At 31.6% G+C, this 144,179-nt stretch overlaps 15 protein-coding genes, 2 long non-coding RNA genes and 1 pseudogene across 34 annotated transcripts; 7 read left to right on the top strand and 11 right to left on the bottom strand.

The window, feature by feature from the left end:
• Positions 1-16,169: 16,169 nt before the first annotated feature.
• Positions 16,170-21,813, top strand: LOC126852942 (lipase 3-like; the record flags this gene model as incomplete). Its single annotated transcript, XM_050598240.1, is given in 7 exon segments — positions 16,170-16,185; positions 16,188-16,355; positions 17,496-17,610; positions 19,350-19,596; positions 20,914-21,072; positions 21,212-21,439; positions 21,570-21,813. Coding segments are annotated over 7 exon segments (1,122 nt in total), but the record flags the coding sequence as incomplete, so codon positions are not given.
• Positions 21,814-24,200: 2,387 nt separating this feature from the next.
• On the bottom strand, positions 24,201-31,054 carry LOC126852854 (lipase 3-like). Its single transcript, XM_050598099.1, has 7 exons — positions 30,850-31,054; positions 28,365-28,545; positions 26,340-26,454; positions 25,734-25,977; positions 25,000-25,158; positions 24,657-24,884; positions 24,201-24,493 (listed from the first exon to the last, which is right to left on the bottom strand). The coding sequence occupies exons 1-7, from the start codon at positions 31,003-31,005 to the stop codon at positions 24,317-24,319; spliced, it is 1,260 nt and encodes a 419-aa protein (XP_050454056.1). The 5' UTR covers positions 31,006-31,054; the 3' UTR covers positions 24,201-24,316.
• A 2,228-nt stretch (positions 31,055-33,282) lies between these two features.
• LOC126852851 (gem-associated protein 5) lies at positions 33,283-39,782 on the top strand. Of its 2 annotated transcripts, none has more exons than XM_050598094.1 (16): positions 33,283-33,447; positions 33,806-34,140; positions 34,235-34,584; positions 34,749-35,063; positions 35,142-35,406; positions 35,502-35,730; positions 35,791-35,872; positions 35,949-36,327; positions 36,576-36,873; positions 36,950-37,159; positions 37,247-37,385; positions 37,465-37,722; positions 37,951-38,161; positions 38,361-38,573; positions 38,722-39,151; positions 39,285-39,782. In XM_050598094.1, exons 2-16 carry the CDS (start codon positions 33,829-33,831, stop codon positions 39,644-39,646), a joined length of 4,053 nt encoding a protein of 1,350 aa, XP_050454051.1. In that variant the 5' UTR covers positions 33,283-33,447; positions 33,806-33,828; the 3' UTR covers positions 39,647-39,782. The 2 variants fall into 2 exon arrangements, with proteins under 2 accessions (XP_050454051.1, XP_050454050.1); XM_050598093.1 differs by lacking the exon at positions 33,283-33,447 and adding an exon at positions 33,699-33,716.
• LOC126852855 (nucleoporin Nup37) lies at positions 39,772-42,181 on the bottom strand. The gene is made up of 4 exons (XM_050598100.1): positions 41,776-42,181; positions 41,376-41,573; positions 40,937-41,304; positions 39,772-40,254 (listed from the first exon to the last, which is right to left on the bottom strand). Exons 1-4 carry the CDS (start codon positions 41,923-41,925, stop codon positions 40,002-40,004), a joined length of 969 nt encoding a protein of 322 aa, XP_050454057.1. The 5' UTR covers positions 41,926-42,181; the 3' UTR covers positions 39,772-40,001.
• Positions 42,182-42,553: 372 nt separating this feature from the next.
• LOC126853037 (uncharacterized) lies at positions 42,554-43,651 on the top strand. Its single transcript, XR_007687901.1, has 2 exons — positions 42,554-42,719; positions 43,129-43,651. It is a non-coding gene; the product is annotated as an uncharacterized LOC126853037 (long non-coding RNA).
• A 1,094-nt stretch (positions 43,652-44,745) lies between these two features.
• LOC126852880 (uncharacterized) lies at positions 44,746-68,536 on the top strand. Of its 5 annotated transcripts, XM_050598154.1 has the most exons (3): positions 44,746-45,043; positions 63,833-63,937; positions 66,357-68,536. In XM_050598154.1, the coding sequence occupies exon 3, from the start codon at positions 66,362-66,364 to the stop codon at positions 68,435-68,437; it is 2,076 nt and encodes a 691-aa protein (XP_050454111.1). In that variant the 5' UTR covers positions 44,746-45,043; positions 63,833-63,937; positions 66,357-66,361; the 3' UTR covers positions 68,438-68,536. The 5 variants fall into 5 exon arrangements, with proteins under 5 accessions (XP_050454111.1, XP_050454113.1, XP_050454115.1 ...); XM_050598156.1 differs by lacking the exon at positions 63,833-63,937; XM_050598158.1 differs by lacking the exons at positions 44,746-45,043; positions 63,833-63,937 and adding an exon at positions 65,015-65,591.
• On the bottom strand, positions 68,500-72,519 carry LOC126852884 (uncharacterized). The gene is made up of 2 exons (XM_050598165.1): positions 71,804-72,519; positions 68,500-69,496 (listed from the first exon to the last, which is right to left on the bottom strand). Exons 1-2 carry the CDS (start codon positions 72,279-72,281, stop codon positions 68,751-68,753), a joined length of 1,224 nt encoding a protein of 407 aa, XP_050454122.1. The 5' UTR covers positions 72,282-72,519; the 3' UTR covers positions 68,500-68,750.
• A 3,732-nt stretch (positions 72,520-76,251) lies between these two features.
• On the bottom strand, positions 76,252-79,294 carry LOC126852885 (glucosamine-6-phosphate isomerase). Of its 2 annotated transcripts, XM_050598167.1 has the most exons (6): positions 79,044-79,288; positions 77,835-77,994; positions 77,465-77,749; positions 76,990-77,348; positions 76,786-76,867; positions 76,252-76,581 (listed from the first exon to the last, which is right to left on the bottom strand). In XM_050598167.1, exons 2-5 carry the CDS (start codon positions 77,956-77,958, stop codon positions 76,790-76,792), a joined length of 846 nt encoding a protein of 281 aa, XP_050454124.1. In that variant the 5' UTR covers positions 77,959-77,994; positions 79,044-79,288; the 3' UTR covers positions 76,252-76,581; positions 76,786-76,789. The 2 variants fall into 2 exon arrangements, with proteins under 2 accessions (XP_050454124.1, XP_050454125.1); XM_050598168.1 differs by lacking the exon at positions 76,786-76,867 and having other exon boundaries at positions 79,044-79,294.
• Positions 79,295-79,533: 239 nt separating this feature from the next.
• Positions 79,534-87,763, top strand: LOC126852879 (regulator of telomere elongation helicase 1 homolog). Of its 2 annotated transcripts, none has more exons than XM_050598153.1 (12): positions 79,534-79,757; positions 80,063-80,486; positions 80,576-80,831; positions 80,909-81,166; positions 81,316-81,626; positions 81,712-81,918; positions 81,981-82,143; positions 82,218-82,475; positions 82,561-82,800; positions 82,885-83,343; positions 83,425-83,569; positions 87,638-87,763. In XM_050598153.1, exons 1-12 carry the CDS (start codon positions 79,625-79,627, stop codon positions 87,667-87,669), a joined length of 2,886 nt encoding a protein of 961 aa, XP_050454110.1. In that variant the 5' UTR covers positions 79,534-79,624; the 3' UTR covers positions 87,670-87,763. The 2 variants fall into 2 exon arrangements, with proteins under 2 accessions (XP_050454110.1, XP_050454109.1); XM_050598152.1 differs by lacking the exon at positions 87,638-87,763 and adding an exon at positions 83,700-84,031.
• On the bottom strand, positions 84,167-88,539 carry LOC126852882 (T-complex protein 11-like protein 1). Of its 2 annotated transcripts, XM_050598163.1 has the most exons (8): positions 88,025-88,539; positions 87,657-87,776; positions 87,273-87,395; positions 86,781-87,075; positions 86,173-86,694; positions 85,408-85,592; positions 85,108-85,274; positions 84,167-85,042 (listed from the first exon to the last, which is right to left on the bottom strand). In XM_050598163.1, exons 1-8 carry the CDS (start codon positions 88,033-88,035, stop codon positions 84,795-84,797), a joined length of 1,671 nt encoding a protein of 556 aa, XP_050454120.1. In that variant the 5' UTR covers positions 88,036-88,539; the 3' UTR covers positions 84,167-84,794. The 2 variants fall into 2 exon arrangements, with proteins under 2 accessions (XP_050454120.1, XP_050454121.1); XM_050598164.1 differs by lacking the exon at positions 87,657-87,776 and having other exon boundaries at positions 88,025-88,534.
• A 667-nt stretch (positions 88,540-89,206) lies between these two features.
• On the bottom strand, positions 89,207-99,415 carry LOC126852881 (catalase). Of its 3 annotated transcripts, none has more exons than XM_050598160.1 (8): positions 99,071-99,415; positions 93,021-93,195; positions 92,620-92,761; positions 91,663-91,813; positions 91,339-91,518; positions 91,055-91,246; positions 90,739-90,975; positions 89,207-90,204 (listed from the first exon to the last, which is right to left on the bottom strand). In XM_050598160.1, exons 1-8 carry the CDS (start codon positions 99,398-99,400, stop codon positions 89,803-89,805), a joined length of 1,809 nt encoding a protein of 602 aa, XP_050454117.1. In that variant the 5' UTR covers positions 99,401-99,415; the 3' UTR covers positions 89,207-89,802. The 3 variants fall into 3 exon arrangements, with proteins under 3 accessions (XP_050454117.1, XP_050454119.1, XP_050454118.1); XM_050598162.1 differs by lacking the exon at positions 99,071-99,415 and adding an exon at positions 94,825-94,845; XM_050598161.1 differs by lacking the exon at positions 99,071-99,415 and adding an exon at positions 93,682-93,796.
• Positions 99,416-103,603: 4,188 nt separating this feature from the next.
• LOC126852886 (uncharacterized) lies at positions 103,604-105,299 on the bottom strand. The gene has a single exon (XM_050598169.1). It carries the CDS (start codon positions 105,290-105,292, stop codon positions 104,501-104,503), a length of 792 nt encoding a protein of 263 aa, XP_050454126.1. The 5' UTR covers positions 105,293-105,299; the 3' UTR covers positions 103,604-104,500.
• Positions 105,300-105,502: 203 nt separating this feature from the next.
• Positions 105,503-106,882, bottom strand: LOC126852883 (nucleolar GTP-binding protein 2-like; annotated as a pseudogene).
• Positions 106,883-108,537: 1,655 nt separating this feature from the next.
• On the bottom strand, positions 108,538-120,061 carry LOC126852666 (JNK-interacting protein 3). 7 transcript variants are annotated; one of them, XM_050597687.1, is made up of 19 exons: positions 119,288-120,061; positions 118,089-118,417; positions 117,818-117,992; positions 116,973-117,389; positions 116,688-116,888; positions 116,560-116,595; positions 116,364-116,381; positions 116,009-116,066; positions 115,870-115,926; positions 115,448-115,786; positions 115,177-115,356; positions 113,445-113,649; positions 112,201-113,126; positions 111,803-112,022; positions 111,422-111,707; positions 111,149-111,346; positions 110,966-111,055; positions 110,729-110,789; positions 110,033-110,178 (listed from the first exon to the last, which is right to left on the bottom strand). In XM_050597687.1, the coding sequence occupies exons 2-19, from the start codon at positions 118,380-118,382 to the stop codon at positions 110,175-110,177; spliced, it is 3,765 nt and encodes a 1,254-aa protein (XP_050453644.1). In that variant the 5' UTR covers positions 118,383-118,417; positions 119,288-120,061; the 3' UTR covers positions 110,033-110,174. The 7 variants fall into 7 exon arrangements, with proteins under 7 accessions (XP_050453638.1, XP_050453639.1, XP_050453641.1 ...); XM_050597681.1 differs by lacking the exon at positions 110,729-110,789 and having other exon boundaries at positions 108,538-110,178; positions 119,288-120,060; XM_050597682.1 differs by lacking the exon at positions 110,729-110,789 and having other exon boundaries at positions 108,538-110,178; positions 116,982-117,389; positions 119,288-120,059.
• On the top strand, positions 113,656-115,014 carry LOC126852692 (uncharacterized). The gene is made up of 2 exons (XR_007687865.1): positions 113,656-113,904; positions 113,958-115,014. It is a non-coding gene; the product is annotated as an uncharacterized LOC126852692 (long non-coding RNA).
• Positions 120,062-120,392: 331 nt separating the features above from the next.
• Positions 120,393-127,655, bottom strand: LOC126852667 (dosage compensation regulator). Of its 2 annotated transcripts, none has more exons than XM_050597688.1 (9): positions 127,386-127,655; positions 126,067-126,568; positions 125,238-125,284; positions 124,934-125,169; positions 123,136-124,780; positions 122,688-123,055; positions 122,336-122,605; positions 122,004-122,249; positions 120,393-121,781 (listed from the first exon to the last, which is right to left on the bottom strand). In XM_050597688.1, exons 1-9 carry the CDS (start codon positions 127,462-127,464, stop codon positions 121,413-121,415), a joined length of 3,762 nt encoding a protein of 1,253 aa, XP_050453645.1. In that variant the 5' UTR covers positions 127,465-127,655; the 3' UTR covers positions 120,393-121,412. The 2 variants fall into 2 exon arrangements, with proteins under 2 accessions (XP_050453645.1, XP_050453646.1); XM_050597689.1 differs by lacking the exon at positions 127,386-127,655 and adding an exon at positions 125,716-125,833 and having other exon boundaries at positions 126,067-126,194.
• A 679-nt stretch (positions 127,656-128,334) lies between these two features.
• On the bottom strand, positions 128,335-131,060 carry LOC126852669 (protein regulator of cytokinesis 1-like). Its single transcript, XM_050597692.1, has 2 exons — positions 130,907-131,060; positions 128,335-130,839 (listed from the first exon to the last, which is right to left on the bottom strand). Exon 2 carries the CDS (start codon positions 130,813-130,815, stop codon positions 128,878-128,880), a length of 1,938 nt encoding a protein of 645 aa, XP_050453649.1. The 5' UTR covers positions 130,816-130,839; positions 130,907-131,060; the 3' UTR covers positions 128,335-128,877.
• Positions 131,061-135,126: 4,066 nt separating this feature from the next.
• Positions 135,127-143,179, top strand: LOC126852941 (cytochrome P450 4C1-like). The gene is made up of 4 exons (XM_050598239.1): positions 135,127-135,196; positions 141,212-141,277; positions 142,483-142,662; positions 142,729-143,179. The coding sequence occupies exons 1-4, from the start codon at positions 135,127-135,129 to the stop codon at positions 142,893-142,895; spliced, it is 483 nt and encodes a 160-aa protein (XP_050454196.1). The 3' UTR covers positions 142,896-143,179.
• The last annotated feature ends 1,000 nt before the right edge of the window (positions 143,180-144,179 follow it).

The following is a 144,179-nucleotide window of genomic DNA, read 5'->3' as shown; positions in this document are numbered from 1 at the left end:
TATTATATCTATAAACATGCAACAATATTATTTTTAAATGATAGACTTTTAAATGAATATTATATTTAAACCGTGAAATAAAAGATTTCAATAATTTTCAAATTAAAAGCGATTGAAACTTTGAGTAGAGAAATAGATAATACAAAATTACATTTTTTAATTTATTCTAAATGAAATATTATTTTAATAGAATTTTGTTAAAAAATTGTTATAAAAAATGCACAAACAGTATATTTTATATATCCAAAATTAGAAAAATAATTTTATAAAAGTTACACACTGTTACTCATTGCTAGAAAATAATAAGCTTTTACAGTTTCAATCACTTTTTTTATTAACACTATTATAAAACCAAATAATATATAAAACAGACACAAATAAAACTTTTACTTTTTTATACACATTTTTAACATTTGTCAATATTAATATATAACAAAACGTTATAATTTTGATATTGATATTGACATAAAACGTATAATAATTTTAATAATTTCGAATTTTAATATCTACTTTAAAAATAAAAAAACATTTCAAAAAATGTTTTTTTTTAAATTCTGTAAGTGACTTTAAATAAAATTTTAGTCTTTTCTTTTTATAGATGTGTAAATGACCCAAATCACCTTACTTTTTATCGTTAACTTGAAGCAATTCTGTCACTAATTCATAAGTCAAATTTGTTTTTAATATGCAATAATTTATAAAAATTAAAAGACCTAAATTTAAAGTAGAATTAAATTTTATTGAAATTATTTTTATTATCCAAAAGATGCGACGATTATAAATAACGAAATTATTTTCCAACTTTGATTTTTTTTATACTTTATGAATCTCTCATGACAAAATTCAAAAAGATTTATCTTTTATAAATAAAATATTGTATAATTGTCATAGAGTATTTTCTCTTAGCTCTTTTTAAAACTTTCGAAAAAGATGATTTTGGAAAACTAATAGTTTTTGCTTCAATTCATCTTATTCGATTCTGCCATATATTATTTAATCTTCCATTTGACGAGATCTTCTTCAACGAGTTAAAATTAAGTTCAAAGCAACTCTCAAAACCTCTTTAAATTATCTTAATCAATTAATAAATTGCTTTTAAAAATTTATTTATTCTCAAACATTAAAACTTGTATAGGAAAAAATTACAAGTAAATTACATTTCAAATAAGAAAATTTTCTTTACAGATGATCATGCAACTTTTCTCCTACAACGAGCTCCTTCCGCAGAATAATCTTTTGAGATTTCTTTCAAAATACGCTTGCAATCAGAATCTCACCCAGCAGAAATTCTGCACTCGCTTGATATTTCTGATCTGCGGTGACGATCCCGAGCAGTTTGATTACGTGAGTACTGACTTATGATCGAAATACAATCCATAACTCCAATCAACATTTCCATCATCATATTTTGTCGTTTGTAGATCGTGCGATCATGCTAAATTGAATTTTGAGTTATATTGGATTTTTCTCTGTTCCTATTTAGTCTCTGCTACCTGTCATCTTGAATCACGATCCAGCTGGCTGTTCGACTAAGACGATTATACACTATTTTCAAGCATTCCAGACGAACACATTTCGCCAATTCGATTATGGTCGCAAGAGAAATCTATTGATGTATAACTCGGCAGAACCTCCGGACTACGATCTGACGAATATTACAGTACCTATCGCATTGTTCTATGGTGCTAACGACTGGCTAGTTAAAGACTCGGTAAGGAACGCATGTTCTGATAAAATTTCGTAGCATGAATTTATTAAATTTTATATAAGTTAAGCTTTGTACATAGAATTGAGAAGGTGAAGAAATTGCGCACGATAATTCATGAAAACTTTTCTTGAAGGAGGTGGAGAAACTTTCTCGTCTATTGCCGAATGTAGTGGATATGTACAAAGTGCCGTGGCCCAAATTTAACCATGTAGACTTTGTATGGGCTAAGGATGCGCCCATACTTGTGTATAAAAGATTATTCGAGCTTATGAAAAGAAAAGATTCAAATAGTGTCATCGATAATATTATTGATGTACGATAAATGCATTGTTGTAATGTTAAATTAGCAATCAAAATAAATGATGAATATTACTAAATGGTGACTATTTGAATTATTCTTCTGTTGCTCATATGATGTGTTGTAGCGTCGGATATACACATTTAAACATACACATTTTTGTAATGTGCCTGTTTTTCTGCCAATATTTTAAAATGCCGACTATTCTTTTCAAATTGCTTTTTTAATGATCATTGTGCGAGAATTTTTTCAATTTTTAATTATAAACGCGCAAAATCAATTGATTTTACGTTAATAGTGAATATCTCAGCAAGAAAAGATCATAGAATATTAATTAAAAAAGCAAATTAAAGATAAAACTTTACTTTTTTTATAGAAGAAAAAAAATGGCTTTTTAATTTTTTTACATAGTATTATATATACTATATACTATATGTATACAGTGTCCTAGATCACCCGTACACCCCTTTTCTTTCAAAAACTAAGCATTTTAGAGGAAAAGTTTTTAACGAAAGTTTTGAACAAAAATTGTATGGTATTTTGAGGGGAACATGAGATGGTGTCATTGGTTTTTGACTTTGGATGGCATTGTTAAGGTCAAGTCAAGGACACCTAATTTCTTAAATAGAATCTTCTATTTTTTATTGCATATTCTTATAGTTTATGTCAAGAGCTTTCCAAAATACTATAATAAAATGTTTTTTCATTAAGAATTTTTTGAATTATTTTGTATCTCAATCTGACATATTTTAGTATAAAATATCTCGAAAAGTATTTAGTCTTCAATAATTGTATGATAATATTTTTATGTACATAATAATAAGATGAATCAAATGGTGTAAAAAAAAATAAATAATTGTTATAGAAAAATATATTGCAAATAATTGCATACTTTTTTTAAAAAACAATTATTTTTTGTACACTATTTGATTCATCTTATTATTCTGTACATAAAAGTATTACGATACAATTATCGAAAACTAAATAATTTTTGAAATATTTTATATTTTATATTAAAACATATCAGAATAAAGTATAAAATAACTCAAATAATTCTTAATGAAAAAAATACTTTATTATAGTGTTTTGAAAAGTTCTCAAGATAAGCTACAAGAATATGCAATAAAAAGTGAGGGTTTCTGTTTAAAAAACGGAAGTTGACCTTGAAAATGACTTAATGTCAAATTCAAGGTCACTATTAGATATCCCCCTTTGTTCTCTACAGCTTTTAACCATTTTCCTTTAAACGTTGATCCTGAAATGTTATGAGAATGGAACTTTTAAAATGGGACACATGCATAAATATATACATATATATATATATATGTATATATTTATGCATGTGTCCCATTAAAAGTTATATATATATATATATATATATATATATATATATATAGATAGATAGATAGATAGATAGATAGATAGATAGATAGATAGATAGATAGATAATTTATTGAATCCCCTTGAGGTTACAAACTTTTACATAATACTTACAGCTATCTTAACACTAGCTTACAACTAACTTCACTTCCTAACTCTACTATCTGCTTACCATTCCTCTTCACACATCTCCATCATTCTCTCTCACACATCTCATCTCTCTCTCTCACATCTCTCTCTCTCTCTCTCTCTCTCTCTCTCTCTCTCTCTCTCTCTCTCTCTCTCTCTCTCTCTCTGTCTTCTCCTGTCTATCTCTCTTCTTCTAAACTCTTATCTTCTATCTAATTCTCAATTCGATTATTTTTCCTCATCATTCCCTCCCTCACCTCTTAATCTTTCTAATTCAACCACCCCTCTCCTTCATCTTTCCTCCTTCCTTCCATCATCTCCTTCATTCCCTTCTTCCATCTCCAGTTCCATTTCTTTCCTTCCATGCTCCCATTCCTTCCATTCCTTCCATCTCTTCCATTCCTATTCCACTTCCATCTCCATTCCTTCCTCCATTCCTCTTCCACCACCTTCCACCTCCATTCCATCTTCCATTCCTCCTTCCTTTCTAACCTTATCTTTCCCCTCCTTTTATCCAGACTGAATGATGACCATGATTGAAATCCATCCTATCCATCATCCATCCCATCTTCATTCCTCCATCCATTCCATTCCACTTCCCCATGTCCATTCCCCCATCTCCTTCATTCCATTCCATTGTCCACCACTTTTCTATCCATTCCTTTCCTCCTTATTCTTTGTCCTTCGACCTTCTTCCCACTCCCTCCTCCTCTTCATGCCCTTTTCTTATTCCTCCCCCCTCCTCACCTGTTCTTGTTAAAGTCCCCTCCAATCAATATGCTACTGTTTTCTTCCTTTCTTTCCATCCATTGATTCAATTCTTCCAGCTTCTTCTCCAAATCCCCTCTAACATACACTCCTATCACGCTCCATTTTCTGCCCTCCACTTTTAACGCTACTTCCATTAATCCATCTCTCTTTTTTGCCTTCACTTTCTCTACCTTCAATTCCTTTCTTATTCCTACCAACATCCCTCCCATTGCCCTCCCCTTCTTATTCTTCCTCTCCGCTAATTGCACTTCCCATCTAAATCCTTTCGGCAAGTATCCTCTCGAGCTATCCCATTCTTTTCTGTCCAACCAAGTTTCGCTCATCACCATCACATCCCACAACGATTGTGCACATCGTTGTTACGCTGTTTACCGATGTTAATTCAGTGGTCCGTTTTTAATCAAAGAATTTAATCTCTATTACTCGGGATGGGACCAAGTACGATCTTTAATCGGGAACGAGAGAGGCGTCAAGAAATATTTAGTTAGACAAAAATATACATTTATTCATTAAATAAATAGGAAAGTTGATACATGGTTTTTATGATTTAACATTAATAATAAAAAGAAAATAATCCTTGAGTATATGAGTGTATGTGTGAGTGTATATGTATGTGTTCATCTATTCGCGGGTGTTACATTTATGCCGAAGACGAAGTGTCTGTCTGAGTGAGTGAGGGATAGATTCTATCGTTAATATTTAATTCTGACCAGTTATTATATAATAATTTTGTTAATAAGTAAATAAAATTAAATAAACATGTGTGTGTGTGTGTAGAATGGTCGCAAATATAAAATTGGTCGCTCGCATATGAGTTAAATTAGGTTTTTAAAATTTTCTAAAGTTTATTACAGCTATTACGGAACGAGTTGATGAGAGAATGATTTAAAAGATTAAAACATCTTACGGAATTGTTTTGATTTAAATAAGACATAAGACAAAAGAAGAAAAGAGAAGAATTATTTAATTAGACTTATTTTTTAAGAATAGCAATTTGGAGTCGGAGGGATGGCGAATTAGTACGGTGTTTCGCTCTGTGTCTCAGGTCGATAGCTCGATGCTTGATTCATGGTTGCAAATGGGTTCATCTGAAGATGATCCCAAATGAGGATACTGGTTGCACAAGTAACTAATTCTAATAACTCACTATGCACAAGCACGAAATAAGACTACAGTAATAATAACTGGTAAGTGAATAAAGTCTGAAGTCTTGATTTTTGTGTGCACTATTATTGTGTGTCTCGAGTCTCCTTTTTATAGTTCTTTTCCGAAGGTGTGTTCTAATTTTTAGAAGTAGGGATCCTCCAAAAATTTAACGAATTAGAAATTATCCCAGTGTCCAACGAGGACACGGGGAGTGTTTCTCCTACATTTCGTTTTTTTTCTCGCGGTGATCGTCGATTGGTGAGTCTGATATCAGTTCAAAGTTTCTTGATTATTGCCTTTCCTAGCGGATTCTCGCGCAAGTGATTTGATTAGAAACAGTCTTATTTCTTCATGATTAGGAAAGAATTTATTTTCTTATGATTATTTTTCATCAAATAGTACGGCTCTATTTGTTAAGTATTTTGTTAGAAAAATTTATTATTTTTTAGGTACTGTTTATTCTTCCGCCGGAAAATTCTACTGCAAGGAGTATTTATCAATTTTTATTTATTCGAGAGAATCGACGTGGTTTCATCACCGATCTTCTCGCGTCTTTCTCACTGTTACTCATAGATATACAGTTATTGACAAGTGACTAAGAGTTTACGAAACACGTAGAGTATGCGATGCTTTATTTATTAAATGATTTATTTTTATCGCCATTAGATTGCAGTCCTGGCGACTCTTTCGCAATTTCGCGGAAGGAAGGAATTATGGAGTCGTCAAGACGTAACAATATAATTATCGTAATTAAAGCGTGACACAAACAACTCGTAAAAATAGCATATGCACGTTTCGATAGATTGATAGTACTTTTAATCGTTATATTAAATTTGTATCTACTCTTCTACAAACGTGCTGCTAATTCTTTATAACGTGCAATAAACAAGCACCGATCTCTGTTTCTTTCATCATTATAGGTTTTCTTTTCCGGTTTATCGCAATTTCCGAACACTTTGAAAAAATCTGACAATGAGTAATTTAATATCGAGATCATATACACCAATATATTTGTAATAAACTTTACTTTGATTCCTATTCCATTCTAAGAAATCTTGCATAAACTACAATATCTTTTTTGTTAATCAATTGAAATATATTCATCATCTTGAATAGCTGAACAAATAATGAGTGGAGGAAAACTGGGTATGGCGATCAAACCAGTTTTCCTCTATTTATTATTTGTTTAGTTATTCAAGATGATGAATGCTACCTCTGCTTCTTCATGATAAGTGCTATTATCTTTGGCCAATTCGTGTTATTAATAGTAGTTTGACATCATCATTCTTTTGAGATAAATCGTATTCACGTATTTCTTTCTTGAAAGACGTCCAAAGTTTTTGGGACCAAAAAAGATCGATATTGAAATGTACAATTGTCGTGTTTGTTATTTGCCTTGTGTTACGCTGCATACCTCATATAATGAAAAGAGAAAAAACTATCATCCTGACTTTCTCTCTCTACAAAAAACAGTTAGTAATGGAGACTGCCACTCAGAAAAAATCTTGAGTACTCTAAAGTTAAAAAATTAAATAAGTCGTGTAGTGATGTAAAGTAAGAGGATGTCTTTATTTATGATTTTTGTTTATAGAATGCATTTTTATATTCTATTTTGATTAAAATAAATCAAAATTTCAAAATTGCATGTTTTTACATGCTTTCAAATGGGTATCCAATTTTTTGGTGGGACAAAAACTGATATTTTAATTTCTTCAAAACATCTTATTATCCTTAGTGGCCAAAATCTTTTTTTTTTTCAGCAACTAGTCTTATTTTCTCACTTTTAGATCCACTAAAAACTATTAACTGTCAATAGAATTTTTTGTGTCCTCTAATTTTTTGTAGAAAAACAAATCCGAAAAAGTACCCGATTTTACCCTAGTTTTCTCTATATTATCTTTTAATTGTTACAGTTTTGAGGGAGGGAGGAAAAAGTATTTGATTTTGTTAACAGAATTTTGCATTTTTCAATAAATTAAATATAAAAATCTTATTTTTTCGCTCTATGAAAATTGAAAAATATATATTTATATTATTTATTAGAGAAAAGAAATGAAATATATTTATAGTATTATATAAAACTATAAATTGACAAATAGGATTTATTGATAAGTAATGTTATAATTGAAATCAAATATGTTATAGTAGATTATATTTTTTATATTGTCATCAAGTAATTTTTTAATTGATTATATTGATTATATTTTCCTTCATAGAAATCGCCGAAAAATTAATATTTTAACATCTTGCACTATATCATATATATTTTTTTATCATTGAGTCCTTATAATATTATAATTCTGTAATATTCATATAATTCTGTAATCCGTAAAACCGTTATCACACTACACATCCGGATTTCGGATTGCGAATTATCTACTACTCAATTAGAACAAAATACCCAAGTAGCTACTTTGCTCTGATTGGATGATCGACAATTCGCAGTATATAATATACTGCGAACTTATCAATTTTAAAGATATATCTGTCGATGCATATTTGAAGCACATTTCGTCCTCAGACAAGCGATTCTCTTATTGACATATTACACAACTATTGAATTTAATTCCATACCTCTGGTATATAATTTAAAAATTTTTTGTTCTATTTGATGTGAAAGAAAAAATATAAGAGCAGCGATTAATATTAAAAAACAACATGCCATTTGTCCAGAGAATAATTTTGCATTATCATTCCGCAAAATTGTATTCATTAATATTATGTAAATATTTAATATGTTGTTCGACACTCGCTTCCACGGAGATGACCTTGAAATAGTTGATTGATTTTCATGTGTCTCTCGCATGTGATACAACCGCAATCGTCGTTTTCTTTTTGTCGCATATTATCACTGATTCTTATCTTCTAATGAAAATATCGTACATGACGCAGAATTTTTTTACCACTTGTTACGAGTACAATATTACATAAATCATGATACAATCTAAGATTTATGTAATATTACATTTACATATTCCTATTAATTTGAATATATCCTATTAACCACTTGTTACGAGTACAATATTACATAAATCATGATACAATCTAAGATTTATGTAATATTACATTTATATATTCCTATTAATTTGAATAAATCATGATACAATCTAAGATTTATGTAATATTACATTTACATATTCCTATTAATTTGAATATCTCTTTTAAATGTATTAATATAATTACAAACACGTAACACTAAATAATAAATTTACATATGTCTCAAGCAAGGTACAAAAATAACACAATGTATTTTCTATTGAGAAATGCAAATCGATAAAACGTTTATTAATTATCTATTAGACGTCCATATAATAAAAACATAATAGATGATTTTTCGATCTGTATTTCTCATTGTTTATTACTACAAATTATAATTAATTATTACTGCAAATTATAATGTTTACACAAGAATAATTTTTAAGAATTGTTTTAACTTTTTAGTTCCTTTCTTAAATATTTCTTATCTTATACATCTTATTTCAATAAAACTAATGTAATATTTCTATAAATCAATTATTTTAAATTTAAGATGAAAAATAATTTAATTTTTATCATAAACATAGAAAGTCCTACGTCATGACATTCATCAATATGTGTGTATATATATATATATATATATATATATATATATATATATATGTATGTGTGTGTATGTGTATATAAAATCTGTCCTCTATATTTAGAAACGGTTCATAATTATAAAAAGCTGCGAAACATATTCAATCATTACGAGGAGCTCTTTTAAAGCGATTGGGAGAGTTGTCTCTTGAAGGGGGATTAGTCAAATATATGCAAAGAATCAGATCACGGAATACTTAGTATGACACTGATCACTGAATAATCACACAAGATACATAGTTTATTAAAAGAGAGCAATACAAAAAGTGATTTGCGTTCGTTTAGTGGACTACTTATTACAACAAATATCTTCATTGTTGATATATGTAAGTAAACGTAAAAAATTATATATATAATATATAAATCATAAGATCGATACATAGTTTTTTAATGAAAAAGTCCTTTTTTAATCAGCTGTAATTGTAGAAGATAAAAAAACAAATGAAATCTATAACACCTTCATCGTGGAATGATTCTGAACTGATCTTAAAAAATTTTGAATGATCTTCAAAATTTTTTGACACCTAGTAACTTATCATATATACGTATGCGGAATATTAAATTATACTGAGTATTTTATAAATTATAGATCAACTAATTATATTATATTTATAAATTATAGATCAACTATTATCAAATTTTGACGTGATTGGTGTATCGGAACTTATCGTTATATATTCATCATCAAATCTGCGATTCGATTATTTCACTACGCTTTCTCAATTCGAATCATATTTAGATCATCGAAAAGTCAAATAATAAAATATCAGTTAAATGAAAAACAACGTTCCTTTGATCCTTGAATTTCCTTCCCATCACTTCTCCTTCCAACTCCTTCGTCCTTCTTCTCTCCTCTTCTTCCGCCTCTTTTAATTCCCATATCTCTCTCTCTGCTTTCTCTTCACCCTCTTCCTCTCCTGTTCACGCTTCTCCTTTGCTCTCCTCCTTCGATATCATAGGCCTTCTTCTTGATTCTCCACTCACCTCTTCTCGATCATCCCCATTCTTCTTTCTTTTCTCCTCTAAACCATTATCATATTCTCCCTCTCTCGCATGTCTCTGATTACCCCTTCTTCCTTTTGTTCTTGGTTCCCTTGCTCGCTCTTATTCCTTTTTTCTCTCACTGCCCTCCTTTTATCATCTCTCCTCCATCTTTTCATCTCCTTTTTCAGTCCTCTCAATTCTTTTCTTATACCCATCAGCTCCTCCACCAGATCCTACGTCCACTTTCTCCTCTCCATCTTCTTCTATCCGTCTCTGACCATCTCCTAACTTTCCCCTGCCTCTTCCCTTTTCCCGTTCTGCTCCTCTTCTTACTAAAGAGTGCTAGATTTTGATTATTTTGTGAAAAGAGACATAGAGATGGATAAAAAAGAAAGATGGGAAAGGATAGAAGGGTCAAGATACATTAGGTGCTACGGAGAAATCAAAGGGAGTGGGATCCCAGAGTACCAGAAGAGTGACTGGGGGGAAAGTAGATGGCAAAGGATGGTAAGGTACAGGTTGGGAAACGGAATAGGGGGAATTGGTACTGGAAGGATGAAGAGAAAAAAAGCTGTAGATTATGTGGAAGGGAGGAGGAAACATGGGAGTATGTTTGAGAAAGATGTATGAATTGGAGGGTAGAGAAAGGCTGGCAGGAGATGTTGGGGATCAGATGCGGGATAAGGAGTGAGAGAGACGATGCGTTGGAATCAGGAATTGAAGAGTAAAGATGGAATGATGCAGAGCAAAGAGATCGGATCGAGAATTAGAGAGCAGGGCAAGTAGCAGTGTGTGTGTGTGTGTGTTTGTAGGCAGGATAGAAATAGGTAAAAGTTAAAATAAGATAAGTTAGAATTAAGATTATAAGCTAGAGTTAAGGTGGATGTAAGTAATTTGTAAGAGATTGTAACCCCAAGGGGAATCAATAAATCGTATATCTAATCTATATATATATATATATATATATATATATATATATATATATATATATATATATATATGTATATAGATAAGCTAGAGTTAAGGTGGATGTAAGTAATTTGTAAGAGATTGTAACCTCAAGAGGAATCAATAAATTGTATATCTAATCTATATATATATATATATATATATATATATATATATATATATATATATATGTACGTATGTATATATGTATGTATATATATATATATGTATATATATATGTATATATATATATATGTATATATATATATATATAATATACAGGGTGTCCCAGAATAATGAGGCGTAATATAAAAAATAATAAAGGACTTTTTGATTCAATTTGAGTCAGCTCTATCTGCACATGAGTTTTGTTCTTATTATTCTGGGACACCCTGTATATATAATATATATAATTATTAATTAATTATATATATTTTTATACAGTTGTTATAAACTATTTTCTTTTTGGCCTATTATGATGAATATGCTTCTTAGATTAATTTTTTGATGACTTTTAACCAACTGCGAAAACGTTGTTATCTTCCTCTTTATTCCTCATTTGCTTTTAACATTTTTTTCAATTAAAATAATTAAATCTATTTTTTGCTATCTGTCAGACAGAAGTTCCGCGTTAATAAAAGCTTCTTGGTCGCGAAGAATGATCCCCTTCTCAATTTTGGTCGCATATCGAAAGCGTTGTCTCCCTTCAAGCCATGCTGCTGATCTTTCAAAATAGATGATAATTTAAAGGCGTAACATCTAGTGAGTAGACAGAGTAGGGAGAACTTTCTAATTCAAATTTATCAAGATATTCACAGTAATACTCGCCCAATGTTTGTAAACAAGTTATGCAAAGAGATTTGCAAAATAGACCTATGACCTTTAAGTTGTTTTGCGAATTTATGTGTTGAATGTGCTGGATCCTCTTTCAATAAAACACTTCCAAATTTTTTGTTTCCATTTCTACTAGCTACCCTAAAAAGCATTTTCTTTCCGAGATCAAAATTTCCATTTCTAGAGACACACTCTAGAAGTCTAAACTGCTCAAAAAATCCCTCATAAAAATCAATCGTTCAGTTCATTCGGCTTTATCAGTGTTTATTTATTTTTAGATTGAAAGATATAAGCAGTTAAATGTTAAACACGAAAGTTATTTCATAAGTAATGCACAATGTGATAACATCGCGGACTGAAAAGTGTAATCCCAATGAAATTTTTGAACAGTTGTAGTGGAGGACTCGAGGCAGCGATACATGGCTTACAAAACTTTCTTAGTACGTGTCATTATGAAATAACGAATGCTAGAAACAATTTCTTCAGATATCTCAGATACTTATGATCAGATATGATTAGGTATGATTAGGTATGACCCTTGAAGATTAACGATCAAGATTGGAACTTTATGTGGCCAAAAATGCAACAGACATTTACAATGCTTTATGTAAGTTAAAAGTAAAGTTAAAAGTAAGTATAAAGCAAAGTTGTAGCAATCAAGCAGTTTGAGATGACCTATCAAGCCAAATATTTTCTTTTCCAAATTGCTTGTAAAAATATGGTAAATATGTAAAAATATTCTCTGACCTCCACAAATTCACGCATTCACGCACTGTGAATGTCTGTTGGATTTTTGGCAACGTAAAATTTCAATCTTGATGTACGATCTTCACGTATCGAAGTGGTATATTTGAGGCCATTTCTAATACTTAATTTACTACGACATGCATTATAAAGTTTTTTAAGCCACGTATCTCTTCCTCAAGTTCTTCACTACAACTGTCCAAACATTTCGTTGAGATTGCACCATCCAATCCGCGCGATTATCATATTGTCGATTATAAAATGACCTTTGCACTTTATTTAGCAGCTTGTCAAATCAAAATAAACATATATATATGACATTAAAATTACTATCAGACAAGAAAGCTTGTAAGAAAAGCAATTAAAAAAAAAAGTTGTTATTAGATATTAGAATACTCTTAATCGTTATCCAACTGTGATATCAGTCTCCTTTCTCTCCAAACCTGATATGTTCATTTACATAGAACATTTTCTCTTTTCCTTCTCCTTGTTAATTATATAAGTTTACTACTTATTAAAATAAGCGATATAAGCACTTTCGTTTCCTGAAATATACGAAGTCTACGCAATATGAAAAGTATATATAGTCTCAACAACAATTTTACATATACCAGTATAAAGATTGTAAAGGATATGAATGTGAAATTAGAGGTACGTGTATTCCCGAAAAGCACTATTTTTTTTTATCACAAAATGTATTTATATTGACGGAACAAAAGGTCTCTTTTTTTCAAAGATATCAAAATTAAAGAACCACGTGCATGAGACAAAACAGCAAAAAATTCAAAATACTTAAAACACGTAGGATCTTTAATTATCGCGATATTGAGTAAAATTTTCATGAAAAAAATTTTTATTTATATATTTATATTTATACTAAAGATAGATCAAAAAACGATTTAGATCAAAACAAATAAGTTTAATACACATTTGTTAATAAAATTTAACAATAATAAGCTCGCGCACTAATATCTGTGTCTTGATTCTTATTTGCCACTTAATTATTAATATTCTGAGCCTCTTGTTGTTATTATTGGATATATCCAAATGCTGAGAGTAGTATTTTTTCGCATTTCCGGTTTTTTATTTAGAACTCTGAGTAGCACTCTATCAGAGATATAAAAAACATTCTTAACAATCTTATACATTCAAACAAATATTGCAAGCAACATCGCGATTTTTCGTATATTTTGCGAAAATATGACACTATATCTATCACCGAGCAATCATATGAAGATTAATTATTGTAAATAATGTGAAAATTTGTGAATCAATTAATGTTGTTAATGATTAAAACTTCTCCGATTTCAAAAAAACATGATTAAAATTATAGAAAAGTTCTAGATAACAATAAAAAATTATAAATTTATTTAATTAGTTTCATTAAATTAACGTCTCCATCTGCTATTAATCGTATCCATGTTTAAAAGTTTAACATGTAATATTTATTTTGTTTCCTCATAAAGTTTTGTTGTCATAAAAATTTTTTTTTTCAAATTTTGATGCCAATGTATTCAGAATGTTTTAAAACTTTGAAAAATCATATTTTTACAAAATGTCCGTATGTGTATATGTGCACAAAAAGGACATGGTTGCTCTAACTTCCGCAAATTTTGAGATATTTAGTTAAATTTTTTTATTTTGATAGAGTATTATTAAAGATTGGTTGGTATTGAATTTGGCTACAGGATCGGTGAAGAGATTTATTGTTTATAAAATTTTAAATTTTTCAAAAAAAGAGTGTTGCTCTAATTGCCGCAAATTTTGAGATATTGAAAATATTTTTGCATGAATAAAATATCATTAAAGAACGGTTGGCATTGAATTTGATACGAATTGGTGAAACAGTTCATTTTTTATGAAATTTTGAATTTTTCTTAAAAAAGATGTGATTGCTCTAACTTTCGAAAATTTTGAAATATCTGGCTAAATATTTTTACACGAGACATTTTTATTGATATTATAAAGGGAAAGAAATAAAATTATGAGAAAGCAATGTGCAAGCTTCTGACTTGCACAATTTCTTACTTGTTTACTTTACAAGCGAATCTTTTCAGCTTTTTAAATCGATCGACACGATAAGATCGATCGCGGTCATATGTCTACTGTCATTGTATAGTTTCTCTGGCATAGAGTCAGCGAATGTGACATTTCAGCCAAGCGTATTTGCGAATACCATATCCAACTTGAATCTCGATGTCGTTCTCAATACGGTAAGCGTAAACATTTTTAATATTTTATACAACGAAAAAAATTATTTTCCCGAAATGTATACTTTATATGTTCTATTAATAGATATTCATTATTTTATTAAAAAATTTGAAGGATGTATGTCAAAACATTGATAAAAACATATGAAAATTTTGTAGACTTCTATTATTTCTTCTGAATATCTATGCAAAATCCGAGCACAATACTCTTGATGGTTTGAAAATTATTTAAATTTAAAGTTAGTATTAATTTTTAGGGAAAATCGCACATTGTAGCACTTATTGACAAATTTGACATGCGAAAAGCATTACCAATAGAATAAAAATTTCATTTTATATTAAGAAAAAATAAATATTTGTGCAAAACTTGATCTACATTGCTCGTTTAAAAGTTATTTACTATAATTGTAGAAAAATGTTATCCGTCTCTCTCTTTCTCTCTTCTAGGTCTCTGTCTCTCTCTGGTATTGACGATCAAAAGTTTTTGTCACAAATTAAAAAAAATATCAATTACAATTATTTTTTTTACAAAAATGTTAAAAACTATATTATTTTGTGATACTTTAATTCTTTTTAAAATCCGGATTTATTAACTTAATTTTTCAAACAGTATAAACGTAAAAAATATATTTTTTTTTTTTTTAATTTTGACAGTTTTTTGGTACTATAGTACAGCCTCAAATTCCTTAAGTTTATTAAAAGACTTCACATTTTATTTAAATTCTTTTCCACAGGGCAAACAAGAGTCGCTTTAATTGCGAGAACCAAGAATATTTAAGCCATAAATTCTATACCAATATTTTATACAGCGTTTTCATCCATCAAAACAATGATTAAAAATCTCCATTATTTCAATTAGCTCAATTTTCAGAACAATATTATCAGAAAATTTTCCAAAATGATATTATTTTGCATTTGAATTTTTCTTTACAATTGAAATATGAATTCCAATTATAAAATTATATATTTCCTTTAATTACCTCTACAACACTATTAACTTCTATCCTGAAATTAATTTAAAAATATATTCAATTTTTAATTTTTAATTTTTATGTTTGATTGCCATTAAGTTTACTTTTTTTATTTCAAAATATACGATAAATATAAAATATCGTCGACATCTCTATTCTAGTCTGCGTGTGTTTCAAATAAAAAATAAATATGTATTATATATATAATCAAGATAGTCATTAAAATCATTTTAATTGATTTAAGAGATAAAAAATAGAGAAGCTTATTTCCCTGCATGTTACTCTTTATTGCGCCTGCGCAATGCATTCTGCATTATTTATTGCGCAGGAGCTTTATTATTCAGAAAATAAATACCGTACGCATTTTATCGCTTAAATTTATTTTAATTGTAGATCAATTTTGAAAGTTTCTTCTTTTTATTGATTCTTTTAAGCCGGAAATGATAAAAGGGCGGGTTATCCCGTGGAAGCTCATGTTGTAACAACAGAGGATGGTTATCTCTTGACATTACATCGTATTCCAGGTAGCAAAGGCTCTGCACCGGTATTATTACAGCATGCTTTATTATGCACCTCCGCCGACTGGATCATGCTTGGCAAAGGCAAAGCACTCGGTATATTCTTTAATTAATTCTTTAATTAATTTCTAAGAAATGTCTAGAGATTTATGCTTTATTGCTGATTCTTCTTTTATTAGAAAGACATTTAAGAGAAACTCTCGAATTTAAACAGCAAACATGTCTAAAAACTTTCTAACAAACTTTTAATATATTTTATAATGTATATTATTTATTAAAGAAATATTTTTTTATAAAATTATGACATTTATACACATATTTTATGTACATCATAATTACATAAATTTATAATTTATAATAAATATAAATATAAATATAATTATAAATATAATATAAATATAAATATAAATATAAACATAATATAATATAACATAATATAATATAATATAATATAATTATAAATATAATTATAAATATAAATATAAATATAAATATAATTTATAATTTATAATTATTTATAATTACATATAATTACATGATACCTAAATATACAAAATATCTCATAATGACTGTTATCATCTCTAAGTTAAAACAGGTGAAACCGAAGAGAAAATCTCTTCACCATTTTGCGATTGTCGTTATAATTATTGAGAAATTAATTTAAAAAGATTGACCAATTCGCGCGAGTATATGTGTGTAACGAGATTAGACAATTTAAAAGTTTATAGTTGCCAAACGTGTAAAGTTTTGGATTGTCTCTTCTCGCTACTCGAGAAACAAAGTTTTGGGAGAAACGTTCTACAAACATAGATATATAATATACATATGTATATCCATGGCCGTCTTTTCTCGCCGCGCGCTAATATCAGCTCGAATTGGCCAATCTATTTTAATTAATTTCTCAATAATTATTACAAAATTACAAAATGGTAAAGGACTTTTCTCTCAGTTTTATCTATTTTATCTGCACATGATGATGCGATTGATTTCGGGTCTACTAACTTGTATATTTTAAATTTAAAATTGTTTATTTAATTTATTAAATAATAACGTAAACGCATTATAAATTAATTTGCTGTCTTAATATAAATGATTAAAATATATTAAAATATATGAAAAAATATTGATAGAAAGAAAATTGTATATTAGGATATTATGGGACAAGTTACTAATTATGTAATTATAGACACAAATATGTAATAAGTATTGCAAATCATGTTTCTTTTTGCATTCTAGCTTATTTATTAGCGGATCAGGGATACGATGTTTGGTTGGGCAATTTTCGTGGTAATACTTACTCAAGAGCCCATATTTCTTTATCGCCATCGGAATCAAAATTTTGGGATTTCAGGTATTTGCAAATAAAATAAAAATGATGATACTTTGAAAATAATAGAATTATAATGTCGGAATTAACTTAGTATCAAACATAAGTAAATAAATTTTTACGTATATACTTATTTATATATTTATACATATACATATAGAGGAAAGTAGAGTAAAACTGGGTAGGTGGATCAAACTGGGTACCTCAGTTTCTTCATGATAAATGCTATTATCTTTGGCCAATTTGTGTGTTATTAGATTGACATTATTATTTTGAAATGAATTGTGCTTATGTGCACACGATATTTCTTTTTGACAAAAGTCCAAAGTTTCTCAGGCTAAAAAGATCGATATTGATGCAACAATTGAGTCGTTGTTGTCTTTTTCTACACAGAGCACTTGTTTCAGTAAAGGCAGCATTGCATTCTGTACTCAAACTCTATATTCAAAAAGTATATCGCACTAATTTTTATCGTCAAATCGTACATCAATTTGTACGCTGAAATGTACATCCACCGTGTTTGTCATTTTCCTTTTCGTGATGGGGCAAAACCGTATAATAGTAGACGTGTAATACATTAATATAATAATAGATTACATCTCATTCTCTTAGTCAAAACGTATACAAAAGAAAGTAGAAAGAAGTAGCTGCTATACTCTATCAAAGCATGCTATCTGTATCTAATATTTTACAATCTCTATTCCTCGGTCTAGAACATATATGTAATAAATCTTACTATATATATGATAACTTATTAAATATAACCTGAGCAAAACCGAGTACCTACACATTTCATATAATGAAAAGAGAAAAATCTCTCATCCTGATTTTCTCTCCTACAAAAAGCAGTTGAAAATAAAAACTGCCACTCAGAAAAAAAACCCATTAAAAGAAAAGTTTTTGAGGTTTCTAAAGTTAAAAGATTAAATAAGAAAATCCTGCAGCCAATGTAGAGGAAAAGAATGTGTTTGTTTAGGATTTTTGTTGATAGAATACATTTTTGTATTTTGATCAAATAAATTAAGATTTGAAAATTGCTACGTTACATGCTTTTGAATTGGTATTTCATTCATTTTCCTATCGTTGGAGTAAAATTAAGTATATTGACTTCTTCAAAAATCTTGTTATTTTTGGTAAACTTCAAAATTTTTTCAGCAAATAGCCTTGTTTTCTCATAATTTGAAGTCTACTTAAAATTATCAGTACAATTTTTGTACTGATTTGATTTTTGTAAAAAGACAAATCCAGAAAAGTACCAGGTTTTACCTTATTTATCTATATATGTATATATATTTTTATTTTCTTTTTTTAATTTGTAAAATAACTACTGTAATATACAACAATCATTTTAAACGGCACCTATCTAGAGACTCTATATAGTCTAATTATATAAAATATCCCTCTCCCTTCTATTAGTAGAATGCAGATTGAGGCAATCATTCTCTTCTCAAAAACAAGCATTTTTTCCCCGTTTAGCTTATAATTGTTTTTAAGATGTCTCATTTTTAATACGTCAAAATTATTAAAATTTTTACAGAAAGAATCAAGAAATAACAAATACACTGTATATTGTCAACAATAATATTTTTCGAAAATAATGTATTTTCAGAAATTTTAACAAAAGAAAAGTATTTATTTTATAACAACAGATGTATTTTATTATTTCTGATGTTATATATACTTATTATATCTTGTGACGATATTATATATATATATATATATATATATATATATATATATATATCAATTGAATTTTTCACCAGCTATAACAAAATCGGCATCTACGATTTACCCGCGATGATTACATTTATTACTAATATAACATCGCAACCGTTGCATACATACATTGGTCATTCGATGGGCACAACATCTTTTTATATAATGGCATCAAAGCGACCGGAAATCACTAAAATGGTGAAAATGATGATCAGCCTCGCGCCAACAGTCTTTATTAAAAGCAATATAAGAAATCCAATCACTTACATTACCCCTTTCTGGAGAGAGATCAAGGTTTGATAAAAGATATTATACATCAACATTGTAAGAAAATAATTTATTATCGCGAGATACAATAATTTGTTTAAAACAATATTCTTTTGTTAAAGCAAAAAAAGAAATATTTTATATCTCGTTACTTTCTATTATATCTATAAACATGCAACAATATTATTTTTAAATGATAGACTTTTAAATGAATATTATATTTAAACCGTGAAATAAAAAGATTTCAATAATTTTCAAATTAAAAGCGATTGAAACTTTGAGTAGAGAAATAGATAATACAAAATTACATTTTTTAATTTATTCTAAATGAAATATTATTTTAATAGAATTTTGTTAAAAAATTGTTATAAAAAATGCACAAACAGTATATTTTATATATCCAAAATTAGAAAAATAATTTTATAAAAGTTACACACTGTTACTCATTGCTAGAAAATAATAAGCTTTTACAGTTTCAATCACTTTTTTTATTAACACTATTATAAAACCAAATAATATATAAAACAGACACAAATAAAACTTTTACTTTTTTTATACACATTTTTAACATTTGTCAATATTAATATATAACAAAAACGTTATAATTTTGATATTGATATTGACATAAAACGTATAATAATTTTAATAATTTCGAATTTTAATATCTACTTTAAAAATAAAAAAACATTTCAAAAAATGTTTTTTTTTAAATTCTGTAAGTGACTTTAAATAAAATTTTAGTCTTTTCTTTTTATAGATGTGTAAATGACCCAAATCACCTTACTTTTATCGTTAACTTGAAGCAATTCTGTCACTAATTCATAAGTCAAATTTGTTTTTAATATGCAATAATTTATAAAAATTAAAAGACCTAAATTTAAAGTAGAATTAAATTTTATTGAAATTATTTTTATTATCCAAAAGATGCGACGATTATAAATAACGAAATTATTTTCCAACTTTGATTTTTTTTATACTTTATGAATCTCTCATGACAAAATTCAAAAAGATTTATCTTTTATAAATAAAATATTGTATAATTGTCATAGAGTATTTTCTCTTAGCTCTTTTTAAAACTTTCGAAAAAGATGATTTTGGAAAACTAATAGTTTTTGCTTCAATTCATCTTATTCGATTCTGCCATATATTATTTAATCTTCCATTTGACGAGATCTTCTTCAACGAGTTAAAATTAAGTTCAAAGCAACTCTCAAAACCTCTTTAAATTATCTTAATCAATTAATAAATTGCTTTTAAAAATTTATTTATTCTCAAACATTAAAACTTGTATAGGAAAAAAATTACAAGTAAATTACATTTCAAATAAGAAAATTTTCTTTACAGATGATCATGCAACTTTTCTCCTACAACGAGCTCCTTCCGCAGAATAATCTTTTGAGATTTCTTTCAAAATACGCTTGCAATCAGAATCTCACCCAGCAGAAATTCTGCACTCGCTTGATATTTCTGATCTGCGGTGACGATCCCGAGCAGTTTGATTACGTGAGTACTGACTTATGATCGAAATACAATCCATAACTCCAATCAACATTTCCATCATCATATTTTGTCGTTTGTAGATCGTGCGATCATGCTAAATTGAATTTTGAGTTATATTGGATTTTTCTCTGTTCCTATTTAGTCTCTGCTACCTGTCATCTTGAATCACGATCCAGCTGGCTGTTCGACTAAGACGATTATACACTATTTTCAAGCATTCCAGACGAACACATTTCGCCAATTCGATTATGGTCGCAAGAGAAATCTATTGATGTATAACTCGGCAGAACCTCCGGACTACGATCTGACGAATATTACAGTACCTATCGCATTGTTCTATGGTGCTAACGACTGGCTAGTTAAAGACTCGGTAAGGAACGCATGTTCTGATAAAATTTCGTAGCATGAATTTATTAAATTTTATATAAGTTAAGCTTTGTACATAGAATTGAGAAGGTGAAGAAATTGCGCACGATAATTCATGAAAACTTTTCTTGAAGGAGGTGGAGAAACTTTCTCGTCTATTGCCGAATGTAGTGGATATGTACAAAGTGCCGTGGCCCAAATTTAACCATGTAGACTTTGTATGGGCTAAGGATGCGCCCATACTTGTGTATAAAAGATTATTCGAGCTTATGAAAAGAAAAGATTCAAATAGTGTCATCGATAATATTATTGATGTACGATAAATGCATTGTTGTAATGTTAAATTAGCAATCAAAATAAATGATGAATATTACTAAATGGTGACTATTTGAATTATTCTTCTGTTGCTCATATGATGTGTTGTAGCGTCGGATGTACATACACATTTTGTAATGTGCCTGTTTTTCTGTCAATATTTTAAAATGCCGACTTTTCTTTTAAAATTGCTTTTTTAATGATCATTGTGCGAGAATTTTTTCAATTTTTAATTATAAACGCGCAAAATCAATTGATTTTACGTTAATAGTGAATATCTCAGCAAGAAAAGATCATAGAATATTAATTAAAAAAGCAAATTAAAGATAAAACTTTACTTTTTTATAGAAGAAAAAAGTGTCCTTTTAATTTTTTACATAGTATATTATATACTATATACTATATACTATATATATATATATATATATATACAGTGTCCTAGACCATTCGTACACCCTTTTTCTTTCAAAAACTAAGCATTTTAGAGAAAAGTTTTGAACAAAAGTTTTTAACGAAAGTTTTGAACAAAAATTGTATGGTATTTTGAGGGGAACATGAGATGGTGTCATTGGTTTTTGACTTTGGATGGCATTGTTAAGGTCAAGTTAAGGACACCTTTAATTTCTTAAATGGAATCCCCTATTTTTTATTGCATATTCTTATAGTTTATGTCAGGAGCTTTCCAAAATACTATAATAAAATGTTTTTTCATTAAGAATTTTTTGAATTATTCTGTATCTTAATCTGACATATTTTAGTATAAAATATAAAATATCTCGAAAATTATTTATATAGCCTTCGATAATTATATCGTAATACTTTTATGTACATAATAATAAGATGAGTCAAATGGTGTAAAGAAAAAATAAATAATTGTTATAGAAAAATATATTGCAAATAATTGCATACTTTTTTTAAAAAACAATTATTTTCTGTACACCATTTGATTCATCTTATTATTCTATAAATAAAACACCCTGTATATGTACACACACACACACATCTATATATATATATATATATATATATATATATATATATATATATATATATATATTATACAGAGTAATTCAAAATAACCTGATGTCCTTAAATAAATATATTCTCAAGCGAATTCTAAAACAATTTTTCAAAATTTTACAAAATTATGTTCGAAGCTTAGTTCTTTATAATTGAAAATAGTTAGCTACTCATGAGTTCGGGCAGAGACGGCGCAACACGTCACGAGACTCACTTCACAATAAATTTTATTGGGAACATTATTTTACTGCAATACTTCATTATCACTCGTAAATATCAATTTCATACAAATTAAGACATACAATTTCATAAATGATACTTTTAGCTGTGTCGCAAGCTCACGTGTTGAAAAAAATTTTCTTTCAACAAAACACTTCCAAATCTCCTATTTCCATCACCTCTGACAACCCAAAGCGCGATTTGTCTTTGGTGTCAAAATTTCCACTTCTGAAGCATCTATATCACCTCTCAAATGCCTCACAAATCACTCGTTCGGTTTCAACAGCATGTTTTTTTCAAATTGAAAAACATAAACAAGTGTCGAATATATGTACTTTATTTGGAATCTTGTTGAATCAAAATAAAAACATACATTTATGATAAATAAGAAAACTTATCTGGTAATAATTTTATAGTAAGACAGGCGACTTCAAAAAAACAAAACAAAAGTTAATTAGAGTATGTTGGTCATTCAACCGTGACTCCAATTACTTTCTCCTCAATCTTGACTTTACAAATAGGACAACATTTTCTTGTCTCCATCTTGTCTCCGTCTACCACCTCTCAAATGCCTCACAAATCAATCGTTCGATTTTAACAGCGTGTTCTTTTTTCAAATTGAAAAACATAAACAAATAGTTGCGAATATATGCTTTATCTAGAGTCTTGTCGAATCAAAAATAAATATATATTAATAAATATATTAGTGACAGACAAGAAGAGGCTTGTCTGGCAGTAATTTTGATTAGGACAGGCAGCTTCAATGAAAACAAAACAAAAGCTGCCTAACCTAATCTAACCTAACAAAAATTAATTAGAATATGCTTAATTATCATCCAATCATGACTCCGATTACTTTCTCTCCAATCTTGATTTACAAATAGGACAACATTTTTTTCTCCTTTTCCTTGTCAATTATATAATCAGAAACGGCAAGTGATATACACATTTTCTTGTCTTCAATAAAAATGCAAGATCTATATAATAAATATACATATGTCTCAATAGTTTTACGTATGTATGTATATAAAATTACAATATACTATTTGCATTTTTGTAATTTTATATTTGTCATATTACAGATATCTTTACAATCCATTAGGATGATCATTAGCTGAAACAAAAAGATTATTTAAAAACGCATATATTATTCTAGTTCGCTTTTGCAGTGATCATAGATAAGAATATTATAAAAGAACATTACAAGAATATTCAAGAATATTATAAAAGTTTACGTTTTATTAAATTTGAAGTTACAACTGCTATTAATCGTATCTATTACTAAAAATTTTATATGTAATATTTATCCTCATTTTAATTATCAATATTAATTCATCGATGTAATATTATTTGGATTCCTCTTCTTCATGAGCTTGAGTGTTCTCTTGTACACGAGTTTGAGCGCATCTTTGGCCCATATAAAATCCGAATGACTAAATTTTGGCCACGGCACTTCGTACAAATCCACTACTTTAGGCAATAGGCTGTAAAGCTTCTTCACATCCTTGAAAAAATGTTTTCGTGAATTATCGCACGCAATTTCATTAAAAAAAAAAAAAAAAATATCTTTTCAATTCTAATCGAAGCTTGACATATGCATGATCAGCGCGAATCAATGTCTACAATACGTATTTCCTTTATCTGAATCGCATTCTTTCGTTACTTACGGCGATGTTAACCAGCCAGTCACCAGGACCGTAGAACAATGCGATCGGGACCGTGATATTTGCTAAATCGTAATCCGGAGGTTCCGGCGAGTTGTATATTAATAGATTTTCCTCGCGACCGTAATCGTATTGGCGAAACTTGCCCGACTGGTATTCTTGGATGTAATGCAGAATCGTCTTAGCCGAGGCGCCGGCTGGATCGTGATTCAGGATAACAGGCAGTAGATTCTAAATAGAAAACAAAAACGTATACTCAACGTCCAATATGAGGCGTGATAGCACAATCTTCTCAAATGGCGGAACATGTTTCGATCAGAGTTTCCGATCGCGAATCATTACTCACGTAATCAAACTGCTCGGGATCGTAACCGCAGATCGCGAATATCAATAAGGCGCAAATCTCCTTCTCGATGAAATTCTGATCGCAACCGTATTTCGAGAGAAATCTCAAAAAATTGCCTTGCGGCAGGAATTCGTCGTGGAAGAAATCTCGCATGAATATCTGCAATGAAAATTTTTTTATTCGTAACGTAATAATTGTTTATAATTTCTTAACAAAGTATATACGAGTTTAAGAAAATTCCTGAGGATATCCAAAGAGCATTCAGTGAATATCCAGATGATATCCAGAGAACAGTGGCTATCCATAGAACAGCCAGAGGATTTATATATTCTCTAGATATCCTCTATCTTTTAGACATGTTAGGATTTCTTCTGTTCTTTCTTTCAAGTTCCAGCAATATTTTTGAGAATAAACAAATAAATTTTTGAGCAATTTTAACGAATTAGAATAACTTGAAGAAGTTTTAAGAGTTGCTCCGATCTTAATTTTAATTCATCAAAGAGCATCTCGTTAAAAATAAAATTAAAGGTTTAATATGTACGTCATAAACTAACAAATCTCGTAAAGCAGAAGAAGTAACAGTAAAGAGAAATTAATATTTTAATTTTCAAAATCAATTTATTCGGAAATCTTGAAAAGAATTTAAAAAGAAAACTTCAAAATATAATCAAAGATTAATCATATATGCCAAAAGTATACATTACTTTATATATTTTCCTGATATACCTGATTACCTGATATATTTTCCAGAAAGGATAGATGTATTTAAATGGACTTTTCATATGGCTTATAAAGACCGCTGGCGCGAAGCTGATCATCATTTCTACCATTCGTGCGATTTCCGGACGTTCCGATGCCATTATGTAAAAAGTTGTTGTACCCATCGAATGACCGATATACGTATGCAACGGTTGCGATCTCATATTTGTGATAAATGTAATCATTGCAGGTAGATCATACATGCCTATTTCGTGGAAGCTATAGTGGAAAATCGATATACCGTTACAAAATGTATATATATATATATATATATATATATATATATATATATATACGACATAAACTAACAAATCTCGTAAAGCAGAAGTAGCAGTAAAGAAAAATTAATATTTTAATTTCCAAAATCAATTTATTCGGAAATCTTGAAAAGAATTTAAAAAGAAAACTTCAATATATAATCAAATATATATATATATATACATAAGTATATAACAAAGTAAAAAGAATATACAATATATGTTTATAAGTCTATCTTTTTACTTGCTTTTGCCACCAAAATTAAATTCAAAATTCTACGTCATTTCCAAAGCACTATTTTTTTTTATTTGATTTGTGAATACCTAAAATTCCAAAATTTCAAATCCGATGGTGATAGGGAAATATGCGCCCTCGAGTAAGTATTACCACGAAAATTGCCCAACCAAACATCGTATCCCTGATCTGCCAATAAATAAGCTAAAATGCAAAAAAAAAACATCTGCATGTATTTATTACATAATTTGGATCTTCCTATATAATATCCTCATATATTTCACAAGATTTTCATTTACTATTTTTTAATAATAAAATAGATTTAAATTGTGAATGATTTATAATTTAATATAAGAAATTAATTATATCGTAATTTACATTATTTGATAAAAATAAACAATTTATATATATATATATATATATATATATATATATACATACATATATATACAGGGTGTCCCAAAAATTTTGACACACTCGAAGTGTGAAGGTAGATTGGGCCAAACTGAGTCGAAAAGTCCTGTACCATTTTCCTTTATAATGCTTCTGAAAGAAGTTATTATTGAGTAAAGTCTGGCCAATCAGCGCCGATCTTTAGCCGGATACACATTAGGGAGCCGCGCGCCTGGTAGTGGTGCGCCGCTGTAACAGCTGAACGTTCACGCACACTATCAGGCGCGTGGCTCATCAACATGCGCTTGATTAAAGATCGGCGATGATTGGCCAGATTTTACTCAATAATAACTTCTTTCTAAAGCGTTATAGAGGAAAATGGTACAGGGTTTTTCGACTCAGTTTGGTCCAATCTACCTTCACATTTCGGATGTGTCAAAATTTTGGGACATCCTATATATATATATATATATATATATATATATATATATATATATATATATATATGTAGGGATGTCCCTGAACTGACGATATAAATATTTTAATTACAAATTTTTTAGACATTTTTAATCAAAACATTTTAATTCTAACACGGAAATGTTGAGGCTACAATAGTTTTTAAATGGGAAAAGTTTAAAGATCACGAATGGCAGGACTAGAATTTCACGCATTCAGGAATGGCAAAATGACAAAGTGTTTCCGAATGCCTTTGACAATAGCAAAATTATTGTAAAAATATTCAAGATTTTCATTAAGAATTTATTTCTGTTTATCTGTAATGAATCATAAGAACAGTTTAAAATGTTTTTATTCAATAAGTTTAACATACATATTGATATATGTCAAATGTCATATTTAACTGTCTCGACTTCATCGTGGAGACAGTTAAATATGACAGTTGTCACATATCAATATCGGTATATTGAATTGAAACTATTGAATAAAAATATTTGAAATTGTTCTTATAATTCATTATTCATAGATAAACAGAAATGAATTCCTAATGAAAATATTGAATATTTTTACAATAATTTTACTATTGTCAAAGACATTTGACAATCAAAGATTCATGAAAGCACCTTATCATTTTGTTATCCCTGAGCCCAAAATTCTAGCCCCGTCATTCATGATGTTTAAACTTTTCCATTTAAAAACTAATGTAGCCTCGACATTTTTGTATTAGAATTTTTGTCTTAAAATGTTACAAAGAATTTGTGATTAAAATATTTATCACGGGGAGGCTTCGTTTGCCTACATTCCCGATTGCCTACAGAGCGATTGCCTACAAGCATTATTGTACACATATAAAAATTAAAAATACGAACGTACGATTTATTATATTTATATATATATATATATATATATATATATATATATATATATAGTTATATATATATAGTTATTATTATATATTACACATATACGTACGCATGCACGCACGCACGCACGCACGCACGCACGCACACACACATACACATATATATATATATATATATATATATATATATATATATATATATATGTATAAAATAAATTTTACAACAATATTCAAAAAAAATAAGACGCATTAAAAATTGCAATAAAAAAAAAGTTGAGTTACAAAGTTTTTTCGCCATGTTTGCTATTTATAAATTCGAGAGGTTCTCTCAAGCATTTTTCTGATAAGACATCAAGACTGATTGATTTCAGGAAATATCTTTGAAGGATTTAAAAGGTTGTACCGAGTGCTTTGCCTTTGCCAAGAATGACCCAATCGGTGGAGGTGCATAACAGACCGTGTTGTAGCAGCACAGGTAAAGAGCCGTTGCCACCTGGGATACGATGTAACGTCAATATATAACCGTCCTCCGTCGTTATAACATGAGCCTCTGCCGGATAACCTGCTTTCCTTATCATTTGCAGCTGGAAAAAGAAATAGAAAATAAAAGCACTCAGTATAAATAAAAGCACTCTCAAAAATTGATTTAAAGTTGAAATAAATTTATGAATAATTGTTACAAGAAATTGGAATGAAATAAAAAAAAGGGTAAAACTTTACAAAATGTAAACCCATGTGCAACCTTTTTTCTTAAAAAGTGTATGCATAGAACAGTGGATTCCGCTCTCCTCTCCTACAGGGAGGCTCCACTTCCGGAAAATATAACTAACCAAAACTAAATTTTAATTTTAAATCAGATATAGGTTTGGATTAGGTTATATATATTCCACTAGGAAGTGAAGTCTCCTCGTAGTAGGAGGGAGGAGGGTGGAACCCACTGTGTCTACGCATACACTTTCCTATTCACTGAACAATTGTGGGATGGACCTCGCTTTGCTTTAAGTAAAGTATATGCGTAGACATAGGGATTTGCCCCTCCCCTCCCCACCCCACGGGATCGCCACTTCCGGAAAATATAATTTAACTCAATCCTTTCAGTTTTCAAAATAAAGTTGTTTTTCATTGTCAGATTACATACGAACCTTGATTTTTAAAAATCTTTGTTGATAACTTTTTAATAAACAACGAGCGACGGCTAAAACCTCTTGGATGTAACTCAGGAGAGTGACATGTGTCAAGGTCAAGGTCATTGGGTCCCCTTTTGTAAAATTTTACCAAAAAAGTATTAATTATCTAATTAAATGCTGAATAATTTCTAGATAACACAAAAGACAAAAGGTACTTTCGCATGATAAAGCTCAACAAAAATTATTTCGGAATTAATTTTGAGGATTTAAACTTTTCTTCGTGTTTATCTCTTGAGCTAATTGAAATCATTTTAATGCATAACTATGTCACGATTATAATTCATATAAACACATATTTTGCTAAATTACTTTTTTTTTTTTTGAACATTGATATCAAGATGACTTGCGCTTGTAATGTGCGGCAATATTTCACATATATCAAATATATATTTTAAGAAAAGAGATGATTTAGGGACAATTAAAAACGATATTAACAATTGAATATTAATTCGAAATATTAAATAAAAAAATAAAAAGAATATTATTATAAACATAATTAAATAAAGAAAATATGGAATTTTGCGAAATTTAAATTTCTATTTTGAACAAAAATGCGGCAATCGTTTTCGATCATTCTTTTGGGTTACGTATTAAAATTTACTCCTAAACTTTTTTTTTCAATTTTGATTGATCGATCAATCGCTACTCTACTCTAAAGAAGCGAATTTTAGAACGCAATCCTGACAGAATTGGGAAACTAATTAAAATAAAGAAGATTTTTTTAATTCTCCTTTCTTGAGTGAGAATATAAATACAGAGTGTCCGGTGTCAATCGCATCACCCGTCGTGTGTAGGTAGAGCAGGCAAAACTGAGAAGAAAAGTCCTGTATTTTTTTCGATAACGCTTAATAAAAGAGTTATTGAGTGAAGTCTGGCAATTCAGCGGCGACTTTAGCTGGACGCACGTCAATGAGCCGCGCGCCTAGCATGTGCGCACGTTTACAACGTCTCACTGACGTGCGACTGGCTGAAGATCAGCGATGATTGGCCAAACTTTACTCAATAATAACTCTCTTATTAAGCGTTATAAAAAATTATACAGGACTTTTCTATATATATATATATATATATATATATATATATATATATATATATATATAGAGAGAGAGAGAGAGATCTATATATATATATATATATATATATGTCTGGCGTCAATCGCATCATCCATCGTATAAAGCAGATAAAGCAGATAAAACTGAGGAGAAAAGTCCTGTATCATTTATATATATATACATGATGTGTGTATGTGTATATGTGTGTGTGTGTGTATGCATATGTGTGTGTGTGTGTGTGTGTGTGTGTGTGTGTGTGTGTGTGTGTGCGTGCGTGCGTGTGCGTGTGCGTGTGCGTGTGCGTGTGCGTGTGCGTGTGCGTGCGTGCGTGCGTGCGTGCGTGCGTGCGTGCGTGCGTGCGTGCGTGCGTGCGTGCGTGCGTGCGTGCGTGCGTGCGTGCGTGCGTGCGTGCGTGCGATGCGATGCGTGCGATGCGATGCGTGCGATGCGTGCGTGCGTGCGTGCGTGCGATGCGATGCGTGCGTGCGTGCGTGCGTGCGTGCGTGCGTGCGTGCGTGCGTGCGTGCGTGCGTGCGATGCGTGCGTGCGTGCGTGCGTGCGTGCGTGCGTGCGTGCGTGCGTGCGTGCGTGCGTGCGTGTGTGTATGTGTGTGTGTGTGTATGTGTGTGGTGTGTGTATGTATGCTTACCGTATCGAGGATGACATCGGAATTGTTTTTCATCTGTTTCCAGCTGGTCCACGATATTTCTTTCACGCTCGACTCATTGACAGCTGTCATGCTTGCCGGCACCGCATAAGAGAGACCATAGAACGTCACCAGATACATGACCGCGGTCGATCTCATCTCGTGGACGAGCGAATTAATAAACAATGGAAAACCAACACCAGGAATTCTCCGAAGTGGGTATATATATATATATATATATATATATATATATATATAATAAAAAAAAAGACTAAAAAATGAGATAAGTATACGTCTGCTCTCTGTATGTGCACGTCACTTCTATTGTATTAAAATGAATCGTCGTTTCATTTACGATTACTTTTTATCATTCGGGGAAATAGAAGAAAAGAGACAGCAAAAGAGAGACAGAGATAAAACGGGAGCAGAGTGCACTATCGCGTGTTATTTAGTCATACAAAAAAATGTATGCAATCATGCAAAACATGTAAATAAAATACATAGATTTGCCGGTACCGCAGCGTGAAACAAAAAAGGCGCGTAAATTTCAAATATATATACTATTTTAAATGCCGCAGAGAAATATCTTGGAAAATATGGAAGATACAGAGAAATGTTTTAGACAAAACTTGCATAGTTTAAAGGGGACTACATGATGAAAATATAGACTTGATCTTGAGTGGCTCTTTCAAGGCTACATCAATGTAATCGTTGTTTTTTTAAATGGAACCCTTCCCCTTATTTTTATTGCATATTCTTGTAGCTTACTTGGAGATCTTTTCAAAACATTATAATAAAGTCTTTTTTATTAAGTATTTTTCGAGTTATTTTATATCTTAAAATGACATATTTTGATATATACAATGTAAAATATCTCATAAAATAGTCAGTTTTTGATAATCTATTATATTATAATACTTTTATGTACAGAATAATAGGATGAATTAATTAGTATGAAGAAAATAATTATGTAAAAAAATATAATTATTTACAATGTATTTTTTTATAACAATTATTTGTTTTTTTCACCAATTGATTCATCTCATTAAAAAATATGATAAAATTATCAAAACCTAAATATTTTACGAGATATTTTATATTTTATATCAAAATATGTCAGATTAAGATATAAATAAATACATTCGAAAAATACTTAATCAAAAAATATTTTATTATAGTGTTTTGAAAAGCTCTTCAGGTAAGTTACAAGAATATACAATAAAAAATAATGGGGGATTCCATTTAAGAAAACATCGACCATATTTACCTAACCTTGAAAATGTCATTCAAGGTCAAGTCCATATTTTTCATCATATAGCCCTCTTCAAACTATGGAACTTTTGTCTGAAACATTTTTTTGTATCTTACATATTTTTCGAGATATTTGCCTGTGGCATTTAAAATGGGACACCTTGTATATGTAAGCTGCAATAGTGTTTTTAATTAGATGAATTAATTTATCGGGAATCCACTTTATCACGCGCTAAGATAAACGCGATTCTCTGCGCTTTCTATCACTTTTCATATCAATTTTCGAAAATTTCTGCAAAAATTAAAATACAAATAATTGAAAATTGAAAAAGCTCGCTTTATTTAAACAAATCAAATTTTTTTTTTTTAAATAAAAACATCTTTTGGAATAAAATTCTCTCTTTTATTATAAGAAAATTTATAAATCTCGTTGAAAATTTTTTATATGATCTTTTATCAATGTCTTTTATTAAATTGTAAAGAAAAATTAAGATCAATTTTATTTATGTTTTCTTAGGAACAATTAATAGAAAATAACCTTTTTTCTATGCAATCCTTTTATATATTCTGCATTTAATTTTGAAAGATTATCTCTTCAATTTAAAATTTGAATGTTATATATATTATATTAATTTAACATTAAAAACAACTGTCAGAAAAAATAGCGACTAATTAATTAAATGTGTTGGAAAATAAATATTTAAAAAATATTATAATGTTTATTAAATTAATTAATTTTGTTTACTTTTATTAATTAATTATATTAATATTATATTATATAATATTTTATATAACATTATTATATATTATATTAATAATAATATATTAATGTAATTAATGGAAAAATACACTTATAAAAATAAATAATAAATTTGACATCTATCGTCGATATTTATAAAAATAAAAATTAAAGATTTGACGTTTCTCGTGTATATTTTTGTTCGAAGCGCTTTGAATTTTTTACGGTTTTATGTAAAAGAATCGCTCAAACTTTATTTACATTCGATACAAATCTATATAAAATCGATATAAACACGTATAAAAAGAAATATAGGATCTTTTTCATGCAAGGACATTAAAATATATTTAGCCCCTTTAAAGAGCCGTTACAAACACACACACACACACACACACACACACACACACACACACACACACACACACACCACCACACACCACCATACACACACACACACCACCGCGCGCGCACACACACACACACACGCACGCACGCACGCACGCACGCGCACGCGCGTGTATTTCCTCGTGATTCTCGCACGTGTATATTAACGATTGATCGACACCGATACAATTAGTGAACAGAGTCGTTGTAATATAACGTTTAACAAGGTAATTTTTAGAAATCACGTTACTATATCCGTCTTCTCCGTCGTCGTCCTGATAACAGACTGACGCAGTTATAAATTTCTTACGAGATTGAAGTTATATATCGGCGACACCGGTTAACCTTCAATCAATAATAAGACCGGTTGTATATATGTATATATATATATATATATATATATATAAAAACATTGTGAGAATATTTAAAAAAATAACATCACGCAATTTTGTGATATTGTTTTATTTTATCTTATATATTTTTCCCGATATAGCACGTAATTCTTGCGTCATGATTTTTTTTCCTAGAATTATTCCCTCCACAAAATTTTATTGTAATATTATTTTGTCTCTTTCTCGTCCACAGGATATTATATAAAATACAGCAGGATGAACGAGATAGTGTTACCACCCTCGCCAAGCTGGTATCTGAGCAACATTCTTGCTTGCTCAAAACGTGGAACCCTGGCATTCGGTGCCAAGAATTATATCATTATTGCAAGGCAAAAAGAGGATTATCCAGGTCTACAGTATTCGATAATTAAGGATTTTGTTAAGGATAAGATAACAGCAGTGGCATTCTGTCCTAAACTCGACAGTCCGGATAGTCCGGAGTTACTGATTTCTGGTAGTGATGAGGATAAGATCAAAATTTGGAATGTGGATACATTAGAATTGGTCGTGGAATTTTCTTTCAAGGATGTAAGCGACAAAGTATTGCTCTTATATATTAGAAACAATGATTTATCTCAATTTATTAATGCGACTGTAATTCTTGTATTTTTTCTTCATTCAGGGCAAATCAATTGTAGGAGTTGACTGGTCAGCCAAAGATAACAATCTTGCCTATGCGGTAAATTCAGAAGGCTTTCTAATGTATTGTTATATATCATTTGAGACGTGCAAGATTATACCTCTAGGCAAGCTGACCGCTACATGTTTGGCTTGCTGTCCCCATGACTCGAATCTTGTAGCGATAGGTACCAAAAGTGGATTAATTTATATTGTTCAAAAAGAAACGATATTATATAAACTTAGAGGACACGATGAGGAAATAGTCAGTTTATCATGGTGTCCTTCGGATGTAAACGTCTTGAGTGGAAATGATAAGAGGGACCTACTTTTAGCTTCCGGTGCAAAAGACAAGTAAGACAAAATTTTTCTAATATTTTCATGTCTCTACAGCTTATTGAATTAATTACATATATGAAATATATGCAAGTATTATATATAAAAATAATCAGATAGTCTCTAAAGCAAAATACTATTGTTATATTATTTTCTTTTTGCTCTTTTCTTCTTCTGTATAGATCGGTGTTTATCTGGAAAGCTGGTGGAGATGGTAGATACGAGACTGTGATAAATATGCCGCATGCGCCATTCCCTAGTTTTTCTCACAAAAGCAAACTCGGCACGACTGGAACTTATATTGCTGTGTGTTGGGTGGAGCCCAGAGTGCTTTTAACTTCTTCTCTTTGGGGTGAACTTCTCTGTTGGTATCTTTCTACAAATAAAAGCAAGCCTACGTGTAAATTATTCCATGCACACCACAGCAGAGGATTGTTTTGCATAGCCGCTGTACTCAAAAACAATTCAATATCTGACAATTGGAGGACGGAATCTGAGTGAGTGAACTTTATGAGTGAGCTTTATGAGTTGCGATGAGATGTGAAATATTCAAACTTATCTGTGTAACATTTTAGACTCACGGTTTGGACTTTGGCACAAGATCGCTGGATTATATGTTGTAAGCGAAACAGCGATCCTACTGAATCGGCGATCCTAGAGTATAAGATTCCTACGCAAGGAGGATTCATCTATTGCATGGGAGCTTGTTCTATCGATACTACGCGTATTGCATTTGGCGTTGGAGACGCGATGTTGCGTCTGTGGAACTTGTCTGAACCTCACGCCAAAACTTTCGATATTGTTCTGCATTGGCAGAAGATAAAAGGGAAGATAAGAGCGGTAAAAAGTTCTTTCTCTCCAGGAGTTTTTTTTTATTTTAAACTTAATTTTCTTATGCGAGAAATAATAAATAATATTGTGTGCAAATGTATCAGGTGTCATGGTTCCCTGATGATGAAAACATAATAGCCTTTGGTACTGGAGAAGGTCGCGTTGGTGTATTCGACGCAATTGGAACTTCTAATAAGCCACCTATATTGTACAGGCAGTATCATAGAAATACTATTTACAAGCTCGAATGGGCTATGCTTGGACCGGATTACTTTTTATTCTCCTGTGCAGAAGGAGAATTAGTAGCATACAAGAAATCCGCGCCTAATGATGGTAGGATTTTGACGCTCCCAGTTTTATCACATTGTTTCCTTATCGCAATTTATGTTTCAGAACCCAAGTCCATAATCAAGGAAGGATGCACGGAATTTTCTTGGAAATCCAACTTTTGCTTAGCGATCGCATTAGAAAATGGGTATAAGTCATACATTTCGCCTAAAACATACATTTTAAACTGATTGCATCAAATACACGAATGTTTGTTCTTTCAGATCAATTAACTTCTATGATCAGAATCTGAAGAAACACAAAAATACGATACACTATTTTAGATCTATGGTGAATTGCTTGGTGTGGCATCCCGAAAGTACAACGACAGATGAATGGACATCGTCAGCTGCCAATTATTTGGCAGTTGCCTCCGATTGCAATATAGTAATTTTTGATATGTCAGAGCTGATAAAGGAAATGCAGATATCGAATATCGAGCATTGTATTGAGAAAGAAGACAGTAATGAAGAACGCAAGCTACACGCAAGTTACAAGATTGTAGCAACGTTAAATGGACACATCGATAAAGTGGTGTGCCTAGCTTGGAGTCCGCACTGCAGCGGGCACTTGGTGTCCGGTAGTTACGACAATGTCGCACAGGTATTTGATTTGAAAATATACGTACATATTATATAGCAATTTATACAGTCAGATTAATTTGCCTCATTGTGTGTAATTTATTAAATTGAAATTTATTGAAATTTATTAAAATTGATATATTAAATGACTATATTATTGCAAATAACAGATATTCTATCTAAGAATCATTTCTAATGATAGAAAAAGAAATGAAAATACAAGGATATTATATATAATTATAAAAATATTTTTCAAATATTATTTTCTAGGTTTGGAACGTTAAAAAGCAGGAGCTGATGGGCACATACATGGGTCACGATGGACCCATTCTATGTTGTATGTGGAGTCCTCTCAAACCACAATTGATAATGACCGGCTCGTCGGACTTTATGTTACGCATGTGGGATTATACTTCGCCAGCGCAATCGCCGAAGCAAATGTCTGACATTAAAACGAAGAAGAAGCAAAAACAGCAGAAGCCACAAAAGAAATTGCCACAAAGTAAAACGAATGAGGCGGAAAACAATACGACTATATCAAATGATCAACCTATCGTACATAAAACAAGTAATTATAATTTCACAGTATAATTTCTTAGATACAATTGACGTATACAAAATGACATCGAAATTTTTGATTGCAGAGTCTGAAGTAGTGGTACCAAAGAAAAAAGAGAAAAATTTATATTTTAATGAATACAGCAAAGTAATAAATGACAAATCCAAAGTTTTAAATTTTATTACAAATGATATAAGAAAGAATCAAGAGCAATCCGAAAAAAATAGCAAATCTATCGCAAACCTATCGCTATTCTCTGAAAAAGAGCATCTTTTAGAACTCATTAATCACGAGAGTAAGCTAAATTATATTTATTATGCATATTACTGAATTTGATGAATTATTAAAAATTTGATGATTATGATGAATTATTTGTTTGCAGAATTAACACAAGATAGTTCAAACGCCGCTACTGAGATGAATATGTGGTGCGACAATCTACGAAACAATCTACTGTGCGCGGCTAAGGATCAACAATTAAATGACTTTCTAATATCGCTCGCGCCTAGCGTTTCTATGAAGTGCGTGCAAATACTTCTTCTGCAAACATTTAAGAAAATATTTGAAAAAATTATAAATATTACTTATACAATTTTACAGAATGTGGAAGGAGATGTGCGAAGCGTACGCGCATCAATTAATAAGGCAGTGCAATGTGGAGAAAGCAGTGTCATATTTACTTTGTATACACAAAATTTATGAAGCTATAGAAGCATTTTTAGATGCTAATATGTTTAAAGAGGCTTATGTGCTTGCGAGATGCAAATTGGACTCCGATGATCCGTTTTTGAAAAAGATATTAGAATTATGGTCGGAATGGGGTGTTTTCAATGGTCTTCTGGAGCAAGCAGCTTATTGGTAAAATAATTAATTTTATAACTTTTTTTTATATAAATTTTATATATTGGTAATTATTGTAAGATTTTATATATATAGTATATGTAAATGTATATTTTATAATTGAAAATTATCTGTGAAATTTGCAAATCACATGACATTGTTTTGCATAACGTAAGTAATTAATTACATTAGATAATTGATGTTTTAAATTAATATGTGATTAATATTTGATGTTGCGTACATCAGTCGCGTAGAATTAAAGCAGTTTGATAAGGCGGCAAAAATTCTTGCTCGTCGGAAAGATGTACATTGCTTGGAGGTAGCGTCCGAATTAGCGTTTCTAAGCGGTGACGAAGGATATGGTATATCCTTAATTATGGATGCGATGACACGTGCTCTTATCAAATCAGATTGGTCGAAAGCACGTTCTCTTATCGCGGGTATCCGACAGATTCAGGTAAATTATATATATAAATAATTAAAAATTATTTGCAGAAAACGAATATTATATACACACATATATATATATATATATATATATATATATATATATATATATATGTATATAAAATATCAATATTAATATATATAAATTATAAATTTATAAAACACTAAAAATTTTTTTGTATATTTGTAGTATATTTGTATATTTGCAGTATTTAAACGTGCATATAGATGCTCACGAGGCGATTATGAGCACATATGGAAAACAAACTGAGCTTGATTCAATGCGAAGGTGGTTGGGAAAAACGGAAAGCCATGGAGTATTACAAACTCTTGAAATGAAATATGATGCTTCTTACTTTGACGCCTTATGCAAGAATGAAAGTATCAATGCTGTTCTGAAAAGTGAATCAAAAGATACAATGGTGAGAGACAAACAGAAACAAGTAAAAAAAAAACATAGATATCCTTTCTCATAAAAAACATTTTCAATATCATAACAATATTTTCGATATAAAATTTTTAAATGTAACAATGGTACACTTATATAATTAATTAAAATAACATTTTCAGATGCAAATGAAAGCTACCTATCGAATAGCTATAGCGGCTACATGTGACGCAAAAGAGACTCGATTGAAACATTTAGCAACAGTATTAGGTGACGTGTACGAGTGCGAGGAGATAGCAGTCGAGCATGGAACGGCGACAAGTGAAAAATTCTTCATTCAAATTCTCGCGAAAATAGATATTAGAAAACCAACGGACGAAGGTAGCATCTACGCGAAAAGCGATTATCCCGTGTCGCAGAATATACGCGCTTACTTATGTATTGGTCTTCTAAATTGGTTGTTAAATTATGAGGATCAGTTGTTAGTCGAGGAAGAAACACAATTTACGCAATTGATATTGGATTTGCTGGACGATGCCATAAATGAAACAACCTTATCTTATCAAAATAAAATTTGTAAACTTGGTCAACTGGAAGATCAACTTTCGCTCTGTTAGTTTTTCCTTTTTTAATTTATGACACTTGTTATAGATTCAACTAATATACAATTACATATAGTCTTAAGATTCGTCAGTTTAATAATATTTTTTAATCTTTTACATGTATTTTATTTTAAATATTGCAGTGACATTGGATGATGATGTCGAAAATGATGACGCTTGTAAGAGAATTAAAGAGGAGATCGAGAAGCTGAAGCTTGATGAGAACAAGTTTAGGGAAGAACGAGTTTGCATGCCGAATCCCAAAATCGTTTTCAATAAAGCTTGTTTACTTGCCAACAAATTAAGTGATGATATTAATCGATTTCTACTTTTACATTCTTTAGATAAGTTAGTTAAAATAAAAGAAATTAAACTAGAATTAGAGCCTGAACTAGAAGAAAGTCCGGCAAAAAAGCTTGAAAATATAGCTCAAAAAATAGACGAAAGTACATTGAAACAATACAAAATAGAAATAAATAGTTCTATTAGTTCACATGAGTCATAAAGGAAGAATATATTAATAGTTTTATACGATTATAAATAATATCAGGTGCATTACAAATTACTTTTATACATTCTCTGTATGTAAATTTGATTATTATACAGTACATTTTATAAAAATACATTTCTTTTCTATTAAATGTGAAATTTTATCTCGGAAAGTGTTAACCCTATTACAGATGCATCATAACAATAACGATTTTTTCAGAATGATTAGTTTAGAGAAATATTAAAGTATAATAAAAGAAATATATAATTGATATCTCTTCTATAAATTATATATGTAACATCATCTCTTAAATACTTTTTATAGAGTTCAAAGATTTCTCTTTTTACGTATAAAATCGATTTAATGTGTCTTAATTTACATTCACTCTCCAGAAACATAGTTCTCTATCACTTCCGGCACAGACATAAGGCAATTTATAGTGCCAAGTCATACCACCAACCAACTTCACTTTCCCACATAATATCACTTGTTTGGATTTAAAATTGAAAACTTTCAACAAGTTATCTGGCCAACCAATGCTCGCGACCAGATTTTCGTTCGTGTGTGAGAATTTCACTGCTAAACCACCTTCTAGATGAAGTGTTCGCTCATCAAGGGGACGGCTAAAATTGAAAATAAGAATAAAATAACTTTAACGAAAAAAAAATTCGCATGTGCATACTTATAGAAAATCCAATATGCCTACTTCCTAGAAAAACATGGAAAATCTGGAATTCTCAGGAAATTTTTTTATACCTGAAAAAATCGGGGAATTCTCATGGAATTTTGTTAAGACTCAGGAAATTTAAAAAAAAAACTTTGAATTTTGCTTTTATATTGTAAGTAATGGATGTCAATAAGCCATGTTGTGAATTACATGTTTAAAATATATTATAAATATATATCTATCTCATTCAGTTTGCATATTCAATGTCTTAACAAAATATTAAATATGCAATATAAATATTCTTTATTTTAATTTTTAATGAGAAAAAATAAAAATGTTATGTAAATTAAAAAATTTTTTTTTAACGAAAGCTATTCAGTTTTATTTTCAATACATTTGTAAATCTAGCACTTGAAACTTTAATGCCTTTGTGGTTTTCCTTCGTATGAATGAAAAGTATTAGAAACACGTATAATAAAAAAACTTTTAGGAAATGTTGCATCAAAAAATGTTTAAAATATTTTCTTTACCTGAAATTTTGTACAAAAATACTTGGAAGATCAGGGAATTTTCAGAGAAATATTTTACAGGATTTTAGTAGACAGCCTGGAAAGTTTTAAAATCAAATTTCTTTTTACCTTGGTCTAGATACATCCCAGAGTAATAATTCTCCGGCAGCCATCGATACAACTTTTAAAGGATTTGGCGCCCAGTCTGCCGCAATCAAGGGAACAGCCCCACAATCAAGAGACATGATCGCTTGTTGACTTCTGACATTGTACATACGTATTAAGCCGTTCTTTTCCGCTACTAAAAGCTTGCCGGATTCTTCATTGTGCCAACATACGCTCGTACCAGGCGATGTCAAGAAAAATGTGGACACACATTTCTGATCCTCTTTAATTGCCCACAATTTACACGTATGATCATCGGAAACCGATGCTAACAATTCACCCTCTGGTTCATAAGAAATTGCATTCGTATAATCTTTGTGCCCTTCTAAAATCTTCAAAATATTCATTGTCGCATTCAATTTCGCAAAACTGTAAATCCATATAATTCTGTAAGCATCCTTACCTCGTACACATTGATGTTATTTAAATTGCTATTGTACAATCTAATCTTAAAGTCCGCACCAGCGACACAAAATGTAAGAATTTTGGGAACAACATTCAAGGAGGTTTCTGGACTCCACGCGATTGCGTGAGGTCTTGTATCATGATGAAATGTTTTGATAGGATTGTACGCCATGTCTTCCACAGCGTCATCTTCATCCTGTTATTTAAAATGTACGTATTAAAAACTCTTTGTATAAAATTATACAAAAATATAATATTGCAATTATATATAACATTTCCTTTTTACAACATGAAAATATTCTCGTTGACATACATTGCACTCTGGTCGACAATTTCCTGCCAGAACCATAAAACAATAATCAAATCGCACAGTAAAAATCGCCAGTCTTTGCACGAACCTGAAATCTAACACTAGCAACGACAATTTCCTTGGCGAGGGCGATGCAGATCAAATGTTGCGACCATTCGTACGGCGACAATTCCACGCAGTAAATTCGCTCGACGAAATTCCGTTTAAATGTAGGCGGTGTAGTGAGTGCCTCGTCCATTCTCTCTTTCTGTCAGTATGTTATGCACGCGTGAAAACTCAACCGGCATAACCTCACATAACCTTTTACAAGCCGTACCGCGTGACAGATGGTAATTACGTTTTATAATCGATCAATCGTTAGCGGGAATTCTCAATCATATAAATATTTCGAAAAAATGATTTGAGCTAAATTTAAAAAAATCAAACACATGCAATTCGTTCTATTCTCTTTCTAGGATCGCGAACGGAATTTAAAATGCCGACCGGTATCGAGATCGATTGGAAAATTCTCGCGCATGCGCAGTGAGATATATCCTAGCAGACGCTGATTTCAAAAATGTGTTATATATCTTTTTTTATATATTTAATATAAAATATATAAAATATATATATTATATATAATATATAATAATATATTATAATGTATATTTTTATATGTAGAATGTGACATTTATTTATTTTTTATTTATGTATTTCGTACAGCAGCACCTCTACGTCCATTTACAGCCGCTTGGAACACATGGCCACGTCCATTTTTGATGACATGATAAAACAGCCGATTGGTTGGTTCATTTCCGTGCTACGTCGATTTTTAAGCGGGAGGGCGCACGTGCACGTGGTATAAATTTAACCCTAACTGTCTCTAACCTGACTCGTATACATGGTGCACCTTATAATTGGAATTCTGTCTTAGAAGATATTATTTATATGTATATGTATATTTTTGTCAAAATATTGAAAAATATTTTTGTCGAATATAAAATTAATTTTTACGAAGGTTAAAGATTTGATATTTAAAATTCTTTAAACTGGGTGTGTGTATAAGGACATCACAATCTTGATAGAAATGAGTTTGAAAAAGATGTTACCGATATATCTTTCACTTTATATATTTAATATATAACATATACACACTAATATATATATATATATATATATATATATATATATATAATAAAATATGTTATAAAATATATAATAATATTATATAATAATGTATAATATATGTATATTATATGGACTGCAGGAAGCATACTTATGCACTAAAAGTATCGTTCTATCTTTGTTATTTAATATAATTATATTTAAAATTGAACTAGGACAGAGTTCATTGCACTAAAAACGTGCTTCGAAACGCACTCATCATAATTTATATTTTTATATATAGAGCTTGACATTTATTACTATATTTTATATATTGAATAATATTTGTTTTATACAGGCACAATGGCTAATCACATGGCACTACTAAAGCTCTGCGAAAGCAGGGCTTTAATCGTTTGGGGCATAGCATGAATCCTGAATGTCTCATGAAAGGATTGAAAGGAGTTGCTAAAGTACGAACAAAAGTGACTATTAAAAGATTATAGATGTATCGTAATCAGAAACCAAAACGCAATCGTTCTGGAAAGATTATTAGCCCTGTGCCTTTTCAAGGCTGGAACACTTCTGGAACTATGTCACACATGGAACCATCTTGGGGATGGTTTGGTAATTCGAGAGTTATCTCGCAGAGAATGCTCTACAAAAATTCCAAAATGAATTGGGTACTGCTATAGAATCCCTAATGTTGTAACGTTGTCAAGTTGGGCAATTTTACCATGTGTTCGAAATTTAACGGCAACTGCTCTCTGATGCATCATCATTCTGTATTAAAACAAACAGTATAGAGCTATAGGCATTATGATATAATAATTTACGACATAAGTTAAGCGACACACCGATTATTATACAATAGATCTTGTTATTCCTTGTAAAAAGTACTGAATTTTATTAGCATTAACTCACAATAAGCGAATTAAGAATTTATTCGGTTTTATTATATCTTAGCCCCATGCTACCAGCTCCCATATTTTTATAAACAAATTATGTCTTTTAAACAGATGTAATAAAATAAAAATAATCTAACATCCATATAATATGGCTGCCTCTTTTTTCTGTATTTTATACCCCTATGTTTTCACAAATTATATGTACAAGTATAATATTCGTATATACGTGTCGCATATCAAAATAATTTATATAGTCAATATCATTTTTAATAATTATTGATATATAGAGTAGATAATAGAATAGTATTATATTACAATTTTATATCATCGACAATTTACAATTCCGAAAAAAAAAAAAATTATTTTAGTTTATATATATATATATATATATTACTATATATACTAAAATTTCATATTTTTATTTTGTTAATTTAGAAAAGCTGATTAACCATTATTAAAAATAACAAAAAATATAATAGTATAAAAATTGTATCTTCGATATAAAATTTTTTTTTTTTCAGAAAAAAATTATTTTATTTTATACATAAATATATCTATAATTTACTATATATAATAAAATTAATAATTAATTAAAGATATTAATAATATTTAATAATACTTATTGATAATATTCAAGAATATAATTATTAATTGAACATATTTATTACTTAATATTATATTCCATCTTCTTTTTCATTTCTCTCTCTCTCTCTATCTCTCTCTCTCTTTCTTTCCCTCTCTTTCTTTTTGGAGAGCTTTACTTAGCTCAGTTTTATAATAATTATTGAACTAAATCTTACATGAAAAATATAAAAAATATGTTTATAATATGTATATACAATACATATATATTTTATAATTTTTCTTGTCTTTATTTGAAATAGAATTCTTTTAATTTTGTTTTTGTAATAGAAATATATTTAAATTATAAATTTGCTGGGCTGTAAACGGGCTTCTCAGGTATTATCGACGTTACTGAGTTGAAAGCTTCTAGAAGCTTCGAAATTCGCGCAAACAATTTTTTGCGCGATACCTTATTCATTATTAGGATATTCAATATTAGGATATCAGAGGTCCCCCCCACGGGAGGCACACGAGAAATTCCTTCGCGCGGCCTGCGACGAGTCGAGTCTCATCGATCGTAGGGAGAAGAAATCGCTTCGAATTCAGTACACGATTAGAAAGTGATTCGAGAACGCGCTAATCTCAGAAGTGCATTCGCGGGATTCCTCGATGATCAAGCCTCACGAAGTATCCATCTTCTCGGAGCCTCCACCAGACTTTTATTTCGTGATCGAGGCGAGAACATTTTTAGTCCTTCGAGCTGTGAGGATCTCCTGTGAGACTTGGACATTGGAGTGAGACGTAAGTAACAATCAATTATTTTTTCATGAAGACACAAGTGAGTGCAATCTTGCGCATGGTCACCCTTGCAAGGTGATGCATGGTGATCCACGCATCTAAGGCTCTGGATTGTTTAAACCACTTTTGCGCCGTTCCGCGCGCGTCTTGTCTATCGATTTTAGCTCTGTTCTATATAAATAACAATTTATGATAACATTTAAATTATTATAAATATATGAATGAAATATATAATAAAATTTATAATACAGATTATTATAAGTATACGAAGAAAATATGTATATAATAAAATTTATAATACAAATTATTATAAGTATATGAATAAAATATATAATAAGATTTATAATATATTTATTTTAAACGAGACGAAGAAATCGAGATTCGCAAATGTTGATTTGAAGATTTATTGATTTCACACTTTTGAAATCTGATGTTGATATTTTTTGTGTATTTTCGACTTTTAATGCTTGTGTACTTGAATATCTCTGTTATTATTTCTGCGATGTTATTTCTAAGCGTGCACAATTATTATAATTTAACTTGGTACTAAATATTATTATAAATATTATTATTATTAAATTATTTATTTAAATTTCCTTTGTTTATTTAACTCTCTGTATTATTGATACGTCTCTCTGAACAATTTTTCTTTTTAATATTAAATGCTAAATTAATAGAGTGATATTGATTTATTGTAATAATTATTAAACTTTGGCCGATTAAATAATTTATTTACTTGTTCTTTTAATTATTGAAAATTCTCTATAATAATAATAATTATTAATTCTTTTTCAATCTTATGAAATTATTAAAAATATTATCGAATGCTTTTCTTACGTGCCGCTTACTGAATTTTTTTTTTTTTTTTGTTATATTGTGTGTGCTAATCTTTTTCTTACAGGATCTTATTAAGTATTATATTTCAAATAAAATCAAAATGTTTAATGAAGAACTCTCTTGAAGAACAATGACGAAACATTGTTTAAGAGAATCCGAACAAAATGTTTTACTTTTTTATTGCTGGTCTATACATTTTTCTGATTTCTCTTTTCATTTAAATTATTTTGAAAAAAGTAGATTAGCATTGCAATTTAAAAAAAATAATCTGTTCTTATAACACATTTTTTACGATAACGACTTTAAAATAAATCAAACTTGTAAACTAATCATATATCGTGATCATAATGGAAATAATATATTAATGTTCTAGCATATTTCCGTAGAATAATTTGTAGCAATAGAATTTATATATCCTTGATTTTTTTTTCCATTTCAAATTGTTTAATAGAATTTTTTTTGTTATGTTTATTTATATAGCAATTTTTCGTATCGATATCAAGACATTTGTTTGTTTCTCCGCAACTGATCTCTTACTTTTGTACTATAAGTTTTTAATATACTCGCAATCATATAATCCGCTTTCAATAATGATTAATATTCTAATAGCTATTAATTTTTATCTTTGAACTTTTTTTTTATTGCTAGAAGAACAATACAGGCCAGCGCTATGCGCGCGTTTTTTATTATGGAAAATAATTTAATAATTATAAAATCTAAATATAATCTAAATATGATCATCATCATCAACTATTTATTAATTTATTAATTATATTATAATTTTTATTAATTATTAACTAATTAAATATAAATACAATTATTCATTTTTTAATAAGTTACATAATAAATTACACAACAATTATAAATTAATTAATAATATAATATATTATAATAATAATATAATTAATAACATAATATAATATATTAAACAAAATATTATTATTTAATATTATATATTCTCTTTTTTCTATAAAAATAACATTTCTAAAAAAAATTAAATAACATTAAAAATATTAATAATATTTAATAATACTCATTGATAATATTTAACAATATAATTGTTATTTGAATTCTTCTCACTGATAGTGATCCGTGGCCGAATAAATTTTAAAATATAAAGTTAGTATAAAAATTGTAATAAATAGTAATATAATATAATAGTATAGTTATTGCCAAAATCTGAATTTATTTTGTTTAAAATTATGGAGCTTTCAAAATTGAAATTTTTCCAAAAAATATGTGTTTGATATACAATACACATCTATTAAGTCTATATCTACTGAGATATCCTTTTTTGTTTTTAATACACTTAATGTCGACCGACTTTATCATCTTCATCTTGAAAAAATTCTTCTACCGTATTTGAATAAATTTTAAAATACAATGTCTGTTTGATAATTCAAATTCAATACCTGAATTTTATCGGAAAGCTCTCGAATCAACACTCCAGAGAAAGCAACTGTCCACAAATATATTTTAATTAAATCGAAAATTATAAAAATATGATTTTCTTTTGTATTGTCAAAATCCAAAATTTATGTTTTGTTTAAAATTATGGAGCCTTTAAAATTGAAGGCTCTTCCAAAAAATATGTTGTTATATACACATTTATGTGTATATCTATTGAGATCCTATATCATTCCCTGTTTTTAATACTTACTATTTTAATTACGAGAAAAGTGTAAGAGCAAATTCATTTAGTGGGAATATAAATCTTTAAATCTATTTATCTAAATTTGACTGTTTAACTTCTATTATGTTGTCAATTTTTATTGATCGGTTGATTGTAATGCTTTGTTTATCTTTGAATAGAATTTCTAATTCTGTTTCACTGAAATTTTTAGTCTAGGTCGCCAACTCTGGGTTATGTGGGATTTTTACCCACTAAAATCTTATGGCAGTCATCATCTTCGTAGAATGGATATAAAAATTTTTTACAAATTACTATTATATTGAGCTTAAAAAAATTTGTTACTTTGTTCGAATAAATTTTAAAATATAAAGTTAATGTAATAATCTTATTTTCTTTGTTATTGCCAAAATCTGAATTTATATTTTGTTATAAATTATGGAGCCTTCAAAATTGAAGGTCTTCCAAAAATATATGCTTTATATACACATCTATTATGTATATATATCTGAGATATTCTTCTTTGTTTTTAATACACTTAATGTCGATCGACTTTATCATCTTTATCTTGAAAAAATTCTTCTATCTTGTCTGAATAAATTTTAAAACAATATCTGTTTGATAATTCAAATTCAACAACTGAGTTTACCTTATCGGAAAGCTCTCGAATCAACGCTCCAGGAAAAGGCACTGTTCACAGATATATTTTAATTAAGTCAAAAATTGCAAAAATATAAATTTTCTTTCTTACTGCCATACTTATTGCCGCACTTTTCGAGTTTTTCTTCGTGCTCATATCTCTTCATTCAAAGTCGAAATAGCGTAGTTTCGATATTATTAGGTGTTGTGATTAATTTTGTTGCATACGTCTCGATTGTCCTGGTCTTAGTCCTAAAAAATATATCTTTAGATCTTGAAAAAATCTAGAAAATTAAAACTTTTTAGAGTATAAAATAATTAAATAAACATATAAATCATATAAAACAATATACAGTAGCTTGTCTTATAAATACTTATAATCACTTACCGTTACATTTAAGATATTTCTACCGTCAGTTCCACCAACTTTCTTTGACTTTCAGATTAATACTGAATACATATAATGGATAACAAAAGGTCAAATTGCTGCCTCTGTTTACTATTTATATTTCTAGTAAACTTCTTCGATAGCGAAGAGTTAAAATGCCTTTAAATGGCAGCATCAAGCATTTGTGCAGAATATTGTTGTCTAGAATTCTTTATTTAATTTATTTTATTATATAATCTAATGCTTGATCGATTGCAAGGTTTAAATCAGAGTAATAAAGAGCAAGGTTCTATTTTTAATGTTTAGTTTTCGACTGGTTAGAATGTAAAATGTTCAATTGAAAAATAATACAAATCAAACATGTGAATGATAGTGTGGAAAAGTTTAGCATCTTATGGCCTGATGATGGATTTTTTAAATTGTGGTATCAGTCTTGGTAGGAAGAGAGATCTTTGAGATCCGAAAGCTCATCACAGAACTCCTGGATTGCCTTCTCAAAGTCATTTGACTCTAAGGACTGAGAAATAAGTACGGAAGAATAGAAGAGGGAGAGATTTATAAGAAGCTGACTTGCAGTTGAATTTTTTGAGTGACGGACTTGATATGATGTGACCGGTTGTAAGTTATAAAGTTTTCTCGATCTAGTTTTCCTTACAACTAGTGGTAATATTATAATAGTAGCGGTTATTTAATAGGTATATTAGAAGCGGTTACGCGTAAAGAATTGGTTGGTTGTTGACTTTTTAAGAGGTTTTCTATCTAGTAAAGTCCTTTCTAACTACACTTGAGAACAATCTTCCGTTTTTATCTAAAAAGAAGAAAGCAAATTCTAAAAATCCTAAAAATTTAAAACACATTCCAATTTATTACAATTTATTTGGATTTTATCTACTCCTAAATTAATATAATATAAATTATCGATTAGCTTTCAAAAGATGGAAGAAAGAATCAAGATTGTATAATGTGACTTTTACTTTTATTTATCTTGTTATTTTCTTTTTTTTCATAGCCATTTCCTGGAAGATTTATCATCTTGAATGCCTAAATATACATTCGTTTTATCTCGAATCATAGAAAGTCTAAGAGAGCGCAGCTAGGAGGAGCAAATAGATCTAAGATCAGTTCTTTGCGTTACAGTTTAAGAAAAATGCAGTCGATTTGCCGCGCATAAAGTTTCAAAAAAGTTAAAAAAACCGATTGTTTTCCTTTCATCGGGTCTTCTCTTATTACTTACACTCTTCTAAAAATGAACTCGCGCTCGGGAGACAGAAAGAAGAAAGGCCAAGTGGTGTTGTAGTGAATATAATAAGAGCAGACCCGGAAATGTTCTCTCAACTTATAATTAGAAATATAATATATCTTTCGCGAAAGCGTGTTCAAGTACTTCTTCATTATAAATAAGTGTGTTATCTTCGCGTTTATCTTATCATTTATATCTTTGTATATAGCAAAACCTACGACAATGTGGTGCGAAAAAGCGAATAAAGCTTTTCCCTTGTAAAGCGTAGCTTTATGTACACATCGCGAAAGATGAATTAACTAGTTCCGATAATGATACTCGTCCTACGATATCGCTGATCTTAACGAAACAATCTTATCAAAGATTCTTTTATTGAAGAAAATAATCATATAAAAACTATTCTTAATTATTTTTTACCGTTTAAAATATTAATACCTCTATTTCTTTTTGTCTTTCAATTTCCTTTCTTGACTTCTCAGATATTTGCATTTGTGTTCAGACATTTTTAGCAATGTTTCCTTAAAATAATTATAAAGTAATTGGAGAAGAAAGTAAAATATGAAATCAACTTTTTCAATGCAATGGCCTCGATTAAATAGTAGGATTTAGATTGCGCGTCAGAAAAGCGAACAATAAAGCTTCAGATAAAAAATATATATTATAAACAACATATACGATAAATTAATAAAGGTCGTTTAGTCGTTCTCAGTATTCCAAACATAGTTGACACATGGTTGACACAATGTCAGTTTGACATTTCGATTTTTGTCTTTCTATTTTTTAACTGTAACGTAGGTACATAATTCCATTTATTTCATTTGTAACGTGACTATCATTATTTATAATATTTTAATTCACTTAATAAGGACCAAAACCATATGGTCGAAACGTTGTGATAGAACAATTAATCAATAAATTGCCAGTTTAGTATAAACACTTGTCTATTAATTTATCTACTGGTGACATTTAAAAATTAAACATAAGACTATATTATAAATATGTATGAAACTTTAAGTATTTTTAAAGACATAATTATTGCTTATAGAAAGAGAGAGGGGGAGGGGAGAAGAGAGAGATTGCAATAAAACAATAATTTATAATTTTGACTTTTGTTACTACAATTCTTGATTAAATGTATACATTCTTTAAATTCAAAATATTTGATCCTTGAAACAATCACTATCTGTTTTTAATTAGGTAATTGATGCGATTATTGTTTATCAAGAATTATTTTGGGTATCGCTCTCGCTGCAAGAAAATTATGTAGAAGCATCTGATCAATCGACCAAATGTACAATCAATTATATTTCCTCGATCAATATTTCAATCGTGATCTTTGCCTCTTATAATTTTGATTTTTGTTACTACTTCTTGATTAAATGTATATACATCATGCGATTTACGTACTTTAAGATCTATCATCGCCGTATAATTACAGTATTATTTAAGATATATTTCACCGTTCTAAAAAGAGTAAAATCTGAATCTACATAAGTAAAACATATAAAATAGATAAGTGGAAAGATCACATTTATTTAAAAAATTGGTTTATTGATGCGGTAAACTTTTAAAGAAAAGAGAAAGGGGAACAACCATCGTCGCCGGTGCTAAATGATTGGCAACGCAATAAATTGTCATTTTATATTCCGCTAATAGCTTTTGAAGAACCATTATTGGAACCACTATTGGAACATGCGAAATATTTGACAAAAATTTTTTTTATCGGCCATGCGAATTGATATACTTGACAAAAATTTTTTTTATCGGCCATGCGAATTGATATACTTGATAAAAATTTATTTTTGTCGGCTTAATTATATTAAATTATTTCCCGATACACTTGTCGCAATCGCGTTTAGAAAAGGAAATTGACGGAGTATCTCGCACTATTACGTTACTGTAGTTTCATCGTGTGAGTAATAACAAGACCGTAATATGTAAACAATAGAGCGCAATATATCACCAAAGATAAATACTATGTTATAGATAATTTATTGCCCCGTATTATATATTTTACGTATTATATCATATACGTACGTGAAATATTAACATAATAAAAATAACTTTAAATTGTAAATTAATTATTTATTAAATTGATTGATGTATCATGAAACGCTTCGTAATGCTAATTACTTGAGCCTGCGATTTGATTGTTTAATTTTTTATGCGTTTTCAATCCAAATAATATTTAATAATCGAAATGTCGTAGAGATAGAGCGTAGGAAAAATATCTTTACTCTAACAAAATATCTTACTCTAACAATAAGTATTGGCAGAAAAATAGTTATTGTTTGTAAGGATCGCAATAAAACGATAATTTACAATTTAGATAAGTAGATAATATATAATAGATAAATTTAAGGCTTTTTTCCGTCAGTTTATTAATCCTAAATTTACATTCACCACTGAACTATATACATATTGGACTGCGCTTTTTCATATAAGCCTCTTTTCTTCTTAGACTTTTGTACTGATGTACGTATATATAATTGACATAACTACCACCATAGATTTTTGACGGTGATTCTATTAACATAGAAGGCCTATAACAGAAAGAGAAAAATCATGCAATTTGTCGTTCCGCCTCTTGAATAGCACGGCTTTCCATATGTATAAAGTTCAATGACAGTCACTGACATCGATTTGTATCGAATTAAATTATGAATGTAGGAATAATTATCTATAAATTAGACCTAATAAATCACATGTAAAGCTCGTATTCTGAATAGTTGTGGCCAGATAGGTTGTCCTTTTTCTTGATGAGTTTATTAATTCAGCAGTCATGTCCAACAAGAGAATTCTTACGAAAAAAGATGTGGATAACCTATCTGATTAGAACTATTTAGAATAATACATACATCTAATTTAATATTATGATTCTTGTAAATGTCGGTTTGCTAGATGTGGATAGTTATTTGGGGGCCTCTTTCTCGTTGGAGATCTGATGCTTAAACATTGTAAGCTTTTATATAAATCCTGTTCTCCGAATGGATGCGTATTGGGAAGAGCTCATTTCCTGGTACAACAAAAGGAGAGTTTTGCTAGCTACGCACATGGATGCTACTATCAAGTCCCTCAGTTGAAGTTCTTCGCTACTTAAATTAATTATCTGATCAGCATCAATTAGGAAATGCGTTTGTTCAGTTGGGTTGCTTGGTGACACATTATTACAACTGGTTTGTGCATATTCTAATGAAGAAACTGGATTCATCAACTGGTTGCTGTGGGAATCTTCGCAACAATCAAGCCAAGAATTTCCAATGTTCGATGAGCTCAAGGACATCCTCTTTAGATATGCCTGCGCATTAGACGCTGCGAGCTCTTCCTTGCCGGCTTCTCACTCGACCGAATCAAAGCAGAGTGAGAACAAGAGTGGGATCTTCTCCCTTGAAACATCGGCAGAAGCAGACAAGAAGGAAATCCAGTGCCCGCTATGTAAGAAGCGACACCACATGTGCGTGTATTCAAGGTTTGAAACTTCAGCGGAGCAACGTAGCGATCAACTTTGGAAGAAAAGCCTGTGTCAATTGTCTGGATCAAAGTCACATAGTTGTAGCCTGTTCTTCGACGAATCAGTCGTCATTGTCAAGAGAAGCATCACTCGCTCTTATATGTGGTAAAACTTAAAACTTCATTGACATCGCTGACAATTCGGGCATTCATGGAATGCTGCTTGAAGGCGTCAGGCATGGACAGTCCGATGAACCAATCGCTCATTCAATTGTCTTTGAGTAGGTAGCATTCGCTGAAACTCCTCCATCTACCAATGTTGTCGTCTATCACTATCTGTAACGATGCAGCGCGATCTTCAACAGCGGTTTTGGACTCTGGAGGAATTGTCTGACGAGGGGATACTCACCCCAAAAGAGCTGCAAATAATTGTTTGCGGAGGAGTGTTACCTTTCTCGGAAGGAGAACCCACCGGCGGTCTCAAAACCCGCCACGAAAGGTGCATTGCAGATGATTCTGAGCACGGACCTCGGTTGCCTTGAATAAGAGTCGTTGCTCAAGCAAAACTATGCAAATATCTAAGTTATATAGAGCCAGTGCCCTATTAGAAGAAGGCAACCGAGAAGACTTATTATGGTACACTATGCCATGAAAATGTTTCGCAAGATCCATCCAGATGACACACATCTTTAGAAGATAGCGGGCGAATCCTGATTTGGAAGTACAGAATTTTCGATTTACCATCGTCACCTACGTTACGGCATCGACGCCGTGTCTTGATTGTGATTCGCACTTAGCAGCAATAACAACAGAACACATCAGGAAGATTGCACGTCAGTAGTAATCAGCAGATTTCAAAATCCGGGAAGGGCCTGGCAAGAAAGTATTTTGTCGGCCTTTCTGAAGGAAGTTTATCAACAAGATGGTACGCCACATGTCAAATGTAGGCATTCAGGTTCATGAAGCCGCCGCCGTGATCAATCCATCATCAGCGCGGCGACGATATTGAGTCGAGCGCGCGTGATATTAGGATGCCGGATATCATAGGCCTACATAATCACGGCAATACGTGCCTTATGAACACGTTGTTTGAAGTGCTTCTTGCCGAGTATTTTTCGATTAATACAAGATCGATCTGTTACAACATCACAAATTCAATTCAATTTGAAGAAGTACGGCACCAGGAGCGAAATCACAGCTGATCCTACTGCTCAAGCCCATCTGTCAATCTAAAGATACCCATTCAAAAGTGTCGTCGACAAGTATCGTCGACAGTATCACAGTAACTTGCAGCACGAAGCCTAAGAGTTTCTCCTCTAACTTCTCGACAAGGTGCACGAGATCTTCAGTCAAACGATCAAGAAGAAATACAAGATCATAAAAAATTCATTTGGTAGACTCAATGTCGCCATCAAAACATTAGCGAATTACGTACAACTAGTTTGTGCATGCCTTTTCAAGCAGTATTGGTCCAGGTTGATCGCTCGAGATATCATCTTCGATTCTTTTTTGCGTATCAATACCGATGCCGCAGAATCATAGTCAGATAAATCGTCTTCTACATCAGCCGTGGTAAATCAAGATCGGCTTAAGCGTAAATCAAACTGCCAATTGAGAAGAATTGAGGGAAATCCTTGCTAGCGATATAGGTTATACAGCGGCATAGATTATCTATATGAATCTCGGTTACCTTGTATTTATTTCTAATTTACGTTATAAGTACATTGGTCTTGTTCATTTATAAATTTGTAAGTATCTAATTCATCTTGTATATGTGTCAGTTTTATCTATACTTAGTTTTTAGTTTAAGTACGCTAGCTGTTTCAGCATGTTATAAAGCTTTGATCTGCCTCCATTATTACCTTACGATGGTCGGTATTCCGCTACAATATTTTTAAGTCGGTATTCATAATCCGTTCTTATATTTAAAATTATCTCAAGTAAGATGCTATGCGGCCATTTCGTTGATTGAATAAAATTTTAAAAAAATTCAAAAGCACACTTAATACGATCTTAAATATAAGAACGGACTATGAATATTAATTTTATCGCTTAGACGAAGCGGACGGAATGTTGGGCTGGAAAAGGATATCTCTAATGTTATCGATGTTACAGAGTTGGAAGTATCCTTATACAGCACAGAACATTTTAATTACATTTCGGTAATATTACAATCTTGCAAATTACAACGCAATATTATATAAAAATATTATATAAGACAATATTGGGTTGTCAAGGATCCTCCCATGCGAGGCACTCAAAATTTCTACATGCGATCTGCGAAATGAATCGAGTCTCGATTGAAGAGAAAGTAAACCAATACGAATTTAATGAGCGATTAGAAAGTGATATTCAAGAGCGTGTTAGATTAATCTTAGAAGTACATTCGCTGGCACGATAGTTGATCCCCACAAAGTATCTATTCTTCAAGAGCCTCCACTCGACACGTTTGAGAAGCGATAATAGACTTATTGCAAATTGTGTATTCAAAAGTAATGAAGTTTTTTCTTAACTTTTGATTTGATTTGATTGATTTTTTTCTTTTTTTTTATACAAAGAATTAAAAAAAAATAGTTTCAGATTTTAAGGGCAAATAGTCACGAAATAAAGGGAAACAAGTTAATTTTTTAGCCACTAACTTTAAACTTAACTTAGTTAAAAAAAAATTAACTTACCCAACTCTGAGTATTCATTTCAAATTCCTTATCCTCCAGCGAATCAGCGGATTCACGTTATATGTCGCTTCTCACTCATCTTTGAGCGTTCACATCTAAAAGATTCGGGCGATCGCGTCGCGGTCGATTCTCGAACAGTTTTAAAAAAGCATTTTGCATTTTACAGTACATACAGTAAAATGTGTTATCAAATATTTTTATTAAACTTGAAAAAGTTTTGCATAAAAATAATACATTTTCATCTAATTCCATACTGTACGTGCGCAAAATATAAATAATGTATTAATGCACTTTAAATAATAACACGAATATATATGCATTTTATATATAATATATATATATATATATATATATATATATATATATATATAAGCCGGTTTAAAACGTTTTCTGACGTTGTTCGACGCTTAATTTTCATCTTGTTTGGCCCTCCAATCTCTAGCAGTTAGTTTTCCTCTTACTCATAGCTTGCTCATAAGCGGTCTGCTACCATTCTATTATGAATCTTTTTTTGTTTTTCTCCCGATTGCCATTGTAATACTTTTTTTGGCAATCTCGAATGTGGCATCTGTTGTAATTTTGTTTGGTTATACATCTCTAAATTTTCAAATTTTTATAATAAGTATAATAATATATAAATAATAAATAAATAAATATATATTACTTGCATTGTTTACATTATGTCTCAATTATTCTTTTATTTAAAAAATTAAGACTATTTTCATTAACTTCTAAGGTGAATTGTAGTTTAGATTGAAAAAAATTAAATATGTTTATACTATTTTTTTTTTAATTTTTCCATATAAATCTGGATACTCTGTATATTGACATATATATTCATATGTATTCATTCGTATTCATATATATATATATATATATATATATATATATATATATATATATATATAACATTTAAATAATAAAAGATGAAATTGTAAGAAAATAAAATATATATATAAAACTATTTTTATATAAAATTCTAAGTTCCATAACTTTTACAGTACTCTTACAATTTTAATTTTTTACGAATAATTTACATAAAAAATATATAAACGTTGTTAATATTTATAAATGACTTAAACATTATATAAATATATCAATATATTTATAAAATTTATTTATATTTATATAAAAATTCTAATACATTTTTTATAATTTTACGAAAATTATATTTTATATTTTTATAGTTATTAAAGTTTGAGAAATATGCAGTATGCTCACTTATTATGACACAATGCATACTCTCTATATGCACAGGTTATGAAAATTTACTTGATCTTATATATCAAGTGTAAATTAATCTCAAATCTCTTTCGAGATTTATAATAATCTCTTTTTATTCGCTTAGAGAGACAAAGGCGCTAAAAATATCAAAGGGCAAAATCGCTGAATCAGAAATCGAATTCAAATCTTTCGTTTCTCAGCCGACTGCTCTTATTACTGAGACTATTATTCAGAATCCATCACATATTTTTTTATTCGCCTTATATATAAATATTACTAATAACGCCAAATATATTTCTCTTTGCGGATTATAAGATTATAACTTCTGGAAAAGTCTCCAGTGTGAAGACTATATGGATCAGTGTCTTTGATGAGTGCGGACCAATTTTCTCGAACGCTCCATGACTCTTCTGAGCTGATAAGTGGAAAATAAAAATCATAAATGAAGTTCATTATCAACACAAAAGTAATTTTTTTTAATTTACAATATTACTGTATGCGGATTATGATTATCTTGTCTTTGTTGTTTTAGGTTTCTCGAAGAGAATACATAGTTGTATAGTCCTTAGTTGTATCATAAATTCTAGCACACTCTGTATTAATAACTATTCTGATGGAAAAACTAACGCGATGCTAACATATTTTATTGTAATTTACACAAAATTCTTGTGTTACTTATTAAACATTTCCTTTTAACCTCATAAGTGACATATTGTTCGTTTTAGAGCAATTTTATTTTTATATTTAATTTTGATTATTAAATAATTTAATATTGAATATTAAATATTTTTTTAAATATTGATTATTAAAAAATTTAAATAATTATATTAATTATTGATTATTAAATAATTATATAATCTATAATAGCTTACTTTAACATTACAAAAAAAAACATAAAAAAATAACAAATCGTTCTTTCTAAGTAACGGTAACGCGTTATTTTTTAAAATCAGTAACGAATAACGATAACGAGTTACTTTTTACAAAAAATAACAGTGACAGTAATGCATTATTTTTATAGAGTAATGTTCCCAACCCTGTTATTATTTAATAATATTACTTACTTTTTTATATTATTATATAATAATATTATATATTATATAATAATACTATTTATATATATTATTTTCGATAACTTAAAGAAACTTACATTTATTGTTTTGCAATACATTCAATCTCCTTTTTAGTGATAATATGTTATCATTAATTTATTGTTTTATTTTAACGTTGCCATTAACACGCGCATATATAAATGTTGGCAATCATATCATTAAATAAATAATTAAAATGTATGCGGCTTATTGTTGTTTTTATCACTTAAATAAAATAAAAACTCTTCACCTGAATCTCAAATTCTATTTTATGATTAAAGAGAGAAAATAAAATTTTGTATTATATACGAAAAATCAAATAACTAAGAATATTTACGGATATAAGCATTTCATTTATAATTAGACATTTAAGTCTGTATAGAAAAAATATATTATAATCTATTAAAACATGATTCCAATAAAATAAAAAAACGCAATATAACAGCACATCGACAGTTCTTTCTGTAGAGCAAAAGGGATGTAAGAATAATTTATCTGATAATTTATTTGGATAATTTGGTGGATATTTTGTCTTCTACCGTAATATGATGATTATGAATAAAAGAATCAAAATCACTGCGGTTAACATTATTAGCATTGTGCTTAGTTAAGACTGAGAATTGTTTAAGTAGATCGTCTTGCTTACGAAATCGTGTTACTCAGAAAAAATTATTTTTATTTGGTCCGACTTTAGGTCACAACTCAATATATAGATCTGACATTATTTAAGAGCGCCCGAATAATCTACTTGTTTAGATCAATTGAGTAAACTGTCGGATTACAGCGAAATATATTTGATGGTTAATAATGGTTTTCACCAGGAATTCTCTTTAACGAGAGCAAAATGTAGTTCATTTAGGAGTTTATTTAATTCATTTAGAAGTTCATTTAGTTCATTCATCGTCTGTTATTTATTTAAAAATATAAATTTCCAGCGCCAACTTATTTCCGATGTGATCTTTTGGTCTTATTAATTTTTTTTTTCCGGCTATTTTAATTTGCCCCATTTTATAGTATTAGTCTAAAGTTGTCTTCTATTTAAATGTTTCTGTTTAAATTTTCTTTAAACGTTTAAGGAACTTTTAAGGAATTTCTTCGATCTAATCTAAGGTGGAAGCAATCCAGAACATTAATTCATTATAACGTTGCCATTAACACGCGCATATATAAATGTTGGCAATCATATCATTAAATAAATAATTAAAATGTATGCGGCTTATTGTTATCTTTATCACTTAAATAAGATAAAAACTCTTCATCTGAATCTCAAATTCTATTTTATGATTAAAGAGAGAAAATAAAATTTTGTATTATATACGAAAAATCAAATAACTAAGAATATTTACGGATATAAGCATTTCATTTATAATTAGACATTTAAGTCTGTATAGAAAAAATATATTATAATCTATTAAAACATGATTCCAATAAAATAAAAAAACGCAATATAACAGCACATCGACAGTGCTTTCTGTAGAGCAAAAGGGATGTAAGAATAATTTATCTGATAATTTATTTGGATAATTTGGTGGATATTTTGTCTTCTACCGTAATATGATGATTATGAATAAAAGAATCAAAATCACTGCGGTTAACATTATTAGCATTGTGCTTAGAGTTAAGACTGAGAATTGTTTAAGTAGATCGTCTTGCTTACGAAATCGTGTTACTTAGAAAAAATTATTTTCATTTGGTCCGACTTTAGGTCACAACTCAATATATAGATCTGACATTATTTAAGAGCGCCCGAATAATCTACTTGTTTAGATCAATTAACTAAACTGTCAGATTACAGCGAAATATATTTGATGGTTAATAATGGTTCTCACCAGGAATTCTCTTTAACGAGAGCAAAATGTAGTTCATTTAGGAGTTTATTTAATTTATTTAAAAGTTCATTTAGTTCATTCATCGTCTGTTATTTATTAAAAAATATAAACTTTCAGCGCCAACTTATTTCCGGTGTGATCTGTTGGTCTTATTAATTTTCTCATAAACATATTTTTTATAGAGTAACATTTTTACCTTAAGGAAAATATTGAAATTATAGGAAATACGTATTAATTATTTTTATCATTTTATAAAATACAATATACATGCATGAAGAAGGAATAATAAAATAAATCAAAGGGGATGTCTTTTTCTATCATTACGAAGTCCTCACTTGATATGAAACAGAAACCAGCAATTTCTGAATTCAACTATAAATTAATAAAGAAAAACACACTCAAAAATAGACATATTATTATCAAAATAAAGAAATTATTCCTAGAGATCCCATGGCTCCTCCACCTCCACAATTTCGTAAGGCTCCATGCCGAACAATTTTGTTAGGTCAAAGACGTCGAAGTCTACGCCGTTACACTCCTCCACCTCCCTCGCTTCTTTTGTATCGCGCCAAAGATCCTCCAAATTTTCGCGCCTCGTGACGCACCGCCCTCACCCATTAGCGGTTCTCTATATTGATAAATCCCTTTATTTCTACATTACTGAAGAACTGGAAAATGTAAAATTATATATATAATAAATATACGTATAATAAATTGAGGACGTATGTACATGTAAATTGACACTCATATATACGCACACACATACATGCAGATATATTATATACACTATATGTATACATATTACCTCAAATTATTACTTACTTCTGTAGGACACATTACACGAACCATTCTGTCCAATATAACAACGAGAAAGCCTTCCATTTTTTCTATAGTCCTAATAAGCAGATGCGTTGATGTCGTGCTATGTCCGCTGACGTACTGACGAAAATTTCTTAGCGGCGTTCCGCCGTTCCACTGATCGTACCCAATAGATATCCCATGTCTGGCCACTTGAAATAGTAAACAAGAATACGATACACTAAGAATGACTAGAATAACTAACTGCTAACAATTTTTTCGCCTTCTATGATGATACAGTTAAATACATATAACTCGGTAATACCATATAGGAATCACATACGAAAAAAAAAAATATATAAAAGGGGTCTATACAATATATTCCTATATATTATGTACATATATTTTGTATTATCAATATTATATTAATTTTAAATTTTATAGAAAGATACATTATCTTATAAAAAAAATTCTATTATAATAATACTGCTTTAAGATTCTAAGACATTTATATATACTTTTCCTTTCAATTAACGCATCGATAATATAATTATTAATATAATTACTTGTAACACATATATGTATATATTAAAATGTACTCTTATATATCCTAACTCTCAAGAAATGCATTATGTAGCTATTTACGAGTAATGACAAAAAAAAAGAAAAAAAAAAAGAAATTTAATATAGACATATAGACATTAAGTAAGTAAAATAGGAAGTCATATATATATACATATATATATATATATATATATATATATATATATATATATATATTGTTATATGTATATATATTGTTATATATATATATATATATATATATATATATATATATATGTATATTTGTATAATTGCAGAAATGTTAAGACACTTCGCAATATTCATTTTTATAAGCCCACTCTGCGCACTTATCGGGTTTGATTGCGGCGGCCAACACCTTAACATTACTTCGGTATCGCTGCTCGATGTTGGTGAATGCAACCTAAATTATCGAAAACCCAATACCAGCGAAACATACGTCCAACTTTTACAACTTTCCGATTACAACCATGCAGAGGTTATCCAATGCAAGGTTAAAATCTCAAGGACAATCTACCACTGCGGAATGCATTCGCACGTCTCGGCAATCCACAATGGAAGAGCGGACTATATCCACGAGACTGGATACTCCTTATGTCGAAGAATGTTTCAAGATGGAACCTTCTCATTAGGAGTCGGAGCAAAAATGCTGGAGTCAACATCGAATCAGCAACCATTGCGATAGATGATTCTGAAAATCATGCTTATAAAAATCTAAAAGATCGATTGAAGGATCTCGAACAAATCACTACAAAAACATCGTAATTTGTTCTTAAATAAGGGGGGAGATGTAACGTCCTGCCAATTTTAAAAACTATATTTTAGTTAGTAATTAGGTACCGCTTTTATCCCTGCAAAATACCTATGGAATAATTATGTAATCCATTTGCTTTTATTTTAATTGTTAACTAATTTCATTAATCGCTTATCATTCTAGTTCCATATGGTTATTTAGCCTATAACCCGAATATATTTTAATCCTTTTAATAATAATAATCGATGGCGCAAGGAATTGAGAATTCCTTAGATCGACGAATCAGAAAGCATTATTTAGAGCTAGCTGTACAGCAGTGACTTTCTAGAACTAATCTGCTGATTTAAGATTTAAGAACGGACTTGCGAGCGAATTTCACACTCGATAATATCAATACTAATACTTAGCTTTTAAGATTTTAATATTTAATCACACAGACAAATATATATAAAAATAACTCACTCTTAAATTGAGGAGTAAATACGCCGTACTTTATGGAATCATAAAACGTATATAATAATAATTTGTTGAAAATATTTATAATTATTTTATCCAAAACATCACATACAAAACTTTCAATACTATATTTAATACAATTTAACTTTATAAATAATTAAAATTATATTAATTAAAACAGGTTATTATATAATGTGCGAATGCTTCCATAAAGAAATGATCTTAATAAAATTAATATGCTTTATTGTAGTATCGATCAAGCGACTATAAATATAAATTTAAGAGGCTTATATTGTATGGAATCATAAATTATATACATTACATATAATACATATAAGTTATCTAAAATATCTATTTTCTAAACTATAGAATGCCATAACTTTATATAAATTGCCAACTTATTATCAGAACTGAAATAAATAGAACAAATGATTAATAAGCATAAATTAATAAGCATAAATATTAACCATATTATTAAGAATTTTATATTATAAAATATTAATTAAGCTGAAAAGAATGAGCATAAGAGGCCTCATATCAGTGAAACCTGATTGCGAGCGATAAGTCGAACGGACTCGCGACGGCTACGACCACGAGCGCCGAAACTTAATAGGCAGATAAACATATCGATCGACAATTCTCAGAAGAATTGTTGTTAAAAATCTTTCTTCTCGGAAGTCCTCCACTGAATCATCCTAAGAACATTCCAGAACGCAACGCGTGATATGCACACGGCCCGAAAACCCTTTGTTTCGACAGTACATAAGCCGGCGATTTCGAACCTCAGGGCATTCAATTAAAAGGTCTTCAAGCATTCAAATCATTCATTCTTACATTCAAGCATTCGGAGCATTCAATTAAAAGGTCTTCAAGCATTTGAGTCATTCAATTCTTACATTCAAGCATTCGAGTCATTCAATTGAAAAGTCTTCAAGCATTCATTCTTAGTCAACATTATTCATTACTATTTCATTACTATTTCGTACAAGTATTCGCTCCGTATTATTCGTTCATTCATTCATTCACGAACTCATTTTCGAATCATTCATCCGCTCTGCACCTGGTCATTGTTCGCGTACTATTCGCTATACAATTTCGATTAACATATTAATTGTTATTATTGTCGATTCAGTGTTAAGTTGTGTAAAACTAAGGAAATAATAAAAAACTTTGTACATACGTCTGTGTACTTTTATCAGGCCTACCTCATCTACGACCGAGGTCTTAAAGGACGAGAGAAGAGCTTAACAGAGTACGACCAGAACTTGAGCAGAAGGAAGGATTTTCCTGCCACATCACGATAAGTACTTACAATTACTATAAACCCCCGTCTTTCCATAAATATTAGAAACTTTATTTGAATTGACTGACAACCTCTAATATCATTCAATTACCTTTTCATCCTCTAAATAATAAGAAATCCCCTGTCAAGCATTAGCAAGTGGCTGACAGTTTCCAGTCAACTTTAATCTATTATCCTACTATTATTTAAAACACCCCCATAATATCAATACTAAGTAAGATTTATAAATTCCATGCAAAATATACACTACTGTTATCATTTAAACCTGACTTAATCTTGCAACATTTTGCTCTTTTTCCCGAAAATCCATCATTGCCGGGCGCTTATGGTGCCTCTGGCGATTCTCTCCTTTCTTCTTAAATTTTGAATATAATCCTTAAACCTCGTTGCCGAGCGCTTATGGTGCCCTGGCAACCTTCTCCTTTCTTTTTCAATTCTTGATATAACCCTTAAACCTAGTTGCCGAGCGCTGATCAAGGTGCCCTGGCGGCGTTTCCTATCGATTTAGAAACCTCCCACAAGAAATGACAACAGGAGATTAAATTGGAATCAAATTTATTATCTAATTTCCTGAACACAACCCAATCTTTGAACCTAGTTGCCGAGCGCTGATTACGGTGCCCTGGCGACATTACCTATTCTCCCTAAGATTCCATCGTTGCCGAGCGCTTATTACGGTGCCCCTAGCGACATTCGACACTTTTCTAAACCTTCTCTTTCTATCAGAAATTTAGAGTCATAATATAATCAAGTATTGATATTAAATAAAAAACTTTATTTTTTAGACAATTCTCATAATAAATTAATTCGCTCTAACTAACTCTCTATTATTTAGTGTCCACAATTTATTAATTACTCTTAATTTCTATTATAATATTCCTTTCCGAATCTTAATTCCCTAACTCTTGTACTGTTTCTAATTAATATATATATATATATATATATATATATATATATATATATATATATATATCAGTTTAAACATTCTACTAATAAATCAAAACCTCGTATAATACCTTGTAAAAGAGTTTTTTTCATTCTAGCCCTTACAAATCGCTTGAAATTCTCTCATAGATTTCATAAAGACATTCAAAAACATTCACGAATAAAACTTCGTAATAAAATCGACTTAACTAATAACGGTCTCTATCTAATAAGTGACCCTACTGGCCTGTTTACGTATACGCCAGAATTTATATTACTAAACCAATTATATCAAAATATAACACATGTTAAGGAAAGTTATCAACATAATTTAACAATTCCTTCTCGTGATCTAAGCTCCCAATTAAAATATCAATTAACTGAAAATCATTTGAACATAGATGAATATATTAGATATTTAGATACATAATCGATATATTTCTTTTATTATAATATTAAAATTCTATTCTTTAAACCTGATTAACCTTCGAATTACATATACCTAGTTGCGTCCATATCCCTAAAATACCTAGTGAAACTTACCTAGTAACCAACTAGTCCGTGCCTACATCATTCCCCTAGATCCACTTAGTCCTAGCTCTCGGCGTCCCTGGGGTACAGCCGGTGAAAGCAGGTTGCCCTATAAAAGTAGAGAGCAATCTTTTTCTCACTAACTGAGGTATAGAGAGAGAAAGAGCGTCGCTGAGACGTAACAGTTCTATATTCCATAGGTATTTTGCAGGGATAAAAGCGGTACTTAATTACTAGTTAAAATATAGTTTTTAAAATTGGCAGGACTTTACATAAGCGAGAAGGTGCACGTGCACATCGCGTAAATCTAACCCTAACTGTCTCTAACCTGAGTCGTATGTACGTTGCATTTTATAATTGAAATTCTATCTTAAAAGGTATTATTTATGTATACTTGCCAAAATATTAAAAAATATTTTTGTCAAACATAACATTAATTTTTACAAAAGTTCAAAATTTGATATTTAAAATTAAATCCTTTAAACTGTGTGTGTGTATATAAAAGATTTTACAGTTTTGAAAGAAATGAGTGAAAAAAATTTTACCATTATATCTTCTGTTTTATATATTTAACATTAATATATACACTAATATGTATAATATATATATATATATATATATATATATATATATATATATAAATATATATATATATGTATGTATGTATGTATATATACATATATATATATATATATATACACATATATTGATTACGTTCGAGAAGCACGATTACGCGCTAAAAATATCGTTCTATCTTTGTTATTTACTTAAAGTTGAATTAGAACAGAGCATGTTCATAGCTCTAAAAGCATGCTCCTTGAACGCACTCATTGGCTGGGTTCGGGGAACACGCTTTTAGCGCTATGAGCGTGCTCCCCGAACCTAGTCATTAATGTATATTTTTATATATAGAGTTTGACATTATTGCTATATTTTATATATTGAATAATATTTGTTTTATACAGGTACAATGGCTAAATCCCATGGCACTACTAAAGCCCCGCGTAAGCAGGGCTTTAATCGTTCGGGGCATAGCATGAATCCTGAACGTCCAACGGAAGGATTGAAAGGAGTTGCTAAAGTACGAACAAAAGCGACTATTAAAAGATTACAGATGTATCGTAATCAGAAACCAAAACGCAATCGTTCTGGAAAGATCATTAGCCCTGCGCCCTTTCAAGGCTGGAACACTTCTGGAACTATGTCACGCGTGGAACCATCTCGGGGATGGTTCGGTAATTCAAGAGTTATCTCGCAAAATGCTCTACAAAAATTCCAAAATGAATTGGGAACTGCTATAAAGGATCCCTATAAGGTCGTCTTGAAACCGACTCAATTGCCTATAACTTTACTTCAGCAAAAAGCAGCAAATGCAAGAGTACACTTGTTAGATACGGAAAGTTTTGAAAGTGTTTTTGGTCCAAAAAAGGTAAGAAAGAGACCCAATTTAATGATAACATCTTATGATGAATTGAAAAAATCGGTCGAAGAAAAAGAAGATACTTACAACAAGGAGAAGGATACCAAAGATTATGATCTAATTCGCGAGGATACTGGTGTAAAAGATGCGCAGAGAGAATGGATCATGGGAGCAGGACAAAGTAAGAGGATATGGAATGAGTTGTACAAAGTCATTGATTCCTCGGATGTTATTCTGCAAGTATTGGACGCGAGGGATCCGATGGGTACCAGGTCTCCTCCTGTGGAGAAATTTTTAAAGACCGAGAAACCTTACAAACATCTGATATTTATATTAAATAAAGTAGATCTAGTACCAACGTGGGTTACGCAAAGATGGGTAGCAATTCTGAGCAAGGAATATCCAACGGTTGCCTTTCATGCTTCCTTGACACATCCCTTTGGCAAAGGCTCTCTGATAAATCTGTTGAGGCAGTTTTCAAAATTGCATGTTGATAAAAAGCAGATCAGCGTGGGTTTCATAGGATATCCTAATACAGGAAAGAGTTCTATTATAAATACTTTGCGTTCCAAGAAGGTCTGCAAAGTAGCACCTATAGCCGGTGAGACAAAGGTATGGCAGTATATAACTCTTATGCGTCGTATCTATCTGATAGATTGTCCTGGCGTCGTCTATCCGTCGACGGAAACCGATACAGAGAAGGTGTTGAAAGGCGTCGTGAGAGTGGAACTTGTTCAGAACCCAGAAGATTACATCGCCTCCGTTCTAGAACGAGTGAAACCTGAATACATACGTAAAACGTATAAAATAGATAAGTGGGAAGATCATGTCGATTTTTTGGAAAAATTAGCTCATCGAAGTGGCAAGCTTTTGAAGAAGGGAGAACCCGACATAGCCATCGTCGCCCGTATGGTATTAAATGATTGGCAACGCGGTAAACTGCCATTTTATATTCCTCCAATAGGTTTTGAAGAACCATTGGAACATACGACTAATACAAAAACAATTGTCGCGCGAGATAGTGCGCCAAATGTCATCGATGAAACGGCACAAAAGAGTGATAGCTTATCTTCGGAAGCAATGAATACACAGAATGAATTGACAGTCACGCAAGATTTTAAAAAAATACGTGTTGCGTTACATTATTCGGGCGATGACATCAGAAAGGATTTGGAGCCCGATACTTTAGATGAAAATATTGAAGAAGATGATAGTAATGTAGAAAGCGAGCCGGAATCGGAAAATTCAGAAATGAAAGATACAGCTAATTTACTATTTAATAACGATCAGGAAAGTTTTTTGAACGTTGATAACATTCTCGAAGATAATGATGAGGATGCGATCGAAGAAGAGGATAATCTGAAACAGAACGCGTTGGACTTTATAGACAATGAATATAATTCCAGCGATAGTGAAACTACTTCCAAGGTTCATTCAAGCAGCGGCGCATTCACTATCTCGTCAGTGTCCTTCGCGAAAAAAGCGATGGACAAATTAACAAGTAAACAGCAAAGGGCTATAGAACGCGCGAGTAAGAGGAAGAAGATAGGAAGCAATTTCTACGAAGTGACAAATGTGAAAAACAGAAATAGAAACAGGAAAATTCCCAAAACAAAGAGAAGGTGATAAATCGATCCTAGAATAAGTTAGATTAATTTTATTCAAGTATTTATAAAAAATGCGAGCAAGAGTTTTTATATAAAAATATATTTTATATATCTCAAACTTGTTACATCATATATCTCTATTTCTCTGTAAAATTTATGTCATCTCCTTATCACTATCATAATACATAGAAAGAGTCAAAGAACATGTATGATAACGTAATCAATCGCATTACGTTACCGTGCGTGATAAATAATTATGTGTATATAATATATAATTATGTGTATATAATAATATATATGTATATAATTTAACATTTAGGGAGCCAATTGTATTAAATCCAATCGCGCTGAACAAAATACGATATAATTTTGCGCTGCCGTTGGACGAATGCTTCGTTGCCTTGATAGGTCCTCATAAAATTCCTCATATCCTTTGTGCTGAACTCATCCTCTTGCACATTCAACGTGAGTATCTTGAGCATGAAGATCAAATGCATAAACTCGAACTTGGCGTCGCTCGCTAGCTTGGCGTCAAACTTCTCTCTCGTGAACGACTCGGTGTCGCAACCCATTTGGGTCAGGACGGCCACGAATGTCTCGTGATAGAGATCCATCAGCTGCTCGATGCGATCGTCGCTCACATTCGTGCTGGAGAACAGGTAGAAGACCATCTCGCGCAGCGGATTGAAAAACAAATAATTCTGAAAGTCAACGAACTTGACGTTGTCCACTCGGCCGTTCTCGTCACGATGGAACATGATGTTGTTCACCCAGAAGTCCGAGTGGATGATGGTGGACCAGGGCTCGTCGGGCAGGGCGTCCCACAAACCGTATTTAAACGAGTTGGTCATCGCCGCGTTGCATCGATCGACGTGAACGGCTATCTCCGGATCCTCCGCTATCCTCTTCAGTATGTCACTTTGCATGTGTGCGAAATCCTCGGTTTCCAATTTTATGCACTTGCTATGTTCCTTCAGCACCTCAAAGTACTCCGGTTGCTTGTACTTGACGGCCATTCCTAGAGCGTGAAATCTTGCCATCGCCCGTATAGCGATTCTCGCGTGCTCGAAGTCACATCCTGGGTTGCGAAAACAAAAGGCAAATGAATGTCATTAAATGATTAAGCATATTTTCAGCTTTTGATCATCTCAAGTATAACAAATATAATTTTAAATAAACGATGACAATCATATAGTTGATATGTTATCTTAGTAATCAGATATAATAATCTAATCTTAAATTAACAATGACAATTATAAATGACATAATGTTAGTAATCTTATATGAAACACTTTCACGGCTGACTTTATAAGAAGGTAATTAATAACGCTTTATTCCCCGTGAATTACGCCAAGAGAAATAAGCGTAAAAACACGAAGAAAAATAGAGTCAAGGATTAAATCGCGTTTTTATTATAAGATCATAAATCATGCTTATAACAAAAAATATAGATATTGTACTGTGCATAGAATGATATAAACTCTATTACGTGTTTTATCACAAATATCTCTAAATAATCAAATATAATATTAAGTACACACACATATTATTTAAGATTAACAGAAAAGAGTTACAAATCATTCGATAAAATTAATAAAAATCATAACATGATTAAAATATTATATTATAATTGAATATTAATTAAATATATTGCAATTGCTATGATTAACGAATGATAGGATAATTAAAAATTTACATTAACGAAGTGTTAAGTCAAATGCGATTTAGAAAAAACTCGTAAATAATTTATGCTATATTTTTATAATTGCATTGTGTAAAACTTGTAATTTGTCTGCGCAATTTTTTTTTTAATTTTAATGATCAAAGCATTCTCGATTAGAAATATAATATTTTCCGTGATAATATGACAATAATCAAAATCTTGCACAACTTACAAGGCAATCTTGCAAACTCGAAAATTCTGATTTTGATGAAACTTTACACATATATGGAGGGAGAGGAGAGGGGAGTAAATAGATGAATTTAGAAATTTTCAATCACTGTCCGAAAATTTCCGAACAATTTTCATCCATCATAGAGCGACTTTCTTGATATATCTCTAAAAATTATTTTAGATATCAAAAAATGTTTTATACAAAAGTGCCATGGTAAGAGCACCTCCATTTAACCATATTAATAAAATTTTTTAAGAATAATTTTTTTCAAAGATTTTTTAAAATTTTTTTCCAAAAATAATTTTTTCAAAATTCTATTAATATGGTTAAATAGAGATGTTTTTACCATGAAACTTTTACATAAAACATTTTTTGATATCTCGAATAATTCTCAAGATATATGAAGAAAAGTAAAAAGTCGCTCTACATATGAGCGCCATCGTTATTATTATAGGCAGTATTACATAATGGACACTCCAGCATAGGGCGCAAAATTTTAATAGACGCTAATAATTTTTAAAGTGTCCAGACATGTAAAAATTGACTCTTATCCAGCTCAATGCCAATCGTTTAATCAGATATAGGATTTAGCAATTCTATTAAAATCAAGAAAGGAGTAGCCAACAATTATCGATTACAAGGATATTATAAAAATCTTTGCAAAGACTATATTTTTTTACAAAATATATTATTAAGAAAAAAAATATAAAATATATTAATTCTCAACAATATTAAAACAAATATAAAAATAAAAAGTATGTGTACAAAAATTTAAAAATATAAAAAATATAAACGAAAAGAAAATTGAACCATTATCTACGTCCCTGTCTAGAGATGCCTAATTATAAGATAATCGTAATTTCACTACATATGAGAGGTGTTTTCACCTCTTAGAATCTTTTTTGGGCCGCAATCGAAAATTTCTGAATTTATCTAACCCCACCCCCTCCCCTGTGTGTGAAGTTTTATCAAAATCAAAATTTAGTTGTTCTATACGCGGATCTATAAAAAGTATAGTAAATCTTAAGCCGTAAGAAATTACTAATAACTGATATATTGATTACACAGCTCGATAAAAAAATGTTTCAAATAACTGTAATCAGAGTAGGCAGTGTTTCTTATAGATTTTCGACTACAAAAAACAATGCCGCAAATCAAATTGTTCCATCACATCAGGTTTTAAAGTTATTTTGAATTTAAAAATGGAAAATCGCTGATTTCTCTCAGTCAAAATCATCACCCAAAATAATTTTAAAACCTGACGTGATAGAGCAATTTAGACAGCGGCATTGTTTTTTGTGACCGAAAATCTATAAGCGAAACACTACTTACTCTGATTAAAATTATTTGTCAAAAATATTTTTACAAAAGGTTTTAAAGTTCTTTTGAATTTTAAGATGAGAAATCTGAAAAATGATTTTTTATTTAAAAATTCAAAACATCTGGCTCTGGGCTTATGTGTCTCGAATATAAAAGAGATTTAACATTACCTTTAGTTCTATCGCAGATGTAATAGCCGCGTTTTTTCAAATTCTCCATTAGAATAACGGCATTATCGTCGAAGTCGACGTTCGGATCCAGCGACAATCGGGATTGATAGTATTTAGGCAGTATGTTGAATAGTTCGTCCTCCTTCAAACCGGAGTCACGCTCCAACTTATTGTAATGGGGCAGGATGACTTCGTACATGAAGATCTCCTTTCTGAACGAATACGGACTGTCAAAGATCTTTCGTTGAAATTGCGTCGGCGGCGGCATCTTCGCCACCAAGTAAAGATCCTCCTCCTCCGCTTCGTCATTACGCTTAATGACAGCGTGAACGTCGAATATGGTACTCCCGTAATTCTCGCCTGGCTGCAACAGGTTCTTGGTGGTATAACGGACCACGATCAGCTGATCGCCGAACGTGCGGCTAAGTATCGGCTGCAGCTCGCGCAACTCGATCGTCTTCAACTCTTCGTTATTCATGATATCTCGTCGCGAAAAAAAAAGGAAGAAAACACTTACACTGATCTATCTATCTGCGTTAACTAGCTATCGCTTCTCGTATCGGACCGAGACTGATGACAGGCCCGAGATACGGGAGCGTAAAATAAACGCGCGCGCGCGCGCGCGTTTATTCAACACCAGCGAACTGTCATTCCAATTTGCGATAATCACCGCCGTATGATTCGCCTCTTCTCCTTTCTAGTACATGCGACGTACTGTACATGCAGTATAAATTTTCGGAGGCACATCCTCTGCATATGTTGTTTGAAACTCAGAAAAGTTGGATGTTCGTTAGAGTGGGGATCCTCTCCTTTTATCGGTCTCTTACATTCATATATCTATCTCATATCTCAGCGTATTAATATCATTTACATTTAATACTGTGCATAAACAAACGATGAATCCTCCGAGATTTTCTTCAAATGCTTTTATATAACTTGGATTTTTTTCAACCAATCATCTCTCTGATGAAGGTCATGTGCGCTCATCAACTGACAATGCATTCTTAGAAAAGCTCTTCAAAACTTATGTTATATAGAGATTGGAGATTAATATAAATAGATTAAAGTATATGCGAAAACTGACAGTCATCATTAGATATACATTCTCGCTAGAATTAATCTTCCTTTTTTCTTAGGAAGTAAATAATTATGCAGGACTGTATAATTTTGCGAAAAAAAACCAATAATTTCCTATAGCTTTTTGTGCGCTGAATCCAAATCCGTAAGGCAAAATGGGCTATCACGTCAAATTTTTAAGAAAAATGAAATTGAAGCACCTTAAAACGCATTTTTTGCCATTTTTGAAAATTTGTAGCAAACGAACCCGATGTGCAAGAGACTTCAAACGTTTTTAATGCGATTAAGCACTTTTACTATCGTGTATTAAATCTATGATTAAAATTTTTATGGCAATTGTTTTACTGTTTGAAGTCTATAATCAGCCATATAGAAGAAAAAGAAGAAGGAAGAAAAAAAGAAGATGATGATGATGATGATGATGATCAACGATGATGATTGTCTTATCAACATTTTTTTAGTAAAAGCCTAAAACAACTGTAACGTAAGACAATTGGTAAAGCTTTTGATTAGTAAGTTTGTAAAGTTTTGTACCGAACAATGATGTCAAAACAATAATTACATCCGATTTTCTTAGAAATATTAAAAAATACGAGAAAGAACTGTAGAGAGTGATTTTATATCAGATACAAAAGACAGAACTTTCTAGATAAAATGCTAGCAAAACATGCAAGTAAATTCACATATGATTTTGCAGCAGATTTTTGTGTGCTGTGTCTTTATTAAATTCTGCTTGATGGAAGAAAAGCAGTAACAGTTATCAAGTATGATTTGACGTTATCATGACGTGACAGTAATAAAATCGCAACAAAAATATGTATATACAACATACACAGTCCATGCAACACAAACGATTGATCTAATTAAATGAATAATAAAATAATTAAATTTAAATAATTAATATATTAATAATTCACAAAATTCACAAACTTTTATTTATGAGAATTAAACTCATATTTTACAAAAATAAGTATAAAAGTAAAAGTCTATATTAAAGTAAGAGTTTATATTAAGAATACAAAAAGATTGTTAAAAAAAATTCAAATTTTTTTTTTAAGCGTAAAATAGATATATATAATATTTTGTTAAATTATCTTTAATAATAGATATAAATGGTGAAACACTTTACATACTTGGTATCTCCCTAATACAGAAATTAATATATAGATTAAATATATATCTACTGAATGTTCGCAATGTGCATTAGGGATATCCATGAATATGTAGAAACAGCTATTAGATATACTTTAAATATTCAAATGATTGCAATACGAGATCTCATAAATATAGAATAAATACAAGACATGTAGACTGTCTACTGACTAGACTCCATTGGTCATCTATATCAGTATTCAGTATTTTTAAAATTGCATATCTTTGAAATATTTGCCTGCTAAGATTAAAAAGACTCACCCTGTACATCATATAAAATACATGTTAAAACGCATTTATAGAAGTAAGTGACTGCTATGGATAAGAAAGAAGAAAACAAGGTTTTTTTTTTTAACGCAAAAATTCGATCAATGTTACATAATTATGGTCTAGGCTCTTGTGACCTTGCTAATTTTTCGTATGTCCATTATTTATTGTTAGATCCGTTTTAACATGTAACTTGTACGATACAGTTTCTTTTTTTTTCGTTTTTTACGTCTATTATATATATATATATATATATATATATATATATATATATATATATATATATATATATATACACATATATATTTGCATGAAGAGACACAAAAGGAAGTGTCGAAATAATCCACTTTCATTTATGCCTATTAAAGATACTTCGACAATGATATCTTAAAAAATTTTTTTTTATTTATTAACAGCTTTTTCATGCTTTTATTAGTCTATTATTTTGTAATTATTTTTTTAATGTAACAAGCTTTTCTATTTAAATTTATTCTTATTTTACTTGTAGAAGTATCACTATTCGATTTTTTTTTTTTTTACTAATCTATACAGGGTGTCCTAAAAATTTTGACACACCCGAAGTGTGAAGGTAGATTGGGCCAAACTGAGAAAAGTCTTATATTTTGCAAAATTCGCAATAGTTTTTGCGTAATTAATTAAAATATGTGTATCAGCAGGCATGTACGACGGATTACTTGTGTACGTTTCTTAGCAACGAAGGTATCATCTAAGCAAGAGGTGTCAGCGTGACTCCACCTCTCGCTTAGATGATGCTTTTACTAAGAGACGTATTTTAATTAATAACGCAAAAACTATTGCGAATTTTGCAAAATCGTATAGGACTTTTCGACTCAGTTTGGTCCAATCTACCTTCATACTTCGGGTGTGTCAAAATTTTTAAGACACCCTGTATATTAACGAATACAAGTAATCGCATTCAAAAAAATTTATTTATTTAATTATTTCGATGTATTTCGCAAAAAATATAATTTCTGACAACATTTTTCAATATGATAAGAATAATAAGAAGCTTTAAGCTGACAAAATATTAAAGTTTGTTAAAGAAAATAGAGAGAGAAAAGATTAATATAGAAGAAAGCTTTTATTATATATTAATTTTGACGGATTTATTTGAGTTTGCTTCTAATTTCCGGCAAATGAAAGAGAATTTTTCATTGGACGGATCACAGATTAATATGGCTAATCGTTGTTGATGATAGTTTCCTATTTGCTTGCAAAAGAATCCATGAGAATATGGTCATCTTTCCTTGAAAAAAGCATTTAATCAATATTTCAATATTTATTAGAAATTAATAATATTAAACATAAGAATAACAAAGAAAAGACAAAAAAAATTCTGTCTCGAGAAATGAATTAAATTATGGCGACATAACATTTCGTTTAACGGATAAAAAATAATAAAATAGAGAGAATTTTTATATCACTTAATATGACAATTCGAGTCACGATTGGCACCACGTGATGCTTGTATACACATATATATATATATATATATATATATATATATATATATATATATATATATATACGTATACATATATGTGCCGGATGAGATTAATCTTTGCATGCAGAGACGCGTGTAGTCAATTCGCATGCGGCTATAATAATCCTCCCAGCTATCGTCTCGCTTCAACTTTTCTCTTTCTCTCTCAATACCCGATCAGTTTGTCCTCGTTTCATTATGAGGAATCTGTGATGATCCCGTGATTTATATTATACACAAATTATATATTTAAAGAGTTTTTTATAACAATTATGTGTCTTTAACAATCACATTGTGTCGTATTTTTATAAATATATAATATTCGTATATTAATTAAAAATTAAATTTGATAGGTCATATTTTGTTTATCGGAATGTTTGGGAATAAGAAATTAGATTAATTTTATAATTTCAAATCACATTCAAAAAATATTTTCCTGAGATACATGTGATGATACAAAAGATAAATTTATTTGCAGAACAATATAAAAATACATTTCCCTGGCATTTATATGGCAGTTGTAAAATACAGCATATATAATTAAAATTTTCATATAAATCAAAATATGATTAAAATAACAAATGTAGGATATTTCATAACATAATATTTCATCAATTTAGTCACAGCTTGATTATCAATTTTTAATTTATCTTCGTTCTATTTCTTGAATCCTCTTTTATTCAATTTCGACGATTCCCCTGAATCGTCAAAAATAATAAATTTCTCATTGTGCCCGGCTTTCTTGCTCGATCAATTTGCTATGAATATCCCACAAATTCTGTAAGAAAAACATGATGCGAATTTTAAATTTAATTATCTAGCATTCAAAATTTTTATGATAAATTCATAAGAATAGCTAAATATAATTTATATATCATATACAACTTATTTTTACAAAATGCAGAAAGGAAAATGGATATGTATTATTAGTATAATTTGACAGAATTTAGATTGATCATAAAGATCATGTGACGATAACTACCATTTCAATTATTTTGCACTGTGCGACGGGGAATTGCATTTCCATCTTCCTCAATCAATTTGCGATGTACATCACTGAGTGCCTATATAGCATACAAATTGTATACAAGACGGAATTTCCGTGTTATATTTTTAACTAACTTAGCGTGTCTCTATTTCATGATGAAAGAACATCGAATTTACATACATGATTAAATTAGATTACCTTGAAATATTTAACCGTTTTCACACGTAATTCCAAAGTTGCATCTTCATCACAGATAATAAGTGTACGAGGATGTTGTTGAAATGCTGATACTGTCCACATATGATTAATGCCCTCCTCTATTGCTTTGTAAAGGGCAAAGGCTTTATGAGATCCAGTGATGAGGATCATTACTTCCTTCGCGTCCATTACGGTGCCGACACCTACAGTTAGAGCCTGCTTCGGCACTTTATTGATGTCATTTCCAAAGAATCTCGCATTAGCCTCCAAAGTATCTTGCGCAAGAGTTTTTACTCTTGTGCGAGAAGCTAATGACGAGCCTGGCTCATTGAAAGCTATGTGTCCATCTGGACCGATACCTGTCAAATAATGTTTTACGAATAAAAAAACTTGACACTTTTTCTTTTTCTGCAAACACTTATTGCAATCAAAAAAAAATTTGTTGTCTTTACGTTTAATAAAATTACCAATGTACCTCCAATGAATAATTCTATTCCACCAGCCTCGTTGATCTTTTTTTCAAAATCATTGCACTCTTTCTCAAGGTCCGACGCATTTCCGTCAAGTATATGCACATTCTCCGGATTTATATCTATGTGTTTGAAGAAATTGTTGTACATGTAATAGTGATAAGATTCAGGATGATCTCTTGGCAAGTCGACATATTCGTCCATATTAAACGTCTTAACATATTTAAAGGAAATTTTGCCTTGTTGATAATATGATATGAGCCTTTTATACATTCCTAATGGTGTACCACCTGCACAATAGGAAAAGAAAGCAAAAAAAAAAGATTGATTAGATAATACAATTAAATAAATGTGTAAAAATAAAAATTAACATACCTGTAGGGAGACCGAGAACAAAATACTTATTCTCATTAGGATTGAAGTCATTGATTCTTTTCAGAACATACTTTGCAGACCATTCTGCGACATAATCCACTGTGTCACAAATTACCAGACGCATAATGAGTATCTAGTTTATTACAATTACAATCACAAGCTGCAAAATAAGAGAGATAGGTTTGTTACAAAATTAATATTTTTACATCATCTATGTAGGCAGTTTATGCAAAAATATAAATTATCTTTTAATCATATCCCAAAAATTAATATAATATATAGTATATAGTAAAAATTATTAGTATATAATAAAAATTATTAATATATTAAAAATTATTAGTATATTAAAAATTACTAGTTTATTAAAAATTATTAATATAATAAAAATTAGTAGTGAGTTTTCCTTGTTAATTATACATATAATAGAAATAAATATTACACATAAAAAAAAATTACACATAATTATATTGTATTTAAATAATGTAATTACTTATTTATATAAAACAAATGAAATATTTATTTCATTCAAAGCTAAGACGCATTGAATAAAAGAATTATCAAAAACAAGCTTATTCTTTTATCTGCAGTAAGATGTATTTACAGTAGCAGTTGCTGCATTTATTCTTATCTCGAAGATAAGCTAATGACACTGACCTTTTATTTCACATATAATCATAAAAAAATATATTCGTTAAGAAAATCTCTAAATATATATGTATATTAAATATATTCATATATATATATATATATATATATATATATATATATATATATATATATAAAATTTAATATATATATATAAAATTTTATATATATATATATATATATATATATATAAATTTAATTCAAATATTCTTCCATAAGTTTCTTAGTGATACATTATATATGAACCACTTATATTTTTACTACATATAACTTGCTTACTTAAAGTTATAAAAAAATATATAGGGATACGAAAGTTTACGTATTTAAAATGCTCAAGAGAAGACGTACATATAGTATTTCGCGTATATAGCTCTTTTTCGGGGTCAATAACCAATACTTGTTGACCTTCAATGTTCACTCATACACACGCGACAGATAAAGTTGATCTACGCGTTATTCAAAATTCAGTTTTTCCGCTCTTATCAGAAGACGGGGACGGGGAAACTATACGAATTCGCTTAGGAATAAACAAAAGTACAAAAAATAACTCGAAAAGGCACAAACCTGTTACACGCGTATCGCTCTCCAGCACCAACAACCGGTCGGTCTCACGTCAGCTGATCAGCTGTCACGCATGAATCCGATCGCTCGAGTTGTCTCCCCCACAAATGTAACGGCCTGCTTATTTTCGGTCAACTCATCGCTGTGCAAATCCTTATCGTGGTATTATCCCCAAGAGGCTTCTCTCTTATCTACCTTTTATCGCTGAACACAAATTACGAAAACAAGTCGAGACACTCTTCACAAATCGCGAACTCTACGTAAACAAGAGATCTGTTCGCTCAATTGCACTTTTTGCACTTTCTGCACTTTGTGCACTTTCTGTACTAACAGTGGGTCTGTTCGTATTAGCTGAACTGGCTGAACTAGTTCAGAGTTTATCTTTTTCTTTCCAATATGGAGAGTTAGGTAAGTAAAGTTAGGTAAGTAAAGTTAGGTAAAATGTGAAATATCCACTCGGGAATAAGATTAGGTTGATTCTTTATTCTGGCGGGAAGCGGAAAGAAACAAGAAGCATTCCCGTAGAATTATCCCGTAGAATTCTTACAGCTGATGTGTGTTTGTTGACTGACCGGACTCTCGAAATGCCTGACATTACGATTAATGATGTCGTCGTTAGCTTCCCTTTCAAACCATATTCCGTACAGGAGGATTATATGAGAAAAGTAATAGAATGTCTGCAAAACGGTCAGCACGGTGTTTTGGAATCCCCCACAGGTATACTCGTGTTTACAATTAATTTCGAAAAATCTTGATTTAGAAAATTTGCGTTAAATAGCATTCCAAAGAAAAAAAAATTGAAAATGTAAAGCCCTATATTTAAAAAAATATATTTTAAAATATAATTTTTTTTTTGTATAAAAACATAATTTATATCTTAAGTTAAAACTCGTCATTTGAGAAAATTTTACATGAAATATAAAATTTTTTGATCGATACATTTTATTTGTCATTTCTTTTATTTCTCCTTTTTTTATTTTATTTTTTCTATTTTTCATTGATTAAATAAATATATCCTATAGGTACTGGAAAAACTCTCAGCCTTTTGTGCTCTTCCTTAAGTTGGCTGTTGACAAAGAAAGCTCAATTACAAGCACAAGTGATAGCTGGTGCAGTTGAGAAGAAAGACTTTGGTGGACATTTTTTTAAATATTTGATTGATGGACTTGAAAAAGCATCAGGGGTACCGGATAATGTTCAAAATTTTGGATGGGCTATGCCCAAAATTATTTACGCATCCCGAACGCATTCTCAACTGTCTCAGGCTATGCACGAATTGAAGAAAACATCGTACAAACATGTCGCCACTGCTGTGTTAGGATCTCGAGATCAGCTATGCATTCATCCAGAAGTTTCTAAAGAAGCAAGTGCTTTTAACAAAGTACACATGTGTCATTCCAAAGTAAAATCAAGAACTTGTTTTTACTACAATAATGTCGAGGCAAGGTGTGTGCTTAAACACTCAAGCAATTTTTTAATTAAAGTGAAAAAATAAAATAGCTATTAAAATATTATATAAATTCTAATATGTTTAGAAAAGATGATCCTATTTTTAAACAAGAAGTGTTAGATATAGAAGATTTAGTTAAAATTGGACAAAAACACAAATGCTGCCCATACTTTTTGGCAAAAGAATTGAAGCAAAGCGCAGATATTGTTTTCATGCCTTATAATTATCTGCTGGATCCTAAAACACGAAAGTCACAAGGTATAGATTTACAAAACACTGTAGTTTTATTGGATGAAGCTCATAATGTCGAGAAAGTTTGTGAAGAAGCAGCGTCATTACAGGTATATAAAGACAAATTTTCTCCTTTTACGTTTTTACATATTTGAATTAAATATTATATATATCCTCTCTCATATAGATAAGTAGTACAGATATTGCATTATGTATTGACGAAGTAACTGCAGTGATGAAAGATATAGTTAAGGATGCAGATTTGGAAAATGATTTTTTATCAGAAAATAATGTTCAAAAAGATTTCACAGCAGAGGATTTATGCATCTTAAAGACGATGTTTTTGGAACTGGAAAAAGCAATCGATTCCATCGAATTAAGAAATCGTAACGAGGGAGACACTTTCCCTGGTGGATTTATTTTTGAATTACTTGAGAAAGTTGAGGTAAACATTTTTTATCAGTAAATACATATATATCTTTAAATACAAACATATCTTTATTAAATAATATTTTTAATTATATATATATATATATATTTTTTAGCTGTTTATTTATTTATTTATTTACAATGATTCTATGATTTTTATAATAGTTAACACATGGTAAGGAACAAATTGTAATAGATAAATTGGAAAAGATAATTTCATATTTGACAACTACTAGTACCTCTCCATTTGCAAGAAAGGGAAATGCACTGCAAAAATTTAGTGACTTATTGAAGACTGCTTTCAATAGTGGTAGTTCTATCGTACGTCACAAGGAGAAAGTAAAACGCTGCTACAAAGTCCACATACAAATAGAGGAGCAGAAAAAGAATTACAAGAATGACGTTTGGGAAACCAAGAAGACAATAAAAATGGATGGAAAACTTATTAGTTATTGGTGTTTTAGTCCTGGCTTTGGGTATAAATCATTTAAAGTAAAAGGAAAATATGATTATAAATCATACAAAAGATATAGCTGTGTTTTTTTCCTTCTTTTTATATAGTATGGAGCAGATGGTAGAACAAGGAATACGTTCGGTAATACTCACAAGCGGTACTTTGTCTCCGTTGAAACCGTTCATATCGGAACTTGGTATACCAATAGCGGTTCAACTAGAAAATCCACACATTGTAACAAAAGAACAAGTATGTGTTGGTGTTCTTAGCCAGGGTCCAGATAACCATCCACTCAATTCATCTTACAACACGAGGTAAATACTATTATGCATAGACGTAACTCTTTTATTATATTATCACACTTACATCTTCATAGGAATGATCCAAAGTATATCGCATCCCTTGGAAGAACAGTATATAACTTTAGCTGCATTGTCCCTCACGGATTGTTGATATTTTTTCCATCATATCCGATCATGAGAAAATGCAGAGATGAATGGCAGAATATGGGTTTGTGGACGCAGATTGCCGAACGTAAAGTAAGCAATATTTAGTATTACAAAATAATGTATTTCGTAACGTAATATGGTATATTAATAATTCTGGACAATAGCCCATATACGTAGAACCCAACTCGAAAGATGGATTTGTTAATGTGATGAACGAATACTATCAAAAAATCAGAGATCCATCTTGCAAGGGGGCGGTTTTCATGGCGGTATGCAGAGGAAAGGTCAGCGAAGGTCTGGATTTCGCTAATGCAAACGGTAGGGCTGTATTAATCATTGGTCTTCCATTTCCGCCCTTGAAAGATCCACGAGTTATGTTAAAGCAAAGATACTTGGAGGAAATAAGGACAGCGGAGAAAGAAGTATAAATCACACATTTAACTTCGATAAAAATTAATCATTCTGTAATGATCTCTAATCAGAATAATGAACAAATTTAATACTTAGAGTTTAACTGGGCAAGAATGGTATCAACTTGAAGCATCACGAGCTGTCAATCAAGCTATTGGCAGGATAATAAGACACAAGAGCGATTATGGTGCCGTGATTCTCTGCGATTGTAGATTCGAAAATCCAAATTTCAAGAAACAATTGTCCGCTTGGCTCAGGCCATACATAAAGAAGTTCACGAATTTCGGAATGATCACAAAAGAGTTACGCGAATTCTTTAGGAATGCGGAAAATATTGCAAGTTTTTACCCTAATTAATGCGACTAAAAAAAAAAACATTATATACTTAATAGTCTATTTTAAGTTGTGACAATTTCACAGCTGCCACAACCTAATGACTTCATTCGTGGACAATATGGGAACGAAGATATATCGCTGCCTGCCGTAGGCGCTACCTTCGAAACAACATTATCTCATTCTTTAAAACAAAAGGCACAAAGCAACCTTGTAACAGAAGAGAGTAAGAATAGTTTCGCTATAGATATGTATTTGGATGGAAGTATAAAGGATAAAGGAAAGTCGGTGAAGCCACAATCTGCGATCAATTTTAGTACTTGCAAATTAAAAGACAGTCAGAGTACATGCGAATTGGCAAAACATATCGACGAACCAACAGCTAAAAGAAGAAGAATCAATATTTTACCGTCCAGAGTTGATGCATATTTTTCTGCTCCCTCAACCTCTTCATCAACAGAAAGTAATTCTGTAAATATCACACAAAACATTAAAGAAGTGAATAAAGATGATAAGAAGACATTAGGAAAACAATATCTGAAAGATGTAAGTATATAAAGACTCTCAATAATATTTATAGAAAAGTAAATAATGCAATATTTGCATAAATGTAAATAATACTTTTAGGTAAAACGGGCGCTATCAGCGAATGATTATAAAACATTTGCAATCATGATACAAAGCTATACGCAAAATGGTGATTTTGATGAATTATTAAAAACATTGTCAAGTTTATTTCCACTCACCGGGAAATTACAGCATTTATTCATAGGTAAGTTTGTCTTTTACAGATCGATAAAATGAAGAGGTGAAATGATAAGAAAAGCAAACATTGTAATCTTTAAAATTGCGTGTGTGAAGTAAAGAGAACAAATTCACTCAAAAAATATTTTTATTTTTAGGATTTCAGAGTTTTCTAAAAAAACAACATATTGAAACTTTTGAAAATTATATAAAAAATAAAATGGTCCTTTCAATTTGCAGTATTAAAGAATAGTAAGAGAATTTTGTACATAGTTTTATTTAGTTAACTTAAATTTATGTATTTCTTTTTTTAGATAGACTAATTTTTTTTGTACAGACTAATAAAAGATTAAGAGTTTTTAACATGTTTTGTAATAAATATTTTATTCAAGTTTATGTCATTTATATGAAATTTTGATTATAAATTATGCTGTGAATGTAAAAATGGTGCAGGCATTATTATAGTGAGATCAAGAAAAAGTTCAAAAATATAAAATCTAATAAAATTAAATAATCTTTTTCTCTTTATGCCTTGTGAATAATATACTATAACTAGTAAAATTGGCTTTAACAATTATATAGGAATGATATGATACTCAATATATGTGTGATAAAATATTAAACATACTTATATGCATACTTTATTATATATGCACTTATATTACACGATAGCGCGCATTTAATAATCGGATATATATTATACATATTAAAATTTATACAAAATATTTTTGTTAAAAAATACGAGATAAAGAAGAAAAAATATTATCATGTATCATTAATTTCATTAAAATCAATATATTGTACATAATTTTTATGTAAACTCCAAGTAATGCATATATAAGCATAGAAAAAAGAAAAAACAGCACTGTTTTATTGTTCATCATTAATGTTGATTGGTGAATCATAATAAATATAAATATCTCTTCTATATTTTTTTGTTAAACATATATATATAGATATTATATATAATTTATGGATATCATTATGCAATTAAATAGACATAAATATGAAAAATTATATACACCCATAACTCGATATACCATTCAAAAAAGAGAAATCCATCATATCACTATTAAAAGAGATGAACAAAGAATATAGATGCAATTCGATACTTGTCATTGATCTGATTTGTGAAAAATTTATATAATCGATTGAAGCTATAAACAATCTCGATATAATCTTGCATATCTTAAAACAGAAGCGATATGCGTAAAGATGTATTAATATTCACTTTTTGTTTCTATTTTCATTTTTTACAATTCCATAGTATGTGCTCCATCTATCTCCTTGTTATTGTCAACATCGATTTTCGCAAATGCGTTCGCGACAATGTCTTGATAATATTCACCAAATACACTACGATTGTGCGAAATAAGTATTACAAATCGGGCAGCGATGGCCGTTAATTCCTCTTGCAGCGAGGAGAGACCTGGCGGTACTTGTTGGGGCGCAACAGATTGCGTCTGAATGATTTTCTGCAGGAATTGTCTAATTCGCAAACCTTAAAACAATATTTATTCATAGCGCAAAGCGTTAATATCGTCATACTAATTTTTATATACTTACTGACAAGATATCTGATCTTATGTTTTGTATCTACAAGATCGGCTATCTGGCCCTCCAATAATGTTTCTAATTCTGGAGACAACTCGGGAGCATCGACTTCCCGTAAAGTCGCTTTCACATCCTCTTTTACTTGAAGCACAATATTTGGCATTGCAGCTTTCAAATCCCTGGCGGAAGAATTGTGTTAATAAATTCCGCGTATAATATTCTGAATTAATAAAGCCACAAAGTTTATAGAGAAAAAAGCGAATAATTAATATATTTTAATCATAATTCGTCTTCAATTATGACTGAACATACTTGTTGGAATGTACAGAATCCAATAATGCATTCAAGTGCTCCTTAATATTCTTCTTAAAACTCGAAATCCCATGAATTGGCGCACCGATTGTATTATTAACCAATAATATCACAGACCCAATGACGCTCAATCTACTGGTTGTGTCGCGCAATTCCAGAATTCTTCCTTGATCCAACATCAATGTCTAAATAAAACACATCTAGCTTGTAATAAACTTATAAATAAATATGTAAATAGAAAAAAAAATAAAATGTTTTTTTTTTTAAAAAATGATTTTTTTATGAAAAAAAATGTCTTTTCAATTTTTTTTTCAGATATTTAATATCTTTATATTTTGATTACGGCAAATTGTTTTTTCATTATTTTTAACTTTTTAGATGATAGAGATTTAGAGATTTGAATTAATCGTTATTATTTTAAATGTAACTCGCATTATATTTGGCTATATAGTTATGTAATTTCTATTTTTAATTAATAGAAATTTTTTGTTATGCATCCAATTGAAAATTATCCGTCGAAAATTATCATGTCGAGTTTGATGTAATTCGCAAAAATCATTAATTCATTAAAATTACTTATTATATTACCAAAAATAATATCATATTTAAAAAAATAATAAAAAAATTCCAAATGGAAATTTCCGATGAAAAAAAATTTTTTTTCAATTTTTTTTTTCTATTAGAAAAAAAAAAGTTTTTTTACATCTCTACTTATCAAGTAACATAAAATCCCACATATTTTTCGATAAAAAAATAAATCCATACTTCGGCGTTTGGATTGAAATCCCATTCCAGGAGGTCAAGATACGCCTCTGTCACTAGAGAATGAGTGATTTGTCTTATGTTACTGGTATCGCTGCTCGATGAACTCGCGATCTTCTCCGGATCGAAATGGCTCAGCAACCATTTCTCCGTGTATTGCAGACCGTTCGAATTAATCTTTAAAAATTCGGCGAATTTTGCCTTCTCATACTCGACACTCATGGCGATGATGTTCGGTCTCATCATTGTGATGGTAAAATTTGCCAAGTCCAATCTCATTAACTGCAACAATTCCATGACACCTTTGAATGTCTCGATTATGTCCACCTGCTGCGAAAGCTCTTTGATCCTCTCGTCTCTGACCGGCGCGCAAATTTTACTCATGACAGAGATTATGTATTGCGCATAATGATGAAAATCTAATACACCTTTCTCCGCTTGCTGTTTGATCAAGTCTAGATCGAGCACTTCTCTGATATTTTCCTTGATTCTGGAATTTTGCGGCGGTACAAGCTCATCCAGGGACTGAAATAAGTAACATATATTGTTATACGATATTTGACTCTTGCTTTTCGGTTTGTCGCAAGAACGAAAAGAAATTATATAATTACTTCTTTAATCTCTTTCAACAAAATCAGTGCATGCGAATAATCTGGCGGGTCTTCGGCCAATTTCTTCGCTAACAGATTCCAAAAAGCTTTGTGCATTATTTCTTTTACTCGTCTATGAAAGCTACCGTCTTCCGGTTCCAATTTTTGCAATTGAAAGTTCTTATCTACCGCGATTTCATGCGCTAAGGCCATATTTTTCATTCCATTAGCAGTTTTTACAATTTCGTCAAAAGACACGAATTTCGGTGGCGACGCTCCCGTTAATCCTCCCAATATAAAATTTGACGTTAGTTCCCTGTTAATGCAAGAAATACAATAATTAAAATTAGTTGAAATAAATATGTATAATTAATGTTAATTGAAATAAATATATATAATATAATTAACAGTAGTTGGAATAAATATGTATAATTAACAGTTGAATCATGAATTTTCAACTCACGACTCAACTGTTATCATTTTTATGTCTTATAAATTATAAATTCTACGCACTTTTGCACTTCCTTTTGCGCTTCACTTTGCTCATTTATATGTACATTATTATCACAATTCATTGATGTACCAGCATCATCCGCATTATGTTTTTGTTCATCTTCATTCTCCATTTTTTGATTGCTAAATAATTATAAACAAAATTTTATTCAATTTATTAAAGATAAATAGAGAAAAAACTCACAAACTAAATGTTTAAATATTTAAAAGTCGTTAGGAACATACATTATTAATAGAAATAACTTCAAAAATATAACATGTAGCTTTTAATTGTTAACATTTCACTAATGATGAAAATTATTCTCTGATTAGTAAAACAACAAACGCAAACTCCTGCAAATATTCTGCATTGTTTTTTTATTCAGAAGGAACTGATAAACTGACCGATATAAAATAGCAGGGATGAAATTTAATAATGCCATGGGTCTTAATAACTTGCGACTAAAGAAAAGATAGCAAAGGGTTACACCCCATATTACTCCAGCACCGACCAAAACTTTGTTCCTGACAAAACATCATTCAATTATATGTACATCAAGATCTTCCAATTACTCTTTACAGCGATTGATAAATATCAATGATAACAATACAAGGACGAATCAATCGATGCACGAAAGAACAATATATAGTATGCTACAGCTTTATCATTAGAAAAAAAAAAGAAAAAAAAATATTTGTAAAATTCTATTCGCAGATAAAACTCTTGTACATAATAATATCTATAATATATAAACATATATAATTATATATACCTGTCTGGCATAGTGTTGGATGTGTATATAAATAATTATTTAAAAGATTGGCCGTAACATGATCTGTGCGTCCACAGAGGAGAGACCGTTGCGAGAGTACACTCTTGGAGGAACAGAAAGAGGTCAGAGAGCTTACTCTATAAAAAGAACACCCACGATTTGCGCTGCGAGGGGAATCTGCAAAGACAATCCAACTGCATTTTCATTTCCCCAGTATTTTTTAACAAAAAAAAAAATTATAATAATAATAATTAGTCGTGCAGGTTAATCGTACGCAGTTGACAGTTACACACGATGAAGGGCCTTCTCAGAGGAGAGATTCAAGTCCGTCAACGCATCGGATTTATCTGCAAACGCGTGCGTTTGTTGACAGCATCCCGTGACGGGATTCGTGAAACGAACAGCTGTGCTGTAATTGTATGTGTGTGCACTTATAGCATCTCAGACGAGGAATTTGGCCGGAAGTGTCACGCTGCGAAGCGCGCATTTAAACGCACGTAGCGCTTATTATCGTTGGAGAATCTGTTCTTTCGAACTTACAATCTACTTCGTTCAAACTAAATTTTGGAGGAAGAGAAAATAACAATTTTTTAAAAATGTTTTATATTTTTTATAGCAATTTTAAAATAAAATTAAATTAAATTTGAAATAAAATAAAATTAAGTTCAAATTAAAATAAAATTAAATTTGAATTAAAATTAAATAAAATTGTTTGAATTGAAATAAAATTAAATTTGAATTAAATTAATTTTGAATTAAAAATAAAATAAAATAAAATTAGATTTGAATTAAAATAAAATTAAATTAAATTTGAATTAAAATTAAATTTAATTTAATTTAAAATAAAATAAAATAAAATAAAAGTTATCATAAAATTATTCCTTTTTACACAGTTAGTTACTTTAATTATATCGATTAAAAGATGAAAAGAATGAAAACGTACCTTTCACGAAACTCACGGTTTGACTCCAAAATGACGGATAAAAGCGGATGCGTTTTGAACGCAGGTTAAATGCAATCGAAATAGCTTTGTTGCCACAAGTTACCCTAATTGGAGGTATGACTCATTTTGCTGTCTACCTTGAGAATTCGCGCAAAGATAAAAGATCTTCCGATCCTTTTGTTCGCAGACAAAAGCTACGAGAATGATAAAAAAATGCTACGATATATATAATGCATATGTATAGCAATTTTTAATTTTATTTACATATAAATCCTCATCATACACATACAGATTTTTCCTTCGAAAGAATTATCCGGCTTAAAAAATACTCATTTGCAACACTCATTTAAAATCGATAACAATTGTAGCAAAATATGTTAGAAAATAGTAAAGAGTAGAATAATGCGTTTTTTTTATCCTCCTTCAATAGGCAGAATACATAAGCTTCTTATACATAAAAGGCACCGCAGAATAGGTTCGCACCTACACCTTTGTAAAATAATAGTTAGCGTTACAAGGAGCAATAACTCCAGTGAAAAATTTCGATAATTAAAAGTAGTGTACAACATTGCGGAAAGAAATATTTTCAGTAATAATCGCTGATAAACAATGTAAAATATTATATATCGAGGAATATATATTACGTATTTAAGTAGCAAGAGCTACATTCCTAACAACACATATGTTCAAAAGCCGTTCAGATCATCCGAGGATACAAATCATCTTGATGTGGATGTCCTCTGGATATTTTTTGAACATGTATGTTGTTAGGAACAAATTATAATACAAAACTTAAGAGAGAAGAGAGAGAGAAAGATGTAGATATAAATCCTCTTTAGAGATTGGCTGATTTGCCCAAGGCGTTGATCTGCATCCCGCATTTACGTAAGCCCTCCGTTAATCTCTGAGCAAGATCGACGTCCACCCGGGCAAAATTTCGCACGGCGCGCTCCACGATAAACGGCGAGGCGCCGCGCAGACTTCCGACCATGTTTTGCACCAATCTCTCTTTTGCGGGTTCGTCGAGGATCTTCTTCCAGAAGGTAGTGACCTGACCGAAGTCGTCCTCATCGTCGGGATTGTAACGATCCACATCCCCGCTCACGTGGAACGGTGGCGAACGAACGGCCGGACACTCCCTCGGTCCGGAGAAACTGTTTGGATAATAATTCGGCGCACCTCCGTGATTGTATATAGCCATGTTACCGTCTCGCTGATAATGCATCGTGGAGATCGCCTACGGGATAAATAATCGCATTTTTTAATTTTTAGAAGATGTTTCAATAAATATTATATACTAATCGAATAATGTGATGTATTTTAATAAAAATTATAATAATAAAAATAATAGTAATAGTAATTTTTATTATTAATCAAATAAAGACTTTTGCTAAAAATATTAATTTAGAAATAATAATAATTTATATAAAATATATTAATAATAATTTATATTAATATTTCTCGAATAATTTTTTAATAACTTAAACCCATATAAGATATTTTTACATAAATCAAAGTTGCAAAATTCATTTCTTCATATAAATATAAGTATGAAATATAAATATAAATATAAATATAAATATAAATATGAAATATATATATGTTACTTGAGTGAAAAATCTTTACTTCTTTTCTTTTGAAGAAATATGGATAAAAATTATCGCAAGTTGCAAAATAAATATAATACAGAAAGCATGGAATTATTTATCGTAACTATAGAAAAAAATGCCAGGAATCATATAGTTTATCCTGTCGCAAATTGGAGTGTTACCTTGTAAGGACAATTCACTGGTAACTGAAGATGATTCGGTCCCAAGCGATGCCTATGAGTGTCGCCATAAGCAAAGAGTCGACCTTGCAACATTTTGTCGGGACTCGGCTCGATACCAGGTACCATGTGCGCCGGATCAAAGGCCATTTGCTCCACATCAGTGAAATAGTTTTCGGGATTGCGATCCAGCACCAATTTGCCCACCGGTATTAGCGGATATTCCTTGTGAGGCCAAACCTATAAGAGAAATTCGTATAATTTTCAAAAAACAAAAATCTTAAAAAATAATCTTCGATAGAAGAGTAATAATAATTACCTTTGTCAAGTCAAACGGATTCCACTTGAAGTTCTTCGCTTGAATATCGGTCATTACTTGAATGTAGAACGTCCAGGACGGACATTGCTTTCTAGCAATAGCATTGTAAAGATCTCTAATCGAGTAATCGGGATCGGAAGCGCTGAGGTCGGCGGCTTTCTCTGCAAGGAGATTCTTGATCCCTTGATCGGTCTGTCGATTATCAAATATTTGTATTGTATTAAAGAATTCTAATATTGATAGATGAAGATATACCGCTATTTTTTGCTATTTTAAATAAGAACCTTGTAGTGGAATTTGCAGTAGACCATCTCATTCTTGCAGTTGATCAATTTGAATGTATGAGAACCGTAGCCGTTCATATGGCGGTATCCATCGGGAATGCCTCGATCGCTGAAGAGAAACATAACTTGATGCGTCGTCTCGGGTCTGAGGGAGATAAAGTCCCAGAACATGTCAGCATCCTAAAAAAAAATTATTTATATGATCTCTAACTCACAATATAATTACTTACACATATGCTAATATAAAAATAAGAAACTTATTTTATACATAAATGCATTTGATCATTGAATCAATTAGCTATCTGTAATCACATTTAAACGGACCTTCAAGTGGGTCGCGGGATTTCTCTTCTGCGTGTGTATGAAACTTGGGAAGAACAGAGGGTCTTTGATAAAGAAGATCGGCGTATTGTTGCCGACGAGATCCCAGATACCCTCCTCAGTATAGAACTTTACGGCGAATCCACGCGGATCTCTGAAAAATCAAAACGGAACATCGATAATAATTAAAGAAATATATAAATAAATATATATATATATATATATATATATATATATATATATATATATATATATATATATGAGAATATTTTTGCCTATTCATTTTATTATTATTTAAATTTTCCACTCGAATTATGTTGCGTCAGTGAAGCGCAATTCAGAAGAGTAACATGCAATTCTTTCAAAAATCATGTTTTTCCTTTATTGCACCATCGCTGAATGATGAAAAATCATTGTATTACGAAAAATCAATCGAGAATCAATATTTGCTTTGCCGATGTAACCGCGGGAGCGATTCATTCACTTTCTACTGACAATAAAACAAACATTTATGGCGGACATTGCATCATAATACTTACTTCAACAGTGTAAAACTTGTTGAAATAACTATTTATGTATAGCATTTTTTCTATTTTATATGTAAAATATAATATTATATCATATTAATATATTAATATAAAATATAATATTATATAATATTAATAATATATTAACATATATATTAATATACTAATATTATATAATTTATAATATTATAATTTATAATATTAATATGATATTAACACTATATAATTATATATATAATCTATATTATATTAATATTTTATATATAATATTTTAAGTATTTCATATATTCTTGCAACGCACATTAAATGTATAAAAAGGCAGATGAGAGGGCACATAGTTATCTCATCTTTTGAATATTTATTAAAACGTCTGCGAGTCAAAGTTCAATAATAATTCGCACTACACTATTGTAACATTTTTCTTATTTATTACCTGACAGTATCGGCAGAACCGCTTTCGCCACCAACGGTGGAGCATCTTATTGCGATGGGAGTCCTCTTTCCGATGCTGGAAAATACCTTCGCTTTGCAATATTTGGTGATATCGTGGGTGACTTCAAAGTAGCCGAACGCACCTGGGAAAGAAGAAAAAAAAATACGTGTGAAGTTAATTGATAAAAAATATAAATATAATATTTTAATATCTTAATATTTTGTTAATGAATTTTGACGAATATTTTGTTAATGAACAAAAATAATAAATTATATAAATTATAAATTAATTATATATTATATAAATTATTTATTAATTATATAAATTATAATAAAAATTATTATGCAAGAAAATAAAATATATTGAATTGGTGTGCACTATAAGAAATAAAGCAAGCGTACCGGCTCCCTTAGCGTGCACAACTCGTTCAGGGATCCTTTCTCTGCCGAAATGCGACATTTCGTCCAGATAAACGAAATCTTGCAGCAGCATGGGTCCACGAGGACCAACGGTGAGGCTGGCCTTCTTCTCGGCGATGGGCGCTCCATTTGCAGTTAATAATACGGGTGCCTCATCCTGTAAAAAAAGATAAATGCAGATTAATTGTTCGTCGATTGAAATGCGCAAAATAATTTCATATAAAACAGTTTTCATGTCAGGAACTAAATAATCACGAAATATATAATCCTATTAAAAAAATAATAATAATAAATAATAAATAAATAAATTAAAAATAAATAAATAATAAATAATAATAAATAAATAAACAAATAATAATAATAAATAAATAAATAAATAGAATAAAAAAATAAATAAATAAAATAAATCAAAAATAAATAATAAATAATAATAAATTAATTAATAAATAAATAAAATTGATAACAAAAAAGAGTCTTTTAGTCACGTCACACATTTTATATTTTATTTTTTATAGTTCATTTCATTAATTAGAATTTAAAATCTGAAAGGCTCTGTGACACTTGTTGAATTATTATTACAAACACATAAATAATTAAGCGATAGCTTAACTATTGTATCAACAGCCGTATAAAATTTTGTTACACAATCAGAATCCTCGTGATTAAATCTTTTCTTCTTTTTCCAAAATGCAAGGGAGAAACCGCGATGACGGGCATGACATTCCCTGTCACTATTCATTTCACTAATGAACAAACTAGAAGTGAGTGTGCTTTTTATAATAACAATCGCGATAAAACCATAATACGATAAAAATAATCTCTTTCGTCGATCGTATAGGCGTGTAGGATCTTCTCTTTCAAAATCCTATCTATCATCTAAGAAACCTCATTCGACGTCCTGTTACGGCAATTATCCAGTTGTGTCATAATCACAATTTGCTCGCTCGCAATATTATTGCGACGTGTTTTCTTTCCTTTAAATTAGAAAACGTTAATTTTTTCTCGGGCAAGCAATTGTTGCGAAAGCTTTAGTAAAAAATTGGTAAATAATTGATTTTTTATATAAAAAATAAACTTATATAACTGATATTAATCACAAAAATAATCTTTGCAATAATCTTGAGTGAATTACATATTATAGTTTTATATTTTTTTTTATATATAAATTTCTGTCTCTCTCTCTCTGTCTCTTGATAAATATATTTCTAATAGCTATCATCTATTATTTTTTATATCGTCATTAAAATTCTCATACAATAACATCTAAAATAAATAATTATTGAAAAATTAATAAGTTGTTGTAAAACATTATTGTTGTAAAGTATATTTTTTTTAATATTTTGATTAAAACTATTACAATTAATTCATATATTATTATTTTTTAGAAAAATATTCTTATATAATTATATTCTTATATTCTTATATAATTATAATAATTAATACATTACACATACAATAGTAATATACTTTATATATTATATAAACATTATAAATATATGCTAATATCATTAACAATAACTTTGTCTTTTAAATAAATAAATGTAAATATTAAAAATGTCAAAAATATAAAATACATTATAAAAAAACCTAATATATTAATGTTTAATAATTATTAATGTTTCATATATTTCTCTAATTTTAATTTAATTATTACACATTTTTATTTATTAGTTACTTCAATCATTTATATTCGGTATTATTGGTTTTATTCTTTTTTTCTCTAATTTAATTTTTAATTTTGTATTTATATTATTCATTGAAGTTCAAGAGAAAATGTTTCTCTTACCATTTCGACGTTCAGAAAGCCTCGATGCAGCAAGATTGTATGATAGCGCGCATGGTACGATTCCTACTTCTATGCGTGTTGCGGAACGTCGCAGTTAATTTGCAATTAATTTGCATGTTACGTTAACTATTTATTTTTTTTTTTTTGCGATGCACACCTCTCGCTGCGCGATTTTATTGCGCGCGAATAATATGCAACTTTGCTTCGACGTAACACAGCGCACGTTGTCTTCAAATTATCGTCGTCGATCCTAACTTCTGCGGAATGTAAATTATATACGAGTAAGCGTAGTTTTTTTATTTATTTTTTTTTTTAATGACCCAAATAAATTTCACCTGAATGTTTTTTTATAGCAAAGTGACGCCATTTCACCGCATATATCATATGTGTCATATGCGAGATAAGCATTTATTTGAGAAATTTATTGATTTAATCTGATAGACACGATTGTAAAAATTCCGCACAATCGGGATAATCTTTTACTTATCCATATCTGCGCTTCGTCACGCCACTGTATAACGCAATAGGAGTTTAGTTATTTTCCGTATCTTTATAAAACATACAATTTGCCATGCAAAACAAATCACTTTTGAATCTAAATAAAAAAAATGTATAAACACGAGATTCATCTCCGTAAACAGCGCTGACAGCTAAAAACTCTGGGATTTTTCGAGGAGAATCGGCTGAAGAAAGAGAAAGAAAGAGAGAGAGAGAGAGAGAGAAAGAGAGAGAGAGATTGCGAACCGCGATAAGAAAAAGTGTATGGTAAAAAGTCACAATATTTGTCGTGCTTTAAACGCTTTAAAATTCTGTAATTCTTGGTGCTTCCTTGGATTTTCAAACAATGAAGCTATTTGTATGTCAAATATATTTTTCATAGACGGTGTAAATCTACTAAAGTAATACTAACTAAAGTATAAAAAAGAAAACAATATCAAATAAACGTCTCAGCTGACAATCAACAGTTGTATGTGTCTGTATAAATAAAACTAATTTCAAACATTTTTGCAAAAAAATGCACCAACAAAACTTGGAATTTCTTACGTAAAAAATCTCATAAAATTTAAATAATTTTTAAAAAATATTACGAATTAAAAAGATTATTTAATGCTACAAAAACACTTCTGTTGATCCAACAAGTTGCATATGTCCAGAAAACATACAAAGAACATTCAGAGAATATCCAAAGGATGAACATCTAAAGGATATCCAGAGGATATCCAAAGAATATAAAATATCCAGAAAATATAAAATATGTAGAGAATATCCAGAAGTAAAACATCCTTTGGATGTCCATGGATGTCTTCTAGATTTGTGTTAGGAGAAGTAATCGCAGTTTTAATTATTAATAAATTTTATATAAAGCAGACAATATTTTTTTGATTCAACTTTTATTTTTGTTATATGTCAGAGAATATAGAAAAAGAGAGAAAATAGCATGTGTCATATCCTCGTATGCATATTATTTGAATTTTCCTTGAGTAAATAATATATATCTAAATAGATTTCCATTCTTATCATCACTCAGCTCATATGTATAACGCTTTTATCTTTTAAGCTCCGCATTATTAAATGGAAACGTAGAAACTAAGATTAGACTTCCATATTATAAGTTTCTGTTATGTTTAATGATGCGGACAAAGTTTTTATATAATGTTCTAAGAGATCGGAAGCTATCGGAAAAATACTAGAAATTATATTCGTATATACCAATATCTTAGACAGAGAGAGAAAAAGAGAGAGAATTGCAAAAATTATATTGATTAAATTCATTATATAATAGTGGATGTAATGCTGTAAGTGTTTTGGCTCTTTAGCAGAATTTTGTTTACAATATATTATACATTGTAACATAAATTCTTGTGCGTATAAATTGAGCAAATATAAATCATCACCGTGCAATTTATAAATTTAGCCAAAAGATTAAAGTTATTGTATTTACTTTAAGATCGACATTTATATGAAAGAGAATATGAAATATTCTCCTTCAGACTATTATATTTATATTGATATTTTGAAAAATCTGATTTGAAATTTCACGAGATTATTATTTTATTTTCCAATATCATAATGACGTAAACTTTCTAATTTGATGTAATGATTTTTGCTTAAACAACAGAGAGGATTCAGGTCAAAATAACAAAAAAGACTAGTTTTGTTCTTGATTTTACGTCGCAAATATCAATTTAATGTACAGCAAAATGTTCTATGAGAGACATTTGTTTCTTTTTTACTGACAATGAATATTTAAACTTATCAGAGATCTTTTAATATATTAAACGGTAGATTTTGTTTAAATTAAGTTTGACGTAAATATACATGATTATATGGATGGAATTTTTAGATATAATTATTAAAAAATATGGATATAATTATTAATATAAATGTGTTTATATCTCGAGAAAAAAAATCTATACTCAATCAAGTATAAATATATAGGGTGTCCGGCGTCAATCGCCCGTCGTGTGCAGGTAGAGTAGGCAAAATTGAGAAGAAAAGTCCTGTACCATTTTTTTCGATAACCCTTAATAAAAGAGTTATTATTGAGTGAAGTCTGGCAATTCAACACCGACCTTTAGCTGGACGCACGTCAATGAGCCGCGCGCCTAGCATGTGTGCGTGAGCACTCAGCTGTTTACAGCGTCTCACTGACGTGCGTTTGGCTAAAGATCGGCGATGATTGGCAGACTTTATTCAATAATAACTCTCTTCTTAAGCGTTATAAAAAAAAATGGTACAGGACTTTTCTCCTCAGTTTTATCTGCTTTATCTGCATACGATGGGTGATGCGATTGACGCCGGACACCCTATATATATATTTGTACATTGCATGTAAAATATACATAATATGTGTTTTTCTCTATTTGTATCTAGGAAAAGACAATAAGGATAATTTTTGCTTTCTTTCTTTTCAGAAAAATTTGAAAAATTGAGAAAAAATTGTCTATATATAATCATACATAAATTTATATATTTTGTCGCACTTTACTTCATATATTCCTAAAAACAACGATATGAAAATTATTCTTCCAATTATTTTTCAATTATTTTTCTTATTACCATCGCATGTTTCAATGAACAACGTGTAGCAAAATAATTTAAACGATCGATATATCTACGATTCCATCTACTGGAATTGTTCTACTTTTTGATGTATATTTGCGTCGTCAATTATTATGTGATAATAAGAAATAAATATTAAATCTTAGGAAAAACATTTTGGAATTATTTTACTTCGAACGAGGGAAAGGAATTGAATTAGTTAATCCTAATTTCTAATTCATCATGCGTTAATCCATTCCCTTGATTTGAAACAAAATAATTACAAACTGCTCTTCCTAATATTTAATATTTATTTATTCCTATTCTTATTATTTATTTTTATTATTTATCCTATTATTTATCCTTATTATTTATTCCTATTATTTATTCTTATATCTTCGTTTACACCTTGAAATGGTCTCATATTAGCATTTTCGTGTGTTTTGGAAAAAAGTGCAATTTATAAATAAAATAAATTAAACAAAAAAATGTAAAAATATTCTCACACACAGATAATGATATAATACACTTCAAAAGTTTTATACAACGCTAAGCATTTGTTTTTATCCTATTTCTTTCGTAATGTAATAAAAAAAAATCAGATAAAGAAATTTTTTTTCAGACATATTCGCATTACTTTTCGCTTTCTATTAAAGATACGTATATATCATCTCCGTATAATCATCTCCAGACGATTGCAAAAGAATCTGCTATTAGCAGGTAGATCTGGGACATCCTGTATATATATTTATATCTCTTTAACAATAATGTAAGTGCAATCAGTAGCACGCAATTGCAGTCAATTAGGAAAAATAGCCGAGTCATTCTCGCATCGATAATTATATCAATTGATGTACCTGGCATAACGTGACGTAATAATAACAAAATTCAAAAGTTGTAGTATACGCACCAAAGATCCAAGCGGGTATCCAATCAAGCTTTCTCATCATATATATATTTTCTAAATTTTCAAAAATATGAAATCCCACTAAAAAAAAAAAAAGAAATCCTCACGAAGGTAAAAGGAATACGCCAAGTACGTAAAAAATATCTCCCAACTTGTACGAAACGAAAAGTTTAAAAAATAATATTTACAAATTTAAAAATAAAAAAATGCGAAATCAATCATCGTATTAATACAAATGCGTTTAAGCACCGCTGTAACTGCGTTTGATGCACAACACGCATGTTTACGATTTCTTACCTTGAGAGTTTTCTTGTAATCGTTCAATTGTTCGGATGCCGGATCTCTTCGGTCCATCTTGTCGATCGATCCCTCGCAGTTGGACGAGCAGTTCCTGTAGTAGACAATCGAGCAAGGCGCGACGAGGCAGTTCGCCGAAGTTTCGCGTTGACGTAGAGAGACTGGGTAACTGGTCGGCGGCGATGTTGACGACGAGCTTTTATCGCGTCCGTGCGAATGACGGAGGAGAACGAACCTTGGGTGGGAATAAGAATCAGCGTCGCGTTGACGAGGAAGGAGAGGCGATATCGTTCGAAGGAGACGGACCAAGTCCGAACACACCTTCGACATTCTTCGATTCTCGTGGGATTGGGATCTTAAATTGAAATCTCTTATCCGAAATCTTGGCGCGAAAAGTAGAGAACGCTTTTAATATTCGAAAAATCATTATACCTGAAACAATCTTATACAGGATGTTTCAAGTCAGGTCAATGAAATTTTAGGATCTTATATAGGAAATTGAAGATGATAGGAAAAATAATCATCTTCTCTTCTGAAAAAATAAAAATCTTAGATGGATGTTTTATGCGTGTCTTTTATATTATTTTTTTGAGTCTTCTTTTCGTATAATTGTCAATAGGCCACACTCACTCTTTCTTTTTGTTTTTAATATTCGAAAAATCTTTATACCTGCAACAATCTTATACAGAGTGTTTCAAGTCAGGTCAATGAAACTTCAGGATCTTATATAGGAAATTGAAGATGATAGGAAAAATAATCGTCTTCTCTCCTGAAAAAATAAAAACCTTGGATGGATGTTTTTATGCGCGTCTTTTATATTATTTTTTCGACTCTTATTTTCGTGTAATTGTCAATAGGCCACACTCATTCCTTCTTTTTGTTTTTAATACTCGAAAAATCTTTATACCTGCAACAATCTTATACAGGGTGTTTCAAGTCAGGTCAATGAAACTTCAGGATCTTATATAGAAAATTGAAGATGATAGGAAAAATAATCGTCTTCTCTCCTGAAAAAATAAAAACCTTGGATGGATATTTTTATGCGCGTCTTTTATATTATTTTTTTGACTCTTGTTTTCGTGTAATTGTCAATAGGCCAGACTCACTTCCACTTTTTGTTTTTAATACTCGAAAAATCATTATATCAGAAACAATCTTATACAGGGTGTTTCAAGTCAGATCAATGAAACTTCAGAATCTTATAGGAAATTGAAGATGATAGGAAAAATAATCGTCCTCTGTCCTGAAAAAATAAAAACCTTGAATGGATGTTTTTATGCGCGTTTTTTTATATCATTCTTTTGATTCTTCTTTTCGTTTAATTGTCAACAGACTCTTCCTACTTTTTATTTTTAATATTCAAAAAATCTTTATATCTGAAACAATAATGTTATACAAGATGTCTTGGCTCAGGTCAATGAAACTTCAGGATCTTATAGGAAATTGAGGATGAGAGGAAGAATAATCGTCTTCTCTTCTGAAAAAATAAAAATCCTAGATGGATGTTTTATGCGTGTCTTTTATATTATTCTTTTGATTCTTCTTTTTGTATAATTATCAACAGGCCAGACTCTCCCCCCTGCTTTTTGTTTCTAATACTTGAAAAATCTGTATACTTAAAATCTATATACTTGAAACAATTTTACAGGATGTTTCAGGTCAAGTCAATGAAACTTCAAGATCTTATAAGAAATTGAATAATTTAGAACAAGAAGTTTCTATAAACATATAGGTCCGGAAACACTTCGTTAAAAAGTTATATCTAATAAACTTCGAAAAATCATATTTTTTGATGATTTTCAAAAATAATTTTAAAATCCTGCATTTATTTGAAAAAAGTAACAAAATTTGAGTAATTAAATGATGAATTAAATTGCAACAATTTCATTTAATTCCGATAAGGCGTTCAAAAAAAAATAAGCTCAAAACAACAAAAAAAGCAGAAACTTGAAAAAAAATGTTGATGGTTTTTATGTATAAACAATTATACATTCTTACAATTAGTGTAAACATATATACCAAATGCGAACTTATAAATATGTTCTTATTAAATTTTGATCATGACTATAATTATTTAGAAAGTTATTAGCTATAATTTTTAACGAACTGATTCCGGATCTCTGTTTATAAGAACTATTGTTCCAAATTCAATATCCTATAAGATCCTAAAGTTTCGTTGATCTGATTTCGAACACTCTGTATATAAGATTTAGGCGCCATAATAAACCATTTTAAAAATTAATCGTTGAAAATAACTGAAGAATTCATGAAGCGCTGATTGAATACTTCTGGTCAACGTAAATAAAACAATAACAATAATTACTGTTATTGTGTAATAATAACGTTTACAAGTGATATTATTTATAATTTGTATTTGTATGTGTATTGATAATAATATAAATGTATATTATGAATAATCAAATACATGACGTTTTATTATTTTGATCTCTATCAATTATTCTTAGTAGTCAAAGGAAAATGTTATCATGGATCTCAAGAAAACATGACTTTTATGAAATTTGACAAACTAAATGTCATTTTGACAAACTAAAATTTGATCATATTTAGATATATTATTTTTTTGTGTTTTTATTGACTGTTCTTTTTGGTATATAGTATAAGTATTCTTATATGTTTTGGAAAGAGATGCGATTTATAAGATAAATTGAAATACCTGTAAATCTTCAGGTAATGATATACTTCGGAAGTTTATGTACGTTGATTATTGAAAACGCATACACACTTTGTTTGTGGAAGATATCATTATAAATAATTAAACCATCTAAATGTAAGCAAAACTAAGCGAATAGTTTATTGACAGCTTATTCCTAGGGGTTATATATTTTGTTTAATAAAAATAGAACTTCACGTCCTTCGCGAAGCTCCAATCACTTTCTCTCTCTTTCTCTCTTTGCTACAATTTGAAAATAGTTCAAGGAAATAGTAAAATATAGATCGATCAATGGATCAATACATATGTACACGTTTCTAGAAGATTAATTATAATCGTTCAATTATGCAACTATGCGCCTGACAAGAGTTTTAATAGCGTCCGCTAAAATATGTTTCACTGCATGGAATTGTAATTGATATTGTTAAACTTTTAATTTGTGGAGACTGATGATTTAATTATTATTTTGTGATTCTATCAGAAAATTGTCAACCAGAGTGTTATATATGTAAACGAAAATATTTTCAAGTTATAAAAGGGAATGTTATATACAATTGCAATATTATATATATGTAATTTATGTACAAAAAGTTTTTAATACATAAATTTTAAATAACAAGATGAAGATGATCTTGTTATAGAAAATATATACAGATACAATTTATATATAGAAAATTTATTATATATATATATATATACGGGGAGTCCCCTTTAGTATACAAAAATGTAATTTAACATCAGATTTCAAAATAAAAATAAAAAAAAAGTAAGAAAAAGATGGACATAGTAGATTTAAGAAAAACAAAAAATAATCATCATAACAATAAAATAACATTGATAAGAATAAGATAACATTAATGAGATTAAAGATACCATTAATAAATGTAAGAATAAACTAAAATTAGAAAGAATTAACAAAAACATAAAGTAACGATCGCTTAAACGAAGTAAGAGATGCTTGGAAGAAATCCACACGATCAAAAAATTCATTAGCCTGTAAACATAGACGATTTAACGGCTTGAATTTACCGTAGGAAGAACGGTGCGCCTCCTCATAAAAAATTAAGTTATTTCTTAGTTCTCGCTGGGATATGTAGCTTTACACGTTCTAGTAAGTCTGGACAGATAATATACCCATTAATTAATTTATAGAGGAATAGTAAGTTCAAATATCTACTTCTGTCTTCGATAACAACTTGAGCTTATTTAACATTAAATCGTAAGAGTGGTTGGAATAAGACATTGGATTATCTGTGAAAAAGCTAGTTCTCCGAAGGAAACGATGTTGAATCTTTTCAATCATTACGCAATATTTAATTTGGTAAGGGGCCCAGATAGTAGTAACATGTTCCAACTGTGGTCTAACCAGCGAGCAAAATAATAATTTCAATGTCTTAATGTTATTAAAGTATTTACAAGGCCGCATAACAAATCCAAGCCTTTCGAACGCACGGCTTGTGATGGCCTGAATGTGTTGTGTAAAAGATAAATCAGCGGAGAATATAATGCCTAAGTCACGAATAGAATCAGCTACCGAGAGAAGGGTTCCAGCCAGCGAATAACTGTGTACATACGGTTTCTTTTTGCGATTAAAATGAATTACGCTGCATTTGGATATGTTGAAGTGTAATCTATTCGCATTACTCCAAGAATCTAAGTGAGAAAAATCATACTGTAAAAGATCCGCGTCCTCAGGACTGTCAATCCGACAAAAAATTTTTAGATCATCTGCATACAACAAGAAATCACAGTGTTTAAAAGCTTCTTTAATATCATTTATGAATAAATTAAACAAAAATGGACCCAAATGCGATCCTTGAGGTACGCCTGAAGTGGCAGTTATTTCTCTGGAGAAGCAATTTTTGAATTTAACAATTTGGGTTCTGTTCATAATAAAGCTTGACAGCCATTTTAACATAACTCCGTCAATGCCAAATGCGCGCAATTTATACATTAATAAAGTGTGATCAACGCTATCGAAAGTTTTTCTAAAATCAGTATATATGGCATCGACTTGGGAACCTCCCTCAATAGCTGAGTTAATAAAATTATGGTACAGTAGGAGATTCGTAACTACTGAAATTGCAATAATCTAGGTCGCATAATGACTCCGCTGCCGGTAACACTGAGATATCATGCAATGTAGAGAATACCAAATCTAATGTATTATGATTCACATTGAGAATATCATTATCCTAATATAAATTAAATTCATTAAAGAAATGCATGACAGTATTAGCCTGCTCATGCATTTGACCACCGTGGTCTATATTATATAATAAGTAATCTTCATTATTATGCCAGTGGGTACGGGGCAAGTTATAATCGCCGGCAATTAAAAAATCAGCATCAGATAGCACAGTCATGACCTCTTCAACGGGAAAGACAATGTGACTCATAAACAGAAGAATCTAACGTTGGGGGTACATAAACAGTCCCGATAATTATGTGTTTATCTTCAAGCCGAAGGTCAACAAATAACTGCTCAACGCTCGCAACAGACAATTTCAAGACTCAACTAAATAAATGATTTTTAACCACAATTAAAATGTCGCCTCCACGCAAATAATCACTATTAATAGAATCACTGTCCACGCGAAAGATATTAAAATTATCAAAACCTAATTCTACATCAGTAATGTTATCATTTAGCCATGTCTCAACTAATATTATAATATCGAAGTTCTCAGTCGCGGTCGATAAAGCGCAACCGAGATCACACAATTTTGTTCTTAAGCCACGCACATTTTGATAATAAACTAAAGGGAACTGATTCCGTTTTTTGAAATTATATTGCGATTGCTGTTAACAATTTTAGGCACACCATTCTTATATCGGATTGTTTTATTAACTTCACCCGCATCTTTTAATAATTTTAATTCAGATTGCAAGTTCTTTAAATGTTTTCTCTGTTTAAGTGTTTGGTCCTGAGCGATTTTGACTGGACCAGAGTAACGCGATTTGTTCCGTAGAATTTCACGCGCATCCTGCTCGCTAGGTAAAGAGACTCGCAGTGGACGAGAGCGACCCTGGGATTTCGTTCCAAGTCGCATAGTCTTCACTCCAAGAGTATTATTCGGTTGAATCACACCAATAATATCCTTAACCAGGTTGACATCCGTGCAGTCATTTCCCTGAGACTCATCGAGATTGAAAAATATGAGGTTGGTTGCTCTTTTTTTTCTATCCTCCATTTCTTCAATAATATCCTCTTCGAATGATAAAGAGGAAGCCGGTTGGAGATCCACAAGTTGATTTTCCAGATGATCAATGCGTTTTGACAGGTTCTGAATATCTTCCGCAATTTTAAGCATATCAGCTCTGTACATTTCTCTTATTTCGCTGCGGAAGATATCAAATTCCGAACGCATCGTTTTTTTAATTGCGTTAAGAAGAGTGGAATTTACTTCTGTGTCCTTGCAGTTTACAAATTGCCCATTCGTGTGTGGATGATCGGTTCGGGAGACACAAGACGGATGAGATGCCACATTGCAGCCTTTACAGATAATAGGCTTGACCACTACTGTTCCACAGATTCTTCTTCCGTCCATTTCATGAGAAATTGGATAAATTTAGAATGGAATAAATTTAGAATAGAAATTTCAAAAAACAAAGAAACAAAGACGTTAAAGCTAATTTGGAGCAGACAATCAAAACATGAAAAACCGTCCTCTACTGATGTTTGTACTATACTGTAAAATATATGCAGATACATATTCTATCTATTACTACCATCTATTATTCTATATTGGCTCTGTTGGTTAAACATAAAATGGCAGTTTACCACGTTCAATATCATACATGCGACTATTGTATCCGGTTCTCCTTTCTCTAACAGATTATCGCATCGACGAGCCAATTTTTCTATGAAGTCGATGTGATCTTCCCACTTATCTATTCTATATGTTTTATAAATATACTCTGGTTTCACTCTCTCCAGAATGGAAGCAATGTAATCTTCTGAACAAGTTCCACCCTCCGCCCTTCAACACCTTTTCTGTATCGATTTCTGTCGACAGATAGACGACACCAGGACAATCTATCAGATACATACGGCGCATGAGAGTTATATACTGCCATACCTTTGTCTCACCGCTATAGGCGCTACTTTGCAGATTTTTTTGGAATGCAAAGTATTTATAATAGAACTCTTTCCTGTTATCCTATTAGGATATCTTATAAGACTATGCTGATCTATGCTTTTTATCAACATGCAATTTCGAAAACTGCCTAAACAGATTTATCAGGGAACCATTGCCAAACGGATGCTTCAAGGATGCGTGAAAGGCAACTGTTGGATATTCCTTGCCATATTAGAATTGCCACCCATTTTTGCGAGACCCACGTTGGTACTAAATCTACTTTATTTAAAATAAATCAGATGTTTGTAAGATTTTTCAGTCTTTAGAAATTTCTCCACGGGAGAAGACCTAGTCCCCATCAGATCCCTCGCGTCCAATACTTGCAGAATAATATCCGCAGGGTCAATGACTTTGTATAGCTCGTTCCATATCCTCTTACTTTACCTCGCTCCCATGATTCATTCCCTCTGCGCATTTTTTACACCAGTATCCTCGCGAACTAGATCATAATCTTTGGTATCCTTCTCCTTTTTGTAAGTATCTTCTTTTTCTTCGGCCGATTTTTTCAATTCGTCATAGGACATTATCGTCAAATTGGGTCTCTTTCTGATCTTTTTTGGATCAAAAACACTTTCAAAAACTTTCTGTATCTAACAAGTATACTCTCGCATTCGCTGCCTTTTGCTGAAGTAAAGTTATAGGCAAGTGAGTCGATTTCAAGATGACATTATAGGGATTCTTCATAGCAGTTCACAATTCATTTTGGAATTTTTGTAGAACATTCTGCGAGATGATTCGAATTACCAAACCATCTCCAAGACGGTTCCACAACATAGTTCCAGAAGTGTTCCAGCCTTGAAAGAGCACAGGACTAATGATCCTACCAGAACAATTGCGTTTCTGATTACGATACATCTATAATCTTTTAATAGTCGCTTTTGTTCGTAGTTCAACAACTCTTTTCAATTCTTCCGTGGAACGTTCAGGATTCATGCTGTGCCCCGAACGATTAAAGTCCTGCTTTCACAAGCTTTTAGTAGAGCCATGTGATTTAGCCATTGTGCCTGTATAAATATCATTCAATATATAAAATCTAGTCACACTCTATATATAAAAATATATGTTATGAATGATATTATATATATATTACACATTATTATATATTTTATAATATTTTATATTATATATATTAGTGTGTATATATTATATATTAAATATATAAAGCAAAAGGTATAATGGTAACATTTTTTTCAAATTAATTTCTTTTAAGATTGTAATGTCCTTATACACACAATTTAAAGAATTTATTGATATTCAAAATTAAATTCTTTAATTTATTAATTTATTAATTTTATTTTTTGATTTAAATTAATTTTTAATTTTCGTAAAAATTAATTTTTTCAAGAAAACTATTTTTCAATATTTTGGCAAAAAAAATATATATATATATATACATATAAATGATACCTTCTAAAACAGAATTCCAATTATAAAATGCACCGTATATACAAGTTAGGTTAAAGACAGTTAGGGTTAGATTTACACCATGTGCACGTGCGCACATGTTTTTCGCGCATGTGTAGAAGTATTAACAATAAAAATTAGGGATGTATAACGTAAATAGAGTGCCTTTCTCAGAGAATCTATTATAATATATTTTATTACTATTTCGTTTGTTATGCTAATAATATATAAGATATATTAAATGCTATATTAAACACATAGCTATTCTTATTTTAAAATTACTTTAATATATTATTTCAATATATTTTTCTTTTTTTTATGAAGAATCTAGCAATATTCCTTATTGCAATGAAAAATATTTACAGAATTTATATCTACAGAAATTACAGATCCAGCTGCGGAGAATTTTTTCGGAATAATTTCAGAAAAAATTAATAGATATTAGTAAAGTAAAATATCGATAAAATGAAGAAAAAAAATAAGTTGTGTGTGAATTCTGCTATATTTTAATCATGACACACACTCACACGCGCGCGCACACACGTTAGGATGTCCTAAAACCACCGGATATTTTTTTAATAGCAGTTTCTCTGAAAACAATTTTTCTTTATCAAAAATATCGAAGGGTCAATTTCTGAGGTATAAAAGATTAGAAAAAAAGAAGTTTTTCGCAAATTAAATTTTGCAAAATCATTAAGATAACAAAATTACATTCTTTAATTTCAGAGATTTTTTTATTTTAATAGAATTTTTTAATTTAAGGTTTAAGATATATAATGGTAAAAATGGGAAATTTGTAAAAAGTGACAATTTTTTCTTCACTGAGGAAAAAATGGATTCTAAAATTGATCAAAGCATCTGCTGTTAAAAAAAGACGTCTGCTGGGAGGTTGATCATGTAACTTTTTCCCTAGAGTGGAAACATGAAAAGTGAAAAATTTTACCATTAATTTCCATGGGAAAATTTTTCACGTTTCCGCCTTAGGGAAAAAGTTACGTGATCGATTCCCTTTTTTGTATGGGAGATATATATATCCTATATATAGCATAATATGTAATAATATATTATTACATCATACTTTATAGCATATATATATATATATATATATATATATATATATATATATATATATATATATAAAATATTACTCTTCACATTTTAGAAAAAAACTATAAGAAATTCAGGCGATGCGATCTTTCGCAAATTTTCAATTCGATAAAAGGATTGGGTAGCTAAATCGCGGGATAAGATTTAGTTCTGTAACTTTTCCGTTTATTAATGCCGTTACACAACGCCACCTGAGCCAGGTACAATTCCGAGCTCGACATTAAAAGCCAGCTCGCGCGATAGTGCGTAGCTCTCTTATTGCACGTATCTAAATAGTCGAAGGATTGGGGGAATGTCATTTCGACGTGGCGATTTACAATTCAGTATCAATCCGGTTGTTATCGATGACGACTCGGCCAAGAGCGGAAAAACACAAGAGCATACGCGTTCGAAGCATAATTCTCGTTGTAAATAATATAAACAACACATAATTGGATCGTCGTCCCATTTCTTTGGCAGCGTACTAAAGAGTTGGAGTTATAAAGTTGTAAGAATATAGAGAGACCAGGGGGGGTGTCTTACATACTTATAAAATGACTCCGATCAAAATTAAATAACGAATCTAACACGCACGCACACACACACATGGGGCGCTATATAAACATTTTATTGTTATTTACATCATTGATGCGTCGCATTCCTAATAAATGAATCGTGTAAATCGCAGAAAAATTCTACGTTTCACCGGGCACGATTTGACGATGCTTGATCAAGAGAGAAGAGGAATATATATTATATATTAATTATTATTATATATAATTATGTATATATATTATTATCGTTATATTGCGCTCAACACGACGTACGCGAATAAAATTGATTAGGTCAGGAAAATAATATACTCTCTCCGACGAGGAAATTAATATTATGTTACACCTAAAAAGACTGCCTGAGATTGCACGCACCTTATTTCTCATGTATCGCGTGTATAAGCGGCGAAATATTCTGCCTGTCTTCGACAGGTACATGCGCGAAGTACTTTGAACAGATATTTATTACAGCAATGGAGCAATGTCATACACGGCAGCTTCAGACCTTATGTCGCGACCTGCAATGTCGCCATCGCATATTATCACAATTATCGGCAGAAAAATAACGCTCTCTATCCATCACGTAGAACGTGATATCTCTGAAATGAACACTCATCGCGAGAGAAAAATCTTTCGACAAGTATCGTAATTATTTAATTAAATAATTCGATCCTAAGACTCATTCGAATCATACGTATGTAAGCTTTAAGTTGATAAGGATACGATTTAATTACAAGATAAGCGAGAATATCGGAGATTTTGCATCGAAACTGTGCGAGGGACTCCAGATTGTATCGATACGATTTATAGACTTCACTCAAAAATCTCAATTTGCAGATTTTACTTATGAATCTTGTGAAGATAACTGTTTGATGATTTGGAAAAAAAAAAGATTTGTCTCTGCTCTACTAATATGAAAAATTGTGATAATTATCTTGGGAATTATTAACATATTCTGCTACGACCTTTATATATATGTATATCTAGATGTAGGTGTAGCACATTAGCTCGCAGCAAATATCAATGATTCGCAATTTATGATCCATTGATGATCCATTGACGACGAGTGTAATGTTGCACTACACAAAACTAAATCCTCCAGCGAATCCGCTTCCTCTTTAGGCTAGCCGTTCATTGGTAAGGGACACTGCACTTGCCACACAATCAGGTGACTCTGCTCGCCATGCTCCTCAGCTCCATTGTTGACCGTAGCGTTCGACCGATCCATGCCTTCTTCCGTCTCTTCCCCATCACCTATAAGAGTGATTATAAAATGTAAACGCTTCCACTAAAGCAAACAAGTATTCGAATGAAGGAGAGGACAGAATGAGTGGTGACATTTGTACACGACAGATGGAAAAGCCCAACCCCCAGAGAATAAAAGAAATAATGCATGATATACAATTGCATAAAAGATCAGAGTGCTAGATTCTTCTCTTCAACGAGAGAAGCGAGAGATCGGAGATTTTGCATCGAAATTGTGTGAGAATTTCCAGATTGTACTGATAAAGAATTCTTCTGAATTAATCTTGAACACGTTTGATGTTTACACAGGCATAATCTGTGTATGAACTCGATATCCCATAGTAATTTACGAATATGTAAAAAATGTATAAAAATGCTGTTGTTAGTCAAACTTTGTTGTATCGTGCAACAGTGGAAAATATTGTTCCATTAGTAAAGGATGCATCGAGGATTAATGACATGACGTTTATCAGAATAGATAAATAAATTGCTAATTCAAATTGAGATATAGAAGTCGATCAAATTCTTCTTGCGTCTCTCTCTGTCTCTGGGGGCATACCTGACCATTTGCCACACAATTAGGTGTGTTGCCACATCACTCTCGTCTTCAGCCTCATCCGCTGAAATTACAATAATCTGTTATCTAAGATGTGAATCGTGATCAGATCAGGAAATCCTTACTGATTTTCGCACAAAAGATAAAAGTTTACTTAATTTTTTACGCTACAGTTGGATTTATTTAAGACATGCAATTAAGAAAATCGCAAAATTTTTTTACAGACAAACATTTACTCACCGACCCTGAAATCGATATAACCCTCACCACCGGAGAGAACGAGCATCGCAGGTTGCGTCCCATCCGTCACCGCGCTCTGACCACCGTGACCTAAGAAAAAGATTTGATTTGAAAACGAGATTTAAAAAAATCTCTTGTGTAAAAAAAAAAAGATCGACGATATTCTGATTATTTGAAGCTTACCGGGTACAGCGACGAACATTTTGACGGCGTCCCTGTGTCCGTGAAAACTGAGTTGGGCATGGGCCATACTGCAATAAGGTATGAAGCTTCCCGGTGTGACACCTCGTTCCGACGCGAAGATCCTGACTCCGACGCCGGGTGCGTCGCCTTTATTACCGCCGGTCTGAACTCTGGACACCGTCATTGAACCGCCCGCGCCTGCAAGAGTATTATGGGAATATAGTGTCAATTTTGTCTGCCGACATCGTCTGCTTCAAGCTGCTGCAAACTTACTTTCCGACAGCGGTACTGAGATTATCACTCCGTTGCCGGTGCCAATCCACAGCCTATTCGAAGAAATAAGCAGAGCGGTAATGCGTACAAAGGAAAATCCCAGTTTTCCCGTACCGAGCATCTTGCTGACGTATGGCTCTATGTCGACGTCTTGAAGATGTTGATACGTATGAGCGTGATAGAGTCTTAACGTCGAATCTAGCCTGATGCTGATCCACACGCCGTCGCCCAGCCACGCCAATTGCCGCACCTGAGACTCTCTGCGAGGATGTGCGTCCACTGTGCACTGGAAAATAAGAATTTTATTAAATCGTCAGAATTTTCTTCTCCAATAATCTTTGCATGTTGATATCAGGTTGATGATGATTAAGGTTCTTATACCTCAAGTGTCATCGAAATAGGATCTATCACGTGGATCTTGTTTCTGTATCCACACCACACGGTTTTACCGCTAACTGCGGTCATGCATCTGATAGAGTGTTGAGGGCTACCAAGCGTAATCACATGATACTGAGACAGATCCCATTGTCCGTCCGCACCTCGACGGAATATTGCTACAGTTCCATCCGCTAAAGCGACCAGAACTCGGCCTTGTACGTGTCTATTGAGAAAAGGCTTTCATTAATCTCGCATCTACTTATGCAGGTAAGTTAATTTTGATCAACCACATTCTTTAGAATTAAAATTAAGAAAATTAAGAAATTAAATAAATTAAGTTGAAGGATTTTATCGCTTGAATTTTTGTATGTGTCCCCTCCATCACTGAAAGGATTACGTACACGATAGCTAATGCCGCGTCCTTCAATTTCACAGAATGCAAGCACACCGACCACTTGGCAACGGCAGAATGAACGAAAACCGCGCCGTTTTGGGCTCCGAGCCACATGGTCGGTTGTATGGATGACATCTTCTCGATGGGTGTCTCCTCCTTGATGATTTCCTCCTTCGCTTCCTCCTCGTTCACGATATCTTTGTCGTTCAATCGCGCAGGATGCGCTTCTACGTTGCATCGTACAAAGTGTACCTTGCCCAGATTCGCGGTTTCGCTATCTATACTCTCCAGACTCTGGGGCTCGTTCGTCGTGGAGTTCTGATCCATCTCGGCAGTTTTTTCGGTAGTATTCTCGTTCGCCTGATCCTCCGACTGATTGTCAGATTCGTTTTTATTCTTATCAACCGCAACATCGTTATCCGGATGATTCTTTCGACCGTTATTCTGCTCGGCGTTCTCATTCGCATTTGTAACGTCCTCTTGAGCACCGTTGTTGTTCTCGCTATCGTTCGTCGTACTGCTGCCGTTCACCGAATTGCGAATAGAGTTCTCGTTCGAGGATTGCGCATAATCGCTCTCCTTGGCACCGGGCACGCTCGCGATGCAGAGCAAATGTCCCTGACAAACATTGAACACCTCGAGAATGTCCGCCGGATTGTTCGCGTCTATCACGGTGACCTTGGACATCTTTTGGGTCGAAGTGCAGATCCACACGAGCGAGCTCAATTGTTGCTCCCATCGTTCCGCCTCGAGTCGCCGATTCTCGCTCTCCTGAAGCTCCTTGTCCAGATGCTCGACGGCGTCCTCGGCCTCCGTCTTCGCGTTGCCGATCGTTTCTTGGGCCTCGGCAGCGTAGAACACACTTCCGCCGACCATGCACCCGCCATCGCGCGTTTTACCGCCGCTCAGATTCACACCGGCGCCACACCAGATCTGATTGAAATATTTATTATTACAGTCAATAAAACTTGATATTTTTTTCTATATTCTTTTAAAAATATAAATATAATAATAAATATAATATAATAATAAATATAATAATAATAAATATATAATAATAAAAATATAAATATAAGGATAAAAATTTTTTTTGTGTGAATAAAACTAGATATCTCTAAATCATTCACATATTTTGATAACTAATTTAAATTATATTTTCGAAAAAAAAAGTATATTAAATATCAATTTAAATATTAATTTTACAATTTGAATCCAAAAAAAAGAAGGAAGGAGAGAGGGGATAATACGAACTTTCATGCCCGGCTCGGTTTCCTGCAAAGGTCGACAGTACACCGGCACTGGAACAGGGGGTTGTCTGACGGGAGCGCTTGGTTTTCCCGGTAAGCTCCATCCGTAAGCTTGCAGACGACCGTCCTCTTTCTTGACGTGAGCACGCACCTGACGATACTGCTCCCTTCGTTCGCTCGCGCGTCTCGCTACGAGCTTCTCGGACGATCTGCAAAGACGATACGAATCGTACCTTTAATTATTCGCACGCTCGCGAGTTTCGAAGGGAGAGGGAAAAAACAGGGGAGAAGATTGTCGAAACTTTTCCCCCGAGTTCTTAACAAACTGTGCGACTGTTATTGGCTGTACAATCCGATATCTCCGACCATCCATTTCACATACACATCTCTTCCATATATATATCCTCCGACCGTTTGATTCCCTTCATCTTCATAGCCAACAGTATATTCATTAGCGCATAAAGGTATGTATTATAGGTATAGATCTATGGATATATCTATTGTATATACTTTTTAGATTCTGATGTTGAAGCGGAAGTAGTTAGAAGTAGTTAGCGGAACAGATTTACCTGCTGACCAACAAGCATCCCACCCAAAGCCAGAAAAACCAGGTATCTCTTGATAACGCCACGAGGGAGAGGCAAGGTCGAAACCCGAACAACAAAAAGACCAAAAGCGCAGTAACAAGAGTGAAATAAAGGCCAAGTTTATAACGTAATCAAAACTTCATTTATTTCTGTCGATCAATAATGATCGCATATTATTATTTGTTCTTCAAAAATTGTACAAACTTGTATTTACAAAGTTATGTCTTTTCTTTGTTCAAACATTACTATGAGAAAAGTTAATGATCTATCTAATGGCATAATTAGTGCAAAATTATATTGCACTCTTATGAGCAATGTATACATCATGGTATAATATACAAATCATGCTAAAACTTAATAAGACTTGATTTAACGAATTCTTGATAAGAGATTTAATTGTAAAAATAAATTAATTTATATTAATTAAAAAAGAACGAGAAGAAAAGGAATAATTTTAATATTTTAAAACGATACAGTATTTCAATTTCGATAATACTATTAAAATCTGATAAAAAATCTAGATGTTTGTAAAAAGAGTCAAATTGATGATTACAAAATTAAGCAAACATTGGTTAACACATATACTGCAAATCCCGTCAATTAACTGGGTAAATTATTCAGAAAAGACTCACGTCTCTTTAGTGCAATTGAGACTAATACCGTGAATCGTGACATGATTACGGATCCCAACTGACCAAAGAGGATTCTAATCTGCAAAGATGAGCAATTCAGACAATTATATATACGAAGTTCTTTTAATAAATTCTGCCCCGTATGAATTATAAAATGGCATTACCTCTTTTTCCGCACTTGTCATTACAATTTTGATGATAAGAGAATATCGGAGTAAAAAATTACGCGTTAATCATGTTGTAAAATTCTCACATTCGCGAGAAATATTCTTCTTGGAGCAAAAAGAAATTAACTCATTAAACAGAAAGATGATCAAATAAAAAAAAAATTAAAAAAATTAAAAAAATTAAAAAATTGACGTAAATTGTATGAGAAAAAAACGAGAACCTATACAAAAAACGAACTAACGTAACGAACTAACAGATGAAAATCAGGCAGATCTCGATGCGTTTCACGTCGATGTATAATATATATCTATCTACGTGCATGTGTAGTAAAATTTGATTGATTTCTCACATGGTGTCTCCTTGGTCGAGAAAATCTTGGCGACTTTTCAACGTACGTCTACGCATAGCGTCCAAGGGCGGCGCCGGAACGACCTGATTCGCCGGTGCGCTGTACCGCACGTGCGGTAACGTATGCGCTGAACGCACCAACGTCCCTCGATCGGCCGGGCCTGTGAAGAGATTACTAAAACTGGAATGAAAATGATGCGCGAATTAATCGTTTCTTTATCCTTCTTGCTTCTCTTCTTCAGTCCGACAAATACGTTATTGAATGTACGTACAACTTCCATACGGAACCTCCCTTCCCACCCGAGATGCTAGAAGGGACAGTCTTGCTGGCCCTTATCATCTCCGTCCACCTGACAGCGTCTTGAAGTTCGATGAAGCGTTCCTTGTACTGATTCCGTTCCATGAGCACCCTCGCCATCTCCACTCGCGTGAATCGCTTCCTCTGGGACAGAGGCACGTCCTCCTCGTCATCGCTCTTCGTCGCTTTAGCCGCCGCCTCCGCTTCCTCCTTGGCCTTCTTCAGTTCTTCCTCGAGAGCGGCGATTCGTTGCCGCAATCGTTCCCGCGCCTGCTGCAAGCCTCGGACCTCCTCTCGCAAAATCTCTTGCTCGCTGAGAAAAAAAATATGTTAAAGTTTTTAATAATATATCTAAAAATTATATTTACATGTTGCAATAAAATATATTTAACCTACCTCGTCAATTCGTCCACTTTAACAATTAGGTCATCTTTGACGACATTAAGTGCGTTTCTATAAAAAGATATTAAATGTTGAACTATTTCGATATACATATAAAGATTATATTACTGTATATTAGTAATAAAGCGCTTACTTTGTCGCTAGCAATTCATTGTTCTCCATAATAAGATTTTCCACTTCCTTCCCCATACCTGTAAAAAAAAAAAGAACTGATAAATGTTCCATAAAACAATAAGTCTAGAAATAAATTAAATATTTTGTACAATTTAAAATTTTTCTCTTATATAATTATATACAATATTAGAAGAATTAGAAGAAACATTTTGCAATAAACAATATCCATAACTGTATTTATAAACTTTTATCAATAACTGATTATCATATGGGAAGCATATTTAAGAATAACTGTCTCATCCACATATTTAATGTTAATAATTGGAAAAAAACGTATATGTCATATAAGGAAATAATATTAGCGTATATCTTACCAAAGAAGTTGTCATTGACTGCACGATAAGTTAGTGTCATGCGATCGCGCGCATTGCAAGTGTGACACGAGCCAGCATAGGACGCAGAAGCAAATGAAAAAATGAGGACATTATTAGAAATTATTAACTTGAAAGATGAATGAGCGATATATATATATGAATTTATTTAGAATATGTATATAATGAATGTGCGTACCTGATGAAGCATATTCACCAGGATGTACCAAGCTTCCTAAAATGAAACGAGTGTATCGGTTTAGTTTTGCCAAGAAACAAACTTTGAGATGCGAGTATGTTCCTGTAATGTACGTGAGAATGTAATACCAGTAATGTCTGCGCCCTCGTCCATCTCGCCTAGAGCATCAGCATCCTGGAAACTTAATTCCTGATACAATGTATTGCCGCTTCGTTGCTCCCTTTCGGTTCTGCTCCTACCTCCCGGCGTAGTCGCCAGCTTCTCCGTGCCGGCGGTCGGTGTCGTTGGTGTCATCAAAGTTGGTGGCATCTCCGTTTCTGGACTTTCGTCTGCGGAAATGTGACACTCTTAGAATTTGTTGAGTTGTCAAGCCGAGAAGGATCTTTCGCAACAAGATATTTTATCAAACATACACAACATACGTCTAGATATAGCCGTAGTCTTGTTCTCTTGCATCGGCTGATCGGTCAGCTGACTCTTATCGGACGTTTCGATGGCGGCTTCGCTACTACTATCCAACATTTCGGTTCTCAAGTTGGCGGTGTTCGGTACAATATCCTCGTGAACATCCTCGGAATTCATGCTAGCCTCCAGGCTCTGAAAACCGTAGCTGAGTGGCCCGGAGCTGCGCGACATATGAGCAAGACCTAGGGAGGGTAATCGTGATGGCGCACGACTTGCAGACACACTCTCCAATCTTTCCGTGCTACCGACCAGCATTTTCGTCCTCTCCATATAATCGACATGGGTCTTGAACAATTCTGTATATCTGTCGTGTAGCCGGGAATACTCGCGCTTCAATTCAGCTTCTTTTTCCTCAAGCCGGCCAACTGTGAAAAAATATTAGTATGTAATTCAAAGTATAATCCGTGTGAGGCAATTTTTTAAATAGACAGAATATATCCCATATTTTAAAAAACGTTTCATGAAACAACTAACGATAAACAATTAACACAAGCAACAAATTCAATAAGCAACAGAATCTTTAACTTGAATGATAATATCACTTATTTTGAATAGAGAGCAAGCATTCATCATCAATACTACAAAAGATATGTATAATTATTTATCATGAAGTGTCAATCACATACAAAAAAAATGTAAAAAAAGTGAAGAAATAACGCGAATAAAAAGAAAATAGATTTGTATCCCATATTTTTTGCACAGCCCCTATTATACAGTACATACAAGAATACGCACATATATATAAAAATACGTAACATAAAACAAAAAAAAAAAGAAAAATCTTCTACTCTACTGTAGAGGGAAGAACTGTGAATGGGTAGACTGGAAACGCCAATGGCATTTGTACCGTGATCGTGGGAGTTCTTAGTCTTCAGCTCCAGCATTCTTACAATAGATTCCAAGCTATCAATCTTCGATAAAAGCTCCTTTCTCTCGTCCTCGGTTATATCTTCCAGTTCCAGAAGTTTCTGAGATAAACGTATTCGTAGTCGCATTATTATTTCAATGGCAAATTTATAGATTTTAAAGATTATCTATGAAAAAAAAAGAAAAAAAAGCATTACCTGATCTGACGCCTTTCTCAATTGCTTCTCCCTTTCGTACTGCGTGACGAGCTGCTCGTTGTCCTCCCTCAATAGCTCTAATTCTACCTCCCGCTCTTGATTCTCGGTATAGGATATATCCAGGCATTCTAACACATTGACTAGCAGGGGCATCAAGTCTTTCACTACATCCTCATCGTATCTCGCTATCATCTTCTCAAATTCCTGATAGATGCTGCCCGCCAGAGACTGCACCTTCTCCGACATGACAACATGACTATCCTCGTGCGTGCCGTAGACCGTTTCTTGATCCATCTTGACCAGTGTTTTATGTATGTATATCTATATACCTATGGAGGTAACACAGAGATATGTACAGATATGTGCTTCTAGCTTAAATGGCCAAACTTAAAATATGAATTAAAGATCTCAAGACATAAATAATTTTCCTCTGGAAGTATGCTAGCAAATGCTTTGTTCAAGAGATATTGACTTTTTAAATTACAAAACTATAGAAATGAATAATGTCAAAATGTCTCTTTTTTTGTTTTGAAGATAAAAGGTCATTAACAGGCTTGTGTTTGCACAGTAAACAAAGCTAAAACAAAATTAACAATTATGATCCAAGCAAGTAAGGAAATTATAGATGCACAATGTCAGCCAGCCACTTGTTCTCTCATTAATAAGTGAAATGCTTGTCTCCAAGCTAGAGGGTATTATTTTCAACAAAACATTTAATAATTAAATTTTGATTATTGTAAAACAATAAAGAGAATAAACCTAGATTATTTCAAAATTATTCCTATAATTCTATAACTTAAGAAGTCAATATCTCTTGAACAAAGTGTTTGCGAGCATACTTTCAAAGAAAAATTATTTTTGAATTTAGGATTTCCAAAATCCTAAATTCATATTTCAAGTTTGGCCATTTAACCCTGCATAGCAATGCAATTTGTGCAACCAGCTGAAGAAGCAATATCATCACTATTGGCTCAACTCCAATTTCTATGTATTAATATATATGTGTGTGTATATATATATATATATATGTGTGTGTGTGTGTGTGTGTGTGTGTGTGTGTGTTAAATTACTTAACTCCAAAAAATTATAGAAATATAGAGCATGATTTGAATATTTCTTTCCCAATAAAATCTTGCTCTTTGGTCAACAGAAGAGCAATAAAAAATAGGAAAACCGCGATAACGTTCGCGCTACTCAACTCTTTGGACTCGATACAGTTATGTTGCAGACTTTTTCACAGCCAGTTGAAGAAACGAAGGGGAAAATCCCGCTCTCTCGCTAACGTGACTTAGGTCGACCTTAAAGAGCGCCGAGGAGCGCACATGTCTGGCCGCGAACTGTCAACGTAGCATCAATCGGTAGCACTATTCATCCGTCCACCTCGTACAACGTACATTAGACGCATAACTATGCTTATAACTATAACCTCGAGCACTCTTCTTGAACTATCGTTCAAGGTTCACGCGGGGAGTACGCTAGGTACTGGTGGTGGTGTCCTTTCGTTGGGCGAGTGTTGTCGCGAATGAACGACGATGTCTCATCTCCGTTTCTGTCGTATCCTATCTGAGAGCGTTATCGTTCTCCCTGCGTTGCACCTCGAAGGAAGGACTCGTCATCGTCGTCACCCTCGTGTCACTCGTGACGTTTCGTAACCACCAACCGCCGAACCATCGCGAGATCACTTCTTTTTTTTTTTTTTCTTTTTGTCGTCTTGCGTTGAGCGCGACAGTCGCGGGATAAGTCTATCTCGGCACTCTCTCTCTCTCTGTCTTTCGGACTTGACGTTCACTTGGCAAATGTCAATTTATGATAGTTCTCACATCGCGCGGATTCTCGCAATTTTTCGTCGGCCACCTGCTATTCCACGAATACGTATGTTCGAAAAATAAATCCGCGACATATCTCCGTCCGTAATGATATCGCCTACTCTCTCTCGGTTCACTTCCGTCAGATGGCCGTGACGTCATCCGATGCTCTTGCCGCTGCGCGAGTTGGCAATGAATTGATTGATAACTGACGCGAATTAGGATCGTTTTTCATTAAATTTCAGATTAAATATCATATTTATAATATATATATATATATATATATATATATATATATATATATAATTATATTATATATATATATATATATATATATATATAATATATTTATATTATATTATTAAATATATTATTAATTATATATTATAACATCCTCTAATTAATTCTTTATTCTAAATTCTTTAATTAACATTGTCTTTTTTTATCTAATAGTAGTCAAAATTACGATCTACGAACATGCGGTTTTATATAGGAGAAATGAGTATATTATACATTTATTTATAATTGTGATATACACAATACATCAAGTTGATTATTAAAAAAAAGTATGTGTGTATGTTTAGACCACATATAAATTTCATTGATAATAATATCGAAATTATATCCGACATAAGCTTAAGCTTATGTTAGCTTTTTTCATATCAGCTTGATAACACTCTGCATCAGGATGTTTTATGATTCAAAGTTCATACATTAAGAACTAAAATCATTGAAAGTTGATGTGATTTTTTGAAAAAGGAACAAAAAAAGACAAAAAAGAAAAAATTTAATTTAACTTGTTCATTTACAAATGCAAATTACATATTTTTCAAAATTATCTCCTGCAAATTTAATAGTCCTGCCCTACATAAAAGCGATCACTGTTATCTCATGCGACTTGACACTACCGTGTCTCTTGATTTAAGTATGCTCCACCATACCAAGTGTTTCTTATTTTATTTCTTATTTCTTATTTGCTTTACCACATTGATAATTCTGTTCACAAGTTCATCCCTATTGCAAGATTGTTCTGCATAAACAATATCAGACTGACAGAAAATGTTTCAAATATTCACATAAACTTTCAATGGTTGTAGTTTTGTTAGGAAGGATTTACAGACATATATGTTTATTAAATAATTTCAATTCTAAATGACTTCAATAATATGCCCTTAATGTATGGACCTCGAGTCGTGGGACATCCTGTATATACAGAATGTATCGCGTAAGAATTGTACGAACGAAATACGCGGATTTGAGTCCTGGTGCAAATGTAAAATCGAAAATGAAATTTTTCCATACAAGACATTTTGAAAGTAATTTTCTCCAAGATGAAGTCTTGTATGAAAAAATTTTATTTTACATTTTCGATTAACATTTGTAGGAGAAATCACATTCTGTGTCTACTACGATTTACATCCTAGATACACCCTGTATAGTCTATAAATACATATAGCACTATAATGGATAGTGATAACGATCAACATACTGCAATAATATCAATGCCGTAAAATATTAATTAATATCGGCCACGAAATCCTCCTCCGCCGCCGCCGACGCCGCGGTCGCTCCAGTTTCCCCTGCGACCACGTGGAACGTATCCCCTATTGTTGTAACCTCCTCTGTTGTATCCTCCGCCGTAACCGCTGGAGTTACTTCCGAAACCATCACCACTACTCCTACCATAATCATCACTATTTGTGAATGGTGTTCCACGATAACCACCGTTTCCACGCATCATTTTCGAAGGAGTACCGGAGTGATGGGAGTGAAAACCGGTCATAGGTTCCCTTGGTGGACGACGCGATTGAAAACTGCCTCCGGTAATTTGTTCCATTTCGTGACGACAAGCGTTCATGCTGCATAATGATTTAATCACGCTCAGCACCTAATGAACGAGAAGTGATTTTCTTTTATCTCAGCACATTATCGTTAAAAGATATACTAGATATTATTAACTATTAGATGCATATTTTTATAGATATTATTTTTAAAGATATAATATAAAAGAGATGTTATATTACTATTATTACTATTATTATTATTATTATTATTATTATTATTATTATTATTATTATTATTATTATTGCCGATTTCGATTCTCGTATACCTTCTCCTCGATGGGGCTCAACTCCAAAATTGTTTCTGGATCTTTAGATGCTCTGACCACGAGACTCTCCAGTGCGGGCCGTAGAGCGACTATGGCCGCTGCGTGTTGCGGATTCATGTCCAAATTGATCCAATTGTCTAGCCTAATCACGCCGTCCACGTATTCCACTTTCCGGGATCCGAACAGCAACAGATGAATAGGCGATACCATGGTCATTTGCTTGCAAGACACGGCTCTCGTACGAATCTGAAGGGAAAAGATGATAAAAAGAGGGGATATTCAACAGACGAGAAGACAGACGCTATATCGAGAGAAACGAGCTTTATACTTACTTTCTCGCCGAATACGAAGAACGGGAACGGAAAGTTTTGCTCGAAGTTGCTGCAGTTCACCGATGTCTTGTGAATCAGCGCGGCTTTCGATTCCGTGGTAAGAACTTTCCGTTTCTCCTTGTGGAAGCACACATTCGGGTAAAGGCCCATGCATAACAGCGCGGTGATAGTGTCGAGACGCGGATCCGAGACCGCTTGATAGTTCAACGGAGTTGGGCACAGGGTCTCCTCGGGAAAGCCGGCACTTTGCAGCAGCGCTTGTAGCTGGTTCTACGCGTAACAAGAGATTTCAACAGAGTCACATCGATACGATAACGTACAAGAAATACGACGCAACTGCGATTCCACCGACCTTAGCCTCCCATGTGATTCGTAAAGTTGGCAGACTCAGGTTCTTCGACTCGCAGAAAGCCTGTTCCGCCCATTCACCGTTGGTTCTCGCCTCTTCCCAGGCTTGAAAAGCGTGAAACATAGCGACGTGATCACTGTACCTCGCACCGGCGAACCACTTTTGCTGAGTGGTCAGTCTTCTCATGTCCGGACCCATGTTGTACACCTCCGGGAAAGTGGTGCTGTTCGCGGCCATCGTCGAAAGTGCGTCACCCACGCGAAACATACAGCCCAGAATCATCATCTTTCCCAGTCGCGGTTCTATCGGTAAACGCGCCAATATCTTGCCGAGAGGCGTTAATTCGTCGTTCTTGTCTAAGCATTTCATTTCTGTAATTGAGACATTTATAAAGAAAGTGATTCTCTAGAGTTTGGGAGAAGATGAAAATGTATAGAAAGCGGATACATACCTCTTAATACGACTTCCGCTTCGATCACGGCGTCGATGGGAGGCGGCTCGATCGCCTTCGACAGGAATTGGCCAATATTGCCTAATCTCAACAGTTTGATGCTCAATGCCAGTTCGTGCAGAGGCGTTCTGAACATTTCCGGTGTCATGTGCTCGTCCATCTTATTAAATCGAGCTCTCGAGCACAAATGGAAACAGAAACCGGGCCTGACGCGACCCGCTCTACCCTTGCGTTGTTCCAGATTCGTTTTACTGGCCCAAACGGTCGCGTAATTGGTCATATTATTGTGAGACGTGAACAACTTCATTTTGGCCTTGCAAGAGTCTATGACGTAGACGACGTCGTTGATCGTAATCGAAGTTTCAGCAATGTTCGTGGATAAGATGATCTTCGTCACAGAAAGTGGTACGGGATCAAAGACCTTACGCTGATCCTCTCTCGGTAATTGCGAATGTAACGGGATAATCAGATAGGACGATCCGCCAAAGATGGGATGTTGCTGCAAGTGTTTCATCAATGCGAATATCAAGTTCCAACCAGGTAGAAAGATCAACACAGCACCTGGGACGTCCTGCCTCTTGATATACATAAGTATCGCTTCTATTAGCTCGAAGCTTATCTCCTTCTCCGTCAACTGCGCCATAGCGTTCTTCGTTTCGACAGAATAGTCATTACCGATAACTTTATTCAGATTTTCCTCCGGCTCTCCGTCCGCGGTCGGTAAGTCGTCCGAGTCCCTAGATTTACGTTTCCCGGAAGCTGTCGGCGGAATGAAACGCGTCAATTCTATGCAGTCTTCCAAGAAGTATTGCTGCACGGGATACGCTCTGCCAGGAACTTCTACCACGGGACAATTGTTGAAGTACTCGCTGAACAGCGTCGTGTCGATCGTAGCTGACATGAGAATGATCCGGAGATCGGGATAAAGATGGATCATGTCCCTGAGCACGACCATGATGAAATCCGAGTTGACATCTCGCTCGTGGATCTCGTCAACGATAACGTGCGATACGCCTCTGAGACCGCCCTCGAGTTTCCTCAAGAGTACGCCGACGGTGCAAAACATCACGCTGGCGTAAGGTCTTGGCAAACACGATTCGAATCTCACGGAATATCCGATCGATTGTCCCAGGGTCTCGCATCTCTCGATGGCAACCCGATCAGCCACGGATACGGCCGAGATTCTTCTCGGTTGAGTGACAACTATGCTGCAATAAGCACCCTGGCCAGACGCGATGTAATCGTCGAGGATGAATTGACAGACTTGCGTAGTCTTACCGCATCCTGTATTACCGCGTATGATGATGATCGGATTGTCGTTAATGGCATTCATAATCTCGTTCTTCTTGGCGAACACGGGCAGATTGGATCTTTCCTTGATGCTCGTCTGCAAACTGGGATCCTGTTGTATCTTGTCGCGTTGCTCGTTCATCAGATCTTCTGACAATTGATCCAGAGACGTTGAAGCCAATGGCCCCTCGTCGATATTACATCCGGTCCATGGATTCCAATTTGGCTGAGGTGGCGACCAGCTTACGACACCGGCTGGTTGCGGTACAGAAGATATAAAGTCGTCCAGAACTTGATTCGTCAATAAAGACACACCGGTATTTGATGCGTTATTTTCTTCTTTTACTGTAGGCGGCTATATTATATGAACAAACATTTAATTTTTTATCATAAATTTAATCTAAAATGCTTTACATGCAACACACACATGCAAACATATCAATATACACAATATGTATTTTATATGCATATATGCAGTATTCTTGCAGTAGACAATAATAATTAATACCTCTTTAACATCGATTGGTTTTATATCCAAATTCATTAAGACATCTTGGATCTGACTTTCCAATTCTGGCGAAATTTTAACAGGATAGGGTTTCATCTGTTCAGCATCTTTATTCTTTTTTAATGTACCACTAAATGGTTCAATAACACCTAAATGATACAGTTGACGAACAATAGACAAAGCACAGCTTTTAGATGCTGTTTGTTTATTTGATCCAGTTTCACGACCAGTTATACCTAAAACATGTTGAAGCATTAAATGATTTTAATGTAACCAGAATTATAACAAATAATAATTAACATACTTCGTCCAAGTTGTTTTACATAAATTGACATCTCTGCCATAAAACTCCTGCCGAAAATATATTTTTTATTATAAATATTATAAACTATGTGTGTTATGTAACAATAATGTATCATCAATGCATTTAATTAAGGGAACAAGTGTAAAAAAACAACAAATAACAAATTATTGAATAAAATAAATATTTTTAATAAGATGCTTCAAATAATTCAGTACTACAATCGAAACTCTACAAATAAAAAATGCTTTACAATAATGTTTTGGAATAAATTGAAAAATAAATTTGCAAATTTTATTATAAAACTATGTATTTGAAGTTAATATATATTTTTATCAATAATTTTTTATAAAATTCATTAAGCATTGCTAGTATAAAATGTTCAATTAATTCCCTTCTTACAAAATAAAAAATCCATTTCAAAGTTTATTGTTTATTCCACTTATTCTCTCAATTAATTGCAAAAATAACAGTGACTTACCATTTGAAGATGTTAGAGACGACCACATTGGAGTACATTGAAAAGTTTCTTTATTTAGTCGCACCAAAACCATTATTAAATCAGTTTAATAAAAGTTTTGGTTTAATGCCATCGTCATCTGCGTACAAGAGAGTCAAAATTACTCTTTTGCACCAGCTTTAGATGTAAGCAAACAATGTACTCCAAAATAGCCTTATTAAAGTTCAAATGGTACAACAATCGACAAGCGATTGTTTAGAAAATAATAAATATATATGTGTGTGTGTATATATATATATATATATATAAATTGAACAATCACTGCATCATAACGCCAATCCAATGTGCTAGAAAATGACTCCGTCTCCATACCTCGTATGATCAGGACCGACCGGGGTATACTTGTAATCGGCATTAATTTTGTTTGTTTGCATGAATTGATGAAGCTTAGATTTGGCGTTTTCTATCGTCCAGTTTCCGTGTATTCCGGAGTTTACGTCAACGTCCTCGGCATCCTCCACTCTCTTTTGATCGGCCAATCTATCCATGTACGTATAACTATTCTGGCCGTGCTCATTGTAAGGCCTGTACGCTTGGCCGATGTCATTGGGACCCATGCCACCTTGGAACACCGATTTCACCGGCGTCGAGATTTCCGGCTTGAAGCCATGATCCGGCGTCATCGCGCCCGACAATGTCGCGTTATCCCTCGGCACGTCGTTCGAATTTACACGGTTTGTACGTACTAGGTAATTGACGTAATCCTTGGCGGCGTTCCCCTGCGCGTCCTTCTTGTTGGTCGAGTTACCCGCACCGACATAGTCGAACCCGGGTACTCGCAATTCGCAGAGGAAGCGTTGCCTGTGCTTCGGACCTGTATAAATTACAGAAATGTATACCACATGTACAATCCCTCAATAAGATCGAAGAGACAATCTAGTATACGATTGCTGCTGATAACATTAGTTTATATTAAAACAGATAATTATATGATTTTTGACATGCGTGTGCGTGTGAACATATTTTAACGAGAAAAAAATATTATCAGTGATTCATAAATACTTGTACAAAGTTTTATGGGTGAGTTCTCCATATGTAAAGAAAAGAATGTCCTATACATATATGCTCGATAATGTCTTTTTTGATGAATTTATGAGTTATATATGAAAGATTACATTCAACTCAGTACCATGGCCTGACCTAAGTCCATTATATTTTTATCTGTGGAGATTCTTAACAGTCCTAGTTTATGCAAATAAAATTGTAAATGAAGAAACGCTTCATCAAAATATTTTATAGATGCCTGCGAAAACATTCGCAACTGTCATGGAAAGTCATTCTTTTAAAAGATGCGACAGTCTAGATCCAATGTATCTATGCGTGCATTGAGAAGCAGGTAAAGGATTTTAAGTATTTGTTGTGAATTAAGAATAGATAAATAATTGAACTGAAGATGATTACATTAGTCATGTATCATTGTAGATATATTTTGTCATTGAAATCTTTCAATTATAACTCGTAAACCAGGTATTTTTGGACATATGTTTATGTGACATTTTTTTCTTATCTTTGTGCGAAAAACTCATCCCTAAAGTTTGTAGATAAGTATTTCTGAAATCAGCCTATAAAGTTATAATTATAGTAAAATATTGCAGAAAAATATTTTTTTGCCTCACTCTATTTTTCCTTACCTGTTTGTCTAACATCAAATTGTGGTTCTTTGCTATTTTTCGCACACCACTGATGGAAGAAGGATTTTATGTCTCCCATTTTGTGAGCTTTCTACCTCTTTCTCAAGAATCAATTATATAACAAGCTAGTTTGTTATATAGGATGCGAGAATTATAAGCAGAAATTGTCCTTATATTTCCATCTCGCAATTAGCGATGTGTTAAATCGTATGGTGGCCTAAATTAAGTCTCAATCCAATCTCCAATCTAATGATTCAGCCTTTCCTCAAATCTCGCATCAAACTCTAGAGGGCACCATGAATTTTATCTACAATCGATATTCTGTCATGAGAAAGTAAACAATTACAAAAAAAAAAAATAAATTATAAATATATATTATTTTCTATAATTTTCTAATTTTCTCTTTAATATTTTCTATAAATATATATTATTTATATTAATTATTCGTATTTATTATTAGTTTATATTAAAACGAATAATTATTATTTTTGATAGTTGTGTATGAAAACATTTTACTATATTGTAATGAGAGAGATATATCTTATAATAAAAAGTTATAATTATAATCATCTTGTAGTAAAAAAAGTATCGCAGAAAATAGTTTTTTATCCTACTCCATTTTTCTTTTTTAGCTAAATCTTTGTAAAATACTTTTAATTAATTTTTTTTACAAGTAGATTATACATATATATTTTTCTTTTATTTCTAAACTAATAACTATTTATTTTAATTGTCATTATCTTAATGCGATAAATAATATCGTGACAGCTGATTTCTCGTTAGAATACAAATCTTTTGTACTTCCAATGAAAAAAATTTTTTTTTTGGTAAAATTATGTTTTTAAATACAATATTTTAAATACAATATATTTGATATGCTCAAAGATAAAAATTAAAGCGCAATTTTATATATTCCGAAAAAATACTTAAAATATTGTACATGCGTAAAGAGAGTTTGACATCTTTTTTTTTCTTCATATAGAGTGTGTACAAAAGTTATCTTATTTAAACCTTATTTAAAACATTATTTAATTCAAGCGATAAAACTTTCACAGAGAAAAATGCTTGTACACTGACTTATTTGACATATGCAATAATACTAAACTTTTAATCTACACTTCACTACTAGCTACATATAACGATTGCATCAAGCTACACTCCTGTTCAGTGGAAATAAGGTATCATAAAGTGCTTTTTTTTTTTAAATCTAGCAGTATAACAAAAAAATTATAATTAAGTTAAGCTATCGATTGCATATGGTTGGTTACATCAAATACAATTCTTGCGTTGTTTCAATGTTACCAAGCAGTGATGTGTATCGAATCTCGCGCATTTGTACTGTTACCACATATGATAGAAATCTATCAGAAGCAGAAATCTTGAAACATTTGTGTAACTTCGTTAAATTAATGTTTGCAGTCATTCTCGCAGATAAGAACATTTATTTCGTCGTTATATATTATCAAAAGTTCCTCATTTCTCGTTCTCTCGCTTAGAAAATGAAGGGCAAATTACTCGGGGCCGTCGCTAATTTTGGTGTACTATTGATTCTAGGACTGTGCGGTGCTTTACGTGCGGAACCACGTGCGACCGGCGTCGTGGCAGCGGAGAGATTCTTCCTCAACGGTTTCATGGGCGTTCGTACTATCGGTGTCTTGTTGAAATTGGCTTTACTAGAATTCCTCAGTATCTGTTCCGGCAGCATCGAGCTGTGCAATTCCTCCCTGTCCGTCATGTGGCCCTGAAATTGATTATATGTAGTATCTACGATACTGTTGACGGGGGATAACGATTCCTTTCTGTTCTGTCCGCCTTTGGAGGATCGATGCGTCTTCTGAACAACAATCTTCGGAATTCCTCTGCTTCTTCTAATCTTGGACCCGCTGACAGTGGGTTTATTTTTGTCGCCGTTTTTATTTCTGCGCTTTATCGACGTGTTGGGGGACGGACTGAACAGCTTGCGTTTCGACAGCGGGGTAGGACCTCGGTGAACGCTGAGATGAGATAGACCCGGCGTCCTCTTCGAACTGTTCAGAGGCGACTTCTTGATAGATTTGTCTTTCGCCTCCTTTCTCGCCTTCTTCATCGTCTCCTTCTCATGATTGATAGTCTCCAAAGTTTCCGCTAATACACTTTCCAACGACATGCCATAAATGGTGAACATCTGGTTGTGCTTGCTTTCATATTCATTCACCAACCGCTGTAATTCCGCCTCTATTTTGGGTAATTTCTTTTGTATCACCTTGCGCTCTTTCTCCTCCATCAACAATTGACCGCCGCGATTGTGATAGCGATCCGGATTATTTGCACGCTGAAGCAATTCCTTTATCTTCATTAAAAGATTCTCGCGCTGCTCTAGAAGATCAAATATCGTTCGATTGTCGTTATAAAATCTGCGCAGTCTTTCCACTTCTAGCTCGTGTAATGTCAATAGATCCTCCGTAAACGTATTAGAATGAAATGGTGCAAACGTGTTCTTTTCTGCTTCGCAATATTTGCATAAATTCCACAAGTTCATCAATTCTAATCTTATCTGCGTGACATATTTGAATATGTTCTCCTTTCTGCTCTCCTTACAACGTTTGATCTCCGCACTGAGCGCGTTTATAGTGCCAGTGCTATAATCGGAATATCTTTCGAGGAACAATTGACAAACATCAGCAGGCTCATCGAGATATTTCCATAACGCTAACAAATCTTCCTTCATTTTCTCCACATGACATTTCGTCTCTTCCACTTGTGTTTTCAAGTCATCTCTAAACTCCCTCAATTTTGCCATATTGTTCGCACTGAGCACAAACTCTTCTGGATTCTCGCAAATTAATTGTTGAAATGGCGAAGATGGGGATATGTCCAAGTCGTCCATCATCTTAATTATAGAACGACGTATATCTGTAAAAACATTCTCCAAACGTATCTTCTCATTCTCCTGCTTTTGCAGATATAATTTAAAACTCTCAAGTTCCTGTTCAGTGGGCACAACATCAGTGACGATGTTCAACTTCTTGACACCGAGCTTCTCGCAAATATCGTGTTCTTTATTTAACAATTCTTTCAGAATCATCATACGTTCCTTCTTTATGTGTTCCAGATCTTGCAACTCGCTTCGAAGCATCTGTTCCACCTTACTCAAAGGGATATGATCGTAGCTCTTTGTTTCTGTGTCAAGATGCAGCTCCGTATACAATATTGTTGTCCGCTTCAACAGGTCCTTTATACTCTCCAGCAATAGCTGCTTCTTAGTCTGCGACTCGGCCACCATTTCGTTCAACAGATCCTTTATGTGATTGTGCGCCTGATCGTAATACATTTCCCGCGTTTCTCTGGAGCAACCTATGTCTTCCCAAGTCTTTTGCAGCTCATCAAGCGCTTGCTCAAGCTCCATGATCATTTTCTGCACGATTGGCCTCCACTCGTGTTGATCGTCCATCGTACTCCGACGTTATTATCTTCTCTGTGGAAAGGAATAACATCGTCAATTGATAAGACCAATACACAAATGTTGTAAATCAGATGCGTACCTTAATTCTTACAAAATATCAACTTCTTATTGCACGAGGGAAATTCACACGCATCACTGTCGTCACAAGACGACTTCAGTAAAAACATGCCATTACCCGTTACTTTTTTGAATTTAAACCGTCAGTGCGGCTGCCTCGATATTGGCGTCCGAGGCGGCAGAATCTGAACGCACCATCGATAATAAAACATATAGATTGCAATAAAACAAACTCTCCTGAATTTGACCGGCCAATCGGAAAACAGAAGCATTTGCTCCGATTGGTCGATCGAAAGAAAAGAACTATAGCGAAAATAATGATGAACCAGTCACAAATTGCCGTCTTATGATACGGGGTCTGTTTCCAATATGGAGAGAAAAAGATAAATTCTGAACTAGTGCAGCCAGTTCAGCTAAAACGAACAGACCCACGGTTTAAGCGGGGAGCACACACTTTTGCATAAGCGCATAACCATAAACATAAAGAAATTGATTGGTCCACAAATGTATGCATAAGAAAATGAACCAATCAATTTCCTTATGTTTATTGTTATGCGCTTATGCAAAAGTGTGTGCTCCCCGCTTTAGTCATATATGTAAGGGCAAATTCATACCTTGGCAGAAAAACAGAAAGCAGAAAAGCAGCAATCAATCAGAACTCGCGCTGGTAGTAAGCTGTACAACGGAATGATATTCTGTTATATCGCTTACAATCAGCGCGAGTTCTAATTGGTTTCTTCTTTTCTGCTTTCTGTCTTTCTGCCAAGTGTGTGAATCTGCCCTAATATTGCATGTTGCTAATCAAAGCTCATGCGGGCGAAAACATTATAGTGCAGAAGTTAAAGGATTCGACCAATCGCATTGCTTAATTCGGCTGTCTATAATAACGCGACAGCCGAATTAAGCAATGCGATTGGTCGAATCCCTACGTTACGGTTACGGAAAGTGTGTGCGATCGGCTTAAACTACTAGTTTGATAGTTTAGGGAAACTCTCGTTAAGAAAACTGTTTATCGACTGCTTGCAAGGGCTTACCGACTCTTTCTCAGGCTTCTAACAAAGAGATGTTATCCACGGAGGCGAGGGTGTTCATTTGTTTTTGTTTGAGATATGATGGGCAATTAGCGATGGTGGGAAGGTGTTCGCCCCACAGTTACAACATATGGGGGATTGTTGGGATCGCGGGCATTCCTCGTTAAAAACATGTTTTGTCTCGCCACAACGCATCTAGACATCTAGCTCTTCCTTTACAATTACATAATACTGATAAAACATATAATGCTAATATGACCGAAACGATAACAATTATAGCATAATTAAATTCGTGGTATATACGGATGAACAGGAAGTCTAATTTTAAAAAGGGAGACTATTGGTGGAAGCAGTTGCCCCTCAAATTTTACAAGTACCGTTTTGGAAGGCACAAATTTTACTTCACCCTCGATTTTAATTTTCCGATTGAGACGTTGTATAGAAAGAATTCTTGCCATCGTGGGTATATCTCTAATGATCCCAACGCGCATGATTCGATGATACGAAGAAATAAAAGTCGTAAGGTGTTTTTCTTTAAATGCATGATGATTAATAACAGTTATTGACAGCATCCGGAGTGTTAAATTCTACGAGGAATTTATTTTTATCTATTTTTTTTATTTCGCGAATATCTTTTTTGATCAAACCATTGATAAGGCGATCATCATCTGGAATCTGGATGGAGAGGACTACCGTTGTTGGGATCGTCAGGTTGGAAATGTAGAGAAGGAGGTCCTTATGTCGATATATCTATTTACATCTTTGTTATTTTTTTTAGAACTAGGAGGAGGGATAATGTCTTTCAAAATCGACATCGATTCGAAGGTTTTGTTGTTATCATGTTCTTGCGCATTATCATAATCTATTATGTGCGCAAATACGTCTTTGTTGTTATTTGATACGGATTGCTTTGTCAGCGTTGCCGGCAAGCTTGTATGAACATGCGCAATGGATTCTAAAGAGCGATAGCAGGAAACCGCAGGAGAGAGATCTTTTTCAAATTCTTCGTTTTCATCAGGGGAATGACATTCATCGAGTCATCGTCATCATAAAAAATATTAGAATAAACTGAGGATATAAAGCGGGCTCGAACAAGGGGGGAGAGGAGCGTGAAGACTTCAAATTTTTTGAATTGTTATTGTTATTATGGTTAATTTCAGACCTCTTTCTGATCCCGCGCTTTCTTTGTTTGTTAGGCATTTCAAAATCACTAGTAACATTAGCATTACCTTGATCTTAAGAGGATCTTTGGCCGATTTCTTATTTTGATCTTCTCGCAAAGGAGATCTAGGAGGGTTATTACGATTTTTGAAACAAAGTAAAAAATACAAAAGTGAGGAAATTTATTAGAATATTTACAATTTAATTTGTTGAAATCTAATAAATCTGTTCACTTTTGTAATTTTCACCTCGTTTTAAGAACCGTAATAGCTCCCCTTATCTAGTTCTACTCTTAGTTGGTTTCTCAAAGAATGTCCATTCATCCAGGGGCACCAAAAGACGACTTCGTTGATCGTTTCCTCCCAGGTCAGAAACGCAGGAGGCTTTAGCCTCCTACATGTTAAGTAAATTCACTTCCAATAAAAATGAAAAATGAGAAGGATAGTTAATAATACAAAAACACACTAAATATTATTAATAGAATCGAAAGGGAAGAAGATCAGTTTAAACAGTTCGATTTAGCACATACTACGCAGTCGCCAAAGGATACTGAGGAAGAAGGCTCAGAGCATACCTTACTCATCTCAGATCGGAATCCAACAATCACCAACAAACGATCAACAAACAATCCGTAAAAAAAAATTATAAAAAAGTGAATGTTGACCAGCTAACTTTATGGAGCTCTAGTAATGTAGTAGTATTATATTATATATATATGGGTTTAGAATATGGACGTAAGAAATACTAGAGGGTCGATCATGTCATCTCGCATAAAACTTTTCAATTTTTCATTTTTTACTTTTCACTTTTTATTTTTCATTTATCTAGATTTCACGTAAAACTCACGCATAGCAATTATGTACATAGCTTGGATGCGCAAAAAGTGAAATTATTAAACAATTTCTAAGCTTTATAGCTAAGGGCATTGATGAGATAAAGGGGATGCACGAATCATCTGTCTTACCAACAAAAAGCATTTTTTTTCTTATTAATTTTCGTAATGGCTGTATAGAATTACAAATGTTTTTACATAATTAAAGTACACACATCAATGTTTGATGGGATAATAATCGATTTAATGCCAAAATAAAACAAAAATTGTAAAATTACAGTTTTTTTATCAATTTTTATTTCATTATTCATTATTATAAATTTTCTACAAGTTATATGTTAAAAATAAAACGATTCCAACAATTAAACTGTACAAAATAGTAATATGTAGTTGTTAAAATTTAAATTAGAAGATTAATTTAAAAGAATAATATTTATGAAAATTAATGTTTGTGTGTACGTGCAATATTTGTATATAGAAGAGTAAAGGCTCTTGCACAATGCGAGACGATAGTGATAGCGATAGCAGAGTGATAGAAACAGAAAACTCCAATACGTGTTGAAGTCTAGGGAACTAGTACTAGTACTAGGGAATGCATATGCAAATGCAAAATGGAATACGGAACAGGCAACAACGATTAAATTTCCATCGAGTTGGAATTCCGTATCTATTGCCTTGTAGCCAACCAATCACAGCGTTCAGATTTTTGTCGAGACGCGCGTATCTAGTTTTGAATGTTCCGAATCTATCATATCTTTAAGTTATATTTTGACTTGTTTTGACTATGATCAACTGAAAAGACTCGAAAGATCATGATTATATGATCAATTTTCAAGAAAAACAAGAACAATTTGACACATTGGATGAATATGTTAATATTCTCAGATAGCCAAGTCTGTAAAATCACGATGTATTGCAAATTGTGCACTACATATTATGTTAACATCTCCGGCAGCAATTGAGCATGATCTGCCGTTTTAATTAATGTTGACAGAAATACAACAGAAAACAAATAATCTCTGTGTCATGATATAATATAAAAAATGCTGCAAAATTTAAGCAGAAATTCTCAATATAAAAACATTAAATTTTAAGCATTACATATTGACACAATAAATCAATAGAAATAAAAAAAAACTGAACATAACATGACATATCATGCTACATCGACAGAATATTGTAAGAAATCGAGTCCATCTGCAATTTAAGCTCCGCATAATGGCAGAAATGCTGCAAAGATTAAGCATGCTCTGCCATCTCAAAAGATACACAGCAGAAACACAGCATGGTCTGTTGTCATAAAACAATAACAGAATCGCATCAATTTTAAGATCTGTTATATCAAGTTACAATTCTTTCGTTTACCGCTATATGTATCTATCTCATATTTAAATTTCTGTTACAGGCAAATATAAAGATTGCAAAGATAAAAATTGCGGCTAGAACAAGATTAAAAATGTGTAATAGCTCCTGCATACAAAATGCGGCGACGCAACAAGTGTTATATCTTGTGTGCAGAAGTCATAATATCTATTTTTATCAGCTTAATTTCTAAATTTTAATAAAGGATATACGTACTCCTTAGAATATTAAACTAAAAGTTTGGAAACCGAATAGATCAATAGAAAATTAACTGTTTGAAACAAAATAAGAATTCAATTTTTATACAAATTATACAATTTATAAATTATTCATTTATTTAAAAATTAATCATTTATTTAAATTTATATAATTAAATATTAAATAAATATTTATAATTATTTATAAATATTTATAATTATTAATATTTAGTTTTTATTGCATCTATATTAGTAATTACATTTTGCAGGTGTGTTCTTTACTGTATGTTTTCTTTACTGTATTTTCGTGACAGCAGGCTATGCTCGCTTTCTGCTGCGTTTCTGCCTTGTTCTAACGGCAAGCCATACTTGATTTCTGCCGCATTTCAGTCAGATCTGATATGGCAGACTTCACTCGATATTTCTTACATATCTGTTGTCACAATGTAAGAGCAAATAATATTCATCATATAATTTTTGTTTCATTTTCTCTGTTATATTGTATCGACAAGCCGTGCTGCCAAAAGTTAAGTTTAATGAGAAACAGAGCGGAATCTGCTGTAAAGTCATGATTGAATTTGCTGGCATAATGCTGGCATACTGCTAGAATTTTGCTATTTGGGTTATTAATAATCAGAAACACAATGATGAACTTTTAATAAATCTCGTGCATATTAATAGAGCTCGTCTGTATCTCCATAATAAAACACAAAAAGATTTCAACAACATGAAAATAAAAGAAAATGTATGGAGAGAGATTCGGGTCTTCTTTTAACTCTGAAAATAGAGTTGCAAAATCCCATATTCCGCTCGTCTTCTATTTATGGGACGTACCACCATCGGTTTTTCCAACGCTTGCCCTTTTCAGCCTTCCATGCGGTGTACAACACTACAGTACAGCTACTTTGCATCGTATATATAAATAACATAAGCTTTTCATCTTGCAAATTAATTTGAAACAAATATTCATTAAAATGTAACACACAAGACAATGTGACAAAACATAGAAGGGCAGATTGCACAATTTCTGATTGGTTTTTATTCCTATTTTATTCTCGCCATTATGCAACAAATGGCGATAACTTCTATCACTATTTCTATTCTATCGCTATTCCCTTATTCCTATAGTCTTGTTATTATGCAAGGGCCATAAAATAAAGCAATAAATTAGTTGCCGAATATCGTGATAAGTGTTACAATCTGTTTGTGTGAAAGGAGAGATACTCTCATACCATCCTTATCTCTTCCGCATGTCGCATATAGAGTAGTATACGTCTATGTAGTATACGTCAATATATATGTACGTGCACATAATATATGTATACGCACTAATATCTTACTAACTACTTTTTTGTATTTTTCTTGTCTCGATCATATCCTCATTCTGTTCTTTTTCTAATCGTTCGCTTACTATGTATTACGCCATCAGCTTCTCGCATATTCGCTTACAGCTTACAGCTTACGTCATCCGGTTTTTCTCCCTCTCTCTCTCTCTATCTTTCTCTCTCTTTCTTTCGTTCTCTATTAGTTCATTATTATATTCTTTCAATCGCATTATTATATTCTTTTATTCGTATGATTTTTATTCTTTCTGTTTTTTCGCCTCTCTACATAAAAATAAATTACTTTATGCATTTTCATTCTATAAAGCATACATAAAATATACATTAAAGTTATTTTGTCTTTCTCTATTTTGCTATTATAAATACATCTATATAATATACTCTATATGTATTTGTCATATTTGTTATAAAAATAATCTTTATGACATTTAATTATTACTTATAGCTAATTATTAATTTAAATAAAAAAAAGATTTGATATATTTTATTCATATTTATGTCATCAAACTTATATAAAGTAATATAAATAAAATATTTTGTTTTGACGTTCAGACAATAAATGTATTTATCGTCTGAATTATATTTATAAGTTTATCTATATTTATAAAAAAGCAGATTTTTTCGTACAGCAATAATTATAAATTTTATTTTTACATTATATGTCAAAATAATTTAGTTGTTCTGCCAAAATGCGTATTTGATAATAAACCAATACAATATCTACCGAATTTTCTTTTCGGTTCGTAAATTAATGAATATTTGTAAATTGATAAATATAATCATAAAGATTTTTAACGACATTTTAAAGACATTTTTAAAATTAAACATAATAATCATAAAGATTATTTTTACTGCAAATATAGAGGATGCATATATGTATTTGTAAATTTGTAAATTGTATCATTATATTATATAAACATATATTTTTTAACATAGAATAACAAAATAGAGAAAGTTGCATATTTTGTATAAAATTAGAAAATAAATATTTGTAAAATTTAAAAAAGAGAAGCAGACTGGCGCAAGCATCACTGCTATGGCGGTTGCTTTTGTTTGCAGATAAAAATTTAATAAATGGATTTTATAAATAAATAACACGGATTTAATAAATAAATGTGTTTGTGATAGGTAATAGCTCTCTTTATTACTTATATAGAAGAATATGTTTTCTCTTAACAATAACATTTTATTTCTTCAGCGAACATAGGATTTTCTCATTACGCATTGCTTTTCTCATTTAACAATTACAGCTTGTCCATACAAACATTAAAATTTTTATACTTTTTATTTTATCTTTTTAAAAATAATTCTAATGGATTAATGAAATTTTTGCGATTAAAATGACGATCAAACGCAAATAATTTAAATAATTTTTAATACGTACAAATTTTTATTATATATCTAGTTAAAAATAATCCTAATAATGTCATGTTTGATATCATTGTAAACACAAAAATCATATTAATTTATTATAATTACTTTTAAAGAGACAATAAACAAAATAAAAGTTTTAGTTTCTATATTATAAAATATTAGCATTTTTGAATAATTATAAGTATTAAAAAAAAACTCTTATAAGAAATTTTGATGCTAACTCTTTCATGCTGACGAGTTGCAGAAAGTAAGAACAAGAAAAAATTTGAAAATACGATAGAGATGACTAAACATCTTACAAAATAACAATATATTTTCTTTGCTTTTTATCTCTTTAAAAGATTAAGTTTAATAGATTGATCAAAGATTTCAGATTTTGATGTGTTTTTTATGCTTTTTTAATTTTTTATCTCTATTTCTATTATCATCATTAAGTAACAATATTATGCTATAATGTACATATATAACTTATAAATTCCATAAGTAAAAAGGTATTCTATATATATGTATACTTATTTTCGTTTTTCAGAGTTTGGTTGCTTTTTGATTGTGTTGAAGTATTGTGCAATTCTCTCTCTGTAATATTCAGTGTCAATATAGTAGCAGATTTAGATTTAGATTTATTGATTCCTCTTGGGATTACAAAATCTTGGGATTACAACTCTTGCAAAAAATGCTTACATCAATCTCATCTCTAACTTACAACTACATTAACCCTAACTTATCCTAACTTAACATCTATCTATTTAAACCTGCCTACACACACATCGCTACTTGCCCTACCCTAAATCAATATAATAGTATATGTGTAGTAATCTGATACATGCGGTGATATCTCATGCAGCAACATATATATCTCTATAAATATAATAATTCTCGCAGTCGCGCAAAGTGTGGAACGTGCGTGTAACAGAAAACAGGGTAAGTAAAATCGATCATTATAACGCGTCAATATGTCAAGTGCACCAGTATGTACATAATAGGAATACATGGATACACAAAAGCGGAACACACAAGTCTTTTTTTAGTGGTATATATAACTGTGTTTAAAAAGTTTCGAGAAATTTTAATTCAAACTGCTCGCATTAAACTGCTCTTTCGGCAAATTTTTTTTTATAGATTGATAGGACTGTCTCTGACATTTATGACAAATTTCATGTTATTACGTTGAACGGTTCATAAATAAACGCTGTTTGTATAGGTGAAAAAAAAATTGTCTAGCGAATTTTAGTAAAATGTCAATAAATATTGAGCAAAGAATTTGCATTAAATTTTGTGTTTGGAACGAATTTTTATGTGCCCGAATTGTGAAAATGATGCGGAAATGTTAACAAATTTAATGATCGATATATATTTTAATATAAAGCTTGTTAATTAAAATAGCTCGTTAATATTAATTATTATTAATATTATCATTTATTATTATTATTAATATTATTAATTTTATTATTATTATATATTTATTATTATTATTTTATGTAAAAATATACATCGATATTTTTTATAAAAATATATTTATTTATTTTCAATATTTTTATTTCTTTTTTTACAAAATATATATCATTATTTTCTCTAAATATGTAATACTAAGGAAAGCTGTAAAAAAATCATTTAATTATAACGCTGAAATGTAACGCATAATAAGAAGCGCGAGTACGACGAGTAGCGTGCTCTTCGTTGCCCGCTCGATAAGAAGAAGAGAGACAGAAAACAGTATATCTGTCCTCTTCTGTTATCCGAAGTTAGCCGAAGCGCCGAGCTCACATGTACGCAGTTCGCGCTTGTTATCCCTTCTACCACGGTTTGGCGTGATGCGCGTCCCAAATCTGGCATCACTGCCAGCGGGGCGGTTGCTGGAGGGGGGCCAAAGGCCCCCTTGGACCCTCCCCTGTGTATGTGCGCGCGCGCGCGTGCTACCTGTCCATGCATATACTTTGGTATATTTCAAACTTTTTTGTTAATAACTTTTTAATATATTATGATTCTTTTTGTTTATTGTTACTTTTGTGTGTAATATTTTTTTCTCTCATATTTTTGTTTCAAATCTTTATATCTTTATATCTTATTACATTAAATTTGTTAACATTTCAAAAACATGTTAAATTAAAAGACTAAAATTTTATAGTGTTCATATCTTTCTCTCTCTCTCTCTCTCTCTCTCTCTCTCTCTCTCTCTCTCTCTATTTCTAATAAATGTGATTTTCAAAAATTATAACTATTTTTGTAGAAAAAAAAAATTAGACAATAAAATATACATTTTAACAGCTTCATAGCACAATTGTTTGGCGTGACTTGACTCGTTTTGAAATTTAATTACGTCAACAACCCTATAAAGAATTGATTTCCAGTATTCACACTGATTTAAATATTAATGTAGTGCTGCATCAATTTTATCACAAACAATACTTCTTGAAATAAAATTATTTACATTGGTACAATAGTCAATAGAACGTTCATGTTCATTCAGCTTAAATTAATTTTTCCAATCATTGAAACCACTTGTGAAAACATTTATTGTTCTTGAAAATAATAAGCAAGGTATGCAATAAATCATTCTCTTAGAGTTTGAATAAATAATCCATTCTTGTGTCATTTCAATACTGCTAATGTGAAACGTCTTATATAATATGTATTTCTTGTAACTCACTTTTTTATATATGTTTGAAAATATTGCGTTTAATTCTTAAAAATTTTGTGGTAGTAATAATTTTCTAATCTAATAGTAGTAATTTTCTAATCATATCTATATCAGAACCAGATATTAGATACTTGCTTGGATAAAATTCAAATACTTTATTATTGAAATTAGAATCATTATTACTCTTTGGTAAATATGCATATTATGTTACACCACACCGATGACTTTGATCTTGACATATGTTGTCAAGGACATGACCCTGAGTAACTTTTCCTTATAAATTCCTTATAATTTCTTTATAAATCGGCGGTCTCTTCTAGTTTTTGAGATATTTAATGTTAAAGTTACAGATTTAATGTACCCATTTTTTGGTAATTATTTACTTTTAGAGGAGCACCTTAATGGTTTGACTCCGGATCAGCCTGGCACAGGCGTTCGTATTAGTAAGACATTTGGTGAGATCATTATCGAGCCGAGCGTGAGCTAACAAACGAGGGTGGAGAAATCGGCTACCGGAAAAACGAAGGAGAATTCCGTGTGGGATCTTGGCGACAAGTCCAAGACAAGAGGACGACGCATAGCCCCTGCTCCGTGGAATCGAGAGTCATCGTGCCGGTGAGGTTATCTCGCTATATAATAGCCGCGTGCGTTCGCGACGTTGGAATCAATCGTTCCACCGTCGTAGCCGCAATTTCGTGTTATTTTCGCGTTCGAGTTAAGCTCGAAATTTTGATGTTTATCGCGTTGTCATTAGCTTAATTTTGATGCGACACGGCACGTCAGCAAGCGATTCGAGCCCCGAAACGTCTTAAGTATTGGTTTCGCGGATTAACACATTATTGCGCGTTTAATACCGCATGTATCGTTTCTCTGAAGATTCCGGATTCTAAATACGGCGTAATTCGGCGTTCGCATAGATTCTCGCCCGTCTAGCGTCTAAGTCGTGTATGCGTGATTTGTCTGCCGTTGAATGTGAGTGTCTTTCACGATTATGTATTTCTTTTTAATTTGTTAACCGTCGAGTGTTCCGTGCGGATATATTTCTTTTTATTCTTTTTGAGTACCGTCGAATTATATGCACACACACGCACGCACGCACGCACGCACGCACGCACGCACGCACGCACGCACGCACGCACGCACGCACGCACACATACATACGTGTGAGCGCAAAGCAGGCCGGTATATAACGGCAGGTATATAACGGCATGTACGACGAATTACTTGTGTACGTTTCTTATTGTTAGTAACGAAAGCATCATCTAAGCGAGAGATGGAGTCACGCAGTCACCTCTTGCTTAGTTGATGCCTTCGTTGCTAAGAAACGTACACAAGTTTCAATTCATCGTATATGCCTGCCAATACCGGCCTATCGTTTTCCATTGTGCTCATTAGCTTACATATTTTAATTATTAACGTAATAACTATTGCAAATTTTGCAAAATGGTACAGGACTTTTCCACTCAGTTTGACTCAATCTACCTTCACACTTTGGATGTGTCAAAAGTTTTCGGACCCCCTGTGCATATATTAAAGTATATACCATCGAATGTAAAATAAGATTAATTGCTTTAACATTTTAAGAATGCAATATTATAATCATATTATTTTTCAAAAAAACAATTTCACATATTTTTCAATTTTATAATACACTTTTCAGCCTCATATGTTGTACCAGCTGGAACAATCTTATATCTTGATATCTTCCAAGTTCATAGGGACCCCAATTTTTGGCCAAATCCAGAAGTATTTGATCCGGATAGATTTTTGCCCAAAAATATACAAAATCGTCATCCTTTTTCCTATCTACCATTCAGCGCAGGATCGAGGAATTGCATAGGTGAATTGCTCACGATTTTTTTTTTCTCTTCGTGTGAATAGTTTTTGATAAGACTTCGAATTGTAGGTCAACGATTCAGCCTGCTGGAGATGAAAGCTATGATTGCTTCTTTGGTGCACAATTTTTACTTGGAGCCCATAAATTATTTAAAGGATATACAGTTGAAATTCGATATCATTATTCGTCCGTGTCATCCGGTTTATATAAAGTTTATCCCAATCAGCCGCAAATAATCGTTTAAACTAATCACATAAATATAAGAAATTAATGAAAACCTTTTTATTAATGAAAATTTCATCTTCAGTCCAGTAAAGAAAATTTGGTTGATATCCGCAGATAATTTTAGAATTAACACGGATATCATATCAATGTAAGAAATTAATGAAAATGTTTTCATTAATGAAAATATTCATATTTTATTAATTTCTATCATTCATGTAACATCCGTATTACTGGACTGAAGATGGATCAAATCAAGAACCGAAAATTTTGATTAATTAAAGAAGAATTTCTACAAGATTATGATTGTGCTTTATTTACCACGCTCCGCGTCCCAGTTGGCCAGTTTCTTATTGTATTATTTTATTATAAAAATGTTTTATATTTGGATGTGTTGTAGTTTTTGTCACTCTGAACAAATGTCTCAGTGGGCACAACTTGATTCTATAAGCTGTTTCCGCGCTACAAGTTCTGAGAGGTCAAGACTTAACATTGTAAAAGTATAGGCTTTTCGACTCTATATATGACCTTTGATCGAATGCGATGTTCAATCTAGTTCTGCTCATTGAGGTGTCTTTTCCTTCCATTTTTTAAAATTGGCATAATTTTTTTCCTATAATCTTACCGGTTCTCTATCTTCGAAATATACGAATGATCTTTCGCGATCGTTCGTAAGGAATGACGACGAGGAGACGCGGACACACTTGTGTATCCCGGTACTAAAAATCACGTAAAATTTGGAGCTTCGAGGGAAAAGGCATAGTAAAAACTATTTGTACATATACCATATAGGAAGTGATAATGATAACTCCACGATTCTGTCATTGTTACCCCTTAAGATGTGTTACTTGTTTTGCTATGTTTTGCTATTTTTCCCGAGCTAGTTTCTTTGCGGCGATTGCCACAGTACGCATACTTATTACAAAACATCTTGCACACATGTCATTAACAAATCGCAAGACATATTTATTAAAAATAATTGAAGCGGACGAGCATAATTTATATAATTGTGTTGCGTATAAATTTTTTCCGATAAGGAGACGCACATATAAAAATAAATAAAAAATGATTAGAAGAAAAGTGATAGTTTATTTGTATAAATAATTGCTGTACGTATTATGAAGAAAGATAAATAAATAAAAGTTTTACAATTTATAATTTTTTGTTTAAATTTTAAATTTTTAATTATTTATATAAATGTTTTATATAAATAAATTTTTATATAAATATATATAATATAAATAAATTTTTATATAAATTTTTTATATAAATTTTTTTAAATTTAGTTTTTTACATTA

The sequence above is a fragment of the Cataglyphis hispanica genome, chromosome 11, assembly GCF_021464435.1.
Source record: "Cataglyphis hispanica isolate Lineage 1 chromosome 11, ULB_Chis1_1.0, whole genome shotgun sequence".
Lineage (NCBI taxonomy): Eukaryota > Metazoa > Arthropoda > Insecta > Hymenoptera > Formicidae > Cataglyphis > Cataglyphis hispanica.
This window is presented reverse-complemented; position numbering and strand designations above follow the sequence as displayed.

Bases quoted from the DNA above. Each gene is read 5' to 3' on its own strand.
- LOC126852855 (XM_050598100.1), bottom strand. From the start codon at position 41,925: ATGGACGAGGCACTCACTACACCGCCTACATTTAAACGGAATTTCGTC. The intron at 41,574-41,775 runs GTTCGTGCAAAG...TTTAAATAACAG, and splicing joins TTGCTAGTGTTAGATTTCAG to GATGAAGATGACGCTGTGGA. The intron at 40,255-40,936 runs GTAAAAAGAAAT...TTTCAATTTTAG, and splicing joins TGGGATGTATCTAGACCAAG to CCGTCCCCTTGATGAGCGAA.
- LOC126852884 (XM_050598165.1), bottom strand. From the start codon at position 72,281: ATGAATAACGAAGAGTTGAAGACGATCGAGTTGCGCGAGCTGCAGCCG. The intron at 69,497-71,803 runs GTAATGTTAAAT...TTCGCAACCCAG, and splicing joins CATCTGCGATAGAACTAAAG to GATGTGACTTCGAGCACGCG.
- LOC126852886 (XM_050598169.1), bottom strand. From the start codon at position 105,292: ATGGACGGAAGAAGAATCTGTGGAACAGTAGTGGTCAAGCCTATTATC.
- LOC126852667 (XM_050597688.1), bottom strand. From the start codon at position 127,464: ATGGGAGACATAAAATCCTTCTTCCATCAGTGGTGTGCGAAAAATAGC. The intron at 124,781-124,933 runs GTATTAATTATT...CATATAATATAG, and splicing joins AACCAATCGATGTTAAAGAG to CCGCCTACAGTAAAAGAAGA. The intron at 121,782-122,003 runs GTATACGAGAAT...CTCGTTCATTAG, and splicing joins TGAGCCCCATCGAGGAGAAG to GTGCTGAGCGTGATTAAATC.
- LOC126852666 (XM_050597681.1), bottom strand. From the start codon at position 118,382: ATGGATCAAGAAACGGTCTACGGCACGCACGAGGATAGTCATGTTGTC. The intron at 116,596-116,687 runs GTATTACATTCT...GTTTCATTTTAG, and splicing joins CGAGGGCGCAGACATTACTG to GAAGCTTGGTACATCCTGGT. The intron at 113,650-115,176 runs GTGAGAAATCAA...TCGTCTTTGCAG, and splicing joins CTCGACCAAGGAGACACCAT to ATCGTCCGAGAAGCTCGTAG.
- LOC126852851 (XM_050598094.1), top strand. From the start codon at position 33,829: ATGAACGAGATAGTGTTACCACCCTCGCCAAGCTGGTATCTGAGCAAC. The intron at 35,407-35,501 runs GTAAAAAGTTCT...CAAATGTATCAG, and splicing joins TAAAAGGGAAGATAAGAGCG to GTGTCATGGTTCCCTGATGA. The intron at 37,386-37,464 runs GTGCGTGCAAAT...ACAATTTTACAG, and splicing joins GCGCCTAGCGTTTCTATGAA to AATGTGGAAGGAGATGTGCG.
- LOC126852879 (XM_050598152.1), top strand. From the start codon at position 79,625: ATGCCTGACATTACGATTAATGATGTCGTCGTTAGCTTCCCTTTCAAA. The intron at 79,758-80,062 runs GTATACTCGTGT...TATATCCTATAG, and splicing joins TGTTTTGGAATCCCCCACAG to GTACTGGAAAAACTCTCAGC. The intron at 81,627-81,711 runs GTATAAATCATT...CTTTTTATATAG, and splicing joins TGTTTTAGTCCTGGCTTTGG to TATGGAGCAGATGGTAGAAC.
- LOC126852885 (XM_050598167.1), bottom strand. From the start codon at position 77,958: ATGCGTCTGGTAATTTGTGACACAGTGGATTATGTCGCAGAATGGTCT. The intron at 77,349-77,464 runs GTACATTGGTAA...ATTATTTGACAG, and splicing joins AATAGAATTATTCATTGGAG to GTATCGGTCCAGATGGACAC. The intron at 76,868-76,989 runs GTAATCTAATTT...TATGCTATATAG, and splicing joins AAACGGTTAAATATTTCAAG to GCACTCAGTGATGTACATCG.
- LOC126852941 (XM_050598239.1), top strand. From the start codon at position 135,127: ATGGCAGAAATGCTGCAAAGATTAAGCATGCTCTGCCATCTCAAAAGA. The intron at 135,197-141,211 runs GTCTGTTGTCAT...ATTTACTTTTAG, and splicing joins CACAGCAGAAACACAGCATG to AGGAGCACCTTAATGGTTTG. The intron at 141,278-142,482 runs GTGAGATCATTA...TACACTTTTCAG, and splicing joins TCGTATTAGTAAGACATTTG to CCTCATATGTTGTACCAGCT.
- LOC126852882 (XM_050598163.1), bottom strand. The intron at 86,695-86,780 runs GTAATTATATAA...TACTTATTTCAG, and splicing joins TGTTGAAAGAGATTAAAGAA to TCCCTGGATGAGCTTGTACC. The intron at 85,275-85,407 runs GTATGTTCAGTC...TTCTTCCGCCAG, and splicing joins GATTCTGTACATTCCAACAA to GGATTTGAAAGCTGCAATGC.
- LOC126852854 (XM_050598099.1), bottom strand. From the start codon at position 31,005: ATGAGATCGACCGCGGTCATGTATCTGGTGACGTTCTATGGTCTCTCT. The intron at 28,546-30,849 runs GTAAGCATACAT...TTCTTTTTCCAG, and splicing joins CCGATGTCATCCTCGATACG to CTGCAAATGATAAGGAAAGC. The intron at 24,494-24,656 runs GTAAGTAACGAA...CATTTTTTCAAG, and splicing joins ACTGGCTGGTTAACATCGCC to GATGTGAAGAAGCTTTACAG.
- LOC126852880 (XM_050598156.1), top strand. From the start codon at position 66,362: ATGGCTAAATCCCATGGCACTACTAAAGCCCCGCGTAAGCAGGGCTTT.
- LOC126852881 (XM_050598160.1), bottom strand. From the start codon at position 99,400: ATGTCGAAGGTGTGTTCGGACTTGGTCCGTCTCCTTCGAACGATATCG. The intron at 93,196-99,070 runs GTAAGAAATCGT...CTTTTTTTACAG, and splicing joins ATTACAAGAAAACTCTCAAG to GATGAGGCACCCGTATTATT. The intron at 90,205-90,738 runs GTAACACTCCAA...TTTATCCCGTAG, and splicing joins CAGTGAATTGTCCTTACAAG to GCGATCTCCACGATGCATTA.
- LOC126852669 (XM_050597692.1), bottom strand. From the start codon at position 130,815: ATGGACGATCAACACGAGTGGAGGCCAATCGTGCAGAAAATGATCATG.